The sequence below is a fragment of the Mustela erminea genome, chromosome 9 (genome assembly GCF_009829155.1).
Source record: "Mustela erminea isolate mMusErm1 chromosome 9, mMusErm1.Pri, whole genome shotgun sequence".
Taxonomy (NCBI): Eukaryota; Metazoa; Chordata; class Mammalia; order Carnivora; family Mustelidae; genus Mustela; species Mustela erminea.
In genome coordinates, this window is record NC_045622.1 from 53,620,755 (window position 1) to 53,764,933 (window position 144,179).

Below are 144,179 nucleotides of genomic sequence, written 5' to 3' on the forward strand. Positions count from 1 at the left end.
TAGAGGGGCAAAGTTTTGTATGCCACTAAAGTAAAATTGGTATCAATTCAAACTAGGTATAACTTAAGGATATTAAATGTAATCCCCTTTGTAACCACAAAGGAAATACCTAAATAACTAAAAATTTACACAAAATAAATGAGAAGGAAATAAAAACATCTCAATACAAAAAAAAATCAATTAAACATAAAAGAAGGCCATGGGAAATAGGGAATTTTAAAAAGTATCAGACATGGCAAACAAATATTAAATGGCATAAGTAAATCCTTCTTTATTCCTAATTACATTGAAAATAAATGGATTAAACTCTCCCATCAACAGCCAAAACTGGCAGATTAGATTAAAAATGATCCAATATGCTGCCATAAGAGACTGGCTTTCGACGCAGACATAAATAGGCTGTAAGTTAAAGGATAGAGAAATATATTCCATGCAAATGGTAACTAAAAAAGAGATGAGGTGACTATACTAATATCAGACAAAATACACTTTAAGTAAAAACTGTTACAAGACACAAAGAAGAATTATATACTGATAAAGGGGTTGATTCACCAAGAAATAACAATTATAAACATACATGTACCAAACAGAGCTCCAAAATATATGAGCCAAATAGTAACAGAACTGAAGGGAGAAACAGACAGCTCACAATAATGGAGACTTCTGGAGACTTCAGTACACCACTTTCAATCATGGACAGAACATCCACAATGGAACAGAGGTAGAAATCAGTAACAGAAGGAAAACTGCACATTTCACAAATATGTGGAAATTAAACAAACTCTTAAACAACTAGTGATTGAAGAAATCATAAGAGGAACTAGAAAATACCTTGAGATGAGTGAAAAAAAAAAGTCCCACAACATACCAAAATTTATAGAATGCAGCACAGTGCTCAGAGAGAAATTTACAGCTGTGTATGCCTACATCAAAAAAGGAAAGATCTCAAATCAATAATTTAACATTACACCTTGAGGAACTAGAAAAAGGGGGAAAAACAAAATAAACAAAGCCCAAAGCTAGCTAAAGCAAGAAAATAACAAAAAGATTAGAATGGAGATAAATGAAATAGGGAATAGAAAAACAAAAGAATCAAAGAAACCAAAAGTCAGCTCTTGGAAAAGATCATCAAACTTGACAACCCTTTAGGTAATGACAAAGAAAAAAAGAGAGAAGACATAACTCCCTCCATCCCCATTCACTCTGACCCTAACCCTATCTGGTCTTTTTTTTTTTTTTTTTTTGGCTCTTCTTTGAATATGCCAGGCACGGATCTCAGGGCCTTTGTACTTGCTGTCCCCTTCACGTTGAACACTCTTTCTGCAGACATCAGTCCAGCTGACTTCCTCATGTCCTGGAGGTTTTTTCCAATTTACCTTCTCAGTGAGAACTTCTCTGTCTATTTCATTTAAGATTTAACACCAACAGATCCTAGAGTTTCATATTCCCCTTTCCCACTTTGCTTGTTATAATTATCATAAGATACCATTTATTTTTAATTTACACTTATAACCCATTTAGAATGTAAGCTACATAACACAGATTGCTTTATTTTTCAACTATTTTGTTCACTGCTATATCCCTAGTGGCTAGAATAGTGTCTGGGTAACAATAACTGCTCAATATATATTCAGTGATTTAATTAATTAATCCATATATGGTAGAGGTCAAAGTGATAGCATAGATGATAGACCCTGGTGAACACTGCCATGCAAGGAAATAGCAGTTGATCCTGTGGAGAACCAAACAGGATGCTACTGACTTGAATGAGTGAATCTTAAGATTACCAACGATCTCACTAAACTCTTTCTAACAAACTTGAATATTAAGTCTTGATATTCAAGGGCATCAGAGACAAAAAAAAAAAAAAAAAAAAAAAAAATCCAGAAAGCTCAGCATCTCTTAAGCTAAAAGAATTTAGAATGACTCCTTAGAATACTGCATTTCAAGGGCTCTCCCAGAGGCATACTGTAAAAATTGCAACTAATTCACAGTAAAGAACCAATGGTAAGTGCTGCATAAACGTGTATTTCTCCCCAAATGCTAGAGGAACTCAGCAGTCGGGTAGGATTAAGTTCCCCTGCAACACATCTGGGCAGTCTTGGTGAAGGATGTGGTTTTTAATCAGGGCTTTGGGAAATGAGTGAGTCTGTCAATTACAGAGCATAAACTGTATGTGTGATGGGGGAGACAGGCAGTAGGTCGGGGTAGTGAAATGGGTTATGAATCTACAGATGTAGATTGCAGCTCTAAGAACCTTGAATGCCAGACATAAGGAGATGAGACTGGCATTAAAAAAAAAAAAGCTAAATATATTTTTCTGTACTAATGAACTTAACTCCAAGTAGTTTGTACATATATTAATCCATTTTGCCAGGGTCAATGGCTTAAAACTATTCAGTGACTTCTTGTTCTAAGAATAAAACCTCAAACCTTTATCATAACCTGCAAGATCCACATATAGGTCTGTCTCTACTTTCTGCTCCCAAGCTTGTTGCCTTCACTTGCTGCGTTGCTGTCACATTAGCCTACTCAAGTTCCCCTCTCCCCAAACCCCTCCTACCACAGGCCTTTCATAGCTGCTATCCTTCTGCCCCCACCCCCCATCCTTCTTGTCTAGTTAAATCCCTTCCTTCAAATCACTTTAAGAATCCCTTTCTGGGGGCACCCAGGTGGCTCAGTTGGTTAAGTGGCTGCCTTCAGCTCGGGTCATGATTCCAGAGTCCTGGAATAGAGCCCCACATCAGGCTCCCTGCTCAGCAGAGAGCCTGCTTCTCTCTCTCCCCCTCTCCCTGATGCTCTGCTTACTTGTGCTCTCTCTCTAAAAAAAAGGAAAAAAAAAAAAAAAAGAATCCCTTTCTGAGTACAACTCCCCAACCTCCGTATTTACACACTATCCTAGCACTACTTATTTTCCACCATAGCACCTAGCAATGAATATATTTAGCTGTAATCTTTGATTCATGTATCCTAAAGGAGCTAAAGGCTCAAGTTCCAAGAGGGTAGAGGTGTCTTTCCCTGGCTATTATATCCCCAACGTCTGCACATAAGAAGTGCCCAGTAACTATTTGTTGGAAGGAAAAGAAAAAGTCAGGACATTTAAAAATGGGTATTAGGTGACATAGTATAAACCATTCATTCCATCTTGTGCTAACTGAAGCCTCTCGGAGCTTGTCCAGCCACATGGCTTGTCAGGATTCAAACTTAGGCTTGCCTTTTTTTTTTTTTTTTCTGAAGTGCCCTGTTTTCAGTTACAGTCTGTGTAAGCAAGGAAGAGGTACGAAAGCAGAGCAAGACTTCTCACAAGTACAAATCTGATTCTATGGTGTTTCAATCCTTTTTTCAATATGTAGGTCATAGGCCTCACTTAAAGGCTTATAAAACCTGTAAGCAGAGGCAGCAGACTGTTTTCTCACTCTTCTTGGAAAGGCCTTGCTTACATGGTGCTTTTTCACTCTACTTCCTCTTAACTGGGATTTGTGACAAATCAAAAAACAAACTTGTGTGTGAGCACCTCTGTGTGAAGGCACCCAAGACAGACAAAGAGATTATGTTACAGGCCAACATCAAGTTCCCCTGTCTTTCCAAAGGCCAATTCTGTGTCTGGTGGCACACATACACTCCCATATAGAAAGTATCAACTTGGGGATCAGCATGATGCCTATTAGCATATAATCTGTGTGTTTTGGTACTTCATTTGTCTCTGAGCCCTCGTTTTCTATTTATAAAGTGGGACTGTTAATAACTATTAGACTTAAAAAATAGAGCACCTCTGTGCCTGGCATTTTTACATGCACTATTTCATGCACTCTTCACGATAACCCCAAGTGGGTCAGAAACTCACACTTTGTATTACAGGAAATGGGACCTGCTCAAGTTCATATGATCCATTAACACAGGATCCTGGGACTCAAATCCAGACCACTTGGGTACTATTTCCTTTGTACTATGTCTCCCATCCAAGCAGGTCATTGAGAGAACCTCACAAAGAAATGTATTTAAAAACGTTTTCAATTAGCTCTACACAGTTTTAAGAATGTTAAGCAATTTGTTACATTAGAGAGGAAGTCAAACATGATTAAGGTTTTAAGGGTGATGAATTAATGACTAGAGAACAGGTTACTTTTAAGAGTGGTATTATTGCCTGTACTTCGAAAGCTCTCAATTTAAATAATAGAAAATCATTCAATTTGAAAATGGGCAAAAGACATTTCTCCAAAGATCAGTGAATGGCCAACAAGCAGATGAAAAGATTCTTACCATTAGCCATCAGGAAAATGTCAATCAGAACCATAATGAGGTACCACTGCACACTCTAAAATGGATATAATTTTGAAAAATAATGAAAACAAAAAACAAATATAGCAAGCATTGGTGAAGATGTAGAAAAGGTCAAACTGCCCTATACTGCTGTAAACTGTGCAGTCACTGTAGACAAGAGTTTGATAGTTTCTCAAATCATTAAACAGTTACTGTAGGACCTAGCAATTACACTCCTAGAAATGTACCAAAGAGAACGGAAAACATGTAAAAACTATACACAAATGTTCACAGCAGCATTATTCATAAAAGCCAAAAGTAGAAACCCTAATGTCCATCAACCAATGAATGGATAAAGAACATGTGGTTTATCCATGTGGTGGAATATTACTGAGCCATAAAAAGGACTGAAGGACTGAAACCTGTTACAATTTTGAAAATACTATGCCAAATGAAAGAAGCCAGTCACAGAAGACCACATATTGTATGATTCCATTTATATGAAATGTCCAGAATAGGCAAGTCCATAAAGACAGAAAGTAGTTTAGTGGTTGCCTAGAGCTGGAGTGGCAGGGTGAGTTTCAGGGGTAACAGCTAAGGGGTACAGGATTTCTTTTTAGGGTTATGGAAATGTTCTAAAACTGGCTGTAGTGATGGCTGCCCAACTCAGTAAATCCAGTGAAAACCACTGAACTGTACACTTTAAATGGGTGAATTGTATGGCATGTGAATTAATTTCAATAAAACATTTTTTTAAGTTCCCTAAGTTCAGCATAAACTGCATTCTGCAATACAAAGCATTTACAAAGTTTACTTCAAACCAAATGAATTTTTCTTACCACTGCCTGTAACAGTTGTTAGGACTCTAATAATTCTGTAATATTTGCAGCATAATCTCTGGATATCTTTCACAAGAACTGATTTAAAATTACATTTAATAATGCTAAGACTTTCAGTAAAAGGATACCTGGAGACCCATATACAGCACCACCATCCATTCACTTAAGCAAGAAACCTAAGGAGGAACTTGAGTTTCCTCCTTCCTTTGGCCCTGGCATCCACTCTTCAGCAGGAAGCTCTGTTTGTAAACTCCATAAGGGTAGGATTTTCTGTTTATTTACTGTGGAATCCCTGGTGCTTAGAACAGTACCCAACACGCCGTAGATGTTCAAATAATATTTGTTGAATAAACAAAAGAATTCATGGTCTCCTTGAAAGTAGTATCTTTGAAGGAAAAAAAAATATTAAATCCCTCACTTGATAATTTGTTAATATATACATACTGATTTTTAAAAGTGTAGCTTATGGAAGTTTCGTCTGCCATTCCAGTTGCTGAAAACATATTAAGGTTAAATTCTCAAAAGGGACACAGGTATGCTATGCTGCCAGAATATGTAGAAGTAGACATAATAACTTTATTCAAGTTTGCTCTTGTTACCTGACCCATGAATATTTAAAACATATTTTATTTTATAAAAACTTACATCTGTAAGTAATGGACTGACCATAACAGAGGGCTTAACCTTGAATACATGGTTAGGCTTAGGGGCCCACAAACCCCTAAGATTGTATGTAAAATCTAACATGTATATTGGCATGTGTGTCTTTTTGGGGAGAGTTCATAGTGTGATCAGATTTTCAAAGAAGCCTATGACTGGAGAGGTTAAAAAGTTACTTAACTAGAAACAATCACAAAGTCTTTTAAACATGAATTTGTACAATAAAATAAAATCCAACAGCCCCATCTACGGGTAAGTCGTTAACCACTCAGGAGAAATGATGGCGACTACCAGAGGTCAGTGCATCTTATAAATGCTTGTGTTTAAATCTTCAGTGTCACTCTAGTGGGAATTTATTAACTACAGTATCACAGTTTTTTTTCTAGATATAGATGCAAAAATTAGGAGACTGTTGGTGAAATCTACTTACAGTACTTCAGCACCAAAAAATTGGGCAGTTATGCTGAGATATGTATGTACAGTTCAACATTTGTCAGTCTTAAAATGCTTATTTATAGTGAAATCTATATAAAACCGTTAAAAACTTTTCTATTTACATTTTTTAAAAAATGAAAAGAATTGCTTCCTTTGCCACAACTTGTCAAAACTGACCGTTACCCTCCCACCCTCTTACCCCTCACTCTACTTGTGACAGACCGTGATCACAAGACCCAAACATATTGCTTAAACAAACTGTGTCCTAAAAAGGCAGAATGCTTAAAAACATTACATTTAGAACTGCAAATTAATTTTTATACATTTCAAAGGGGTTTAAACAAAAGTACGTAAAAGTTATCTTCAAAGTCTCAGTCCAATATGAATGTGCAATTTCAATGTTAAGATAGCATCATATGGGTTATTTTTCCTGAACATAGCTGAACACTTCCTTTGGGCTAGAAAATGTTTCTTTTCCTCTCCTTCACAATGAAACATTTTCTCTTTTCTTAAAGGAGCGGGAGGGGTGGGAGGTGGAAAAGGCAGGCAAATCCTGGTTTACAGGAAATCTGTCAGAATATGGCCTGCTTTGAAATGTTTACATTTAAATAAATAGAAGGCAAGTGTGCTGCCTAGAGCACAAAGGAACAACAACACAATAAATTAGCATACAAATGATGAGAATGTACAAGCCACCCAAAAAGCACTTCCCACTGGTTAGGGATCTGATTTCCACCATCTAACAAGGATTCTTTAATGCCAGTATTTTTCTAGTTATTTTATAAACTATAAACTGAGCAAATGTAAAATTTTAACCAATTCAACACTTTCAGAGATTTTCAAAAACATACAAGGTTTTTAAAAAACTGTTCCTGACACACCATTTCAAAATACAAACTATTCACATTCTCCTTTTCTGATGGTGTTTTGCTCAGCAGAAACCAGTTGAACATTCACAGGAAAAGTCTCTTTCCACTGCATGACATACTTTACCATCAGCCATGGTCCAACAGAGAAAGAATATCGGGTCTTTTGTCACTGCAGATGTGCACGTTTTTCTTTTTTTTAGCTTTCCTTTTTTTCCTTTTTCTTTTTTTTTTTTTTAAAAAGTACATTCCCCTGTGAGTTTTATCTTGTTTTAAAATGCTGCTCCTGCAGCAGCTCTTTGTTGAAACACTGTGATTTTGGGGTCCATAGCCTAAGCATGGGCAAAGTGCTATCTTTCGACATCAAAAATCAAGGGCTTCCCTGGACACTTGGTAACCAAGTAGGTTTTAAAGTGCACGCCTGTTTTCAAAAATTTAGGACCGTTCAGCAGAACTCTGAGAGGGGCTGGGCTCGGTTCCATCCTCTGTGCTACTGTCTATGTCTTGCTCCATTGCCGTCTCATCGTCATCCAACTGCTGGCTAGTGAAGTTGTTTAGCTCAAGAAGCCCACTGGGCTCTACAACCACGTTGGAACTGGAGTGACAAGGAATAGCATACTGGGGAATGGCCTGGAAGAGAAGACACAAGAGAGAGGCTTTATGGTAAAAAGAAGAAACAGGAGGATTTCCCCAACACTGAGGAAGGAAACAAGGAAACTGACATTGGACAACTACTACACGCCAGGCACTGTGCTAGGTGCTTTCACACATGATACTCTACTAAATCCCCATAACAACACTGTAAGAAAAATGTTACTCCCATTTTACAAATGAGGAAACTAAGAGGGTAAGTGACTTAATCAAGGTCACACAGTTGGTCAAAGTTAAAGTGCCAGGATTCAAGCTCAAGTCTTCTATCAACTTAAAGTGATCTTTTCACTTCCTGACTGTACCTCGTCCAGTGAAGGAGGCTGAAGTCTGTGCCTAAATCAAGAGAGAGACTTGATCATTTGATCATTAAGCAAATTTTAAATGTAAATGCAGTCAGTTTTCACTCATTATTATCTGCAAGGTATATGATTAATTTGCTGACACCACAATATATTTTAAACCCTTCAGTAACCTTCTGTAACCCTTTGGTAGTTCAAAGGGGAAGTTATTTATTTGGGTGACATACTAATTCTCTTTCCTAAGAGGACAAAACTGTCTTTTAAAATATGAGTAGACAAACACATATTATGGCCATATCGCCTTGTCAGGTTCTTCTTTCTCATCCTTATCAGGTCTATCAGTTCACATAATACCCCTGCTTAAAGTTCTACAACGGTTTCCTATGGTAACTGCTATAAAATCAAACTTTTTGTCATAACTCTAGGCTTATGCCAAGCACACTCATACCTTGGACCTTTGCACTAGGTTCCTCCTCTCTTCCTGGAATACTTTTTCTCTGAATCTCTGCATGGCTGGTTCCATCCTGTCATCTGCATCTTAGCTCAAATGCTTAGAGTAAAACATTTTGAGAAGCTTTTCTTCTATGACCATGAAACCAGATCACTGGGTAGGTCCCACTCCCACCTCTATTACATTGTTTTTTTTCTTCACTGTATTTATCATTTTTGTTAATTTTTTTTTTTCTCACCCTTAGAATGTAAGCTCCATGAGAATGTAAGCACAGAACTTGACTACTTTTTTTCATTGCTAGATGCTGAGAGATCTGAACAGGGCCTGTCATGCCTTAGTTGCTCAATAAACACCTGCCAAATGAATTAACCTATCTTTAACATTCAAAGTCCCAGGGCAAAACTGAGTATCAGGAAATATACCTGACCAAAACAGTCTTCTACTGCCAGGGTGGGAACTGATGCGGAGAGGGATATATATATAATGTTAACACTATAAAGAAAATATTGCAAGATGCCAAGGCACTCAATCTAGATTTGTGGAGTCTTCTGTCACTTGTTTTCCCCCACTCTGTTCCATATAGCTGGTCACTGTGAAGAAGTCTGAGGTGGGGTCAGGAGACCTGGATTCTAATTCAATTCTGGCTCAGATGTGCTATGGACCTCTGAACAAGTCACTTCACCTCACTGAGCTTTAATCTCGTGCAGTAAGATATACTCTAAAGATCTCAGGGTTCTAAAACTATAAGTTCCACATATATAGATCCTTCAGAATAGAAGATATATTTGTTTTGTTTACTCCTCTAGCCTGCACCTAGCACAGCACCTAGAACACAGAGGTTAAGTAATACATGTGGTATGAATGAATGAATGAATGAACGAACAAATGAATGAAATACAGTTGTCTACAAAGAACATGCTTTTCATTCAAAGTATTTATTATTAAACATGTTGAATTCTTATAAAACATTCTTCAAGGAATCAAAGCACTTCTGTAGACTTCTTTCATTCATCCCCACACTATTTTACTGAATCCATAAAATCAATACTTCCAGTCAAAGCTAAGTGTAACTAGAAGATCTGAAAATATCCCAACAATATATTCCTGATGATTATAGTAACAGGAGCTGTAGTTATTGAGTGTTCCTTTGTATCACACACTTAACTAGCTATATTCCATACAGCTTCCCATGAAATCCTCGAAACAACCTTGTGAGCAACTGTTATGATCTTCATTTCACAGGGAATGAAATGGAGGTACAGAGGTGAACTCTGTTGCTCCAAACTACAATGCTGGTAAGAAGGAGTACAGCTGAGACTCAAACCCAGGCGTTTCTGACTCCAAAAGCTTGGTTCCTAACCACCACACTGTCCTTCCCTCTGATGTGGCCACCTAGCACATGGTATATATACACTGAAAGTTAGTTGTATGTTCTGTAGAGAGCCAATTCATTAGATACTATCCTTGATACACAAAGCAATTTTCAGCCCTGTTCATAAAATACAGAAAATAATTTCCAAATAAGCTATCTCAAATTATTTCCAATATAGTTGGCATACCAATTTAAACTCTTAGGAGCCACAGTAAATTTTAGTAAAATAGTTAACAGCTACCATTTATTGGGCAATCACCAAGAGCCAGGTACTGTGCTAGGTGCTTCATCTAAATTTTGTACAATCTTCCCATTTATCATGTAAAATAGGCACTCCTTATTTCCATTTTTACTGATGAGGAAACTAACGCAGAGTGGGGTAAAAGAGCCCTGCCTAAAGTCACACAATGAGTGGCAAAGCTAGAAACTTGAAGTCTTTTCCCACATTTTCAGGGGGTGGGGTGGGGGGAGCGACACACCAATGACTCCCCCTGTCAAGAATGACTTAATACGCTAACAACTGTTTTTATAGAGGAAGAAATCACTTAATAATTCAATGGCCAGTTCTATTTGCCTTTAAGCATTTCCCCCATACTTATTTATATTAATAAATATAATATTGGTCAATTTGTATTCTCTTATAGCCTGGCATCATGGAAAAGGGAAAGTTTACCATAGAAACTTTCAAGTCACACAACAATGAATCTACGGTAAATCCTAGATTATCCACATTTCAATGAATCCAAATTCTCCATTAAATAAAATGTGCTGTGCTGATAACCTTCCAAGCCATCTTACAAGTGTAGCCAAAAAAATGAAAAGTGACAAGAAAACAATCTGAAACCCTGCAAGGAGAAAGGGAAGTAAAACACAACTTCTAAAGGCTAGTCTGGACTCAGTAATTCTTTAGTCTTGATCTATTATGCATGATGACAGATGAGTTTCAAAATGAAGGGAATGTGAAGCACAGAAGATCTACTGCCAATGAATAATTCATTATGTTCACTTGCCTGTACTTACCAAGGCAGGACAGTAAACATAACAAGATTTTTCAACAATGATTGAAATAAAAAGCAAAGCTTTATGGTTAATCCCAAATTAAATATAAAATTAAATTATGTAGAAACATTTTCTTACAACATGTTTCTGCAGACACTGCAGTTAATTAAGGTTTAACTGTCCTAAAAACCATAAACTTAGATCAAGATAAAGAGCTGTGTATTTCCAAGGAAAGGGTCCCTGAAATTGACTTGAAATAAAAGTGCAATCCAGTTACATCCCAGGAGTTTTTGAGCAAAGACCAGGGAGACTGACCCCATCAAGCTGCTGATTTTCTGGGTTGACTTACTGAGTTAACCCTGGCAAGCATGTCTTATATCTATAAGATATAAGACAAGACTGTCAAGACTGTCAAGCTGACATATGGGCTCAGGGCCCTTGACTACCTCTAAGAGGGGGTGTGATAACATCCACCAATTTTCTAGAATTCTCTTCCAGAAAATAAAAATTTGTATATTTATAATAGGTATTAAACCCCAATTTTTCAAATGCCATCTCAAAAATAATTGCTATATCTTTTGCCATCTTGGCATGACTCTTCCTGTGATAGCCCCAATCACAGCAAACCCACAACCCCCAAGATGCCCAATACTTCTCATGTTCCTTCCAATTCTTACCTGGATGATAATTTCTGCTGGGCTCTCTTCAGCTTTCTTTTGGCCTACATTCTGAATACGCATGAACTGGCCTGTCGTAGGCACTCCTGGTGCATCGATTTTCCTTGTCGTTAAGGGAGGGCCAACAGCAGATGGACTTGAACAGGACTCTCTACATTTCTGTTGCTGGGGAGTGGAATTCGCCATCCCTGCCACCACCACATGGGTGGATGGTAATGATCCTGCTTCACCAGTGAGCATACCAGTGGCAAGAACCTTCTTTGGGGGATCCACTACCATATGCTCTACATTTGTATCAATCTGAGCTTCCATCAAAGACATTTTCAAAATGTCTGACACTGCTGTCTTCTCAGAGGCCTGAATGGGAGATATGCTTGTAACTGGTGATGTCAGCTTAGGCACAGAACTGCCACCAGTTATCTTTGTAACTGTGGGAGGCTGGCGCCCCTCAAAAGTTATCTTTGTAACAGAGGATCCTTGGGTTATAATTGGCTGCTCCACCTGAAAACAAATTGGGGTTGTGTGTGTTACAGCTACATCTCTTTGAGAAAACCTATCCAACACCCCAGATAATATGGCAAAAGAAACATTCGTGCGGTATACTAGGAAGACATTCTGAATGAAGCTTGGTGTTTTAAAAGAGGGCTGGATGGGAAAGTATGTGGTTATTTTTAAGAAACCTAGGGAATGAGGAGGGATAAAAAGAACCTTTGTCTAGCCAGCCAAGGTTCACAGCAATAAAGGAAAAAAAAAGTCACAGCAGCCTTGTTTTCCTTTGGGATTTATATCCCCACACGGTATACCTTCAACCCGTTCTCAAATTATTTGCATTTTCTTCAGTTTTTAAAAATAAAAAGTAGGATTTTCAATTTTTTGCTTCAAAATACACCTATACAAATATATTCTCTATATACGTATTTATAATACACACATACACACATATACATCGCTCTAAAGCCACTGGTTTTCCTTAATAGAATTTTTCTTTTGATTATCCAGATAATTCCTCTATAATCTAGAAGATAAAACTAGAAGGTAAATTTATTAACTAGATGATAATGATGTAAACTACAAAGGAAGATGTTCAATGAAGCTTCTTAAAAGACTGTAGTTTACTTAGCATTACTGCCACAGATATGAGTTTACAGGCAAGGAAAAAAAAATATTTTATACCTAAAAAATACAAATAATTTAGGGATCTTGCTTCCATGCACTGCTGACCAATGCTGAAGTGATTTCATTAACTGTCTGGAAAATCAAGTTCTGCATGCTATGCTTTTTTTTTTTCTTCCTATTATTAATGCGTACATTTCTTCCCTAATATCAACCTTCTGATGGGGTAAAGTAATACCAGCATAAATGAGGCTTTTGAGTTTCCTCTTGCCAGGAGAAAGCACTGCTAACCACGACAGGGTCATGATGTTCTTATTTTTTCCGTGAACAGAGAAGTTTAGCTTTGCATGCTACCAATATTCCGTTACCTGGCTTGCCGGCTGTTTCTCTGATGCAGCTGGGAGCGGCATTTGGCTCTGGGGGGTTTGGGGTTGCACGTAGATTTTTGGTTGGTTCGGAGCCTGCTGCAGTTTAGGGAGCTGCTGCGTGGTTTTCACTGCGAGCACCTGTACTACAGTCTGCGGGGGCTGTGCCATTAAGGTAGGAAGCTGCCTGTCTTTGGCCACCATGGGATGCTGTGTGTGCTGTACATCTGGCTTGGGCTGTGCTTGTTCTTGCTGGAGAGGGGTGAGCTTTTGGTGCCTGATGGAAAGCTGGGGCATTTGCGGGAGTTTGTGCTGGAGCTGGTCTGCCTGCAGGTGGATGGTCTGCTTCTGTTTAGTCTGGAAGCACTGCAGAGTTTTCACTTGCAGCTGAGTCTGTTCCAGCTGGGGCTGGCTAAGTTTCTGCTGCTTAGCTGACTGCGACTGAGTCAGAGCAGATCGGTAAAACAGACCTGTCTGAGGGTCTAAAGTGTCCATCTCTTCAACCTCGCCCTCCTCAGTTCCAAGTTCCTCGCTGTGTTTGGTAAAAGCAGTGTGACTGCTTAATGCCTAAGTAAAAAAGGCACAAAGTAAGAATGAAATAAGAAAAACACCTACATTGCTACAATTTCCTCAAACTGAAGAGACTTGGTTATGAGATTCATTCAAAAATTTTCAGAAGGCCCTAAAAAGACCAAGAAACTCAAATTTTCTAAACCTAAAGGGGGGTCTTTAGATTGAGACTCTTGTAATTTCAACTCTTAGACATTAAGGACTGCAAAAACTGATCTACTCACTTCTTTAAGAGAAGTCCTTGAGAGCCCAGAATGTATAGGTAGGAGGAGAAAGGTTGCCCTGCAAGCACAGCCCAACACAGAAAAGGAGAGGTTCTCTGGCTCAGGACACAGCTCTCTTGCCTGGTCATCAGAGATACTGACCCAAGCAAGAAAAGAATGCAGCAACCCAGGAATGAGGTGTCCAGAGAAAAGCCGAGGTTCAGAGAAGCCCACGTTGGCCGTGTGTATGTCCAACCCTGTCCAGAAGGGAAGAGTCACTGTCTGAGGGACATGCCCATCTGGGTCCCCAAAGAGGGCCTCTCTGCTCAGAGTGGAAATGGGTCCTCAGGCTTCACCAAGGCCTGTGTGAAGAACCCTCTGCACTAGTCGTCCTCCCCACTTTGGTCATCTGGGTCCATTGGGCAACAGTTTCCCAGAGACTGGGCTGCCAGGAGGGGAGGAGACCAGGGAGGGGATGGTGAGCACTCCTGTCCATGGAAAGGGAGATTGTTCTGTGTCAGTTATAACAGTGATGGGAGGAAGCATCGATCTTGAGGGACATAGTTAGGGCCAGCCTGTTTGACCTCTCTGGGGGTCTTGAGAAAGCTCAATGTCAGAACCTGCCAGCAACCAGGCTGAGATCGGATACTCAGCTAAACCTCTGGCCACCTGGCTTTCCTCAGTGACACAACATTCACCCCAACCCTATTCTTCCTGCTTCTTTGTCATGCTATTCCTTTATTCTAAACTTTAAAAACTTTGAGATTCATTTGAAACCCTCTTCTATCTCATAATGACCTTACACATACAGGTTTTTAATGCAACAATTTATTGTCATTCAGGTTAGTTTGCTTACAATTAGGATCAACTGCTACCAGTCAAATGATGGTGCTTTATGTGACAACTAATCAGAAGTCACACTTAAATCTGGCATCTATGATATCACTTTGTATAGAGGCAGGATGCTTTGGGTTTAAACCCTGGCTCTGCCACCCAGAATAAGTTACTTAACTTCTGTAAGCATGAGTTTCCTCATTTGTAAGAGGGATAATACACCTACCTTGCAGGATCATAGTGGGAATTAAACAAATTAATGTATTTTAAAGCTCAAAGCACAGTATCTGACACAAAATCAGCTTATCAACATATTCTTTTTCCCTGTTACCCTTGATACCAGATTTCCTGTTTTGTATTAACTCATTCTCCTCCCCCATTAAGTCTCTTCCTCAATTGGTCACATATAGTAAAAGAAGTAGAGATATTTATACATACTTATAAATGTTTCCCATGAGAATTCATTTTAAAACCAAAACACCTAGCAACAAACAGCTAAACAAGCTAACTTCTATTTCATTTAAAAATCTCACCTCAGTGATAAATGCTTTCGTAACAATGTATACAGAGTGACCAATTCTGAAGTCACAGATTCATCTAGATAATCCCACCCTTTTCAAATGTTCCAATTTTACAGAATATCCATGAATACTGTTTCTTAATTACTTTCCAGTGTTTTAAGACTCTCAATTCATTTTCTCTACTCAGTCCTCACAGAGGAAAGAACTGCTCTTCAATTCAGTTATTTCTTCTCCTATAATCAATGAAACTGAACCTTATTTCAGGAAGGAGGCAGTAACAGAAGGTAAGAAGAGAAAGAAGAGATACAACCTGCTGCATAATGTGGGTGATTGCTCCAGGGGAAGATGCTGGGATGGACTTCACCACCACTGAAGTCTGTGTTGCAGTCTGTGACTGAGCCACATGCTGGAGCAGGGTCCGCTGGGGCTGGGAGGGCTGTTGGGGCTGGGAGCGATGGCTGACTGAAAATAGAGGAGGTGATGATATTTCTCCAGAAATCACCACAGCATCTGTAACCAGTAGTCATTTTAAACAAATGTCTGTGAGATTGCATCACAGAGAGAATGTGTGGTACTGTGAACTAGGAGGCAGAAGACCAGAGTCTGCCCATCTATGAGATGTGTGACTCTGAGAAAGTCACTTATCTTCTCTGAGACTCTGTGTTCTCATCTGTAAAATGGGAATAACAGAGCCATTATAAGGATGAGATGAGAAATGCGGAAGCACCGTGAAAACTATTATCACAAAGGAGGAACAAACCCCGTAAAGTTACAGCCTCTTGTGAGCTGTACTTAATTTCTCCAACAACCTTCACCCCTTTAAGGTAACAAAACAACAATAAATTTCTGCAATCAAATCCAGGCTATTGTCTTTAAGGATATGAAGATAATACTAAATTTACTAAGATAACACTTTAATTTATTGGTCTCAGTTCCTAATGCAATATAAAACCCAGAAGCATTCAATCTTTTACATGAAGTGACACTGCCTTGCAGCCTTATAGTTCCTAAGGATGTAAGAGGTCAAGATGATACTGCAAAAAGAACTGGACCAAGAGTCATACCTGGATTCTGTCCCACTCTGCCACCAACCCCAGCTATGTGAATTTGAACAGGTCATTAAATTCTATTAGTCTCTAAACTTACAGGTTTTATTTTTGTTTTTTTTAAATAGGAAAATAAAAAAATTTTTTCTACCTAGAAGAGGATCAAATGAAGTAACAGATTGAAAATGGTCCTTAAATCCTTAAGTCTTAAAAGTAAACAGGAATAGAAAAAAATCACAAATTTTGTTCATCTGACATAAATGGGTGAGAATACAGTGTAACAGGAAAACAACTCCATTTCTTATTCTCTCACTACATAAGTCCAAAGGAATAAGGTAGGCATTTATATCCATGTAACAGATGTAAAACAACGTCTACACTGATGCCAAACTATCTCTTACCAGTTTCAACTTCAACTTTTTAAACAGTAAAACATCCACCACTTCTTATTCTACAAAGCCTTAAAAATGCTTATGGTTATTGGGAAATGAACTTTTTGAATCAAGAACAGAGTAAAACAAATCTGTAAGATTAGGTAAGGATTTTGAGAATATCAAAATTCTCTGAATAACCCACAATTCTAATGCTCAAATAACTCAAACTGAAAAAAAGTGTTGATATTAGAACTACTACTGAAATCATTTATAATGTGACTAAGGAGAAAAAATAAATCATACTAGTATTAAAATTAAACAAATTAAGTTTTTAACTGACAGAAGCATCATCAGAAATGAGTGACATCTGAAATATAATAATCTCTTATGAAATTATCAGATTAATATGGAACATTTCTGCTGCCCATAATAATCTTCATGATTATAACATTAAATTTTTTATTAAGAAAGAAAATGGATTTAATAGAAGATCAACTAAAATCATTTAAGAATAATCCTCATTCAAGATCTATAAACCCCTTCATAGTAATTCCCCAGTGTGCAGGAAAGTCAGAGAAAACTAATGCCTATTATAGGATAATACAAGACATCAGGGCCAGGAACCTGGATCTGAAGTTAAAGAAAATGCTTACTGTGGCTGAGGATACGATGGGGAGGAGATTATGGAAGGAAGTCAGAGAGTGAACATATGGAAAACAGCTGAAAGTGACCTTAACTGGGCCATATCAACAGCATAAAACAGTCACTTATTTCTTTAAATAGCTCTTATTTTTTTCAATGTCAAACTGCTCATTTCTGAGAAAGAATCTCACTATCCTGCAAAAAGAAAGTCTCCTTTTTACTGAGTGGAGCTTACCTTTCCTCTACCAGATCAGAGTAGAGCGCATCCATTTAAGTGGTTCCCCCCCAAACAATAATCTTTTACCTTCAGTTATACTACAAATGGATGCACACCACTTACCTAGAAGGGGAAAAGCAACCTCTGTCCCCTCATCAGTGCGTTCTGAAAAGGATAAGTAAGGGAAGAAATCATAGGTCTTTTCCTCCATTTACCATCTGATAATCTAGTCTATCCCCAGAGGTTAATACTCATATTCCCAACATACTGCCCTCTACTTTATTTAGCTTTCTGCTAAATATCTCTAAAGAAAGATGCTAGATGGCTTTTCATAGTCTTTAACTGGATTCTCCCTTCTGGCAATTTTAACTCATTAATCTTTTTTAAAAATTAACGTATAATGTATTATTTGTTTCAGGGGTACAGGTCTGTGATTCATCAGACTTACACAAATCAGAGCACTCACCATAACCCATTAATCTTTAAAAATATATCTTAAAAATGATACCAAAGAATTCCTTTTCCACTTTAGTATTTTTGACATCCTTTAAATATTTTTAACTTTACATTCTCCTTTGATCACTGCTTAAGAAAACTTAAGACAGGTGTTCTTGACATACTGCTTCATAAGTCATTTCTCCCAACCCCTAATTATTCACATTACTATCCTCTGAACTATTTCAAATCTCTAGGTAATGACGTGTCCAAACCAGAAAGCAGTATTCTAGGAATGGTCTCACCAGAATATGAGAGAAAGAATCTATGATCCTTCCTGCTCCACTTTTCTATCTATGCCATCTAAAAATCTCATTAGTGTTTTATGGCCAGACCACATTTTAAAGAAATACCTAATTTGCTTTCCACCAGAACTCCTAAGTATTTACATAGATTTCAAGGTCTCCATTTTTTTCTTTATGCTAAAAAAGCATTGGGTTTTTATACCTTCTTTCTCCCTTGACCCACATCCCCTCCCCCCAAACTAGAAAATTCAGATGCATCAGAATATCTATCCTTATATAAAAGGTATTTTATCCTCTTTACAGCTGTCACCTTATAACCACAGATTTCATTTACGGCCACCTTCAATTCTTTATTATTTGCAGTTTGCAACAACCAATTGCTTTTTTCCCCCTTGTCATTAATGATAGAGTAAGTCCCAAGGACAATGTGAATGTACTCTCAGACCAAATTGGAAAAGATCTAGAAATATAAAAACTATATTCTCCCCCAAACAACCATCCCATAAATCCAGAAAGGTAGCTCTCCTACCTTAATACTACTTTGTACAAGGACACCTACCAGTAGTGATGTATTCAGCAACTAGTTCTGACTCTACCACAGCAATGGATGGACTCTCAGGAGAATGTCTCTTTTCCTGGGTCATCTGAATAGGCACTGCCATCTGACTCAAGTCAATAGTGGGTTGTCTTGGTTTAGATTCCAATTTTTCCTTTACTGCATAAAAAAGTCAGGGGAAAAGTTAACTTTTATTACAAACAAGTATCAAAACCAGAGTTGTCCATGGGAATATGAACCAGACCTCTGGGGTGCTATACTGGCAGTGACTAAGGAAATAGTGAATTGAAAAGAAAAAAAGCAGACTGCTAAGTATGGTTGTAGAATGCACAACTTGTACAGCCATACCCAGCAGCCTGGCAAGAAGAACTCATATGCATTCAGACTAAAATTCCCCCCTACTATGACTAGGCCAAATAATCTGTTTCTCTTATACACAGTCCTCTTAGAACATTTCCTTTACCCTTCTTCAAGGTAGTCCCTGGTTTTCTTGAGTTCACCAACCTGAAAACAAAGGGTGAATAAGCAGTATACACCATGATTTGCTCTAGGGCAGACCTACCCAGAATAGCACAATACAATGACCGGTTTAATCTGATCTATTAAAAATTCATGATAATCTTCAAAGAAATTTACTAAGTCTTCAACGACTCTTAAAGAATAAAAATTTTCAGTGTTTCTCTGTTCCTACAAAAATGTTTTATGGAATGGCCTGGAAACAAGAATGGGTTCCATGAATAAATTTACTTTCTATCTTAACACTTTTTCTATAAAATCTACTCATTCGGTTTCTACCCTTACAAGACATTAATGCAAATGGCTGAGTATGTCAAAGACAAGAAGCTGAAGAAGTACCTAAGGCCAAAAATAACACCAATAGAAAGATTAAACAAAGATACTAAATGCTAGTATTCTTTGGCTAGTGTAAAGTGGGTGTTATGGCAAATAGTTACCAGTAACTAAGTCCACTGAATGATCATTCAGATCATTCCCATGAAGTTTAATGTGACAAAATCAAGCTAATCATTTAAACAAAGAAAGCAAAACAAAACCAAAATAATATCACAGTCACCCCAAAAGTAGAGTAGATACTGAATTAGGAATCAAAAGACATGGAGTCTCGCTCTGCCACTAGCCTACTAGGTAACATGTTTGGATCTCAGTTTATTTACGCATAAAATGAAGGTTGGATGAGATCATTGCTAAGGTCCCTTCAGTAACCTAATAATCTTTGACTTACTGTAACAGGTAAGTCAGTATAACTGATAGAGGTTTTGCCTGGAGTTTATTGAAGATATTTAAATAAACAGAAATACTGATAGGATCTTGTTAAATAAGGATGGCTTTGCATGGAAGCTCAAGTGGTTAAATTATACAATGAACTAGAAAGATAAAACCAATTAGAATGCTAGCAAGGGCTATTAATGGTGTTTTATGTCCACAAAACTGCCCAACCCGTATCGAGGAGGATGGCAGGGGCTCTTCAATCTGCTTCCTACTATTATTCTTACATAGAACTAGCAGCTATACTGAATCTACCCTTGTGCTAAGAAATGATAGAAACTACTGACTTCTGGTGACAAGAGGCTACAAGGACTTTTAAGCAGGAGACAGAAATGAAAGAATTCTGCCCTTTTTTTCTCTCTGACTAGCCTATCCTTCAGTATTCCTGGGCAGTATTCTTACTGAACTGAATTAAGTATTCTTACTGAACTGACAAGCAAACAGATTGCAGCAATGACTATAGACCAGTCCAGAGGGGGGAAATGTGCTCAAATAATAACAAAGAAAATATAACAGTGGTAGTATTTTAGCACAACCCATCTCTAGAGAAAACATGCTTCATTCAATCGAGCATGTGAATTCATACCTGTTGTCTGTTGGAGTTCTAATAGAGCTTTGATTGTTGAAGTAGCTGATTGTGATTCACTGGATACATCCTGATAAATTATGGTGGGACTAGTCTCCATTGCAATCTCATGTTCTGACCAATCCTGACGCCGGGAAGCAATTACATGAACTACAGGCTGGGAATCTGTTTTATATTAGTTAAAAAAAAAAAACCCTATAAACAAAGTTTCTCTTAAAAAAAAAAAAAAAAACAAAATCTTTGTATTTACTGTAAACTTCATGCTTTATCTCCCCAAGACGACTGTAAGCCCCCAGAGGGCATAATATCTTTCATGTCTGTATTCACTCACTCATTCACTCCTATACACTGATTCAACAAACTAGGCACCTATAAGCAGGAGTCTATATTGGCACTGAGGATATAAAGGAGCTTACGGAATAATCAGAGGATGCTCAAGAAGCACATAATCTGGCTGGAGAGACAGACATGTAAAAAGACAAATTACAATTTAATGTGATAATTGCTATAATATATAGGTGTGCATTTGTGTAAGTAGAGGCATGTTTGTGTATAATAAGAGCAAAATACTGTAGGAGTCTTATTTTCCCCAGTACACCTGAAAATGTGTTCTGTATTACAACCTGAGCATCCAGTCAACACTTACTGGATGGCTGAATTGCTGGAAAGAAATCCTGTCCACCAACAATAAGAATGGATAAATGATCTAGGAACAGGATGATTTAATAGGACACATATAACATCTGGAGTTCAATGTCTTAGGTTACAGCCCCAGCTCTAGCAATTCTTCACAAGTTGAGCCTTTAGGTTTTAGTGCCATTATTTCTAAAATGACAATGATAAAATTACCTCTCTGCCTCACAGGAATTCTGAGGATATAATGAAATAATACATGTAAAAGAGCTCCATAAACTACGAAGGACAGTAGAAATGTTACTGTTGTTGTTTCCTAAAAGTTCTTGATTCTGAGACTCTTAGTCAGTTTCAAAATAAATTAGAGCCCTAACTCCAAGGATTATTATATTTATACAATGAAAGTAGGCATGTGAATACTAAATGCGCACTAAAACAAGCAAAAAATTACTGAGTTTTCCACCTACAGAATAAGCAGGTTGGACTAGACTATTGCTCCTTTGTCAGGATTCCACAGAGGACAAAAATTATTTTGGATCCCACTCCCAAGTTTAAATTACAATGGAGGAGAATAAAATAAACACACATATAGCTTTGTATTCTTGGGTAAAATCAAATGACTAGGGCAAACAAGACAAATACATGGAAAGAAAAAGACTGCTTTGATTTGGATTAGTCAGTGAAAGCATTGTAGAAGAATGAAAAGAATTAATGTAGCCCCCCTCCAAAAAAAAGAAACAAGAATAAATTCAATGTAAGTTCACCTTCTTCGAACCTTTTATTTTTGAACACCACAAAGTTGTCGAAAAAGGTTGGGGAGGTGAAATGACTCTTAAAAAACAAAACTAACTAAAAAACAGCCTTCCCAAAGAAAAATCAATATATAAGAGACATGGAATTTTTAATTACCATTAAGAAACTGCATCCCCAGTTACCCAAATACCAGGCAGAATATACGACACACGAGGGGTGTATAATTTCCATTAAACTTCTCCCCAAATTCTAGATAGCTATGGGACACTATCCTTCAATACCAAATGTCATGTGATGCATACTACAGTTTCCCCTTACTCGTTATAAGTAGACAAATAGAACTTACCCTTAAGAAAAGTAATTTTATTAGGAAATAATTCTTTTTATAAAACCAAGTTCTCACATTTACGAAATTCTCACAATGATGTAAGCACCCATTTGGGTAGGTGAGAGGACCCATGGCAAAGAATGTTTGCAACTCAATTCTGTATATTCATTAAATATCCAGAATAAAGCAAGGATAATATTTGCAGAGAGATAAGGTAGAAAGAGACTAAAAAAAGAAAACAAATCTCTGCAAGGGAGCACCTATCACCCCAAATAACATTATCCTGTAGGAGCTAGAGATTCTTCACTCTTTCTGCCCATACTCAAAAAGTAGCTGATCATTGCACAGTATCACTGCGGCAACCCTAAGAGCTGTGACAAAGTTTCTCAATGTAGAAACCAATCCTTAAGTGATTTTCCTCTTTACTTTGGCTTTTATTCTTAGACTAGATAAATCTATTGCCTATTAAGTCTGAGAATGAGGTCAGAATGCAATGACAGAGACATCAAGAACATGATCTCACAGCAGCATCATAGACTTCCCCTGTCTTGAGAATGATGGTCTGCTAACCCTCAGGTATCTTTCCCCCCAGGTCACTTAGCAAATATTTACTGGATGTCTATTACATTTTAGGTACCAGAAATACACACTGTACTGTTATATGCAAGGACAGATCAGGCATCTCTATGAAAGAATGTCTCCTGTAACTTTACCATAAAAGGCCCATATCACATTTTCATGGCAAAGTTCAGACCTCTCAGCTAGCAGGATCTAAAAGTACATTTCACGCTATCAGCAATCCTATACAAAAATCTTCACGGTATCCCAATCCAGGAACTGCAACACCAGAGAGCTCACTACTTTCTAAGATAGCTTCCTCCCATTTCTGCAGTTATGACAATTAGAAAATTTTCTTAAATGGGCAGGGTTTCCTGTGACTTCTACCCAATGGTTCTAGTTTCCACCCATGTAGCCACAAAGGCCAACTCTTTTCCCTCTTGCATGTCACAGTCAAGAAAACTGACAGCTCCCAGTGTGCCCAAACCAATCCTCATCTTCTCTTCTCCATAATAAATGTCCTGTTTCCAATAACACTTTCTCAAATAAAATGATTCCCAGATGCCTTACTGATCTAAAACACCCCTTCTAAACTAAACCCAGGGGATGCCTGGGTGGCACAGTTGGTTAAGTGGTTGCCTTCAGCTCAGGTCATGATCCCAGGGTCCTGGGATGTTCCCACACTGGGTTCCTTGCTTAGCAGGAGCCTGCTTCTGTCTCTGCCTCTGCCTGCCACTCTGCTTGCTTGTGCTCTCTCTCTCTGACAAAAAACAAATGAACAAGCAAACAAACAAACAAAAACACAACACTAAACCCAAGATGTCTATGTCCCTTCTATGATGTAATAAGTATTTTTCCACTGAAGTACTGTCATAAAGCCCTAGTCCTTTGTTGTATTAAACTGCCTAGACAGCATCACTCAAAATGTTTCAGAGAACATTAGTTCCTAAAGATGTTCTGTAAAAGAAGGGTTCTAAGGTCAAAAAAGTTGGGGAGCAGTTTACATTATATACTCTTCTATTCATCTTTCACAATATATATTAACACATAATAGCTCTGGAAAATTTTGCAATAAGTATGTTTTGCTTAACCTGGATTTGCTTAACCTGGATAACCCACCCTCACCATGATCTACCAAGATCATAAAGCTTCTGGAAAAATCATCCTAGAAACCAATTTGTGGCCTCCTTAAAGCAATGTCTTTATACGATGCATTTCTGTATCTGCCTCATACCTTGTTCCATCTTAAATCCCTACCCTTGGTTTTCTCTCCTTGCTCCCTTCCATTTCACTTCACATAATCTTATATTCTACCTAATCCACCTTAAACCTACAGGAAATAAACAAAATTTAAATAAAGAAATCTTTAGGGGGTGCCTGAGTGGCTCAGTGGGTTAAAGCCTCTGCCTTTGGCTCAGGTCATGATCCCGGGGTCCTGGGATTGAGCCCCGCATTGGGCGCTCTGCTCAGTCGGGAAGCCTACTTCCCTTCCTCTCTCTCTCTCTACCTGCCTGTCTGTGATCTCTGTCAAATAACTAAATAAATAAAATCTTAAAAAAAAAATCTTTAATATTTCTCTCTTTTTAATTTAACTCTTCTTGCAAGTTTCTTGAAAGTTTGAAATTACATTAAAAAAAGAAGTTACCAAAGGTGAGGGAGTGGCAAAAACTACAAAAAAATATAAAGGAAAAAATGAACTGCTATGTAGTGTTACATTCCCAACAGGTACAACCCTCATATACTTTGAATGCCAGCATGATCTTAGACTAACCAAAATCTATCCCTTTCTCTTTAAATCACAGCATATAGATCATTAGTCATTGTGAGAATGCACTAAGGAGCTTTACAAAGATATGAGTGGGATAAGGATGATAAAAACTGGCTTTATCATCTAGATACATGTATTCCGAATTGTTAACTTTTTCTGTATTACAGAATATTTTAAAAATAATATGTAATGATACATGACAAATAAATAAAAACAGATGAAACAGATGTATAATAAGAGATTGAAAAGCAGAAAACCTTCCACTCAATCACTTCCAAAAATATCCAAACTTCTGTCCCATTCTTAGAATGAACACTTAAGACTGCCTAACGAAATGGCATGTTTGGGAAGTAAAGACTGGCTTACAGCTCCCTTAGGAAAAGACTTGAAATTTCATAAGATAACCCGAGATTATGGATATAAAAACATCTACTGTTCATGCCCCCCTTTTAGGACCAACTCATAAGCTAAACATTTTACCTGTCCTCTATAAAAATATTTCTCAAGGAAAAAAAATGACATGTATTATTCAAGGAACCAGAGACGTAAAAGTAAAAGAGAAAAATACAGCTGATGTGTGGAAGAAAGAACGGAATCTTTAAATAGCAAATCATTATGAAATAAAGATCAAATGAAACAGAAGAGGCATCACTCCATTGTAACTTGTACAAAGACTGATTCAAAATCAATACAGAATGATAAACTGAATCTTCTCAGTAAACTGATCCAGAAAATATTACTAACATTGATAATATGCTGAAGAAAACTATCCACTCTCTAAAATGAGTGTCATCTTGTTTGTTAAAATCAACAGTTTTATTTATTTTTAATTAAGGAGTTTTCAAAGACCACTTCAAATGCTATGTCCTCATGAAGCTTTCTTATTCTCTCCTCACTGGAGTGTGAATTTTTAGCCTTTGGCATTTTTATTTGTTACTAATAAACTTATTATACTCATACTGAAGTTGTACGTGTATTTTAAATCTCCTATTCTAGATTTTAACAAGAATTACATTTTACTCAACATTTATAGGGCCTAGCATAATACTTAATACATAGTATAAAAGACATATATATAAATGTCAAATTCTATTAATGGACTAATCAGGAATTTGAACCCTGTAAGCAATCTGAACTTCCCATTAATCTGGAAAGACTCTGCTAAACAATTAGAATAATAAAAGTGCATAAGATGAAGAATCTGCATTAGAAAAGTGAAATGTTCAGAAAGCACTCCAGAAAAAATAATAGGGGGGTAAGGAGAGGGAATGGAGTGAGTGAGGAATGATCAAGGGAAGATAAACAGCTTTGCTTAGTAGATGCATTGGAGCATATAAGCAAGCATAGGCATAAATATACCTACCATCTGACAATAAGGGCGCGGTCAAGGTAACTGACAGACATTAGTACTAGATTTGTAGGTCTCAGAGCTTATGATTAAGAATTTATTTCAAGAGATATCCTAGACAAACTACATAATTAAAACAACAATGAGGATAAAGAGCTTCCCTACTGTAGAGTCTGGCTTCATAGCTCCTTCCTTATAATTAGGACAACCATACAGTATCATGTAAATTGGGATACCTTTGAGAGTGAAAAGGAATGCTATTAATAGTTATGCTGGAACAGATATAAACCAGGACTTGTTCTCTGCAAACTGCAATGTATGGTCACTCTACTTATAGCTCAGTTATGGCCCACCTCTGGCCACCCTGATTCTTTCTCAAGGTTCAACAGTCACCACTCAAAAGATACATTTGCTTTCTTGCCCACTTACTTCTCTTACTACCCAAAAGGAAACAAGAAGAACCACAGCATTATTCAAGTTCGGTTAACACCTACCTGCCAAAATCACCATCTAAACTTTACCAATTATTTGATGAACATAAGCTACACAGGAAAGAATGGTAAAATCTTATCAAAAACAAAACTTCAGCTCACTGATTACATATCAAATAAAGGAAAATAAAATCAAAAGAATCAACAAAGCAAACCATACATGTTTGTTTGAAACCCCTAGATTCAACTATTTTGGAACTGGGACACTATGTCAGAAGCAATTACATAAATCAGAAGTAAAATGGATCTTACCTTGGGAACTTTGGGAAGACTCTGTAGAAGAGGAACTACTATCTGTATAACTCTGTGGGTCTTCTTTTCCCTCTTGAATAGATGAATTACCAGCTTCTGCCACCCTAGATGCTTGCTGTAATGTTTCTGTGACCAGCTGCCTTGTCTGTTCACTAACAACTGTGGCTTGAAATGTCACTGGTTTGGGTTTAATTAGAACCTAGAAGAAAATCAGAAATACACCCAGCTTAAATTTTAGAGCACTATTTAAAATGCCAAACTTCAAGTCATGAAGAATTTTTCCCGACATGGGAAGCTGCATTCTGTATATTTACTATGCTTTGGGCACAACACTGTCCATCAAAGACTAATTCAATCTATGAACAAATCAGAGTCAAGCCACATACAAGATTTTAAGTGGTACATGCCAGACCAGACTGCAACAGCCACATATTTGACAAGAGGCTCTCCCCTGTTTTTTCTTGCCTATGATGACCTCAGAAGTCATTTTACAATCTGTGTGGGCTATATAGTAGAAAGACAGCCACACACTATGGACAGCAGAAGAGAAAGACACAAGGAGCCTGGATTCCCAATGCCACAAGAATAGTCTAGAATTTTCTCCCTCTGAACATTTATTAACATCACAAAATAATTAAAACATTATTATTAACATAATAAAAATAAAACTTTATTTGTATAAGCCACTTTTCTTCAGGTTTCTTTTCATTAACAACCAAATGAAATTCCTAACTGAGACAACTGCACAAAATGGTGGGGATCTAAGTCATCTTCGAAAGATCCCCAGAACACTACTGACTTAGACAACTGTTATTAGAAGCAATTATGACACATATGGTAGATCAATTCCTGGCAAAGGTCAAAACCACAGACATTAAAATAAGTGAAATGGGAGAAAGATTTCAAACTGAACCATTCCACTTCAAAATCTGAACTCTAGGAGCTGACTTCAATTGGGTGCCTAGAATAAAAATGGTTGACTGAGCACATTTAGTTTTTATTTCTCCAATATGTAAGATTCGAAACCTATTTTGACACCACTAATTCACCCATTTCCAAGAATTCAAGAATGAAAACACGGGTTATTCTATGATGCAAATGATGGAGCAAATGAGGATTATTACCAGTTAAAACTTAAAGGCAATTTGGACTTATCTCTTATCACAAAACTTGTTTGTTTAAATGTGTATACTATTTCACTATCATTCTAAGGGAATTGATCCTAAGGGCAAATTACTAAAGTAAAATAAAACCTTTTACAAGAATTCTAGGATAACATTTCTCAACCAAAGTTGACATTACTTCCTTTGCTGTTCTCATAAAGCATTTAAAGTAGGAACTTTATAAAATAAATAGTAGTCTAGCAACATAAGATTAAATCCTTAGCCTCAATTTTCTAAGCAAATTTCCAGAAAAATTCCCTTATCTTCTATTGCTTGAAAAATGAACAGATCTCTAGCTACTCTATCACTTAGGTTTCAAGTAAAACAAATTTTATAAGTATTTAAAGTGCTTTCAAAAGCCATACCAGCTTATAAAAAATACTTGTTTCTGAGAGATTCCAAATAACTACCACTCTGCCTCAAGCATCTACTTCTCAAATAACAATATATCCCTTCAGCAGATTTTATTCCAAGAGTGTTCATTTCCCCAAACTTTGCTCATGACATGGCACAAATATTTAGATACCCCCCTCCCAAAAAAAAGTACTGAAGAGAGAAACACAGGTTTTGAAAACAGATGATTATGCACATTTGGTCATAACTTAACAATCGGATCTTTTAAAAGATTATATTGATCTTCTCGTTCAAATTTCTAGCGTGGAATTTTAGGAATTTGAAATATGCCAGAGCCAAGAAAAACCACTGTACCTTTTTTTTTTTTTTAAGATTTTATTTATTTATTTGACAGACCAAGATCACAAGTAGGCAGAGAGGCAGGCGTCGGGATGGGGGGAAGCAGGCTCCCTACTGAGAGAGAGCCCGATGTGGGGCTTGATCCCAGGACCCTGGGATCATGACCTGAGCCAAAGGCAGAGGTTTTAACCAACTGAGCCACCCAGGGGCCCCAAAAGCCACCATTTCTTATAGCATACCTGTGTTTTCCCTTGCTGCCCATAAACAATTTTTGTCGGGATGATTTTAGCTGCTGGTTGAACTGTGGAACCTATTCCTTTTGGTTGAGTTACAATCATTTTGGTGATGGGTCTTGTAGCAGTGATAATAGCTGGCTTAGCTCCTGTTGGCACCGTCTGAATAGTTTTTTCTCCCTAAATTAAAGTCAGTGAATATATGAGATTTATATGTATTTAAATGACAAAAACTAAAAAAATCCTTTTATTGAAAAATCACACAGCAAGGTTTTACCAGGATGATCAGGAGAGGACTGTAAATTAAAAAGCAAAGTACAATGTTTTCAGGTGACCAAAAATCCTGGACATATTTGAGACAGTCCTAAAAGTCATCTGCCCAACTTTTGGTCCAAAGAAAGCACAACTTATTTCTTGACAAGTGTATTTTAAAAATTATCTCACATAAGAATATTTACTACCATGTCACATTCATAAAATACATACATTAAAATAGTCAGGAAATTATGTAAGAATATATACTAAAATGTTAACAACAGCTATCTCTAAGAGTTGGGATTATAAGTCTCCCCCTTTATTTTCTAATTTACCCAAATTTTATTTTGGGTAAAATAAACATTACCTTTATTTTCTAATTTAGCCAAAATAGACATTAATACAATAAGAAATTATTATGCATTATACCAATAGCTAAATGGATACCTACAAATAAAATAAGCTCCCCAAATACAAAGTTATAAGGACACACAGCAATCTCTATGCAAAAAAGCATGGGCAAGAGATGAAATCAGATATTAACAAATGTCCTGAGGTCATACAGGAAAATACAGAAAACAAACTTAGGTCATTTCCCACGTTTTATTAATATCACTTTAGTCTATTAACTAAAGAGCTTAAGCCCATTATTCACCATTTTTTCACTTTTGTCTGCTCTATTCTTAAGTACCTTCTGTCATTTATAGAGTCAACACTTGAGTTAAAATTCAAAAATGGTGATTTTACTAAATAATTCATTCTTAAAGTTAAAATCCATAAAACTGAAAAGAAAAATTTTTACCTTATTGGTTTTTAACTTTTAGTCATCATCATCTGAAGGTGTGGCCATCTAAATTTAGCAGCCAGTAAGAACAAAGTACCCAGCTGAGCTGGCAGAAGGTAATTACTCTGAATTTAGAGCTAAATAGGATTATAAAAATCACAAGTTTAACTATTTGCTGTAAGGGAGATAGTTATCTTAGAGAGATATGAAGTGTCTATCACTGCTGTTATTACTTATTTTAATACAAACACACCGTTCACAGCAGCAGCTTTGGAAGGAGCTCTAGTTCATAAGTCAAGAGCCATTAGTTTGCAAGTGGGCATGCCTACCTATCAAATAGCTTAATGGGCCCTGTCCAAGTATAATGACTCATTCAAAGCTTATCAAAACCAACTAGCAGGCTATTTGAAGAGGCTCTTTTGATGTGTGTAGACATGCCCACATAAACAAGCTGTTGAGTACAGATGCATATACATATGTGTAGTCTTACGCTCTGCTTTATTTTACTAGTATTTCCTGAGTCAAACTCCTGCTGTTAGATATACCTAGCAGCTAGGATTCATACACAACTCTTTGCTGTATATGACCACAGGACTTTGCGTACATGGCATCCCCTCTTACACACCAAATTCTATGAAACTGTAAACCAGACTATAAAAGGGTTCTGAAAATAGGAATTCTAATCCAGGCTTTCTTGGCTTACGTGTAAACTCAGGCTATGTTTTCCCAAATGATGAAAAGATCTAATGCCAACATTATAAAGATTGTGATGCCTACTCAAGATCTACTCGAGATAGATACTCAAAATCTACTAAAATGAAGTACAGCATTTTTTTTTTCTAGCAAAGTCAGGACATTACCAAGCCTAAGTAGTTAAGTACCAAGAATAACAACAGTAAGAAAAAAAACTACTTATTCAGGACTTCCTACGCACGAGGCACTGTTCTAAGCATTTTCAAAACAGCTACTAGTTACTGAACAAACTCAGAGGTAAAGATCATCATCCCCAACTTATAAATGAGGAAATTAAGGATGACAGAAGTTGAGTAAATTTGCCAAGGTCAAACAACTATGATACTAACAGACAAAGCCCAGGTTTGTCTAACTCCAAACTTCTGCACAACTACCTTCACAGCTACAAATGAAGCAGTTAATTATGCAAGTAAATTCCTGTCAATTAATTTTCTTCATTTCAAATATTTCACTTTGCCCAGCGTGGGCCAATACTAGGCTTGTGTCTACTGGCCAGAGGCAGGAATAAAACTGTCCTCTAATAGAGGTCTCCCTGTAGTTAAGCCAGTGGAATCCTCCATCTAGACTAAGCTAAGCATCTAAATCATGGTCATAAGCAATGTAGCTATGAGCAACATGTTTTAGAAATTACTGTGAAAAATGGCATCAGCTGGTGGTATTTTAACAGTTATTACATCACAGTAGTGGTAAATCAAACCATACAGGCCATTGTGGGGTTCTGAAGTCCTTAGGCAAATATTTATATAGCTGGTCTTTAAAATCCTCAGTGGATTTGCTCAGTCTGCAGTACAAGCTCTTACTTACTCCAGCATTTAGCAATGTTGTGACAACGTTTTTGCCTGGGAGGCCTTGAATAGTCGTTCCTTTTCCTGTAGTCTTTTGCACAACAATCACATTAGGCTTGGAAGTCATTGGGATTGTAGTGATTTTGGTAGTCGTTCCTTAGAGAAGGGGGGAGAAAAGGAGGCCTGAGTTAAGGACTAGTGATATTTGGTTATTTCTGTTTATGCAGTATATAATTAATACATATATTAATGTCATTCTCAGATGACACAAAAGTTGTCATGAGGATAAAAATGAAGACTTGGAAAAGTAAGCAGAAGTTGCCCAGAATGAGAGAATATTAAGAATTAACTTTTACAGCAATCATCTTTTTGGAATTTGAAAACCTGTACACCAAAATCAAAATCTAAAATAGCACTATCAGTTTCCCCGTCAATATTCCTCCCCTGACTAGTTAATTGGAACAAATAAAAATCTGCCTTCCACGACAAAAGTTTCCCCAAACCCAGTATTATATTTATTTGACTAGTGTGATGCAAAAACTCTTCAAAAAAGAACATTAAAAAGAGGTAAATACTTAACAAAATCACATAACTTTAGACTGTATAGAAAATTTATGAAAGTAAGCCATTTATGTTTATGTGATTTAAAAAAAACCACTCATAGGCCAAGGCACAAATTAAACACATGCTCTTGTGATCTGTAGCACTCTGAAGAGTATGAGGATGAAACTCCAATTTATATATTTATATGAATGGATCTATATTTTCAACCATTAATATCTATTCAGTAGATCTACATCTACTGATCCAAACATATTACTGTGCTCTCTTCCTTACATCCTTCCACAACCTACTTCTCTTATACCTATCAAATTTGTACCCTATATTCTTCTGATTGTCACAGTTAGAAATCCTGGTGCAAATCTTGCTTTGTGAAAGCCCCTGGAGCTCCAAACTCTATCTTTTTGCATCCCTAATTCCTCAGGGTTTATCACAGACTGTATAGGAATTACTCAGTAACAGTTGTTCAATGAGTATGTGAACAAACTCGATTTGTCATCAACTTATGTCTTCTTTCAAAATGTTATCAATGTCAACAGACCCTCTTCTCTTTTGGCTTCCCATATTTTCTCCCTATTTCAAGTTTCTGTATCATACAAACAGTTCTCATGCTCCTGCTACATCAAACATTCTTTTTCTTTTTATTTTTTTTTAAAGATTCTATTTATTTGAGAGAGAGAGAGAGAAAGAGAGAGAGCATGAGAGTAGAGAGGTCAGCAGGAGAAGCAGACTCCCCGCCGAGCAAGGAGCCGGATGTGGGACTCGATCCCGGGACTCCAGGATCATGACCTGAGCCAAAGGCAGTTGCTTAACCAACTGAGCCACCCAGGCATCCCCCAAACATTCTTTTTAAAAAACCAGTTTGATCATGTCAAGAACCCAATGTAAAACTGGTCAAAAACCTGCCCAGGGCTACTGGTTGACTCAGTTAGTATAGCATACGACTCTTGGGGTTGTAAATTTGAGCCCTATTCTGGATAGAGATTACTTTAAAACAAAACAAACTTTCCCAATCCCTATTTTATCTAGATCTAACTTTCCCTCTTAGATTTCACAATCCTACATGACCCGATCCTTAAATCTACCTACTTGATCTTATTTGTTCCTATTCCATAATATACAACACAAACTCTCGTCTAGTAAGTAACTTCTTCACTATGGTTTCCTAGTACCTGTCACATAGAGCCCAAATTCCTCTTAGGTTTCCAGGTTTTGCCAGACTTCAATTTTCAGGACTATCCTATCTATCCATCTCCTTGAGTATGTTATTTTCCACATTGGTCCTCGAGCATATGTTATAATGCTACTTCTATGCCTATGATTTCCTCTGCCCATGAAGACAAGTCATACTTTTCTTTTCTAGGCTTGCATATCATTTATCAAATGACTAAGCACAGAACAGGTACCATTTAAAAACATGATGGATTAATAAATTCCCAAGAAGAAAAATTAAACAAAATTATATTCTTTTCTACAAGAAAGACAGCATTCATGATGAGAGTTTTAGACATAAGGTTACACTAAAAACAAGAATATTCTAGTCAGTTCTTGGCAATCTTATTGCTTATTACTTTATATATCTTTATAATACACTTGCCATCATCTAATGTCTTGTCTGTCCAAGATAACACCATCAGGTTACATAAAAACATACTTTTATCCAAACACCAGCTTCACAAATGATTTTCCATCTATCTGTAGTTTTTGAATAGTAAGCTGTTAAAAGCCACAAAGACCACACTGCCCATTATTCATATGTATCAACTTCAACTCTTAATTAACTTCAATCCTTCATACATGACTGATTACTATGACTCCTTCAACAATACAGCCTCACTAAATATTTGGTTTATAAAAATGTTTTTAGAAAGTAAGCATTAAAAATTATCTCGAGGAAATATAAACTAAGCTTTCACCAAAGTAAAAGGACCATTTTTTTGAAAAGCTTGCTAAACAAGTACCTTATATTTGTATCTAAGTCACTGTCTAAAACTTTCCATTACAGGGATTTGTCAATTTATTGAACAGTTGTAAATTAAGTTCACCAGCTTAACAAAATGAAGGGTGGGGGGAGAAGAAAAAGGCATAATGTAAGGAAAAGTACAGTGTCATATTAAAACATAGAATTATCAAGTTATTAAAGTGTGAAATTCCAGTGAGCATGTTTCTTTCAGTTGATAACTATGTTGTATGGATGAAGCAAGTGTTATTCATTTTTTTAAAAAAAGATCTTCCTCTAGGGGTGCCTAGGTGGCTCAGTTTGAGCATCAGACTACTGCTTGGTTTCAGAGCATCAGACTATTGGTTTTGGTTAGATCATGATCTCAGAGTGGTGAGATCAAGCCCCCACTTGAGCCCCGCCTCATAGGGCTCTGCACTCTAGGGGAGTCTGCTGGAGATTCTCTCTCCCTCCCTCTCCTGCTGCTCCTCTGCCCACTTGTATAGGCAACCACTCTCTCTAAAATAAGTGAATCTAAAAAAATTAAAATAAAGGTCTACCTCTACACTTTCATTGTAGTCAGTCTACAGTTCTCATGCTACAACAGAGCTTATGAACGTTCATTTGTTTAGCATTCTTTAGGGCAGAGAATGCATCCATGTACATCCCTATGTATCACAGCACCCAGCCAAAGATCTGGCTCATAGAATATCAGAGCACCCACTATATATATGGTCTTTAGTTATAAATTGCATCTACTGTGCAAATTAACTATAACTCACATTTGGATCATGGCCTATGATATTGGATGCATTCCAGGGATTTCTATTTAAAAATAAGATTCCTGGGCGCCTGGGTGGCTCAGTGGGTTAAGCCACTGCCTTCGGCTCAGGTCATGATCTCAGGGTCCTGGGATCGAGTCCACATCGGGCTCTCCGCTCAGCAGGGAGCCTGCTTCCTCCTCTCTCTCTGCCTGCCTCTCTGCCTACTTGTGATCTCTCTCTGTCAAATAAATAAATAAAATCTTTAAAAAATAAATAAATAAAAATAAAAATAAGATTCCTGTAAAAATTATGCATTATGGTAGGATGGTTTAAAGAAACTAATTTATTGGCCCAGATTTTACTATTCAGAGATCTTTTACATCACTCTAACAATCTGGTCTCTTGGGTAATGTTTTATGCTGCTTTGCTCAAAGAATGAGCAAATGAACGAACAAATTGAAAGATAGATAAACACTAGGCCCTTGCCTGAACATTGTACTAAGGATCAAGAAAATCAAAATCAAGTCTTGCCAATGTCACAGGTTCTCATAATGTCCTTCAAGTGAAGATGAGTTCATCTCTGAAGGATGCAACAATCTTCTGTATAAAATACCCATGGTTCCTTAACCAACCCTCAACAAAGTTCACCAAAAAACTTACATATCTGATAGGCCTCTCTACATATATACATAGAAGTAAATATCTGATTCTGAGGAGTTAAATAACTACAAAAATAGTCATGCCTTCCATTTAGTTTATTCTAATGAAAGGAAAAACCTGACCTTTCTAGAAAGCACTTTGGAAGCATGACCTTGCTTTCTAGAGAAAAGGAAGTAAGAACATCACGTAATTGATTTATAATAACCAAAAAAATTGGAAGAAACCTAAAACACTCAATAATGAGAAAATGGCTAAACTATGGTGCATCATATAAGGAAACATTGTGTAGCCATTAAATGGGGGCTGAGGAGTTCTCAAGATACATTTAAAAGAATAGGAAAATAAGATTATTCTATGAAAAAAGGGTAAAAGCTGATTATAATAGATTTCAATGTAATTTTAAAAATATACATACATTCACTTATAACCAAAAAAAAAGAACAGAAAATGGAACCAACAGAAATACATACACTTGAATTTTACCATAGTTCTCTGGATGGTAAAAATCATGTTTTTAATTTTCGTTGTATCTTTCTGTATTTTCCAAATTACCCATGATAAGGGGGAAAGTACCCTTTTCCTTTTTAAAGCCTTCTATTCTTACAGCTAGCTGTCTGGGTATCTTTTTTTTTTTTTAAATTTTTTGGGAAGATTTTATTTATTTATTTGAGAGAGACAGTAAGAGAGAGAGCATGAGCAGGGGGGAGAGAGGGAGAGGGAGAAGCAGACTCCCCACTGAGCTGGGAGCCCAAAGTGGGGTTTGATCCCAGGACCCTGAGATTATGACCTGAGCCAAGGGCAGCTGCTTAACCGATTGAGCCACCCAGGCACCCCAGATGTCTGGGTGTCTTTTAAGAAAAGTGTTTCATTTTTGTTTGGGGATAAGGGAGTAGGGTACGCACAAACTCTAGAATCCAGCATCTAATTATGGATTACCCAAATTCATCCAACTAGGCTTACCAGTTCTATATGAATAGATAACCAGGGTCTGAAAACTGCTAATAAACTAAACTGTGATCCCACTATCACAAAGTAACAAAAACATTACAAAATAAGAGAACTGTCTTCATAAGGGATATTGATATGCAATAAGGATCAGCTTAGAGCAGTCAGAAATGAAAGATTCCTTAAAATAAAAGTGTCAGTGAGGTGGGAGTAGGCACAAAATGAGCTCCACACAACGAATAGCACCATTTCAACTTTGTGCCAAGTATATCCTATAGCTAGAAAAGTTTAAGAACTCTTCTCATGTATACCATATGTACTTGAAATAGCAGCTAACCATGAGTTGTTTTATATTTACATACAAAGGTAGATAAAATGTTTACATGTGTAGGATACAGATCTCTGGCTTCCAGAAAAAATATGCTTGCTTACTGTACCACTCTAACCTGGTACAAAGCAGCTAAATCATGAAGAAGGTCTGACAACAGTGGCCTCATGACATCTAGACATTCCTTCAAGCTGTAAAGTTATTATGAATTCATATGTAAGTAAAGAAAAACTATTATAGTGATAAAAAGCTACATACCAATGAAGAATGATCACTTTTTGAAAAATGTTTTAGACTGTGCTCTATACCATTAAGATACTGTCAGGTAATAAATCATAATTTGAGTTTTCACTGTGTTATTTTAAAAAATCCTCTTAAAGCTGGAGTATGATGATTCTTTCCCTACTGGTTTCACCTTCCTCAGTTTGGCAAACATCAGATTTTCTCACTTACACTTAAAAATAGAGCCAATATTAGCAGCTTTAAATACTGTGCTTTATGCCAATATCATGCCCTGCTTTGTTGTTTTTTTTTTAATTTCAGTCCTTGAGATATCAGCAACATCATATATTACCAGGTACTTCAATCCCTTCACAGAACAACTCACCAGGGGCATAAAAAATATGGCTAGTCCACAAAAATGGTAGACAGTTGAAGTTCACAGGGCTTGCTTGATGAGAGATTATTTACACAATTTTAATTAAAAACTAATGAAGAAAATAGATGCTATGTTAACATTCCACTTCAGAGTCCATAGTCCAATACTGCAGGAATTAATGAGCTGATAAAAACCAGGTAAAGTCCCAGAATACCAGTAAAGTATTAGCTTTCACTATCTGAGTAAAATATTTCTTAAAAGTAAACAATCAATATAATGGTGAAAAGAAAATAAAAAGATATTCAAATAATCTTTATTTTTAACAAGCTAAAGTGACATTAGTAAATGAAATGAGATATAGTCCTTCAAACATATTTAGATGAATAGCCATTAAGTGGGGGCAGAGTTCTCAAGATACATTTAAAAGAATAGGAAAATAAGATTATTCTATGAAAAAAGGGTCTTCCTGGGGCGCCTGGGTGGCTCAGTGGGTTAAGCCGCTGCCTTCGGCTCAGGTCATGATCTCAGGGTCCTGGGATCGAGTCCCACATCGGGCTCTCTGCTCAGCGGGGAGCCTGCTTCCTCCTCTCTCTCTCTCTGCCTGCCTCTCTGCCTACTTGTGATCTCTGTCTGTCAAATAAAATAAATAAAATCTTTAAAAAAAAAAAAAAAAGGGGTCTTCCTCTATCTAGCTTGTGTGTTCTTGGATAGGTCAATCTCATCTCTCTAAAACTTCAATCTCTAAACTTAAATCTATCTGTACCTGTCAACTGGGGGTGATGCCAACTATTTGGATTTATCAGTTCTGAAAGGACTGACAAATGGGAGAATACTTAGTAAATGAAAAATCTCCATACAAATGTAAATCAAAGTATTTCCATTCTGATGAAAAACAACTAAATGTTCTATTTTAAAATCAAAAACTTAATGTGTGAAAACTCAATACTAGAAATAAAAAACTAGATTAAAATCACTAAACATCAGGACTAAAAATAAAGCTCCAGAATCGTAAGCAGAAAACAGATCAAAAAGAATCCTTCAACAGTGAAAAGCTTTTTCCTCTTACAAGTTACTTATAGATTTAACATATTTCAGATATACCTACCAGAAACTATATTACTGCTAATTATCTTGCCCCCCAAGGTGGCTAATGACTTGGGTACAACTGTAATGATGCTACCACTGGTAGTTTTCACGTAAGTTGCAGCTCCAGGGGTTGCAGCCATCCGACCTATGGACGGGCTCACTGTCGGCCGGGTATAGGTTGCCTGTGTGCCTATAAAAAGGGAAAAGCCGAAGAAAAACTTGTCATTACTTATAGAAGAATGACAATTTATACAGTTTAGCTATAATTCAATGTAATCTACATTGCTTTAACTTGAAAATGGAATTTCAAGGTGTCAAGACATTAAGTAACAATTTATAGCCAGTTTTCAATGCACATAGCAAGAACTAAGGCCAAGTCAATTTGAATTAATTTTACACATAAAATTTTGTGATGTGTTGCATCAAATTACTAACCTCAAGAAAAAGTACAAGTAGCTATGTTCCTTTCTTCCACTACCCTTCTTCCACTAGTTCTATGCCAAAAGAAACTTAAGTTTAATCATATTCCCTGCCAGAGCATTTTAGATATTTCTGTTATAGACTTTAAGGTTTCTGCATCTGTTTTATGCTGTCTCAGTGCCAAACCCAATGTCAGCACTCAGCAAATAAGGCAGTATTGTTTGCTTAAAATTTTATAAACTTTTACTATTTTGTACTCTGCTACTCTCTAAATATATTTCCATCTTTTAAAGAATTATTCCATCATTTTACTAGAGATTAAATTTGAAGCTGCCAAGAGTTGCCAGAAATATTTCTTCTAGCCAAAAAAGTTCACTATTTACATATTTCCTCAACTCTAACTGACCTGTTAGAGTATTTTTCTTCATGTCTCTCAAAGGATTTGGCACTCTTGCCCACTATCCTAAGGACTTCTTTCTTTTCCCAAACAGGAATTAAAAACTAATCAGATGAGCCTGTCATAGTTTCCTACAAGTCCAGTAACTCAGAAATACTATTATTGCACTAAGAACTATTAGTCTGGGGGCACCTGGGTGGCTCAGTGGGTTAAAGCCTCTGCCTTCAGCTCAGGTCATGATCCCAGGGTCCTGGGGTCAAGCCCCGCATCAGGCTCTCTGCTCAGCAGGGAGTCTGCTTCCCCCTCTGCCTCTCTGCCTATTTGTGATCTCTGTCAAATAAATAAATAAAATCTTTAAAAAAAAAAAAAGAACTATTAGTCTGGGGAAGAATGAATATACCTTCTTTGACAGGAAAGCATTTTTTCATGCTTTCTCATGGTCATCGTAATAACCGTTTTCAATGGTTATCCTGCAAAAATGCTTTTAGCAAGATATTTAAAAATTTTTTAATACAATCACAACTCAAACAAAGAACATTAGGTAGAATTAATTTAAGCTGGTTACAAACATACATATGAATCCCCCTCAAAAAAATCTAGTGCAAAGTAAACATGCTACAAACATAACGTGAATCAGCTGAATTTTAACAAAACATTTTCCACTTAAGCTTTTGTTTTAAAAATAGAAACACCATGTCTAACATAGATACAAAGGCACAGACACATTATTATTTTTACTACCTTTCACTAAGGTAAAGAATCATATATAGATAACACTATTATCTTTGTACCAAATGGAAAAAAGTTTGGGGCAGGGGGCGAGGAGGGTGGAGTATGATAAATTTAATGCAAGAATACCATGTTTTTAAGCACAGGCTTTGAAGAGACAGAAAGTAGAATGCTGGCTGGCAGGGACTAGGGGAAGGTGGTAATGGAGAGTTACTGTTTAATGTGTAGAGTTTCAGTTTGGGAAGATGAAAAAGTTCTGAAGCCTAATGGTGATTGATAGGTATAAAATAATATGAACGACACTGAATGTCAATGAACTACACCCTTAAAATGGTAAATTTCATGTTCTATTTTTGTCACAATTTAAAAGAAAAAAAGGGAATCAAACAGATTGGGGTTCAAATCCCAGATCTTGCTTTTATTGGCTGCATGACTTTGGGCAAGGTGCTTTACAGCAGTCTCTGTTTTGCCGCTAAAAGTGGAGATATCAGCCTAAGGGAGATTAAGTGTATGTCTGCATAGAACTTTACATACTGGCCAATAAATGATAGCTTTATAAACTTGAGATGGGTATCATTTTACATTATTTAGATTCTATCATCTACGTACTGGCCCTTCTCAAAAAAATCTGGTACGAGTTATACAAATTTAAAATAATAGTAATAGCTAATTCTTACGTTAATTAATAATAACAGCTATTACTCTGCTGGGGACTTTACATACCTGATTTCCTCTAATACTTACAATAACCTTATGGTACAGGTATTGTTAGCCCATTTAATAGACAAGAGAAAAGACTTAGAGGGATTAGTAAACTGCTCAAGGATACAAAGGGTGGTACTATTTAAAATGTTCTACACTGTCACTTCCTTGGACATAGCCTGGGTGCTCTCATATCTGGGCAAAAAGGCATCCTGTGCTTCTCTCAGTCAGAGTAATGCTTACTACACCACAATGTAATATAGACTTTCAACCTCCTAAGATTACAATCCTTCTGGGCTGAGTATGTTTTCAGTCCCTCAACAAATCCTGACTAAACACCTACTTTCAGACCAGCTCAACATATATATGGTGAATAAAACAAAGACTGTCCCTTATCATGGAGCTTATGGTATAACAAGGTGAACTACAGTAAATCAACAAATAATCAAAGAAATGAGAAACTGTAGTATGTGCTATAAAGTAAAAAAACAGAAGACCATGACAATAATAAAAGAAAGCTAATTTTAGTTGGAGGGAAAGCCTCTTAAAGAACTGTCTGATTAATCCCTACATTCCCAGTGTCAAGCACTATGTTGATACAAAGAAACTAGTCAATGAAAAAATGATGAATGAATGGACTGATGCTCAAGAAAACTTACCAGTGGGAGTGGTTACCAGTTTAGTTGTCATAATTGCACCATTACTGCTAACCACCATAATAGGGGAATTGCTACTGGTGGGCAGAGTTGCTGTCACTGGTTTGGGTAAGATTTTACTTGGTTGAACTTGTTGTGTGATAATTTTAACACCTTTAAAAGAAGAAAGAGAAATCTCAACACAGATTATTTTGAAAAACATGTTCCTTATACCAACCCAAGAGGGCAGTAGTTACACATATTTACTCAGTCTTGCCTAAACAGGAAGTTTTTTTTTTTCCAAAATGATGACACTCTCAATTTTTATTCCTTAAATTCCTATCTTTCCTAACTTCTCTCATTCAAGAATATAATTAAGATATTACAGAAACTATTAACAATTTCTTTAAAAATTTTTTTGTATATGATCATGCCAAATAAGAGCTTTCAAACCAAATTAGTGTAATAATGTGGATTTTTTTACATTTTTCAAAATTTTTATTTAAGTGTTTTAATTGTTACACTGACTCTCCAAATGTAAAATATCCATTTAAAAGAAAGCTCTCCAAAAAAGTAAAATAAAAAATAAAACGAATCCCTCATGCTAACTACAAATTTAAGTACTAATTGTTAACTGAGGAAGGAAAATTTGGTAACCCTTTTCACCCCACTAACTTCATTGAAAAAATCCATGGGATGGAGTATATTGTCATAGACAACTAAAAATTATATTAATTTTTGGATAGTGATTTAGATTGAGACATTAGGAAGTAAATACATCTATTTATTTAACAACCTTAAATAATTTTAAATTTCTGTAGGCCAACTAAGAAGTTAAAACTATGATCATCACCTAGGCATAACTGGGCAAATTATTTTCTCTATAGCTCAATTTTCTCATCCATAAAATAAAGATACTATCAGTATAGACATTCTTGGATTGTTATAAAGATTAAATAAATCAAAATTGTAAAGTGCCTAATACACAGCAAGAATTCAATAAAGCACTATTATTGTAGAAATAAAGAAATCCTGATTATAATAAATCATAACCAGACAAATTGTAGAGAAAAAATTTTTTTCCAGTATTACCTCATTAGTGAATTATAATAATGCTTAAGACATATAAAAATAACTACATCTACCCCCCCAATAACCATAGTCAGAAAAAACTTAATGGAATCATAAGAGATTACTTTGCTCAGTCCTATGCAAATAGATTGAAAATTTAGATCAAACATAATTATTTAGAAAAATATTAGTTATCAAAATGGACTTCAGAAAAGACAGGGATCTAAATAGACAAATTTCTTTAAAATGAATTTTAAGGAACTCCTCCCCCTTCACCAATAAATAGCAGGCCCAGATAGTTTCACAGAACAATTCCACAGCCCTGTAAAAAAAAGATAATTACAATGTATTTAAAACCATTCCTCTTTAAAGTTCCCATCATCAGAAAAAAAAAAAAAATTTGTTAATGTGCAGTGATAAATGTTAACTAAACTTGTTGGGGTGAGTATTTAATAATACATATATATATATCAATCAAATCATTATGTTATACACTGAAAACTAATAGTGCTATATGCCAATTATATCTCAATTAAAAACAAAAACCATTCAGAGATCAATTTCTGACAAGAGAGCATGAGGAGCTCTGCTAATCTGCTAACCCAATGGAACTAGTAAAATGATACCAATGAGAAGCTCAGGAAATAGTCCCAAGGACAAATGAGGAAAAATTTATTCAAGAATATGCAGAAAAATTCAGTAAGAAAGGAGAGATCTGGGAGCCTGGGTGGCTCAGTGGGTTAAGCCTCTGCCTTTGGCTCAGGTCATGATCCCAGGGTTCTGGGATGGAGTCCCTCATCAGGCTCCCTGCTCAGCAGGGAGCCTGCTTCCTTCCTCTCTCTCTGCCTGCCTCTCTGCCTACTTGTGATCTCTGACTGTCAAATAAATAAATAAAATCTTTAAAAAAAAAAAAAAAAAGGAAAGAAAGAAAGAAAGGAGAGATCTGTGGTATTTAAACTAAGACCTGTCCCTCCCTACCCACTACAAATGAGGCAAACTCCTCTCCAGACTGCTGTAGTCAAGAACACAAGGTTTCCGCTTATTGAGCTCCTTGTTGGAGGGTTTACTTCTGAGGAGCCCCAAGACTTCAGTTTACCTCATCCTGCCCCCAGGTAGGTACTGCTAAGCCCCAGGCAAGTCATGTCAAGAAGTGAGCATTCCCTTCTTTGGCCAAGCCCCCAACTTATGGAACAAAGGCTATACTTTGGGCACAACTCTACTGAGAAACTGGAAACCTAATCACCACTGCCCTGGCTTGTGAGGTGGTGGCTCTAGAGAAGCAAGCCAAGAGGGTATATCAGGTTGCTGCCCACACTCCCACCCTTGCCTTCACTGAATGCTCAAGCCTCTAGAGCAGCAGTGTCATTCAGAGAAGAGCTCCAGAGCTGCCTGAGAGTAGAAATAGATAATAAAACAGATAGTCTGTAATCTCTTCCCAAAGGAACGGACTTCATTTGTAATACCACATGAAGAAGTTCAACCTCTCAAGAACAGCTGAGGATGTGGCAACTGGAAGAAAATTTATGGATTTAAGAAAAAAACATTCAAGGCACCTGGGTGGCTCAGCTGGCTAAGCATCTGCCTTTCATGCCGATCATAATCTCAGGGCCCTGGAATTGAGGCCCAAGTAGGGCTCCCTGCTGAGAGGGGAGTCTACTTGTCCCTCTTCCTTTGCCCTTCACCCTGCTCATGTCCTCTCTCATTCTGCTCTCTCTCTCAAATAAATAAAATCTTTAAAAAAAAAAAAAAAAAAACCACCAACATTCAAGATAATAGGCCAGATAGCTTGCAGGAGAGAACTGAGGTATAATGAAGCTGGAAGGAACCTTCTTGTGGTAGGAACAAATACACCTCTGAAACTATTCCTTCAAAGAAGCCACAATTTAAACTAGTTCGCAAAGCAACTTAAGACTCCAAGACACTTTTGAAAACAATAGAGCAAGTAATGTAGTTTGACAGCTGGGTGTGGTCAGAGAAGAGCAGGAGAGAATCACTGTCATCTCAGAACAACTGTGGGCATACCAAGAGCTGTGATTCCCTGAGCAACACCATCAGAAGATTACTTCACTAAAATAAGTGACCTAATTACTAAACAACATTTAATGAAGTAAATAACAACAACAAAAAAATTACAGATTGAGAAGGTACAAGACCAGTGTCTACCTACAATATATAATGTCTATAGCTACAATATATAATGTCTAATATCTAAAATATCAAGGGGTTGTTGGCTGGCTTAGTTTGGTAGAACATGTGACCATCTCAGGCTAAGTTCAAGGCCCATGTTGGACAAGGAATCTACTTTTTAATAAAATAATTAAGTAAAATAAATTCAATTAGCAATATAAATATCTAGAATGTTAAGTTCCAACAAACTACAAGGAGATGTATAAAGAAACAGGAAAATATGACCCATACACTGGGGGAAAAAGCAGGCAACAGAAATTCCCTATGAGAACATCATATGTCAGATTTAACAACAAAAGACTTGAAAGTAGCCGTTATAAACATGTTCACAGAAGTATAGGAAAGCATGATTACAGAAAAGTAAAAGAGGGTATGACAACAAAGTTGCATCAAACAGAGAATATTAATAAAACAGAAGAAATTACAAAAAAAGAACCAAAGGGAAAATTGGGGATTAAAAAGTATATAATAACGGAAATAAAAAATTCACTAGAGGGGCTTAAGAGTACATCTGAACTGGCAGGAAAAAAATTAAAAATCAAATGTGGGGCGCCCGGTGGCTCAGTTGGTTAAGTGACTGCCTTCAGTTCAGGTCATGATCCTGGACTCCCTGGATCCCTGCTTGGCAGGGAGTCTGCTTCTCCCTCTGACTCTCCCCCTTCTCACGCGCACTCTCTCTCTCTATCTCTCCCTCTCTCTCTCATTCTCTCCAACAAAGAAAAAATATTAAAAAAATAAAAAAGAGCAAATGTGAAAAGAGCAACTGAGATTATGAAAGCTGAAAAATGTCAAAGAAAAAAGAATGAAGAAAAATGAACAGAACCTCAGAGAAATGCAGAACACCAAAAAGTGCTCAAACCTATAGTAAGAGAACTACCAAAAGAAAAGAACAGCAAGAAAAGAGAAGAAATATTCAAAGAAATAGCAGAAAATGTCCTAAATTTATTGAAAAGCAGTAACTTAAACATCCAGGAAGCTCTTCAAACACCAAACAGAATAAACACAGAGAGATCTACAAACAGACACATCATACTAAAAATGGTGAAAGTCAAAAACAACAGAAAAATCTTGAAAGTAATGAAAAAAAAAGCGTCACTTATAAAGGAACCGCATTAAGGTTAATAACTGACCTCTCAGCAGTTATTAAGAAATAACTATTCCAAGTATTCAAAGAAACTGCCAATGCAGAATCCAATATCCAGCAAAGCTATCTTTCAGAAATATAGGGAAGATGAAGGCTTTACCAGATAAATGAAAATGGAGTTTGTTGCTAGTAACAATGTGTTGCCTTACAAAAGACATTAAAAGAAGTTCTATGAAAAGAAGGAACAAGGAACAAAACAATGATGCGCACTCTTAAAAGTTATACTCAACATTTTACTAGAGACTCTTGTCAGGGAAATTAGGCAAAATAACAACAACAACAACAATAAACCTCCCCCCTCCAAAAAACAAAAAACAAAAAACAAGGCATCCAGACTATAACAGCAGAAATCATCTCCATTTGTAGACCACATGATCTTTTATGTAGGAAATCCTAAGAAATTCACCTAAAACTATTAGAACTAAAAATGACTTCAGCAAAGGTACAGGGTATCAAACAACACAAAAATCAGTTTTATTTGTATAAATAAGCAATGAACAATCCAAAATATGAAATTAACAATTTCATTCATGGTAGCTTCAAAAAAATACTTAGGAATAAATTAGACAAAACAAGTGTAAAACTTATACTCTAGGCACCACACAACATTGTTGATATAAATTAAAGAAGATCTAAATAAATGGGAAAACATCTCATGTTCATGGGTCAAAAAACATTATTAAGATGGTAATACTCCTAAACTGACCCACAGATGCAATGCAATCCCTATCAGAATCTCAGCTAACTTCTTTACAGAAACTAATAAGCTGATTCCAAAATACGTATGGAATTTCAAGGAACCCAAACAGTCAAAACAATCTTTAAAAATAGAACAAGATAATAGCAATTACATTTCCTGGTTTCAAAACATACTACAAATCAATGGTAACCAAAACAATGTGGCACTGGCATATGGATACACATACAAATTAATGGAACAGAATTCAAAGCACAGAAATAAACCGAATGATTTTTCAACAAGATGCCAAGACCATTCAACGGAGCAGGCAGCGGGGAGGGGTGGGATAGTCTTTTTAATAAATGGTACTAGAACAAATGGATAGACATATGCAAAAAAACAAAATGGGAGGCTTACTTCACACATAACAAAATTAACTCAAAATGGATCAAAGACCTAAATTTAAGAGATAAAACTACCGAACACTTAGAAAAAGACAGAATAAATCTTTATGATCAGGAATTTGGTAAGAGTCTTAAACATGATACCAAAAGCATAAGGAACATTAGAAAAAATAAATTGGACATCACCAAAATTAAAAACTTCTGTAGGGGCGCCTGGGTGGTCAGTGGGTTAAGCCATTGCCTTCGGCTCAGGTCATGATCTCAGGGTTCTGGGATCGAGTCCCGCATCAGGCTCTCTGCTCAGCGGGGAGCCTGCTTCCCTCTCTCTCTCTGCCTGCCTCTCTGCCTACTTGTGATCTCTCTCTGTCAAATAAATAAATAAAATCTTTAAAAGAAAAAAAAAAACTTCTGTAATAGGACATCACCAAGAAAGTGAAAAGACACCCAACAGAATGGCAGGAAATATTTGTAAATCATGTATCTAATAACAAGGATTTAATATAAAAAATATATAAACTAAAAAAAAAAAAACCAACAACAAACAAATCTTTACAACTCACTGATAAAAAGACAACCCAATTTAAAAATGGACAAAGGATATAAATAAATATTTCTCCAAGGAGGATATAAAAAGGGCCAATAAGCAGAGGAAAAGATGTTTGACATCATTAGTCATCAGAGAAATATAAATCAAAACTACAATGAAATACCACTTCACAGAAACTAGGAGGGGTAAAATCAAAAAGTCAGAGAATATCAAGTGTTGGAAAGGAGGCAGAGAAACTGGAACCCTCATACACAAATGCAGATGTAAAATGGTACAGTCATTATGGAAAACAGTCTAGTAGTTTCTCAAACAATTATAGAGTTACCATAAACTGAGCATGTCCACTCCAAAATATATACACAAGAGAACTGAATACCCAAAACTTACACATGAATACTTTCCAGAGAATATACTCATAACAGCCAACAGGTGGAAAAAATCCAAATGTATTATCAGTGGACAAATGGATAAACAAAATGTGAAGTATTATTTGGCCACAAAAACAAATGAAATACCAATATATGTATGAACCTTGAAAACACTGGTAAGTGAAAGAAACTGGTCACAAAAGACCACATATTACATGAGACCATTCATATAAAAATCCAAAAACAGAAAGTAGATTAGTGGTTGCTTAGGGCTGGAGAGGCTGTCATAGGGAGTAGAGAATGATAACTAAAGGTTACAGGGTTTCTTTCTGAAGTGATGAAAATGTTCTAAAATTAACTGTGGTGAAGGTCACACATATCTGTGAATATACTAACTACTACTAAACTGTCATTCGAATGGTTATTTGAATGGTATATAAATTAAAACTCAATAAGCTTTTTTTTAATTCCAAGCATTTTTAAGAAAGAAAACACTGCAATTCTTTCTCAAAAGCACATAATATTAAACTAAAGCCTAACAAAGACTGTACACAAAAAGAAAACTACAGACCAACTTCCCAAGACTGCAATACGTAATCAATTCCTCATACTGGGATAAATTGGAAAAATATTTAAATGTAGAAAATGTGAATCATAACTAAAAATCTAGAAGCATTAAAGACTACACTGATAAATTCAACTATATAAAAACAAAAAAAGGTCTATACAGCATAAGTCCTCATAAATAAAGTTAACAACAGACAAGCAAACTGGGAGGAAAATCCCTGCAAATCATGAAACACACACAGGGTTTGCTAATTATCCTGATATAGTAAAATTCCCAGAAATTGATGAGAAAAATACCACAGCAGAAGTATGGACAATGAATACAGATTGTACACAAAAAAATGAAATACAAAGGGCTCTCAAACATAAAGAGTTTTTCAAACTCACTCTCAATATGAGAAATGAAAATAAAACAACACAGAGAAAATGAAATATGTTAAGTATAAATGTAACAAAACTTGTACAGGATTTGCATACTGAGAACTGTGAAACACTGATGAAAGAAGTGAAAGAAGACCTAAATAAATGGAATGCCACACTCTGTTCATGAACTGGATAACTCAACACAATGTCAATTCTTTCTAAACTCATCTAGAAGTTTAATGTAATTCCTAGGAAATCCTAGTAAGGTATTACTGTACACAGATACATTTAAGCTTAAATTAGAAAGGCAACAAAACTAGAATAGCTAAAATAATTTTGAAATAGAAAAATAAAGTGGAAGGAGTCACTCTATCTACATTAAAGCTTACTATATAGCTACAGTAATCAAGACAGTATGGTCCTACCAAAGAGAGAGATACAAAGATCAATGAAACAAATGGAGTACCTAGAAATAAACCCACACAAATATGCCCAAATGATTTCTGACAAAGGTGTCAAAGCAATTCAGTAGAGTATGACAGCCTTTTCAACAATGAGCACAGAAGCAACTATATCCACAGGCAAAAAAATTAACCCTGACTTAAACCTCACATACTTTATATGAAAATTAACTCAAGGGGCACCTGGGTGGCTCAGTGGGTTAAAGCCTCTGCCTCCAGCTCGGGTCGTGATCTCGGGGTCCTGGGATCGAGCCCCGCATCGGGCTCTCTGCTCAGCGGGGAGCCTGCTTCCCTTCCTCTCTCTCTGCCTGCCTCTCTACCTACTTGTGGTCTCTGTCAAATGAATGAATAAAATCTTAAAAAAAAAAAAGTTAACTCAAAATAAACTATGGCTTAGATACTAAAAAAAAAAACTGTAACAAACCATAAGAGACTCTTAATCTCACAAAACAAACTGAGGGTTGCTGGGGGGTGGGGGGTAGGGACAGCTGGGTTATGGACATTGGGGAGGGTATGTGCTATGGTGAGTGCTGTGAAATGTGTAAGCCTGACAATTCACAGACCTATACCCCTGGGGCAAATATTACATTATGTTAATAAAAATAATTAAAAATATATAAAACTTTTAGAGAAAAATGCTAAAATCTAGAGCTATGCAAAGTATTTTGAGTTGATACCCAAGACATGATCCATAAAAGGAAAAACTGATAAACCAGACAGAATCAAAATCTAGTATGAATGAACAACTCAGAGCTATTAGTGGAATTTTACTAATAACATATTCCTTGTATACCTATGATGGTTAGACTTCCTAAAGAATCATGGCATAAGACTCCACAGTTGAGGCTTAAGGCATGTGGGGAAAATAGGGTTAGCAGACAGATTTTTGAGTCAATCTAGAAAAGCTTTTATAAGCATTTCACATAGAGTAAAAGTAAATCCAGACAACATAATAAGTATATAATATCATACAACTTTTATTAGCTATACTAGAATTTGTGTGATTAATTACATCTTGCTCACTAGAAATTTTTTAATATCTCCTACCCTTGCTGTTCAAAAGAGATAATTAAAAATTAATTTTTGGAATAAGACAAGCATCACCTTGACACCAAAACCAGAAAAAGATACCAGGAGGGAAAAAAAAAAAAAGAACTACAGGCCAATATTTCTGATGAACAAAGACACAAAAATCCTCAACAAAATACTAGCAAACTAAATCCAACAATACATTAAAAAAAATCATTCACCACAATCAAGTGGGATTTATCCTTGGTTTGCAAGGGTGATTCAATATTCACAAATCAATCAACATGATACATCACATCAATAAAAGAAAGGATAAGAACCATATAATCATTTCAGTAGACAAAGCAAGAGCATTATAATGTCTATTCATGGTAAAAGCTTTCAATAAAGCAGGTTTAGAGCGAAGTTCAACATTATAAAGACCAACTATGAAAAACCCACAGCAAAAATCATACTCAATGGGGAAAAACTGAGAGCTTTCCCCCTAAGGTCAGGAACAAAACAATGTTGTCTACTCTCACCACTTTTATTCAACATAGAACTGGAAGTCCTAGCCACAGCAATCAGACAACAAAAAGAAAAGGCATCTAAATCGGTAAGGAAGAAGTCAAACTTTCACTATTTGCAGATGACATGACACTGTATAGAAAACCTAAAAGACTCCAAAAAAAACCCTGCTAGAACTAATACATGAAGTTAGAAAATTCACAGGATACAAAATCAATGTACGGAAATCTGCTTTATTCCTATATACCAATAACGAAGCTGCAAAAAAGAAAGAAAGAAACAATCCCATTTGTAACTGCACCAAAAACAATAAAATACCTACGAATTAAACTAACCAAAGAGGCAAAAGAGTTATATTTTGAAAATGTAAAACACTGATGAAAGAAACTGAAGATGACACAAAGAAATGGAAAGACATTTCCATGTTCCTGGACTAAGAGCCCAAATATTGTTAAAATGTCTATACTACCCAAAGCAACACATTTAATGCAATCCCTATCAAAATACCACCAGCATTTTTCACAGAGCTAGAACAATCTTAAAATTTGTATGGAACCACAAAATCCCCAAATAGCCAGAGCAATCTTGAAAAAGAAAAGCAAAGCTGGAGGCATCACAATTCCAGATTTCAAGTTATATTACAAAGCTGTAGTCATCAAAGCAGTGTGGTACTGGCACAGAAGGACACCTGGGTGGCTCAGTGGGTTAAGCCTCTGTCTTCGGCTCAGATCATGATCTCAGGGTCCTGGGATAGAGCCCCCATCGGGCTCTCTGCTCAGCAGAGAGCCTGCTTCCCCTCTCTCTCTGCCTGCCTCTCTGCCTACTTGTGATCTCAGTCTGTCAAATAAATAAATAAAATATTAAAAAAACAAAACAAAAAAAGACACAAAGATCACTGGAACAGAACAGAAAACCCAGAAATAAACCCCTTAAACAAATGGTCAATCAATCTTTGACAAAGCAGGAAAGAACATCCAATGGGAAAAAGACAGTATCTTGAACAAATGGTATCGGGAAAACTGGGCAGCAACACACAAAAGAATGAAACTGGACCACTTTTGGGGCACCTGGGTGGCTCAGTCGGTTAAGTATTTGCCTTGGGCTCAGGTCATGATTCTGGGTCATGGGAATGATCCCTACAACAAGCTCCCTGCTCAGCGGGAGCCTGCTTCTCCCTCTGTTCCCCCACTGGTGCTTGCTTTCTCTCTCTCTCTCCCGTTCTCTATCTCAAATAAATAAATAAAATCTTTTAAAAAAAAAATGAAAGAAAGAAAAAGAAACTGGACCACCTTCTTACACCATACACAAAAATAAATTAAAATGGATTACAGACCTAAATGTGAGACCTAAAACCATAAAAATCCTAGAAGGGAACACAGGTAGTAACTTCTCTGATATTGGCTGTAGCAATTTTTTTCTAGATAAGTCTCCTAAGGCAAGGGAAACAAAAGCAAAAATAACTTGGGGACTTCATCAAAATAGCAAGCTTCTGTATAGTGACAGTGAAGGAAACATCAACAAAACTAAAACCTATGGAACGGGAGAAAATATAATGATATCTGATAAAGGGTTAATAGCCAAAATATATAAAGAGCTTATAAAACTCAACACCTAAAAACCAAATAATTAAACTAAAAAATGGACAGAAGACATAAACAGACATTTCTCCAAAAAAGACATCTAGATGGCCAAAAGACACATGAAAAAATGCTCATCATCACTTATCCTCAGGGAAATGCAAATCCAAACTACAATGAGATAACACCTCACACCCACCAAAATGGCTAACATCAAAAATACAACAAACAACAGGTGTTGGCAAGGATGTGAAGAAAAAGGAACCCTTGTGCACTCCTGTTGGGAATGCAAACTGATGCAACCACTGTGGAAGACAGTATGGAGGTTTCTCAAAAAGTTAAAATAGAACTACCGGGCGCCTGGGTGGCTCAGTGGGTTAAGCCGCTGCCTTCGGCTCAGGTCATGATCTCAGGGTCCTAGGATCGAGTCCCGCATCGGGCTCTCTGCTCAGCAGGGAGCCTGCTTCCTCCTCTCTCTCTGCCTGCCTCTCTGCCTACTTGTATTCTCTGTCAAATAAATAAATAAAATCTTTAAAAAAAAAAATAGAACTACCTTATGATGTAACAATCGCACTATTGGGTATTTACCCAAAGAATACAAAAACACTAATTTGAAGGGATGCATATACCCCTGTGTTTACTGCAGCATTATTTTCAATAGCTAAACTATGGAAGTAGCCAAAGTGTCCACTGATAGATGAATGGAGAAGGAAGACATTATGTGTGTGTATACGTGTGTTTGTGTGTGATGGAATATTATTCAGCCATAAAGAAGAAGAATGAAATCTGGCCATTTACAACAACACGAATAGAGCTAGAGAACATAATGTTAAAAAAGTCAGTCAGCTGGACAAAGACAAATATTGCAGGATTTCCCTGAAATGTGGAATTTAAGAAACAAAGCAAATGAGCAAAAGGAAAGAGAGAGAAGCAGAGGGGGAGAAAGAAACTAAGAAACAGACTCAACTACAGAGAACTGATGGTTGCCAGAAGGGAGGTGAGTGGGGGAATGAGTGAAATAGGTGATGGAGATTAAGGAGTGCACTTGTGATGAGCACCAGGTGATATATGGAACTGTAGAACCACTATATTGTACACTTGAAACTAATACAATGTATGTTAACTAATGAGTTAAAATAAAAACTAAAAAAGAAAGAAAGAAATCCTGCCATTTGCAACAACGTGGATGGGCATTGAGGGCATTATGTTAAGTGAAATAAGACAGAGAAAGACACATACTGAACGATTTCACTTACATGTAGAATCTTAAAAAAACAAACAGAAAAAAGACTCACAAAGAATATTGGTGGGTGCTAGAGGCAGGGATGGAGGGCTGGCCAAAATAGGTAAAGGTGGTCAGAAGGTATAAACTTCCAGTTATAAGATAAATAAATCCTAAGCATGTAACCTATAGTATGGTGGCTATAGTTAACAATACTTTACTATATTTGAAAGTTGCTTAGAGAATAAATCTTTTTTTTTTTTTTAAGATTTTATTTATTTATTTGTCAAGAGCGAGTGAGCACAGGCAGAGTGGCAGACAGAGGCAGAAGGAGAAGCAGGCTCCCCACCAAGCAAGGAGCCCGATGTGGGACTCGATCCCAGGATGCTGGGATCATGACCTGAGCCGAAGGCAGCCACTGAGCCACCCAGGCGTCCCGCTTAGAGAATAAATCTTAAAAGTTCTCATCACAAGAAAAAAAATATGATTATGTATAATAATGAATGTTGACTAAACTTGCTGTAATCATTTTGAAATATATACATAGATCACTATGTTGTACATCTATAATACAATGTTTGAGATATGTCAGTCATATATCAAAAACTAATAACAAAATGTTCCTATCAAAAAATAAAACAAATGAAACTGAAAATGCTGGCATCTTCAAACACTTCTTTTACCACCAAATAAAGTCCAGATTCATTGGAGGAAGAAAAAAGGCCATTTCTATTTCTTAAAGATATAAAGTATATTAAGAGTCATTCTAATTTCCCTGTGTTTGAATCCCCATCCTACCTACTTTTCTATTCAATACTTTTTTTAAAAAAGATTTTATTTATTTATTTGACAGAGAGAGAGACACACAACGAGAGAGGGAAGACACAGGGGGAGTGGGAGAGGGTGAAGCAGACTTTCAGCAAGGAGCAGGCTTCCAGCAAGGAGTCTGACACGGCGCTCGATCCCAGGACCCTGAGATCATGACCTGAGCTGAAGGCAAAACGCTTAACAACTGAGCCACCCAGTTCACCTCTATTCAATACTTTATGATTCAATAACTTAAACTAACTGACTCCTACTCCTGAGTTCCCACTGTCCTAGAGATGCTTTCAATAAACTCCCAAATTATTATTCCACAAACTTTATTGTACACAGTGTCTTATAATCCTAGCGCTTCTGCTCATACCATTTTATGCCAAATTCATAATAGAGCATTCTAACACAAAACTCCAGACTAATTTTTCAACTGCCTACATTCTATAACCCCAATGCATCCAGAATGTAATTCTAAAATCTGGGTTTGCTTCCTCAGCTTCCTTACCTCCCTGGAGAGTTCAATGAAAATAACTTCCTGCTGAGCAAATTGCTTTTTTTCTCATTTCTATGCCCAAGCTCTACTTCTTTATATAAGTATTTGCAACAGGAGGCTCTCAAAACATATTTTGGAATTTAAATTCTGGTGCTTGAGGAAACTGTATATCCATATATACTCATAGTCTTCAGAGAAGCAGTGACTAGGGAAGAATTATATCTTATAAACATTTTCCAATTACCTGACTCCTGTTTGATTTGAATAGTTGGCTTGATACCCGGTGGCAAAGGAGACTGCTGAGGTTGCTGCTGATGAGATACTGGCGCAGGCTGGCCCACATGTTGCTGTGTCTGCTGCTGCACTTGATGTAACTGCTGCTTAGGAGATTGTTGATGCTGTTTAGGAAACTGTGCAAGAATCTGAGTTGGGGTGCCCACTAAACTTTTGGGGGAAGGAAGCCTGGTTGATGCCATTTTGATCGCTGATGTAGACACACCTGCAAAAGAGTAGGGGGCAAAGAATTTAATAGCAAAGCATACTTAAAGCTACTTCTTGTAGTAGATAATAAAGACTAGGTAAATCAATAAAAACAATGATCAAGCACCTGTTAAGTGTCATACATAATATGTGGTGTTTTACATATTTGATACACAGTCCTCAAACTTGGCAAGGAAGGTGTCATTGCTCTCACACTTGAAAATACTGATGTCCCCTTGGTGAACAGTAGAGTAAAAGAGAGAAAATAACAGGAGGAATACTCACATGTCTCTCAATAAATTTTCTTTTGAAAAACACAAGTTCTTAGTGTGAATAATATAAGAACACAGCAAACTAAGTTCTGAATCTTATTTGTGATACATTTTTAAAATACTACTTTTCAGGTTCTAGCAAGTCAATTTAAACAAGGCCAGAGAAAATATTTCACACTGAAACATTCAACTTTTGAACTACTCAGCATAGCAAAGCAGTTTTCCTATATCTCATTTCTGATGATCTATAAATTAAAGTCATTGCTTGAGAACTCTAACTGGGTCATTAAGTAATCTGTGAAAAATTACAAGCGGGTATACTCAATATATCCATAGCAAAACAATTCTGATGACATAAGGTATTAAGACACTGCTTCTCAGTCAATGCTAATATTAGTAGCATGCATAGATAAGTACCAGTAACGTACACTAACGATGTAAGAGTTTGAGAGAAATCCTTCCCTCTCCCAGATACTTCTCAAGTAATTCTCTTAAAATTCCTTAACTACATAACAGGATGATTATCTGTAAATGATTTAATCTTCCTAACAACCTGGAATATAACTCATCAACTTTTTGAGCGTTGCTGAAATGAAATGAAACTCATAAATTTATTAGCCCAATTGCCAAATTCTTGGGCTGTTTCATACCTTCTTCTCCCACACCTCCCATTATGACAATTACATTGCATTATAGAAAAAATGTTAAATACTATCATGTTCCTATGTAAAATGTTTCTGGAGAATGATAATGATGGAAAAGAAACCTCGGGAAGTCATTCTAATTCCTGGGGCCTCAGCTCCTGCATCTGATAATTTTCCTTACCCTGGAAGTCTCTAAGGGTTGCTGTGTGGATCAGGTGAAATCACAGACTAAGAACTATTTTAAGAGACTAAGAGTGTAATCAGAATCACCTGGAGGGCTTATCCACATTACCTACACATTCTCCCACCTCACCCAAACCCATCCCTCCCCAAATACTAGTATTTGACAAGTTTGTGTTACATTGCTTAGCTGTGCTGAACGAGATTATCTCTGGAGCCCCATTCAGCACCAATATTTTATGACTCAATGAATATAAAATTTTATATTAGTGAATGATATTATTTCTAAACTATTTAAAAGCTCTAACCTTTATATTGAATCTATAATGAACTCTTATACTGAGATAAACTGTGTACATGGGAAACTCCCTCTGTTCTCCATAGTTTTTTATAGTGTAAGTATGTGATGTAAAAGCAGTTAGGATAACTTTAGAATCAGAGAACTATGTCCAAATCGTGCCTTCAACACATAAACACATTAACAGCTGTATGACCTGACTGAAGTACTTAATCTGAGAATGTTCATTCAGTAAAAATTTACTGAGCACATACTTCACGCTAGTTCCTTGGGACCATATTGTATTCATAAAACAGTCCTTACCTTCAGAAAGGTTACAAGAGAAGATAATCAAATGACTATACAAATCTATTACCATAAACTGTAATGAAGACTATTTTTGTTTTAAATAAGTGAAATGTCCTCTTCCTTCGGCCCTTTGTTTCCCAAACAATTCAGCACTAAAGCTATCAGCTGGTGCAAAGCAAGATGAACAACTAGGCAACTAAAGAGAAGAGTAGCTTAGCATGAAATGTCAGAGCTCACTGCAGAAATGGGGCTAGCATGGGAATCAGGAGAGGATGAGGAGGGTGTCCATGCTGGGGAAGTTCAGGAGACAGCACACATGCAGAGCTAGAGCCCAAGCAAGTGAGTGTGAGCCACCTAACAAACAGACCCAAAGCTTTAGCAGAATGTCCACTGGAAGAGGTAGCTAAGGTAGTATCAGAATCCAAACTAAATGAAAAGGCCTTCTGGGTGGGAGGAAAGCCAGTCATAGGTATTAGAGCTGAGAAGGATGAGACTGGCATCCATGCAAAAGGGTGATGTGGGGAGTGTCAGAAATAGGTGGGGTGATGCAGGAGTCTACAGGATGTCAGAGCCTGAGTGGAGTGAGAGGTACTGCATGGTGGTGGGGCAACAGCAACAACAGACTGGTTGCATACTGGGAACTGACAAAATAAGTCAATATATGGAAGACAATGGAAGTCAGGTTTTTCACTATCACAGAAGGGAAAAGAAAAAACTAGAGCTGTTTGATTGAAATTAGATTTATCAGTATGAACCCACAGTTTTCAATATACAGAAATAAATATAGATATAAATATGTGTATATATAAATGTACACACATAATATATCAGTAGCATATCTAGTACTCAGATTCTAGCTAATTATTACTTTCCACTAATGGAATCAGGGTTCCTTAGAAAAATGGCTGACCCCAGGGCTAGAGGAGGAAAAGTACAAAATGAGCTTGGTAAATATAAGACTTTTTACTCCTCTTTTGTTATATCTTTAACAGAAAACTGTCTAAAGCAAAAATAATAACAATGCAATGTGGGGTTTGTAATGTAGAGAATTAAGATGCACGACAACCATAGCACATGATGAGATATAAAATAGAAGTGTACTATTCTAAGATTCTAACACAATATGGGAAGTGGCATATTCCTTCAAGACAGACTGTTACAAATTAAAAATGCAAAATGTAAGCTCTAGAGCTCAGTTCTCAACCAAGAGCAGCTTGCCTCCTCCTACTTCCACAGGTGGCAATCTGAAGACATTTTTCATTGTCATGACGGGCTACAACTACTGCTATTTAGTAGGCAGAGGTCAGAAATGCTATAGAACATCCCATAATACACAGGTTAGCCCCTCACAGTAAAGAATTATTCGGCCCAGAATGTCCATATGTGACAGTTGAGACCCAACTCTACTACTATTTAAAAAGTATCTATAAAAAAAGTATACATACACACACACACACACACACACAGCTAAGAAACCAATGCAAGAGATAAAATAAAATCTTTTTTTAGAAAAAAAATCAATAAATCCAAAAGATGAGAAAAGAGGGAAAAGGAAACAAAGAACAGAAAGGATGAATAAAAACAATTATCAAGATAGAAGAACTTGAACTCAATCATATTGATAATTACATTAAATATAAACAGACTCAGTAATTCAATTAAAAGGCAGAGGTGGTCATGGATTTAAAAAACTAAGCCTTAGCTCTATAATGTTCATAAGAGATACATTTTATTTATTTACTTAATTTTTAAAGAGATTTTATTTTTAAGTAACCTCTATACCCAGCGTAGGGCTCAACCTTACAACTCCAAGATCAAGAGTCACATGCTCTGACTGAGCCAGCCAGGCGCCCCAAGAGATGCATCTTAAACACAAAGGACAGATGGGTTAAAAGTAAAAGGATGAAAAAAGATATATCATGCAAACACTACTTACAAGGAAGTTGCATGGCTACATTAATATCAGGAAAGGTAGACATTAAAACAAGAAATATCATCAGAGAAAAAAGGCAACATTTTATAAAAAGGGGGTGATTTCATCAAGAAACAAGTCAAGGGGCGCCTGGGTGGCTCAGTGGGTTAAAGCCTCTGCTCTCGGCTCAGGTCATGATCCCAGGGTCCTGGGATTGAGCCCCGCATTGGACTCTCTGCTCAGCAGGGAGCCTGCTTCCTCCTCTCTCTCTGCCTGCCTCTCTGCCAATTTGTAATCTCTATCTGTTAAATAAATAAATAAAATCTTAAAAAAAAAAAAAAAAGAAAAGAAAAAGGGGCGCCAGGGTGGCTCAGTGGGTTAAAGCCTCTGCCTTCAGCTCAGATCATGGTCCCAGGGTCTGGGATGGAGCCCCGCATCGGGCTCTCTGCTCAGCGGGGAGCCTGCTTCCTCATCTCTCTCTCTCTGCCTGCCTCTCTGCCTACTTGTAATCTCTGTCAAATAAATAAAATCTTTAAAAAAAAAAAAAAGAAAGAAAAAAACAAGTCAAATACACTTCACTAATAAAAAGGCAGAAATTCTAAATGTGCATGCACCTAATAAAAGAGATCAAAATACAGGAGACGAAACTGATAGTGCTGTAAAGAGAAATGCACAAGGCCACAGTTACAGCTGAAGTTATTTACACTCCTCTCTCAGTAACTGATATTACAAGTAGACCAAAAAAAAAAGATTAAGAAAAGGGTATCTGAACAATTCTTTTTTTTTTTTTAAGGTTTTATTTATTTTATTTGACAGAGAGAGAGATCACAAGTAGGCTGAGAGGCAGGCAGAGACAGAGGGGGAAGCAGGCTCCCTGCTGAGCAGAGAGCCCGATGCTTTGGGGCTCGATCCCAGGACCCTGAGATCATGGCCTGAGCCAAAGGCAGCGGCTTAATCCACTGAGCCACCCAGGCGCCCCCTGAACAATTCTTTTAACCAATTTAACCTCATCGACATGTAAAAGACCAAATAAAAAGTCAATTCTTCTAAAACCATTTACAAATAATCTAATGCAGTACATACTTCTAGTTGCCCGGTTAATATTCTTTCTCCTCTGCCTTTTGTCCTAACAAAAACCCATTTTCTCCCCTCAAAAGGATCCACCTTCCTGGGTACTGACATTTATTTTATGGAGGACCCCAAACCAGCCCTAAAGGGCAATTTCTAACTGATCTAAGTCAGTCATGATGGCTCCATTACTCTTGCCAGGAAGTAATTTAGGGTAGGGTGTATGACACAGTTGTGGCCAACAAGACTTAAGTTCCTTCTCCTGGGAACTTCTGGGAAAGGTATTCTCTTTCCTAAAACAGATTCACAAAAGGGTACTGATTGTCTCTTCTTTCTGTGCCTGCTGTCATATCTGGATGCGATACATGAAATTGCTGCACTCATTCTGCAACCATGATGTGAGCTACCTGAAAAAAAAGCTGACATACAAGGAAAGCCTAGAAAAAACTTCTTGATGGCTTCAGTGAGCTATTTAACTTAACTGGGGGCACCTGGGTGGCAACTATCTTCGGCTCAGGTCATGATCCTGGAGTCCCAGCCCTGACTCCTGTATCAGGCTCTCAGTCCATAGGGAGTCTGCTTCTCCATCTGACCCTCTCCCCTCTCATGCTCTCACTCTCCCTCTCTCAAATAAATAAAGAAAATTAAAAAAAAAATAACTTAATGGGAACTTCTCTTGTTCTGAACTTTTGGTTTTATGAGATAATAATAAGATAAAAAATTTATTATTAAAAACCAATTGCTGGGGTGCCTGGGTGGCTTAGTCAGTTAAGCAGCTGCCTTCGGCTCAGGTCATGATCCCAAGCTCCTAGGATCGAGCCCAGCATCGGGCTCCCTGCTCAGTGGAGAGCCTGCTTCTCTCTCTCCCTGCCTGCCGCTCTGCCTACTCATGCTCTCTATCTCTCTGTCAAATAAATAAACAAAATCTTTGAGGAAAAAAAACATTGCTCAGATTTATATGAAGTCATTCAATTACTTATCAAATTTTGCAATTCAGTTAATGTATTAATAACCCAGAGCTCCAAAACAATCAAACATCTGAATGCCAAAAGAATACAGGCAACAGTGAATAGCACTGAAGCAAACATAATAGGCCATATTTGAAGACATTAAATACAGTTCAGGCTACACAGGTATCTGAATAAACACGAACTGCTTGGAGTTTTAACATGAGCCCCAAAGAAAGAATGAAGCCAAAAACACACTAAAAAAAAAAAAAAAAAAAAAAAAGTCATTTAAGTGGAGGGGAAAGAAGGTATATAGCTTTAAAAATCTTACCTGTGTTTTGTTGTATAGAGATTAAAGGAAAAAAAACTAGTATTAAAAATTTTTTTTAATCCTAGAAATTACACTCCTTCCCAACTTTTGTGAATAGGAGGAACAAAGACTTAACAGTGGAAACGTACTAGTAAAATATTCTAAGATAATATAGTTCAGGGAACTAAAATATAATATTTAGCAACCTCTCCCCCAAAATTCCATCCCTCAGGGAGCTTGGGTGGCTCAGCTGGTTAAGTGTCTGACTCTGGCTCGGGTCACGATCCCACAGGTCTGGGATCAAGCCCGGAGTGGGGTTCCTGGCCAGTGGGGACTCTGCTTCTCCCTCTCATTCCCCCTTTGTGCTCTCTGTCAAATAAATAAATAAAATCTTAAAAAAAAAAAAAAAAAAGAAAAACTCACACAGTACTTATAAAAAATAATTTCCAACCCTCTGATTTGGTAATCCTGCTCCTGAAAACTGATTTTAAGAGAGGACTCAATTAAATTCACAAAGATATTTGCTATAGGTAAATCTATAATATCAAAATCTAGAAATACTCTAAATACCCAACATTGAGAGAATTTAATAAACTACAATAGAAAGAGAAATATTAAATAGCATTGAAAATAATTAGGGTAATTTAGAAAAATAGAAGAATGTTTTGAAGAAAGTATAATACCAAAGGAAGTATGAGTTTTTAATTCTAAATAAATAAATAATTTATTCACATGGGTAAAAATGCATTAATACATAAAATGGAAAGTTCTATTGTGATACAGTGGTAGGATTACTGATGGGCTTTTATTCTCTGAAATTATTTAATCCATTAATACTTTGAGGTTTTAAAAAACTTAGGTGCTAAATGAGGATCATTTTGAATTGACAGGGTTGGGGGATTTCATAAGGGAAAGGATTTCACGAAACAGAAATGTTAAAACGGGAACTCCATTCAGGGAGACCCTAAAGAGAATCAATATAGTGAAGAAAACAGGAGTTTTCAGTGGAAACAATTGAAAGCAATATGTTACTCAGGTTGAGGTGGGGTCAAGGACATAAAATAAAAGGTCAGTGGAAGACAGATTCAGTATTGGGTAAATAATTCATGAAGTCCACAAAAGAATATAAGTTGAAGAATGACATGAAAGAAAATTTCTCTCACCAAAATATGAGAAAAGACAATAGCATCAGGATTTATCTGAAAAGCAGGTAGAATAAAAAGTAGAAAGGTCACGGTAATCAACCTGTGTGGCTTATGAGGAACAAGAAGGGACACACATAACAGAAAAAGCTATGCAATCTACAGGGGAAAAAAGGGGAGGAATCAAATATGAAGCAGTCATCTAATAAACTTCTTTCTATGCACATAAAGCACATTTCAACTTATCACCATCATTTTGTATTACCAGCACCAGACTTAAAACCACCAAATTAAAAATTATCTCTTTCAACACTGAAGTGCACAGTATGTATTTTATTTTACTTTCCATTAAACAGAAAGAGAAAATATAATTACGTACATATGTACTGACATATTTAAAAAACATAAAAACAAATAAAAAACTAATTAAAGGGGAAAAAAGGGTTATTAAAAATGTTCAAATGTTCAATCAGTTAAGTGTTGGACTTCAGCTCAGGTCATGATCTCCGGGTCCTGAGATCAAGCCCCACTTAGGGGACAGTCTGTTTGTCCCTCTTCCACTCTGCCCCTTTCCCCCACTCGTGTTCTCTCTCTCTTAAATAAATAAATCTTTTTAAAAAAATATTCAATCCCACATCTCCCCAAAACAATCAGATTTAAATCTGATCAAGCTTCTTGATATAACTACCAGTTTTATGGAAGGAAATACATGGAACAGGAGCACTTGTTAAACCACACCATGCAGATAAAAATCAATAAAATCTAGACTATGGGAAACTCTCATGAAAAATGACAGATTTCTTCAACAAATAAACTGCAAAGGGGGGAAAAAAGGAAGATAGACTTATAAAGTTTAAAAAGACATAACCATATCAATCAATGTATGGACTTTGGATCCCAATTTAAAAAAATTTTTTTACGCATGATCCAGGATACTTGGATAGGAACTGAATATTTTATTATATCAAGAAATTATTGTTAAAAATACCAGGTGATAGTGGCATTGTGAGTTGTGATCTTTTTTTCAGGGATACATACTGAAGTATTTATAGTTGAAATTATATAATGTCTGGGATCTGCTTCCAAACATCCAGGTCAACGGTGTGTGGAGGGAAATAGCAGGTATAGATGAAATAAGACTGACCATATATTGTCCATCTCTGAAGCTGGGCAATGGCTCATGGGGGTTCATTCTACTGGTCTCTCTACTTATATGTGATTGGAATTTTCCATAATAAAAAATGTTTTTAAGTCATCCTTCAAACTTTATTTATTTTTTTAAGATTTTATTCATTTATTTGAGAGAGAGAGAGCACAACCAAGAGAGCACAAGCAGGGGAAGCAGCAGAGAAGAGGAAGAAGGAAACTCCCCGCTGAGCAGGAAGCCTGATATGGGGCTTGATCCCAGGACCTTGAGATCACAACCTGAGCCAAAGGCAGCCATTTAACTGACTAAGCCACCGAGGCACTCCTAAATCATCCTCTAAACTTTCAGATGACAAACCCCAAATAACCACTCTCATTGGCAAAATTTTAAGAATTCCCATATTTGAAATTTAAGGGGTTCCTTTCCATCCCCTTGGCATAAACCAACCATAAGAACATACCCCCTACCTTTGGAACCATCTCTACACTTTTAAACATGAAATCACCTACCAAGTTGCTGCCATTAAGACTCTTCCCCCCTTTACCACCAGCTGCCCTTATAAGAATAACCAGAGACAGATATATCAACTCTGAAATAGCCTGTTTCTAGTCTGCAACAAAAGTAGACACTGAATACCCTTGTCCCCCAGTCAGCCACACAGAAGCTGCTACATTAGCCCTACAGTCAGAATGACAGCTCTGGTCTGTATATTACCACTTCCACTATTTACCTTTTTTAAAAGGAATTGCTTTAATTTTTTAGTAATATTTTAGTAATAGCTAAGTTAAATATCTCAAAGACTCAAAAGAATCATAGTTTCCCTGAGTATCTGCATTCATGGTTTACTTTTATAGCTCTCATGTTCTATCGAATTCCAGTGAATTTCCAAGAAACCTGAGATATTTTGTTCAATTCCCCAATAACTACCTGAAGCTCAAAAAGATACAGAATATAAGAAGCAAAGGAGAAAATAGGGAAGTCCTAAATTCCCAAGAGTTTCAGAGGATACCTAGAAAAAATAGTGTGAGAAATAGAAGAATGGAATATTCAATTTGCCTAATGATACTTCATTAGTAATGGCATTCCTGGGTGACTCAGTCTATAAGTGTCTGCCTTTGGCTCAGGTCATGATCCCAGGGTCCTGGGGCAGCGGGTGGTCTGCTTCTCCCTCTGCTAGGGCACACTCTCTCTCTCTCTCAAATAAATAAATAAAATCTTAAAAAAAAAAAAAAAGATATTTCATTAGTGGCCAAGGGAACCCCCCTTTTATCTCAAGTAATAACATCTTCCTTTGGAAAAACAGTAATTCTTCTAATAGTTCAATAAAACTTCAACAAACTGTGTGATGAGTACTGGAAGGAAAAAATAATTATCAGTGGATGATAGTTTTGATACAAGGGTCACTCAGGTAAGGATAGAGGTGGCCGCCCCTTCTCTCACCTTCAAATTTTAAAATGATGAATTTGTATCATGTTTGTAACTAACATTTTCAACAAACTTTCTGTATAAAAATTATTATAGTTTACCGCTATGCAAATAGAAAAGTTGGAATTTTTTTTAATTACTTAAAATAACAAATAAAAGAAAATTTCAAGACTACTATTTTCCCGTCCTTGATGGAGACATTAAATAGGTGTAAGAGCCAGGAAATAATGACAGCTGCTTTCACATCCTAGCACTGGAGCTATAAAGTAAAGGAATACTGATGGCGTCACATCTATATAGCTTCTTCCTTGCCTACGCAGCTGCAGAGAACACACTAAACATTACTATAACAATGATGAAAAATACTTCTGTTTTCCTATGCTAGTGCTTGCATTCACTACTAGCTCATAAACTAGGACACTTTCAAGTCCCACTCTATCTTTAGCTATGTATTGTTCAAGTAAAATTCAATGAAAACTAAAACTAAGTTGTATTCCATATTGTCTCTATGCTCCCTTTGATAGACCACAACCATGAGTGTGATTTCTGTACAGTACTTCTCTCCCATCCCCATCTTAAGACTCACTAGCACTATGAAAAAGATTACTGAAAGTGTGCTATCTGGCTTTCATAGGGAGGAAGACAAGGATATGGAAGAGAGCAAAACTTATTTAGACTAATATGGAACTAAGATTTCCACATTTCCTTTCCTCTGGAATTATTAAGAAGCAATTGTTCTTCAGTTCAGCCTTAGCTCCTTTTAATATCTCCCATCATCTACCATAGAGAAAAACTTAGGAAGACTGAAGAAAAGGTGAATGACATGTCCTTGAACTTATCCTCTTCCTCCTGTTTCTTATCAGTGGGTTACTTACTCTGAAAAAGTTGTATACTTAATGTTTCCCCTAAAAATCTTTTTTCTTTTCTTTTTTTAAATTTGGCAGACAGAGATCACAAGTAGGCAGAGTGGCAGGCAGAGAGAGGGAGGGGGAAGCAGGCTCCCCACTGAGCAGAGAGCCCGATGTGGGGCTCAATCCCAGGACCCTGAGATCATGACCTGAGCAGAAGGCAGAGGCTTTAACCCATTGAGCCACCCGGGCGCCCCCGCCTAAGAATCTTGAGTAAGACTGACTCGAAGAACACAGGTTTGAACTGTATGGGTCCACTCGTACACAGATTTATTCAATAAATACAGTACAGTATGAAAAATGTATTTTCTCTTCCTTATGATTTTAATAACATTTCCCTTTCTCTAGCTTAATTGACTGTAAGAATACAGTATTTGATGGCTACAACATATGAAATATATTGATTGTTAATCAATAAGGGTTCTGGTCAAAGGAGGCTATTAGTAGTTAAATTCTGGGGGAGTCAAAGTTATACATGGATTTTCAATTGTGCCAGGGGTCAGTGTTCTAACCCCCATGTTGCTCAAAAGTCCATTGTAATTTCAAGTTCCTCATTTAAGAGCTGCTGATATAAAATGCAGGGATCCTCATACCCAAAGCAGAAAAATATACCCAGCTGGTTGTCTTCAAAATCCCCATACACCACAGGTACAGAATTACACGGCAGGTCACCACTCACCTTGTGCTACTGTTGACATGACCACGGATGGTGTGGAAGATACCACAGCTGTCACTGCAACTGTGTTAGGAATAGGTGATGGTGTAGAACTGCTGCTGCCACTGCTGCTACTACTGACCAGGGAGGACTGTGAAGCAGTTATAACCACTGGTGGCTTCTGGGTTGTGGAAGCAATGACTGATGTTGGTACAAGCTTAGTGACTGCTGCATAGTTATGGGATTTGGAGAGAATGTTGGGCACGAAGGTTGAGCTTGGTGATGTGGTCACTATAATAACCTAAGGAAGGAAAAATAAGTTATTTTTATGAACACACTATACTACTAATGTATCTAGACTCATAGTTACATATAATCTAAAAATAGCTTATGAAATATGAAGAAACAATTCACCAAAGAGAAACACACAACTAAAAATATGTGTAAGCTTTCCTCTACTAGTAACCATCAAAATATGTTTAAAAGAAACAATTTTTACCAAGTATTTTTAAAAATAATGTTCAATGCTATGTAAGATACCATGAAATAAGCATTTCAATATACTGCTTAGGGAGTATAATGGGCACAATCTTTCTAGAAAGTAATTTGGATAATCATTCATTTATAAATATTTGTTGAGCATCTACTATGTGCCAGGCATGGTTCTAGATGCTGGGGATAGTGGAATGAACAAAGCAGACAAAGTTCATACTTTCATGGAGCTAAATTCTTATAGGCGGGGAAGAAAACAATAAACAAATTAGAAAATATATGTCACATATAGGTCATATAGAGATAAATGGAACAGACACTAAGTAGGGTAGGAAATAAAGAATACTGGGAGTACTGTATTATTGTTTATACAGGAGTCCATGAAAATCTCTCTGGTAAGGTAACATTTGAGCAGAAGCTAGAAGCAGGCGTGTGAACCATGTTGCCACCTTGAAGAAGTGCTCCAATGGCACAGAAAACAGCAAATAAAAAGGCCCTGAGGCAGAAGCAAGTTTGGTATCTTCAATAAATTTCAAGGACTTAATGAATGGGACCGGAATTTAGGACACAGAGAGTAGTAGGAGATAGAATCAGGGATGTAATGGGAGACCAGATGATAAAAAATCATGTTGATGCTATATATCCTTGATATGATAAATGAAAATGGCACTTTATCAAGGTGGTCTGCCTTCCAAAAACCCCAAGCCCTAGCCTAATGATGAGAAAATATCAGACAAATTCCAATAGTGGAGCCTCCTACAAAATATCTGACCAGTATTCTTTAAAATACTGGTCAAACGAAGTCTTGAGAAGCTGTCACAGACAAGCAAAGTCTTGAGAAACTTTCACAGCCAAGAGGAACCTAAGAAGACATGACATGTAAATGTAATGTGGTATCCTGTAAGAGAGAAATCTGAACAAACCATGGACTTTGGTTAATCTTAATGCATCGATACCAGTTCATTAATTACAACAAAGTACCACAGTAATATAAAATGTTAAGAACAGTGGAAACTGAGTATAGGGTATATGAGAACTCTCTGCACTATCTCCTCAATTTTTCTGTAAATCTAAAACTATTCCAAAAAATATTTTTTAAAAAGCATTACTGTCTGCTAGATGAAGAGTACAGTAGGGCAGAGGTTTAGGATGCTCCTGGAATAAAGCAAGCAGAGATGGGTCGTGACCAAAGTGTTTGTAGCAGAAGTGATGAAAAGTAAACAGATTCTGAATATACTTAAAGATAAAATCAACAGGATTTGCTCATAGCTTGATATAGGGAATGGAGGGGGGAAAAAAGAAGCAGGAAAGAGACTTCAAAGTTAGCCTGTGTGGCTAGAAAAGTGTATAAAACATAGGGAGGCAAAAAATTTCAGATGAAAAAAACACAACAGAGCAAAGGACCTATAGCTGGAATCAGCTTGATGTATTTAAAAACAAAGAAAGTCAGTGTAGCAAAAACTATATAAAGCCAGGAGAGGTTGGTAAAGTAAGGAGAGGCCAGGTTATACTTATAAGCCAGAGTAAAGGATTTAAATTTTATACTAAGTACAACAGGAAGCCATAGGGGTATTTTTAAGTGAGGAAACAGCAAAATTTGATTTATATTTTAAAAGATGATTCTAGCTGCTATGTGGTGAGTGCCAAAAATGGAAGCAGTGAGACTAGTAAATAAACTGTTGCAGTAGAGCAGGCAGGAAATGATAGAGGCTGCCTGGACTAGGGTATTAATAGTGGAAATAAAGAGAAGTGATCACATGCAGATTCTTTTAAGAGGTAGAGTCAATAGGACTTGTTGATAAAGAGAAACTGTAGGCCTAAGGAAAATAACATAAACAAGATGAACTCCTAGAGCTAATGTGCATTAGCTAAATTTCAATCTCCCCAAAATTCTGTAACACAGACACTATTATTATCCCCATTTTACAGCTGAGAACACAAAAATCATTTACAAACCTACAGTATCACGGTTTTATTCTGGGTGGGCATAATGGTGGTATGGTGATTCCCAAAACAGAGCAGAGTTTCTTTTTGTTCTTTCACCAAAATTCCCTCTACCTATCTAGGGCAGAAAACTGTTTTGAAAAATCCGAAGAAATTAAGGGAGAAATTCTCTTTCATTTTCACATTAGTCCTAAAGAATACCTGATATTACATCAGTTGGTCAAAATTTACTGAGTATGTCTGCACTCAATACTGACACCTCAAAGATGACTATATCATCACTATTTTGTCTATATCATCATTATTATACATTTGCAGTATCATGGAGAATTATAAGACGTAACTACATATCCACTACTTTAAGCAGTTTGTCAATTATTTGATGAGTTTAGACAGATATCTAAGTCTTGACCAGCAAACATCTATATAGAGTTGACCAGTATACTTCTAGATAGACTTGGTCAGCAAATATCTATATAGCATTATTACAAAAACAATCAAAAGCTATCGTATAAACTGAGAAGAAATAGACCAAAATGGTAAAAAGACCAGAAGTTTAAGAGTTAAATGAACCTGAGCTTAATTCTGCTTTGGCCATTGACAAATGGCAGGCCCCGGGACAGGTTAAAATCTCTGGACTCCTATTTTCATCTATAAAATAGGGATAATAATACCTACCTTGCAAATCATTACAAGGACTAAATGAGATAATGATGTGAAGCATCTAACATAGTGCTAGGCACATAGCAGGTGGTCAATATTTGGCAGTCAACAAACAGTAGTTATTAGATTACTACTACTATTCAGTAAAGGTGTAATGGATCAATTCAATCTGGAGATATATTTTATGTAGTCTTTTTTTGTTCCACTAAAAAATGTTATATATCTTTTATATATATACATATAAAATGCTATATATCTTTTCCCCAAATTCTGATACCCCTGAGAATCCAAAGAACTCATAGCTACTACCACAGTCAAACCAATTATAGTGGTAATGGTAATTAGGTTTCACATCTTCACATCTGCCAACTCTGAACTCATAGTAGTAGCTTCCTGGAGCAGCGTTTATAAGGACTCTGTGACACAGGTAAGGATTCACCAAGGCTTGGCAGGAAAGTATGCCACCGTCAATTAATAATGTCTGTCATGGGCAAGGAAGGGGAAGCATTCACACTTGTGTCAAATAATTCCAACGTTTAAAAACCAGAGTATCCATGTAGGCTTCTAACATGACAAAATTTCAGCAAAATAAATCTAGAAGTCCTTAAGAGCATTTTTTAGGCTATAGACAAATGATAAAATATATTTTAAGATTTCAGTCTGCATGTTGATTTCTGATCTGGAAGGGGGTTATCCAAAATTAGAGATCCACCTTAAAGAAAATGCACTTGTACTTTAAAGTTATGAATTACAACAGGGGAAATAAAGGGATTTTGAAACCAAGTGAACCAAACAGTGTTTATTCAGGCCATAATTCAAATTACTGACCTTCTAGCACTCACAAAAACTCCTTAAGAGTGCTGGGACTTGCACCCTAAGGATAAAATGAAAAATATCAATCAAGCACGTGAAAGCATAAAGCTATATTTTGTTGCTTTTTTCATATAAGTGCTGTACCAATGTTATACTTAAAATGAAGGCACCATATTAACATAGGTGGAAATATGTCTACCCTGAAAATATATGACCTATTTGAATTTGAATCAAGTCCACAAATTCATAAATAATTACACTTAATGTAAAGTCACTTTACCTAAAATAATTCCTAAGTTGACTTACATAGGATTTGTGAGAAATCAAAGGTGAATGCAATAATGAAAACAGCCTTACAGAGATTTTAAGAAAGTCCAATTACCCAGCAGAAGGAAAACAAAAAACAAACAAAAATCCCAAAGAAGATCTATTAGTGCTACCATACTCAGCCTGTCCAAGACCTAATAAAACCAATGGCACTGGGTACAAATGAAATCAAGGAGTATAGTTTTGCCTCTGGAACACAGTAGATACTCAGTAAATATTTGTGGAATGAATGAGTCTTATTTTTAATTTAATTTGTTTTAAATGTTTATTTTTTAAGTTCAGTAGGACAAATCTAAGGTTTTGAGCTTGGAATCTCCTGGTATGGTTCATATGACCATGGAGATAAATAGGCTTATAAGCATCATATGTCGACAACTCGACTACCCATTCTCAATTGGCAATTCCGAAGAAAAAGCAAAAATAAAGATATGATAAAGTCATTGAATCAAAACAAAACAAAAAATGCCAACTTTACTTACAGGTGAACCTTCCATCTTTTACAAATATTTTTATCTATGTCTATCTTCCAAAGATTTGAAATATAAAAATGTTAAGGTGACATTTACTAAGCATTCATCGTATGTGCTATGTTAAGTCTCCATGAATCATCTTGTGTAATATTCCTGATAACTCTAGGAAGTAAGTACTATGATCTTTGTTTTATATAGAAACTGAGGCTCAAGAGAGCTGGCAGAATCAGAACTAGGAATCAGATCTATTTATTCATTTTTTCATTCATTCATTCAACAAACATTAATAAACACCTTCTACGAGCTATTCTAAATACTAGGGAATACAGTGATGAATAAGATAAAGTTTCTACCCTCAGCAACATATGCTCTATGGGAGAAACAGGAAATGAATAAAAATATAATAGGTTACTAACTGGTTAGAAGTATAATAAATAAAAATAAAACGAGTAAAGAAACAGAAAGACATGATGGGAGATGGGTGCTCTTTCAGATATACTGGGATGCCTGGGTGGCTCAGTTGGTTAAGCGTCTGTCTTCAGCTCAGGTCATGATCCTAGGGTCCTGGGATCCAGTCCCACATCAGGCTCCCTGCTCAGCGGGGAGCCTGCTTCTCCCTCTATCTGCTGCTCTGCCTACCTGTGCTCTATCTCTCTGTCATAAATAAAAAAAAATCTTTAAAAAAAAAAAAGAACCTTGCTACACTATTTCTTAAATACCAAATTAAAAGAGTAGTTAAGAAAGGGGAAGATAGAAGAATTACAGACAAGTTAAGTCCCAGCAAAAAAAGGGGGGGCAGTAAAAAATTACAGTAAGCAGACTTAAAAACTCATAGAGGAGGCTGATAACACTTAATATAGTGTTAGTCCAGAAAGCATTAACTGTATTATATTACATGAAAAGTGATATTCAGAAGGATTACCTTGGAGTCATCAAAAACAAATGCAAAAATCATGTTCAGTTTAACATTTAAAAAGTTATCAAAAATAGTCAATTTCTACATATTAAGGGGTAAGCTTCAGTTAATTGATGAATTCATTTAGAAGGGCTCATTCTCAATAGTGCAAATAAATAAAACATTGCCTTACATAAAATACTGGCAAGGAAAGAGAACTAACATTTTTTTGAGTATATAGCTATCGTTGTACTTTAAAATACCCAATCTCATTTAATCCTCACAGTAACTTTTTAAGACTGGCATTATTCTCATCTCACTAATGGGAAAACAGATTCAGAAAGACATACTAGAAGAGCTGGGGTTCCAACTCAGGCCTCCCTGACTACAAAAATTCTTGCTTGATTTTAACACTGTACCATAATGCCTCATCCTGAAACTGAAAACAGAATTACATTCCACAGATCAGCTCATTATCGCTTACAGTTTACTAAGAAAATAATTTCTCATGTATTATGTAATGATATCTTTCCAGGAAACTCAAGGGGGTTCTTTAAATGAAAGTTATTGTGTGTCTGAGGGTTCAAAGGTAGGAAAAGATCATCTGCCGAAGATAAGAATATACCTCTCCCTTCCTTCCCCCAAATCCCTCTAAAATGGTATGAAGGAATGTTTTTTTTAAAGGGGAAGAGGCATGTAAATCCCTAAGGTCAAAATGGAAAGAAGATAACAGCTGTGAAGTTTTGTAAAGTAGACAACAGATAAGTAGTAATCAATCAAGCATAACCTCAAAGTGGAAACAGAGAACCCCAGAAAGACTCAGGACTTGAAAGCAGGAGATATGTCTTAAGTGGGAGTAAAAGTAGCACAAGAGAGGGGAAAATTAGTTGAAAATATACTTAAGCAGCATATATATCTACAGCTATCCTCCCCACCCTAAAGGAAGTTTAGGAATTTAGTCTCTTGAGGGAGAGACTGAATCCAAGAGAATTTGCTAACACTGGGCCAAGGGAGCTGAGTACTGTGCTACAGAGGGGTTAAGTGAAGTCTATATACTGAATGGTCAGACTACCCAGCCCTTCCCTCCATTTGCTCCCGAAACACTAGCAGACTGGCTAACTATTCTAAGCAGGAGACTGGAAAATTCTTCTCTGGGGAAATCTGACCAGTCCATAATAAAGCCATAACGAGACTGGTAACTGATAGAGGTAAAGGGGTAGTAGGTTTTTCTCTACAGAACAGTCTAGGTAGGTCTACAATGAAAGTCGCCAGCCAACATGCCCCACCCTATACACACAGCTTTCTGTCAGTTTTTAGTGCCCATATTCATATATAATGGACAGCTAGCCAGCATTTAAGGAAACTCTAAAATGAAACCGAGATCAAAACAAACAGATACAAGGAACTTACAGGTAAGAGAGAAAACATAAAAGAATAAAACATCAAAAAAAAAATCACGGTATCATCAGGATACAGTGATTTTACTAACGAACAGGATGCTATTTTTTAAAAAAGGAACTTTTAGAGATCAAGAAAGAGTTACCAAAAGTTTAAAGTATGATAGCTAAAAGGACAAATCCAGAAAAGTAGTGAAGAATAACATTAAAGGATAAAGAAAATAATACTTAAAGAGCATTTACTACGTGCTAGGCTCTATTCTAACAGTTTTATATTTATTATCTCATTTATTTACACCCCAAAATCTTATAGGTTGTCTTCCTTGTTTTCAAATGAGAATACTTAATTCCAGAATTTAGTTTCCCCACAGTCAAAAAACTGGTTAAGTGGCAAAAACTGAGATTGAAATTCAGAAGTCTAGTTCCAAAAATCCAGGCTTTTAACCACTATTATAGTAGAAAGAAAAAGCAAACAAATAGAAAATGGGAACAAGAAACGAAAAGCAAAAGGATCGATCCAGGCAGTTCAACATTCTAAATAGTTGATCCAAAAAGAGAGAACAGAGAAAGACCTAGGAAATAATTCAAGAAATTTCCCAGAACTGAAGGATCCAAGTGTCTAAAGTAAAAGGGACCACTGAGTATGCACCAATGGATAAAATAAAGACCCACACCAAGAAAAATTACCTTGAAATTTCAGAACTCTAAAAGTTACCAAGAGTTTTCAAAGAGAAAAGTGGAAATTAAAACGGCATTGGGCTTCTCAAAAGCAATACTGAAGGCAACTGCCAATGGAGCACTAGCTTCAAAGTTCTCAGGGAAAAGTACCTCCAACCTAAAAAATACTTTACCTAAACTATCAAGAAAGTGGGAGACTAAAATAAAGACATTTTCAGTCCACCATACAAGGTCTCCAAAACTGTACCTTCCATCCACCCATACACCAAGAAGCTACCAGAGGATGTTCCAGCAAATGACTAAATAAACGAAAGAGGGGAGGGGTATCAGCATGCTAGTGAAGGTAGACTCCAGAAATATAGGTGTGCAACAAGCCTAGGGTGCCATCAGCATCCAGATTAGTGTGGAAAGTTAGTGTTCTAATAACATATAACTGACAGAATACTGATGATTTGAACATACTAAGAAGAGTTTCAGAAAAGAACTACGGATACCATACAAAGAATAAAACAAAGAAGGCAACAATAATTATTCACTTAATCATATCCTTCCTTTCTTCTATAAAACACCCACTTCTGACAACTTTGTTACTCTGGCAAAGTAAAAACTGAGTTCCTAAAGGTAAAGTTATCCATATACAGGTTAAAAAAATCTACATTTTCATTTTTTTCCCAAATGGCATTACAGTAATAAAACAGAACAAGTCTTAGAAGTATGACATCTGCTGGCTGTGTGACATTAGACAAGTCATTTGTCATCTCTGAGCCTTGTTTACAAAAAGTGAATTAGTAATATCTATCCCAAAGCTTTCTGTGGAGAAATAAAGAAACCTGATCATTCCCAGCATAATGCCAAGCACATAGTAAGCACTCAGTGCACGTTTGTTAAATCTGAATCATACTGACTGAAAGAGATGGAAACAGCAATTGGCAGACAGAGACTCCCTCCTTCACATACCTTCTGTGTTGTTGTGTTTGTCGTCTGTGTTGATGGTTTGGTGAAGGTTATTTTCACAGGAGACATGTGGGGTGGTAAGGAGTTGGCAATGCTCTGCATGATGTTGCTCATCTTGGGACTGCCACTCACAGGCACAGTGATAGTCTTTGAGACCGGAACAACAGCCTTTGGAACGTCCTTTAGGACAACGGGGGAGGAGCTAGAAGAATTTGTTCGCCTTCGTTTTCTGGGTTTTTCATCTTCATCTGAACAGCTAACACCTGAAAGGAAATGACAGTTTTGTTGTACTTATCACTATCTAACCCTGCATTTTATACTTCATTTTAAGTCTTTGTGTCATCAGCTGTCCTTGACCTCTCTCCCTTTGCCTCAAGCCCAACCAAACAGTAAGTTCTATCAATCCTCCCTCAGAATTTTTCTCTGAATCCCTTTCCTTCTTTCTCTAACACTTTGGCTATGTCAGGCCTTCTTATCCCCAGCCTGTATTTTAGCAACCTCCTAAAAGGTGTCCATGCTTCCAATCACTCCAATTCAACCCTCCATCCTGCTGTCAGTTACAGAATCTTATATCTAATGGTGTCAATGCTTTGCTTTAAATCCTTAAGTAGTTTTTATCTCCCTACAAGAAGAGGCACTTAAATCATTACTACATCATTCAAGGTTCTACAGCTTTCCAAGAATAGAAACACAAGTCTTAACTGCAGAGGTCCACTAATATGTGTTTTTTTTTTTGAGAAATATAGTACATTACTGTAAATGTTTCTCTTTCTCGTATGATTTTCTTAGTAACATTTTCTTTTCTCTAGCTTACTTTATTGTAAGAATACTGTACATAACACATATACGAAATACATACTAGTCAACTGTTTATGTTACCAGTAAGACTTCTGGCCCACTGTTGACTATTAGTAATTAAGTTTTTGCAGAGTCAAGTTATATGCAGATTTTTGACTGTACAGGGAGTCAGCGTTCCTTAGTCCCACATTGCTCTAGGGCCAACTATACCCTATTCTACCCAACCCTGTGCACCCCTGTAATCCCGATACACTGAACTGCTCACAATTCCCCAAAGCCACCTTACCACATTCTACCCAACCAGACTCTCCAAACACTATTGTTCTTTGGGGAATACTACCTACCAACAATGAACTCTTCATCATCCTGCAAATCATCGCCTCAGTGATGTTCTCCCTTACTCCTCTAAGCAAAACTAATCCACATCTCCTCTGAGCTTAAGCACTTTGTATATTCTCTTCTGTATCACTTACCCCATGGCACTGTAGCTGTTGGTCTGCATATTTCCCATTATTAAGGGGCTCCCAGATGGCAATGACTAAGACTTATTGGTTTGTTTCCCTGGCAAGTGCCTTGTACATATGAAGTTAGATTAATGAATGATTATATCTCCAGCTAATGTTGCCTGTGTGACTTCTGAGAATAAAGCAATAAACTTCCCATTACTTTAAACAACATTTTAAGTTTAAAGGTTTCCTTGGATTTGGGATTCACTCTCAATGTTTTAAAAAATGGTTAAAAAGAAAAAAAAAAGTAGATTGTGGGGCACCTGACTGGCTCAGTCAGAAGAGCATACAATGATCTCAGGGTTGTGAGTTCGAGCCCCATGTTGGGTATAGAGATTACCAAAACAAACAAACAAAAAAACAGATCTCTTCCAATCACCTTGGCTCAATCTACAGAAATCAGAAACTTAACAGTTCCAGATTCTTAGTTTTCTTCGTTATGAACTAAAGCCTCAACTATTTTTGCAGACTTTAAAAAAAAAATCAAGTGAGAAACATAAAACCTTGCAACATACACAGGAAATCTCTACAGACAAAAACAAGTATACAGCAGGACTTATGGAATTGCTAATAAAATGTAACTCCTTACAAACTTATACCTTCATTTTTAGACTTTAATTTGAATAAGGCTGACAATGACCTAAAATCATTCCTAAAACAGCAACTCTACCTCTAAAAGTTACAAAGAAATCAGGTGTATCGCCATATTGAGAAAAATGAAACTCAAATGTTAGTAATCTCCACCTGATAACAAAAGTAAAGCAGTACTGACATAACAGACACTAAAACCAAAACATGATCTGGTCTCTAAACTGTTTCACAGGAGAGAATCAAGGGGTTAAAAACTGTAAATAAACTTCAAAAGCTTACAGTCAACTAGAAATATAAAAGATGGACTCTCTAGAACGTAGCACTGAATGTAACAGTTGGATGATATGCTATATAAATAATTTTTTAAAGAACATTACAGAGATTACAATTATAGGAGTAAATGCTGAATAAATCACATAAGCACATTTCTTCAGTTTCCATTCACATTTCTATTCCATGACAACAAAAATAAGTGAATATTTGGAAGATAGCACTGTTCAAGACAGATTTCCCACGGAGAACAAAAAAAGTCATTTCTCAACCCCCAGAACTGATTAAAAAGCAATATATACCTAGTCACATGTAAAGAAAGGAATTTACAACCTTCAAAAACTAACCACTGCTAATAGCCAGTGGACCGATGATTTAATCCAGGAAGGCAGATCTAATTGGAGCCTATGTTGCAGCATTTAGCCAAGATGGCCCTGATAACACTGAGAATATCACTTACTTTTGACATAAACAGTACTTCCACTTGGCAAGACAACTACATTGGAGGCAGGACTGGCAGGTCTTGGAGACTTAACCGTTGCTATGCTGCCACTTGGAACAGGGGTAGAGGTTGGGGTTGACGTGGTACTTGTGTAGGAATAGCAAACCACTACTGAAGGAACGATAAGAAAGTTTGCTGTTAACTTTCACCAAAACTGTCCACGCATATACAGAAAAGTAATTTTTTTTTTTTTTACTGCAGGCCAATTTTAACATTTTCATGTGATCAGAAGTTAGAGGCCATTACGAGGTATTAGGTCCACTAAGTTAAAAGGTATTAATAACCCTTCCTGAAAATCATCACTTCACTGGGTTTTACTCAAGTATTTAACAGCTGGTCTACAGGTGACATCGCCAATGGAAAAGAGCACAATTATAAAGAAATCAAGTTTAAAACTATACTGAGAAAAATAAAAATAATTTTTCATTCACGGCAAGAGTTAGACAAAAGGCACGTACTTGTACTCCCTTTTTAATACTGACAGCAGCACAAATGATGGAGTGATGCGTAATTTTTCCCTAACCATGGCAATTTCCAAGTTGGCTACTGGGGGGAACCACAGCAAGGTTACTTTATTATAAAACAACTTATAGTCACTTGCCATCCGAGCAGTACCACAATAACTCAACTAAATCACAACATCATATGTCAATTTCTTGAATGACAACAAGAAGGAAGAATAGTTCGTAAGACACCATTTACTGATAACATGCATTACACTAAATCCTTCTCCATATATTAGCACGAATTCTCATACCACCACATCCTCATTTTAAAGATGAGGAATCTAGGGTTCACAGAACTTAAGTTGCTGGAGGTTATATAACTAAGAAATGGCTAACTAGGACTCAGAGGCAGATGTGACTACTGGAAATCCTATATTCTTTTCACTTTACCAGACAGCTGGAGGATAGAAAAGGTAAAAGAAAGAAGAGAGAAAGGTAACTCTCCTACAACAAAGAAAACAGGATTTTGTATATTGGTACCTGTCTCTCTCTAAATATAGCTTCCTGTAGTCGAAAACAGAGCCTGGCATGCATGAAGTGTCTCCTTTTGCTCCACAATCCACTGCTAGTCAAGAAATGACAATTCCCTAAAGTAATCTGACAACTTCATTATTTTCAGGGTTACTTTCAAGCAATACCAAACTAAGCTACTAGAATCAATCTGAATACAAGCTCTCTAATTTAATATTAGTCTTGGAGATCTCAAGAGAATTCAAGTAAAGCACATACCAATTACTAGATTAAATAACAATAAAAAAGCCTTCTCCTCTGCCAGGTAATCCCTAATAGCTTCAGAACACTGACTAGAACAGAGAAACACCATATACCACTTACTCGAGAAGATAAAATAGAGATTTATTGTCTAAGTAATCAGTTAGGCATCTTTCCCCAGCAGGTAAGTGATTTCCATCCTTTTTTTTCTATATCACCCATTAAGGCCTTTTCTGTACTTCTCACAAAATACGCTGATATCAAAAATTCTCTCCAAGAAGGCTTTTGCAATTTTCTGATTAATAGAATTCACACTTTGAATAAAAGGGAGATTTAGTTTTGGCTGAGACTAAAAACTTAGCAGTTTCTAGTTTCAGAGTAAGAGCTGCTTACTGTGTTTTTGTAACCTTCATACACTGGGATTTAAAAACAGATGAAAAACAGGATACCTTTCCTTGAAGAATCTGAGAAAAGTCATCTCTACATATAGAAGTACAGTTTTCTACTCACCTTCCTTGCTTCCGGTTTCTGCAGGCACTGGAAGAGATGCATTGTGCTGGATAGCTGCATTGGCAACAGCGTTAGCTGTTACCGTGAAGGCGGTTTGGGGAACCAACCGGGGCATCAGTGGAACCAAGCGACGACCCTCAATGGACCATTCTGAAGAGCTATTAGGTCCAGACATACTAAACAAAAAAGAAAATGCTGCTACAAGGGTTCTCAATCACTAAAAATGAATCAACTATTTTCTCAAGCAAATATAACTTTTTAAATTATAAAAACTATCCTGAGTGAATAGGAGAGACTTTACTTTAAGCAAGCAAAATCAAAATTATGAATAATTATCAGAATTCAAGGGATTTCACACACAAAGTTCTTACACATTTTATTCTAGAATCTAAATCTTATAATTAACACAACTGAAACTACCAAAGAATGTTTTATGCCTTCTAAATATTGAACTTGTTTTCATTACTTTAAATCTGGCACTGCTAATGAAAACTAGTACATCAACTACTTTTAGACTTAATTTTGTAATTCAACTAAAAAGATAAAAGGTACTTATAATTTTTAAGATTAGATTTCAATAATTGAGGATAGAATTCACTGAATCTTTGCAAAAATGATCTAACTGCCTGCATGGCCAGAGGTTCTAAGGCTTTCAAACAAGGGAAACTGAGGCAGTAAACGAGGGAGACCAAGTATGGAGGGAGAGAAGAGGGCTGTATATATAACTGCATGTGTCATTGATGGTGTGTTATATTAGTATCCTTCCTATTAAAAAATAAACTAGATCTGAGATCACTGGAAGAAACCTGCCACTACTTTAATTTTACTTATACCACTCTTTAAGAAATATTTGAGACCACTGAACTATCCCCGTAAGTAGACACTATTCTGTTTCTCTACTCTAAAAACTGGAGTGAATTTTATCCCAGGAATCCAACTGAAATATGGTTGAAATATGAAAAGACAATTGTGTCACTTCTCTTGATTTGGCTTCACAAAAGGCAGTTGCATCACTTCTCCTAATGATTAGTGTGTCAAGGTTTAAAATATACCCAGAATCAGTTAATCAATCTCTTTACTACATCAGAAATATTTCTGTACCTTTTCCAAACCAAGGATTCTACAACCCAATCTAAGGCCTAAGAGCTGAAATGTCCACTGATTCTTCATATTTAGAGAGCATACACAAAAGTCCTTGTTAGTGGATAATGGAATAATGATAATGACGATGATGATGATTATGGTAGTTAACATCAACTAAGCACTATTTTAAACATTTTCTATGTATTAACTCATAATTCTCTCAATAATCCTATGAAATTGGTAATATTATTATCTCCATTTTGTGGATGGAAAAACTGAATCACTGGAAGGTTAAATAACTTCCTAAGTTCATACACTTTTGCTGAATGGAACAAATAAATTACTTTACAACTTAAGATTTACTTTCAGTTCAGAAAGGAATTTCTAGTTGATGAATCTAGTTGGGTTACTATAAGAAATCTGTAAACTATTTAACCAGTCCTACCTAAAACGAGGGAAAGAAGAGTTCCTAAAACCCCAATTAACTCCATAAATTTGTTATCACATAATCTCCAATTTGACACTAGTTATGAAATAGAGAATGGTATAAATAAGAGATTAACAGAAATGGGCTTCGGCTAACTGTCAAAGGAAAAAATTCTAAAAGCTATTTAGTGTTTTCTTGACTGACTCCTGTTTTGCTATCATTTTATTAGAACATCACTAGTAAATTTGCTAGGTGATTGTTTACACACAAATAAAGTGATGTCTACACTTACCTGGTGCATTGCTTAAATGGTGGCAGAAATTATGGAAGATTGAAACACATGAATATTTGCTATTGAAAAGACAGAATTTGCAGTGCAAAAGACAGAACTGCAACTTTTTAAAAAATCTGTAAATCTTCCAAATTTCTACTCATGCAAACATGCTCAAACTTTTTTTAAGTGAGTGAAAAATTATGTTAGATTAAGAAATTCCTATTTGCTTAGTAATGAGGGTGTAAATATGCATTAGTTGCACAAATCATCTTAACTGAATTTTACATCTTACTCGGGGGCTTCCCTGGAGCCCCTAAGTTTCAATATAAAGATCGCTTCCCTATTTAGATTAAGAATGGCAAGGGAGGGTAGAAACCTTGCTCCAGACCCTTCCCTGAGAAATCTAACAAGATACTAATGAAACTACCTTGGCCCTCATATCCTTTGCAGTGCACCAGCAAAAAAAAAAAATCTTTACCCTCACACAGAAACTCACACACAATAGCCTATGAATGTCCAGCTTATGGGGAAGGAGTTTAAAAGAACAGTAATTCCAGATAGCCACTTTCTTTGAATGTTAAGAGACAGTACTGGCAGGGGGGGTGGGGGCACAATTAAAAACTCTGAAGCCCCTTTGACATTCCAGGCTTTAATATTATAATATTCTGACATGTTTCAAACTGAATTCGAGTATCAAACTTAAAAAATGGTCTGGTGCCAAATAATAAACACGTGTTATGCTTCCAGCCATAAGCAAGGCTTTTCTTTGATCCCAGAAACCCAGCTCCTTTTGTTTCCACCTCCTTTGTGCTCAATCTTCTCGGCTTTCTCTTCACCTTTCAACCACATTCCTTCTGGCCTAAGCTGCGATTTTGAGTGGGGGAGGGAAGGGCGAGGGGAAGAGAATGTAGTCAGCTCAGATGCATTCCCCTTGGCTCCGGTCGCTCTTTTCAGGCTCAGAGTATGAGGCCATCCTATAGATAATCTTTGGATTTAGATTCTGTTACTACTTCTGAAGGAAAGAAGGCAGAGGAGGTATAGAGAATAAGGGATCTATGCCTTCCTCACCACTCCACACTCACCAACCCCTGGGCTCAACAAGTAAAATACGACACCTAGTCAAACTAAAACCACAGCATAAAATATTAAAACAGGAGTACAGAAAGACCTAAGAATCTTTTAAAATTATATGCTGAAGTAAACTCTTCAGAAAATTAAATTCATGTATTAAAGAAATCAGAAAGGAGAGAAAAAGGAAACACAGGCAGATAAAAGCCAACTCTCAATTATCCATGCTAATAGAGAGAGGAGGGAAAGGGAGAGGTTCAAACAGATTAAAGAAATCCCTATATTATCCAAAAATACTTGGTAAATACTTGTAAATTCTTCCACCAAGCCATTTCCAGGTCAAACTAACAAGTATTAAAATGACTAATTTAAAATTTTCACCTCCTCTCCCTTCCCACCCTCTGACTAGAGGTACTCCCAAGCAGCAAAATGGCTAAAGGGTGGGCAGTATTAGGAGGGGGAGGAGGGGAAGAGAAGGAAAAGCAGAGGGCACGGTTAATTCGTAAATGGGAATATGTGCCCCTGAATAATTGAGAGCTTCAATTTTGAAATAATACAAGAAAAAGCCTGAAATAATAATAACCTATTTGCATACCTGTAACTTGGTCTTTCACCCAAATATAAGGATAAATTCATTCTTTAAAGGGGAAAAAAGGAAAAGGAGACTAAATAAATGTTATCCTTTAAGTATGAAACTGATGCATCAACTTACAACTAATTGCCCCACAACATTTCTCCAGTGCTTTTAAGGTACTAACTGTCTCTAAGTGCCTCTGAATGTTAAGCTATTGTTTACTACTTTATTATCTAGCACATAAGTTTCCTATTACCACCTCAAATTAGAATCTAGGTTCAGTCATTATTTTTAGAGCAACCCAATTCAAAAGTTTAGAGCAAATTAAAGAAGGAACACATTAATATTTGAATGGTTCAACCATGTTGGCCTGACAACTAAATACTTAATGTCTCTACTGGAAAAATTCCAAACTTCTACAGTGCATACATACCCACCACTGAAAAACCTCAAAATCCAGATACCTAAGCTTTCTAACTACACAGTTAAAAAGGTAGCACCCCATTTTATAAGTTAAGTAAAATGAGGAACAACGAAGCACAACATGAAGCTAATGAATCTGCAGTGTCAATTCAAACACTGCCAACTGGTTTAAACACACTATTGATCACATTATGGAAATGCACTGAATTTTTTCCTTTAGTTTTATTTCACATTAAAACATAAAAATTTTAAAAAATGAATTATACTGTAATAAATCTTATTTTTAATGAAATGTTCCTGTCACCTTGCATTAACATTTAAGGATAATTTGTTTCTTTCTATTCTTTAGGAGGCACTATCTCCATACAATGTTTGATCCTTGCCCATAGTCCTCCACCCCGCTTCACCCCCCCATCTATCACATAGTTATAATGATCTGAAAATAATTTGATAAGAATCCTTCATAATTTTATTTTGTTGGCTTTTTTAAAGTAAATTAGATATATTCATATTTCTTAAAAGTAGACCATATATTCTTACAATCTTTTTTCTGACTCTCAAAATACATGAAATATTAGTTATAAAGAAAATATATAATGCCTATTTATAAAGCAATATGTATACCACATACCATTACAAAAGAACCTCTAAGGGGCTGTCAAATGAGGGGAGCATACTACTTTATTACTGAACTTTGCTTTAAGTAAGCGAATCATCTGCTAAACTGTGGTGGCCTTTTATCCAGAGATCACATTATAACTGGATTTGACCTGAGTACTTAAAGCTTGCCTAACCAAATGCAAAAACATAACCAACTGAATAAACAGTTAACACCTCTATGGTCAGGATCCCTGAGTAAAGAAATATTACTATTAAGATAAAAGACTCAGGAATCTGCTTATACAACAGGAAGACTGCTTCAAAACTATGTTATACTACGTCATTAAAAATCAGGGGTTGTATGACTAATGGCTTACTTATGTGCAATTGTTGTAACCGTTCATCGTTTACTGCTCTCCGAACTTCAGCACGGTGGCGCTCTGTTGAGATGCTATGAAAAAAAAATAGCCATTATAGAACTCTGCCAAGCAGGCAGCTCTTTTCTATATTTTTATTAATGTTTAAGTCAACATTTTGTTTGGGGAAGAGGGGAGACCAAGATTGATTTGTGAAAAGATATAGACGGGGCCTAATATATGTCTTCAGATGCTTTAATTCAAATCATAGGAAAGGGTTCAAAGTGATTCTGTGTAACTGCAGAAAGAATTAGTTGCAAATTAGAAATCACAGGAAGACAAATCAGCTTGGTAGCAAGTCATTACTTCCAAAACGCAGCAGAAATGTCAGACCATGTTCAAGATTAGCAGAGGTTCCTGTTATCTAAATATGCAAACAGCCACTGAATGACCCGTAATTGTGGTTACTGAGATGTTGGCACTTAGAGGCAAGTCTTCTAAAGTTCTTTCTAAAGCTTAAGAATCTATAATTTTATGTTCAGTGAATATAATAAAGAAACAAAAGTGGCAGGATAATCTGTTTCCTGTGGCTATATGCTATGAAATTTGACACCAAGACATTACTCCCCTACTCAACACTTCAGCTGTATGTCTTCTACATTACACTCTTACCATTCCAGTCAAAATGTGCAGATACTGATCCTGACTAAATGAATGTAAAGTTAATACTAAAAAAGTGAAAAGAGGCTACACCCATTCCACTAGTAAATATTCAGTAAAATGAATAACCACTCTTCAAATTGTAATCTTTACTGCTTAAGCTAAATCTGTATCATGGACTAAAATATAAAATAGGTAAGGGGCTGAAAAGCAGATTTATGGGGAACCAGAAACAACAAACAAAAAATTATATATAAACCATTAAAAATGAAGACAATGAGATTAAGGATTTAACTTAATAATATCCCTATATTAATGTTATCCCTATATTAATGTTTCCATAGATAGGAAACAACTTCTTTCTCTATTTTCATTTAAAAAAAAGAACAGGACAAAATGGTTTTAAATGTAGAAAGGAAACTTCAGTTAAAACAGTATTTTCGGAGAAAGCTCAAGATGTCAGAATGGATCAAGACAGGTATCAAAGAATTCCACTCACTAGAATTTTTTAATGGATTCAAGTGCCACTCTAGCAGGAAAATGGGGGTATAAACTATCTGCAGGGCTATGACTATTTCAAAACCACCCATTTCTATAAATTAAGATAATAACTTCCTAGTATGTCCTTCTTCCCTCCCAACAAATGACAATGGGCCACTCCAAGTCTTCAGATCTTCTTGCTACCAGGTCTTCTTCCCTTCGCCCATGTCAAAAATACCTCCCCTTCCCAGGTGACCAAAACCTAAGATAACCTGCCTTAAACCCTTTCTGGTTACAGAATAAATGATAAATTACATAACTTTCTGTAAAAAGCACACAATTAGGATGAACTAAGTACCAACAACCTGAACAACTCTGTCTTCAACTTGAGAATGAAAAGTATTAAAACTCCTCAAAATGAAATTTCTAGAGTCACATCTCACAAACTTTTATGATAATTTACCTAAGAACTTTTGAGAGTTCTCCAAGAAGATCTTTCTTTTCCTTGGTGAGATCCCCCTGTGCCCGAAGTGCACTGATAACTCCAGCATATGCCTCCAATTCTAGAAGAAGAAAATTATTTTATCAAGATAGGCCTTCAATATTTTAATAGTGTGGCTACATATAGTGAAACTTCAGGGCAAAAAAACCTAGAAATCAATAAAAAAAATCAACACAAAATTTTTAAAGTTCCTCTCAAAAATGTTATCTAAGAGCACTGATTAAAATGTGGCTTTTATAATTGTATATCTTTTTTTTATTGTGTCACAGAAGTCATGTGTACAAAATGTTTAGGTAGAAAAATCTAATGGTAAGTATTTTATCTCACACATTATCACTCAAGAACATGTAATTCTGATGCTACCAACAATTGGGAACAGGCTCCAAGTGATACAAGGCTGTTAAGAGAAATTTTTAGCTTTACTGACAGGTTACCTACAATGACCAATCCTTGAAATAATTCCTTAGTCCTGCCTAGAATTCAAACTACGTTCTACCTCCCTCCTGGGGTTGAGAATACCATGAGTACGGCACAGTAGAAAACTCCTAGAACAAGAGTCAAATGACCAGATTCTGGCTCCAGCATTCCCACTTACTAGTTGTGTGACCTTGGGCAAGTTCTTTCTCACTCTTGAACCTCAATTTCTTTATCTAGAAGGGACATCGACGGTATCTTCCAGATCTAAGATCCTCTGCATCTACGATCGAAATGACTAAGACCAGTTAGGAAACATGAGTTGCTCTTTTTTTTTTTTTTTTTTTTTTTAAAGATTTTTTATTTATTTATTTGACAGACAGAGATCACAAGTAGGCAGAGAGGCAGGCAGAGAGTGAGAGAGGGAAGCAGGCTCCCTGCTGAGCAGAGAGCCCGATGCGGGACTCGATCCCAGGACCCCGAGATCATGACCTGAGCCGAAGGCAGCGGCTTAACCCACTGAGCCACCCAGGCGCCCAACATGAGTTGCTCTTATAGCAACCAACATATAATATACTGAACCCTAATGCCAGACAGTTTCATTTCACTATCTTTCCACAGCAATAACCATTATGAAATTATGAAACTGCCAGTCTCCAATACTGGTTAAAATATAAAAGCAAAAAGTCCTCACTGGCTCCCAATGAACCATGCCTGCCTCCCAGCACACTCCTTGGGAACTGTACTACTTTTGAATACTCCCTTCCCACACTGACTCTGGGCTTGGCATGTGACTTGCCCTGGCCAGTGGAACATCAGCATACATAATGCAAACATTATGTATGAAGCTCACTAACATTTGCCTGCAGGGCCTTGCTCTCTCTTTTCAGATCTCTCTTGAGATAACCAAGCTGCAAAGAATCCCCGGATAAAAGCCACATGGAGAGAGGCCCAGCCATCTGAGCTAAGCCCAGCAAACCAGCTAACATACCAGCTGAATACGCCACATGAGAGAGCTCGGGCAAAACCAGCAACCACAGAATCAAAAGAAATAATAAATAGTCATTTTAAGCCACTAAACACTATGAGACAGGTAAATCTGAGCAAACTAGAATGATGGGAATAAGTGTCCAAACTACAGTTATCTTCTTAGTCAATTCAAGCTGCTACTAGTATTTGGTATTTCCCAAGGCCTGATGCACAAATAATGAAGGTATACATATGTGCATCCTAGGTACTGCATCAATAATAAACAAGTATAGTTCATGTTATTCACAGTTCTGAGAGCCAAAAAAGAGTGAGCTGACTATATTAAACAGAAATGTCGATCCATGGGGTGTCTGGGTGGCTCAGTCAGTTGGGTGTCTGCCTTCGGCTCAGGTCGTGATCCCAGGTTCCTGGGATTGAGGCCCCACATCAGGTTCCCTGAGCAATAGGGAGTCTTGCTTATCCCTCTCCCCCTGCTCCTCCTCCCTGCTGGAAAGAAATGTCTGATCCAACTGAATTATCCCATGTGTAAACATTTTGCATATTCAATCTATGCTGAATACTATGTAGATGTTTCATGGAGTATCTCTGGAAGAACAAAGCTTTCCTGCTCTTAGCATAGTGAAGAAAATACTTAGTACCAAGAAACATTTATTTCAGCTTTTATCAGGACCCAAAGTAAAGTTCAGAAAGACACTGGGAATAACCAACTAAGAAATCGCTATGCTAAAAGTTTACACCTCATTTATGGAATATTTTACTCAACAGGTCAGTACTGAGTCCCTTTATATATACCAGATAGTATGATAAATCCTGCCTTCAAGAAGTTAACTCCAGAATAAAGCTACAGTGAAACAAGTCATCAGACAATGATGATACAGTTTATAATACAGTGGTAAAAGCAAAGAGAAGAAACACACCACCCAGTCTACAAGTATAAGCTTTCATCAGAAAGAGAAATGTGCTCTAAGCAATTAGAAAAAAAAATGCAAATATGCAGAAGGAATACATTAAAAGAGCAAATAATGTCTCATACAGACATCAAACTTCCTGGAACAGTCAGTGAATATTTTTGGAGTTCTACTTCAGTATAAGTAAAAATATGCCTGTACTTGGATAGTCACTAACTCAAACCAAACTTAACTGCACCTTACTACTACTACAAGGTACCATGGAGAATATCTACATGAATAAGACAAAGTCCCTATTCTCAAGGTCATTAAAATCAAAGAAGAGACCTGTACATAGAAATAAAGAAGGACAAAATGGAAAAGTAGTTTGGGGCCAGACTAAGCCTCTAGTTCCAGGCTAAAAAGCTCTTATTTGTAGGACCCAGAAGTTGACTGAATGTGGAAGAACAGCAGAAGGAAAGGAAACAGATTTTGTAGTCCGCAAGATATTTAGGTGAAGGGCAATACCATAAAAAGAAATGGAGAGGTCAGAGAGAGGAAATGGTCTGAGAAAAAGAAAAAGAAGTTCACTTTTGGCCTATGCAATTTATGGTGATCAAGATACTACTTCAAAAAGAGTGAAATTAATCAGAGAAATGCAGAAAAGGTTTTTGACATTTCAAGTCTCAATCCAAGTCTAACTAAAAAGTCATGGACAAAAGTTAAGAGGTGGTAACCTCACACTAAACCGGAACTCAGACCACAGTTATAGTCACACAATCTGAGGCACTTCCTCCATTCTCCAGAAATTCACTCATTGTAAAGAACATTTACTGACTTCGAACTTCCCTGACATATGATTTCCATTTTGATGGGTATCCTCAGATTCTGACAAATATCAAACTTAATTGAATTTCTCATAGTTTTGGTGCCATTCTAATGGCACATAAATATGAGAGATACATGCAAACACCACGGAAAACAAAAAGATTCGCCAAATCACTCTATAAAGTACTCAACGTTCCACTTAAACAAATCAGCCATTCAATTATACTACAGTCCATGAAGCCCCAAGTAGGTGTTGTAACTGAGGAATGGTTTTTTTAAAATAAGGCATGGGAAAGGCAGGATAGAAAGAAGGAAGCATTTATCTATCACTGGCACGTTCAGTATAGTATTAAAAAAATTCTTGGGGTGCCTGGGTGGCTCAGTTATTAAGCATCTGCCTTCGGCTCAGGTCATGTGGGATCGAGCCCCAAACGGGCTCCCGGCTCAGCAGGGGACCTGCTTCTCCCTCTCCTACCTCCCCTGCTGTGTTCCCTCTCTCCCCGTATCTCTCTGCCAAATAAATAAATAAAATCTTAAAAAAAAAATTCTTGATCTCAGTGTTTTTTATCTAAGTAAAATTTAAATGTTTAGCATTTTATGTTAAATGATTTATAACTATTTTTAAAAGAACAAAATTAACTGTTAAAATATTTTAAGTTAATTCTTAAGTACAGTACTTTCTCTAAACTTTGGAACGAGCGCTAGTGTTTGAAGGCAATTCAAAAGTTTCATTGTTATGATAATGAGCCAACGGGTGGGGAGGAAGTCTTTCTGCAAATCACTATCAGGACTCACCTCCCAAAGTGAAGGGTCATTGAAGATGACATTACCCTGTAGGAAGGCTGTTTTCTTTTGTATAGAAACAGCTCTCCCGCAATATTACCCACACAGCTCTGGCTAAAGTTAAGGATAAATTTAGACTTAAAGGTTACCATTTTTATATTTAAACATAATCTCTTGACTCAGGCCCCAAAAGCCCAGAAACTCTAATCCAATCTACTGTAGCTGGGATCTGTTCATCTGCAATTATTTTAGTTATGGAGTAAATAGCAGTCCAACTCGATAAATGGTAGATAGCAAGCAATAGCAACTGCATGCAAGTGTGTAGAAAATCATCCTCGAATTAGTACTAAAAGTTTGGATATAAGGTTAAAGGAAAAAAATGATAATGGGTGACTGCCCAAAAAAGCTCTCTAAACATGCTAAAATACAATGCTAAGAAATAGTTTAAAATAAGAGAAATCCTCCCAGTGGCCTGATGGGAAATAAAAAAGAATGTTACTAGCAGACAGCACCAGGGCAGCTATGATTCAGATTTACACAAAAGAATTCCCAAGCAAGATTTCCTCTGAAGATTCTCCTGCAAATAATGTCTGAAAGCAACTGCTCTAAAACACTATACCCTCAGATGTCAAGCACTATGGTAGGACCCTTTTATATACAATGAATCCACATAACAAACCTATGAGGCAGATATTATGCTTTTTTTACAAAAATGTCAACACATTTAAGGAGATTAAATAAACTGTCCTTGATCCTGTGGGTCATTAGTGACAAGACCAAGACCCCAGGTCCCTCCGAATTCAAGGCCCACACTTTCCCCTTTAAAATTATAAACAAATAATTCATATCCATTTCCAAAACATTTAATGTTCTTTTTCAAATTATTTTTTCATTTACTGAGCACTCACTATGTGCTAGCCTGGGACTACAGTGGTAAAGAAGACACAAGGTCATTCTTGGACCTTAGAGTCTAAAGCATTCGTTCTCAAACAAGGATCTTCATTTGAGCCACAGAATATAAAAAATGATTTGAGTAATTTTCTCAAGAATAGTACAAAACTATTACCATTCTAAATGCATAAAAAGAAGTTACATACAATTCATTACATACAATGAATTAGGCTTGGGATTAGTGCTTAATTCTCTCCCTAAATGCTAGTTGAGAAAGAAACATAGAGCGTGTTTTATTACTGACTGTAAACATAATTTAGGAAAGTCAGCATAGTTAACATTTACTCAGAATTCAGAAACAGTCTATAAATCACACATACATTCATGAAGATTAAAATAATGCTAAAGACTGGAATCATATTCCCTGGGTTACAGTCCTGACTCCCTGACTTATTATCAGCATCATGTTGAATTCTAAACTTCAGTTTTGTCATCTGTAATATGGAAACACACACATACACAAATACCCACCTTTCCCATTTGAGTGAGGATTAAATAAGATATTGAATGTAAAGAACTCTGAATAGCCCAGTACCCCTCAAGAACTCTGAGCTACTATTTTTATTATTATGGTCCATGCATCTACTACGTAAAAAAAAGCACTATGCTAGGCAGTGGGGAAATAATGAGAAGATGAAAAGTACACCTCTAAAGAATTTCTAATGCAGCATGAGATGACATCCAGGCAAACAGCCATGACAAAAACAGAAAGGGAAAAGTATCATAGAAAGGTATAAACATCAAAAACGAAAATCGTACCCAATTTTCTAAGAATCCTTTTGCATTCATCCCTGCTGAGATCCAAAAGGGTTGGCCACACAACAGGCATTGCTGCTTCTTTTTGGTAGCCCCAAAGAGCTTGTCTTCCCTACCAAAACAAATGAAACAAAAATCAAATTACCAAAGTACATTCGAAGGCCACTTACCTGGAGAACCACACACTAAGAAGTAAAACCAGTAAGAACATCTCACAATCCTATTTCACTACCACACTTTCCAACTTCTGATAAATGAAGAACTAAGCAACCATTCCGCAGCTTATTATTCCAGCACAGGGCAGTGGAAAGAGCACAGGCTTTAGGGTCAGACATCTCTAGTTTCTAGTTCCAGCTTTCAACTCACTGGCTGAGTGATCCTGGTAAAGTGGACTATCTGAAAAAAAGTTTTGCACATCTGTAAAACAGAAGTACTATCATCCAATCTGTTTAAGGATTAAAGAACAGTATGTGAAGTTCTTATGATAGTGGCTGGCATGCTGTTTAATAAATAGGTGCTACTACCCGTGTAACCTTGCCCAAGTTACCTGATTTGTGTCTGGTTTCTCACTTGCGAGTTACAAGAGATAAAACACATATACCTCCTACCACGTTACATGGGCTAATGGAACTTAACTAAAAACTTTCTTCTCAAGTCTTAACAATGAGCGATGAATTTACACTCTGTAGTCATTAAAGAATCATTTACCAAAAGTTTAGATGTCAGGAACTTACTTCATACTGGGAATTGCCTGGTCTAGAGGATAAAAAGACAAGAGCGCTGGGCGCTTGCACAATACCTGCTTTGCACCCGGTAGACCCAGTGTAAATATTTGTTAGGTAGATGAATGAAGATAGAGAAGAGTGGGTAAAATGAATGAGTAAGCGAGTGAGTGAGTGAGTGAGTGAACGAGCCAGCGCAATGTCTAGTCGAGGAAACAGGCACCGAACCCTAATAACTGCTACATCCCATTCCAGGCACCGGGGCTCCTAACTCCAGCTCTGCGCCCGGAGTTGATCCCCCCCCCCCCCCGACTTCCCATAGTCCTCTCAGCTACAAACCAAGCCAGAGCAAGGAGAACCGGACTGCGCGCCCCAGCCGGGAGGATGACATAAAGAAAAGGGGTGGGGAGGAGGAAGAAGGGGCAGAGCCAAAGGAATCCGCTCCCTCCACAGGCCAGTCCCCGCCCCCCGACAGGATCTTGGAGGCGGCCGGCGACCGCCCGAATCAAGCACCACGTCACGGCATCCCGACGCGTCCCCGCCAGCGCACCCCGCCGCGGGGCCGCAGCGCACTGGAAATCTGGGCAGCAGGAGCAGGAGCTCGCTCCGGAGCCGGGATCTCGAGTAATCCTTCCCCCACTCAAGTGTCAAGGAGGCGAGCCCGCCCCGCCCCCTCCCCAAACACGCACTCTCTCGCAGCACCACAACAAGAGCAGCCCGCCCACCCTCCTCACCGGTGCCGCTCAGCGCCAACCCCAATGTCAATCCCACTACCCAAACCCTTCAGGACCAGTAGTCGGTGTCAGGGGCCCCGGCCGGCATCAGCACCTCGCTCGCTCCCTCAGCGGAGAGGACAACGGAGAGAGTAGGCGCGCGGACAGCCAGACGGACAACCGAGACTCACCGGGAGGCTCCCAAAGCTGGACCCCGAGGATCCCAGCACCAGGCCTGCCAAAGTCCCACTCAGCCCACCTCGGGGAGCCCCACGATCCCGTTAGGAGACAACGGAGGATGGGGCTGGGCGCCCCAAGCCGGGGACCAAATGGCTGGCCCGGCGCTCCTCCAGCCTGGCTAACCTGCCAGCTCTTCCCAGCACCCTATCTGAGAGTCACCCACCTGCCCGGCCTTTCGGGGCTCATCTAAAAGGCTCCTCCGCCAAGACTAGGGAACACCAGGAATTGGGTTTGTTTGCGGTGCCTCAGAAGGGGCAAGATGGCGACAGGCATCAGGGCGCAAGCGCAGCCGCGCGCTGCCAGTCGGGAGGTGTAGTTCGCCTTTCCCGCCTTTCGGAGAGCGGACTCCAGAAGGCCTCCGTTCTCCCAGTCCCTCTTTTCCTCCGCGTTTTGAAAGGAAAGAGGAGACATCGCGGGAGGTTCTGGGAATTGTGGTCCGAAACCAAGCTCCCTTCTCTTTCGCTCTTGGTATGCTGTCATAGGCGCAAAGAAGGCCGGGATTGTAGTTTCCTTGGCTTCTCCTCCATACCCTCCTCTCGGGGTTCGCGCGCCTCTCCTCCGGCTGCTGTCTCCCAACCAATCAACTGCGTTCTTTGCTACGTGTGGCGTCACACGTAGAGGCCAAAATGGCGTCGGCAGCTGGAGCAGAGGCTTTATCGCGACCTTTACTCTAGGCGAGGTTAGGGACCATAGGAAAGAAGCTTTGTCCCTGAACCGCCGTTCAGGATTAGTATCGGATTCCTCAGAGTCATGGGAGCAATTACCAGCGGCCTCCAGCCCCCACCAGACGCAACTCAAGGAGAGAATCCACGCTACAGGAACCGACATAGCGGACGTCTCAATTGCCCAAACCCAATCTGGGGGTTGCGGAGTTGCCAGTGGATAAGGAGAACCCGAGCGTTCTCCACTTCGGGTTTCCCCGCGTGTGAAGTGGGAATGATAGTGATATCTCGTGCTTTAGCTGTCAAAGGGAAGAAGGAGAAGGTATTTATTAGAGGCCTTACGGCGTGGTAGGTTCACCCTTCTAGCCTTTGTTCTAATTTAATCACAGAACAATTGTGCGAAGAAGGTATTGTTGCCCCTATTTTACGTATGAGAAAAGGGACCCAGTCTGTAGTTATTCGTGGCCATAAAATCGAAGCCAGTGCTTGGTATTGTAGAAGATTTAATCCCAAGTTTTGTGATTGTTCTTCCGCTTAAATTTTGTATTTTGGGGAATGTAGGATCTGGTTAAAATGCCCAAGTCAAATGGAGTTCTTTTTTTTTTTTTTTTTTTTTTTAGATTTTTTATTTATTGACACAGAGAGAGATCACAAGTAGGTAGAGAGGCAGGCAGAGAGAAGAGAGAGAGGAGGAAGCAGGCTTCCCGCTGAGCAGAGAGCCCGATGCAGGACTCGATCCCAGGACCCTGAGATCATGACCCCAGCCGAAGGCAGAGGCTCAACCCACTGAGCCTCCCAGGCGCCCCTCAAATGGGGTTCTTAATACACTTTCTGATATTAACAGTTTTCATGTAAATGGGGTTAATCGTACCCTATGGGGATGTTGGTGATACACAACATAGAAGAAAGTTATTTGTAAATTGTAGACCTCTGCAAACGTGTGAGACTAGTGATATTCTGAATGGAGCTATAGCTTAAAAAGAGAAAATAAATAGCATCTAAGTTTCTTATTTCTATTTACCCATTAGCTAAAAATAGTCTCTGAGGTCCCAGAAAATTGTTACTGTTGAAACCCAAACCTGCCCCTTCAGAAAGTCATGAATTGGGACATAATACCCAGGCCCTTCTCTCCCTCCTTGATCTTAAAATGCATTCTGTTCCATCTATTTCCCACCTGTTTTCAGGTCGGTTACTTAACTTTTGGAAAGATGGTAAAAGAAATTTCAGTTTTGAGGCACCTGGGTGGCTCAGTGGGTTAAACCTCTGCCTTCAGCCCCTGTAGTGATCTCAGGGTCCTGGTGATCTCAGTGTCCTGGGATCCAGCCCCACATCAGGCTCACTGCTCAGCAGGGAGCCTGCTTCCTCCTCTCTCTCTCTGCCTGCTGCTCTGCCTACTTATGATCTCTCTGTCAAATAAATAAATAAAATCTTTTAAAAAAGAAAAAAAAAGAAACTTCAGTGTTTAGTTTAACATACATTCTTTGAGCCTCACAGCATCTCAGGTAGGCATAATTTAGATCCTCCTTCCACCCCCACAAACACGTTTGAATGAGGAAAACACAGAAATTGAAGAACTCACCCAATTTCACAAAGCTAGGAATTGAAGTGGACTTTATAACCCCACATTTTCTGACTTCCAAGTGTCTTCCTCTACATCAGATGTCAAGGAAACAGTAATGGAGTAGAAATGGAAAGACAAGCTGCTTATAAAACTGACTCTGACCATAATACGTAGCATATAAGTCAAGAATTATAGCTTACTCTTGTGCTTACCTGGTGCCAAGTATTATTATAAGCATCTCACATATAAATCATTTAGTCCTTAAAATTTTATGAGGTAGAAACTATTATTTCTAATTACAAATGAGAAAACCGAGGCGCAGGAAGGGCATTAAATAACTTGCCTAGAGTCATACATTTGTAAGTAAATAGTAAAGCCAGGAATTAAGCAGCTTGACTCCAGTGTCTGCTCTAGACCAGTGGTTCTCGAACTTGCATGTTCAGTAGGAACTACCTGAGGATCCCGTCAAAAATTCCCATTTGACTGAGTTATGTCTAGGTAAGGCGCCTAAGATTCTATGTTTGTTTCTTCCTTTAAAAAAAAAAAAAAAGATTTTATTTATTTATTTGAGAGACAGAGACAGAGTGAGAGGAAGCATAAGAGGGGAGAAGATCAGAGGGAGAAGCAGACTCCCTGTGGAGCTGAGAGCCTGATACAGGACTCAATCCCAGGACTCTGGGATCATTACATTACCTGAGCCGAAGGCAGCTTCTTAACCAACTGAGCCACCCAAGCATCCTAAGATTATTTCTTTTTCCTTTTTTTTAAAGATTTTATTTATTTATTTGACAGACAGAGATCACAAGTAGGCAGAGAGGCAGGTAGAGAGAGAGGAAGGGAAGCAGGCCCCCTCCGGCGCAGAGAGCCCGACTTGGGGCTCAATCCCAGACTCTGGGATCATGACCTGAGCTGAAGGCAGAAGCTTTAACCTACTGAGCCATCCAGGCGCCCCATATTCTGTATTTCTAACAAAGTCCCAATCTATCATATATCCTTCCTTTCCTCCTAACTATATATGTTTGAGTCTGCCTTCCCTATTCTGCCTCTGATTGCTCCATGTTCCCAAATATTCCCAATATTAACTTCTCTTCCTTAAGGTTCAGAGTCAAACTTTACCCTCAAGAAACATATCCTGGGGTGCCTGGGTGGCTCAGTGGGCTAAAGCCTCTGCCTTCAGCTCAGGTCATGATTACCGGGTCCTGGAATCAAGCCCCACATAGGGCTCTCAGCTCAGAAGGGAGCCTGCTTCCTCCTCTCTCTCTGCCTACTTCTCTGCCTACTTGTGATCTCTGTCTGTCAAATAAATAAAATCTAAAAAAAAGAAAAAAAACTTATCCTGTCCCTAACTTTCCCTCTAGGATAAGACAGGCATTTCTGCCTCTGCTTCTACATACCTTGTTACAGAATCCAGAACATTTAAGTTATGGTCATTTGTTCAGAAATCTTCCTGACAATGAGCTCTTTAAGGAGAGGTCTTTGCACTTCAGTGTCTTAACCAACCAGGTTAAGCAGGTTTCTTGAAACAGACTTTTTCAAGAAGCCTACCACCCACTATAATTTTGTAGTGCTATATTGGAGAAGTTGGATTTCACAATTATCATGAAAATATCTGTTAAGTTCCCTGTAATATTATACAGGTAGGCAAGTCGAAATGGATAAGACTTTAGAGATTCATTTTCAGAATGAAAAAAAAAAAAAAGGTCCAAAAACATCAAATGAGTTAACTAGAGTCATACAGGAACTTTATGGCAGGACTGGGACTGGAAACCAACCCTTTTGACTTAAAGTCTGCTTGTCTTTCCATTGTACCACACTGCCTTTAGATTCTTACCTTCGGAAAGATTTTTTTACCACAATGGTATAAGCCAAGGTGCATACTAAAAACGAGAAGAGCAAAAGCAAAAAATTAAATTAGTAATATTTAAAAATAACTTGGCAATAAACTATATTAGTAGCATATAAAATAGTAGATCAAGATAAGTAGATTCGGGAGACAGAAAAGAAAAGGTAAGTAAGGGGAGATGGCAATTATATACCTGGCTTTCTTGGAAGATCAAAAATGCACTGAACAATCTAGAACAGCTTCAGAAACGAGGTGAAAGATCTGGACCCTGCCTTGTCAACTGCCTTATCTCCTCTCCCTTACTGCCCACTAAACTCTGTAGTCTGTACTTCACAAATAGCTGGCCCCAGTGTTTCAGTGAGCTGATAATGAGGCCTCATCACACCACCTAGGTGGAGAAGACCTTTTCCCCAACCCTTTTCCTCTAAAAGAACCTCTCTACACTCCTTCCCCAGTATATCCACCATACTGTCACTGCTGTCAGGGTGACCTTTCTGAAATTCAAAGCTCACCACGTCAGCCACCTGTGTAAAACTTTCCAGTGGTTTCCAGTGGCCAACAGAATAAAGTTCCAGCTTTTTTACAAAGAAAATTCCTTGTATATCTAACATTTTCCTAGAGCACTGCCATCACTTCTTTATCTTGCCTAAAATCTGATATTGTCCTAGAGTTAACTGCTGCTCTTAACGCCCTTTCAAATGGAATTCTGTCCCCATCTTTAGTATCTTGAACCAGAAGTAAAGGCTGGTATTCTCCTCACCTTGTAACCACATTTCTAGATCAGCTACTCCTGCACTGAGGCTTTTTCTATCAAGCCATGCAAACTCCATTCCATCTACATTCCATCTCTCAAGGGATGATGGGATCTTATAAACTTTTTAACAGCCTGCTATCATTAGTTTATGTTGCCCTGTTGTCCCCTCTGCCTTTGTCCTCACCAGAAAGTTTTTAAAAAAACAAAAAACCTTCCCCCAGCACTGCCTTTCAACCACCATTTCTTTGATCATATCTGTACTTTGTTCTCCAGAACTCTTCCACCTCTGAAATCAGTAACCAAGGGATTCTACCTTCTAAACAAGACCTTCTTTTATCCAGACTTTTTATACTCCTTTACCCTCACCAAACCTGTTCTTCAACTTCAGTGAAATCTGTAGTTTACAGTCTATGGGTTCCAAGTTTGTTCCCCTCCTCCAACTTTACTTTATTCCCTTTCTAAGCTGGGACCTAGGATCATGTGTTTCAAACTTGGTCTCATTGGCACTTTCAACTTCATTCAGCCATTTCTGTCCTTCCATATAAACCCTAAAACAGCCCTCCTTCAATCAGTTCCTCCCTTACATCCCTTCCCATGTTGATGTAGCTATTAGTTAATTATTGGGGCATAATAAGTAATCCCAAACCTTGATTTAAAACAAAAATAAGATTTTGGTTTTCAGTTGTTTTTTGTTTGTTTGTTTTCATTTCATATGGGTTTTGCAGTTTCTATGGGAATTAAATTAGCGGACTGATTCTGGCTTGGAATCTCTAAGTGGTTACAGTCATGATGTCCGCTGGGGCAGCTGTCATCTGAAGACTGAGTGGGGCTAAAAGATCAGCTCCCCAGATAGTTCCTTTAGGTGGTTGACACTTTAGCCAGGGAAGAGATCTGTATCTCAACTCTGTGACCTCCCTATAAGGCTGCTTGAGCATCCTAGCAACATGATGGCTGGCTCCCCCTAGAGCAAGTGAGGGGTTAGAGCAGTGTGGAAGCTACAATGTTGCAATGTACATGCCCATTTGCTGTGGACAAAATCTGGCTTTAGGAATTTGTACAAAGCAACAAATCTAGGACAACTTTATGGAAGTTAAGTAGCATTTATTGAAGTCCAATTATAAAAAGAGCACCATGTGTACATCACTTCATTTAAACCTCACAACAACATTCCCATGACAGTAATCATCGTCCATTTCATAGCTGAGGAAACTAGGACCTAGAGAGAAAAGTAATTTGTGCGATGTCAGGTATCACCAAAAGACTCTTTCCCAAGAACACACAGATATTACAGAATCCTGGTTATCTGTGGTTGCATAACAAAACATTGCTGTAGCTTGAACAATTTATTTTGCTCCCAAATCTTCATTTTGGTAGGGCTTAGTGGAGACAGTTTATCTCTCCTCCTCTGGGGTCTACTGGGGAAGCTTGGCACCTAAGATCTAGAGTCATCTGATGTCTCATTCATTCATATGACCAGCAATTGATGTTGCCTGGAATCTATGTTGGGATTATCAGCAGAGACATCCGTATGTAGCATCTCCATGTGGCCTACGCTTCCTTGCAACATGTGGCGAAATTCCAAGGCCAAGTGACTGCAGAGAGAGAAACAAAACTGGAAGTTTTTATGATCAAACAATGGAAGTCATGTTATCATTTGTGCCATACTCTTGGTTGGAACAGTCAGGCCCACCCAGGTTCAAAGTGAAGGGAAAAAGACTCCACTTCCTAATGGAAGAGCAGTAGAGTTCTGAAAGAACACACAGAACCAGAAATACTGCTGTGGCCATTTTTGAAAAACATCATCTGTTGTAATCAACCTTCTGTTCACAATATACCCTCATATGCAAAACATACTCATTCCTTCCCCCACCGCTCCCATCCCTAGCCCCCAAGTCTTTTCTCATTGTGAAGGAAAGACTGGGCTGTTAAGAGGCTAAGAGGTTGCAGTCACACCGTGAGATTCCATTTATATAAAGTTCAGAAGCAGCAAAAAAAAAAAAAAAAAAATTTGTGAAAGAAGCCCGAATAGTAAATAACTTTAGAGGAGCAACTACTTGGATGGAGCACATGGGAACCATGATCTAGATCTTGATCTGGGTAGGGGTTATATGAATCAAGCTATACATGTAAGATTATATCCTTTATGTAGTTTATACTTAAATAAAAAGTAAAATCACTGTAACGATAGATAATGTCATTACACGTCTGTCAAAACCTACAGAATGTACACTAGGAGTGAACACTTAGGTAACCAATGGACTTTGGGTGGTAATGACACTTCAGTGTAGGTTCATCAATTGTAACAAACATACTACTCTGGCATGGGATATTAATAGGGAGATTATATGTTGAGGGGGGCAAGTGGAAGGCCTGGGTAGGACTGGAGGTATGTGGGAACTTTTTATACTGTGAAACTATAAGTGCTCTAAAACTAAAGTTTATTACTTAAAAAAAAATAAGTAAAAAGGATTTCTTTTAAAAAGCTCTATTTGTACCAGTTAGGAGTGTGTCTGTGTGTCAAATGAAAGAATGGATGGATGGATGGAGGGAGGGAGGAGGAAATGATTTAAGGGACAGTGAAAATTTTGGTCCACTTTACTTAAAAGTAAGTCCTAGAATAGTTGTGGCTACAGACATTACTGAATGTAGAGTATCCCCATCCCCCACCTTGTCCTGCTGTGTTGGCTTCATTTCAGGTTCCACATGTTGACTCCCGGCAATTCCAGGCTGCCGTCATCCTCCCTGCTTACAGCCTCAGCAGAAAAGCACATGCCATCGCTTCCAAAAATCTTATCAAAAGTCTTCCTCTGTTGTTGTTGGCGCCATCTGGGTCACATGCCTATACCTAAACTGGCCAGGGGAATGTAATACTCTGATTTGTTAGGCCTTATCCACATGTTACTCTCTGGAAAGGAGGAAGCTGAGTGGCAAAGTCGGTTATTCCAAAGTACGTGGAGTAGGGTGGGGGTGGGCTTGGCTTCCCTTAGGAAAAATAGGGTACTACCCAGCAAAATCACAGATGCTTGTTAAAATAAGACAGGACACTGTGTGAGTCAAAAATGTTCATACCTTTGATACATGATTCCCATTTGTGAGAATAATCCAAAATGTGGATTATTATGATTATCCAAAATAATCCAAAAAGTTATGTTTACAGTGATTCCAGTTTCAATGCTATCAAAAAATTGACAACATAATTATCTTACAGTAGAAGAGTATTTGCATATCCCACATATCTACTCAGTATGTAGTCATTTAAAATGAAAATTACAAATAGTTAACATCAAGGAATATGCTTAAGGGGAAAAGCATGTACTTCCGTGTATATACATATATTAAAGGACACATGTAAATATGAGAAAAATGAAAGAAAACATGCCCAAACAATAACTTATTGTTATTGCACTATGGATGATTGTTTTTCCTTTATTTTTCAAGTTTCCTCTTAGGTATTTATGTCATTGTTATGATTTAATAATGGATTTTGTAAAACTCCTTAGCATCTCTTTTTTTTTTTTTTTTTAGATTTTTATTTATTTATGACAGAGAGAGATAGCGAGAGAGGAAACACAAATACAGGGGAGCTGGAGAGGAAGAAGCAAGCTCCCCACTGAGCTGGGAGCCCAGTATGGGGCTCAGTCCTAAGATGCTGGGATCATGACCTGAGCTGAAGGCAGATGCCTAACCACTGAGCCACCCAGGTGCCCCACTCCTTAGCATCTCAGTAAGAATACTCTAGTCTCCTAAGTACTTTGGAGTAGAACCAAAATAAACTGCTACCTTGGTTTACTAAGGGTCCTGGTTAAGGTCACAGAACCTTAGAGTTAGCAGAAACCTCAGAGATATTCAGTGTAATGCCCCATTTTACAGAAGTATCTGAGACCCAGAGAGAAGTAATTTGCACAAAGTCACACAGGAACCAAGGGCAGGTCTTATGATTTTCAGGCTAACATTTTCTACGTTGATTGAACCAATCAATGAAGATTTGGATTCTTGAGAGACTGTTTTCCTGAAAACAATCCTCAAGTTCACGTTGATAACCAGCCTTTCATTACTAATTCAAATTAAAGGAGCTATTATCACTTTCATTGGGAAAGTATTGTTTTTAAAAGGTTATTAAAAACTAATATCATGCCCCTTTAAAAGTTCCTTACCTTACATCTTTGCACATCTTTTTTTTGTAAGCAACTCAGTCAAGAAATACTGAGTAAGCTCAGATCTGACTAACTTAAATGGACCAATGTACGGTCTACTTTTGGGTATCAACCTCCTTGTTCATTCATTGAGTGAATGTTTGGCTCCATGCCAGGCCTTGGAGATAGAAGATGAATAAGTTACCACCGTTATTCTGAAGCCCATGGTTGAGTGGGGAGGTTAGGCACATATAGATAGCTCTATATAACCTAGGAGAACACGATAACACAGAATGTTCATAAAGGTGTTTAAGAAGTGCTATAGGAGGGGCACCTGGGTGGCTCAGTGGGTTAGGGCCTCTGCCTTCGGCTCAGGTCGTGATCCAGGGTTCTGGGATGGAGCCCCGCATTGGGCTCTCTGCTCAGTAGGGAGCCTGCTTCTCTGCCTGCCTCTCTGCCTACCTGTGATCTCTGTCTGTCAAATAAATAAATAAAATCTTAAAAAAAAAGTGCTATAGGATCAGGAAGAAAAAGATTTTCATCACAGAAGTCTTCATAGCAGAGGTAGTATTTGGGTTGGGCCTCTTGAGTGAACAGGATTTTACCAGGCAGAGAAGTGGAGGAGGGGGTATCAAGGGTAACACAGTGGAGGCAATAAGCAAAGGCTAGAAGTATAAAGGGACATGTAGAATGGCAACGTCAAAGAGTGAAATGAAGGATGATGGACTCTTAGAGATCCTCAACTGAGAGTACTCATTGGACTAACTTAGGGAGCTCCATCAAATTTCAGAAGATTGTAATGTATACCTTTGGCTAAAAACCTTAGATGGCTGCCGAGATCTCATGAATACTCTCAAGGTTTTTTGAGTCTGTGATTACCACAGGAATGAGAGCACCAGACTGAAGAACACAAGTTATTGCCATTTAATCCACATTGGAACCCAAGTGGCAAAAATACTGTCTGTGCTCTGGATAGTGATTTGACACTGATTAATGACTTGATCATTAGAAAACCAAAGGGAATTGCTAATGAAAATAGAAATAAAGACATAATCTCACACATTGAGTTTTCCCTAGTATATATTTCTGAAAAAAAAAAAAAATTTTTTTTCAGGTTCACCCAAATGCTAAAGCGCCTCAGGTGAGGAGTTGATGATAATCAGCAATTATCCAAGGTGAGATCCAAGATATTTCATAAAGATGGAAATAATAACCCTGTCGGAAATGGAAGTCAGCTATCTTGGGGGAGGGGGCTATAATTCCAAACATAATATCCAACTTGTCTTCGCCTCAGAGAGTTTCCAGCTGTTAATGACGTTTTGCTGTGATTTGCCAGAGATGAAATCCATTTTCTTAAATTGCTCCAGTAAGCTGAGCAAAAGGCTCGGGAACCATATTCTCTTTCAAGAAGTGTTGAGCACTTGTGAAGCCTGCAGAGAAACTGTACAAGGTATCTGCTTTCTTGTCAGTTCCAATGAAGATCTTTTCCTCGCAACCCTAGGAGTGATCATTATTTTCTAGGTGAGCTCATGGAAGACCAGACCAGGTCTCTCTTGGATTGAAAGGGCATTTGCTGAGATGCTATGAGCTTTAAACTTATCACGTCAAGGCCAGCAGTTCAAATCCAAGCCTTGCTAAAAGCAAAGGTAATAAAGGAATGCATGCTTATGGAGGGCCTGGGGAATGTATTTGTTGAGGAATGATTGTGGGAAGGAAATGGTCCAAATAATGGTTGTATGGGTATGTGCACCCCCCCCCGCCCCCACCACAAACACACAACCTGTGCTGAAGGGTAAAAGCCAGTCTGTGGAGATAGCAGTTAATCTCACCAGACTGATTAGAGATTTTTTTTTTTAAGATTTTATTTTATTTATTTGCCAGAGAGAGAAAGCACAAGAGAGCACATAAGCAGGGGGAGCAGCAGACAGAGGGAGAAGCAGACTCCCTGCTCAGTAGGGGGATGTGGGACGCAACGTGGGACTCGATCCCAGGATGCTGGGATCATGACCTGAGCCGAAGGCAGACGCTTAACTCACTGAGCTGCCCAGGTGACCCTGATTACAGACTTTCAAGAACTGAAGTTGGGTTCTGAATGCCCAGCACTGTTGAGTAAATTACTGAATGACATGTGGAACCTGAGAAGACAGTGGTAGGGGCACATGGCAGTGTCTTCCCACAGTCACTCCAGACTGCCTAAGCTTCTCCACACAAACCTTGCACCTTCATGTCATGCCCTGGGGCTGATCTCCTCCCATCCTTCCCCTGGAATGCTTTTATGCCATCCCTCTTACACCCTCTGGCCTTTTGAAGCCTATTAAAATCTTCATTCTTTATAGTCCATTGCAAATATCTTTTGAAAATAATTCTCCATGCACAGATGGAAGCAGGGAATGTTCTTGGAAGTCCAACAGAAACGGGTTTGAATCCCAGTTCTACCTCTTTCAAGTTCTTGAGCAAGTTACCTCTGTTCTTTGTACCTCAGTTTCTTCCAGATGGGTTTTGGGAAAAGTTAATGTGATAGCATAAGTACCGTCTTAGCTCAGTGAGCAGCATGGGGTAGATAATCAGTGACTGTTAGCCTTCTCCCCTTGTTTAGCATCCTCTGTGAAACGCAGGTCCATGCTTAAAAAATACTGCCTCCCAGGACATGTGGGTGATTCAGTTGGTTGGGCGGCTGACTCTTGGGTTTGGCTCAGGTCATGATCTCAGGGTTGTGGGATCCAGCCCCATGTGGGGAGCGCTGGGCATGGAGTCTGCTTATCCTTCTCCCTTGCCCTCTGCCCCTCTCCACACACACTCTCTCTCACTCCCTCTTTCTCTCTCTAAAACAAATAAAATCTCTAAAAAAAAATGTTGCCTCCCTCTGCCTATAATTCCTCAACACTTCTTTCCCCTTCCCCACTGCCAATTATATCCTCAGATGTAATTGCTCTCTCCTCTGTTCCATAGTGTTTGGCTTATGCCTCTCTTCTAGCACTTATTATAGGCTGACTTGAACTATGTAACTCGCCGTGTTTCCCTCCCACTCTGGCTGAAAACACCTTAAGAGCAGTATCTCCAACAACTAGTGTAGGGACTAGTTTAGGACAGACATTCCATAAATGGTTGTCTAATTGAAACAACATTTAACCCAGCTTTCCAGGAGGCAAAGTGAGTGCGTAACATGTCTTCTCACAAGTGCTGAATGGTCTAAGTAGCAAGGAGGAAATTCCCATGCAATTAAGTGGTTCAAAGTTGATTGCTGTCTGTCTTCCACTTCCAGATGTCTTTGTTTCTCCCACTTCCAACTCAGCCAGGCCAGAAGAGCATTCCCATAAGGGTAACCCAATATATCTTTTTGGCTGATTTGATTAGAGTGTGAAATACTTTCTTTGGAGAGAATACACAAGAGTAAGGTTTTTCTCTGTTTTTGCAAGGGACAGAAGATGAGGGGGAGAGAGGGAAATTGAAGCCAGAGGAAAATCTACTGCACCCCAGGAGATGAAGAACACATATAGTCAATACAACAGATACTGTCCTGGGTCAGAATTTCAGAGCCTGAGCCATAAATGACTCCAAAACTTCACATTAATCTTAGGGAATTAAAAAAAGAAAAAACAAAACAACAACAACAAAATCTCTTCCCCAGAAACTATTCTGCACCATGATATTTTTACCAGTGAAGAACCAGAAGCAACATAAAATTCAATTCGACAAATACTGAACTATGAAATGCAGGGGCATTGAAGTTATGGAGATACTGGTGAAATTAGGGCTTCTAAACTTCGTCTGTTCGTCTTTCTGCTCAATTATTTTCATCTTCGCGGAAAGCACAGTATTTCAGTCAGCATTCAGCTAAGGAAGTAGAATCACTCTTTGTTGTGGGATAAGGGATTTATTATAGACATTAGACTTAAACAATCATGGGAGGGGCTGGGGCAATGAAAGGAGGGCGATTGCGGAGTCACCAACCAGTAAGTCCCAGAAGTCAAGTACATCCAGGTGACGGGGGCTGTGAAGGGGAAGCTGATAGAGAAGTCTACAAGAGAAGGCTGCAGGTCCACAGCCAGGGGTTTGGTGGTGGGCTTGGAGCTTCTATTGACCAACAAAGTCAGCAGTTAGATAGAGCTAGGTGTAGAGTGGAGGAGAGTGAGGAGCTGGAACCTTCTGGAATCTTCACATCTGTCCATGACTTTAGTGATCAATGGCTGCTGATTCACTTCTGCTTCCCGAATCTCAAACAACTATCTTTTTTAAAAAAGATTTTATTTATTTGAGAGAGAGGGAGCAAGAGAGAGAGAGCGAGCATGAGCAGTGGGGAGAGGCAAAGGGAGAGGGAGAAGAGACTCCCCACCAAGCAGGGAGCCTGACACAGGGCTCAATCCCAGGACCCTGAGATCATGACCGGAGCCAAAGGCAGCTGCTTAACCAACCGAGCCACCCAGGAACCCCTCAAACAACTATCTTTTTAAACCAGCATTAACTTAGAACCATGGGGTTTGCCACTTAACCAAGCCGGCGCACATAAATTTCCCCCAACGCCATAAAGTCATTTCTGTCTTCTCCCAATTTCTACCTAATCCTAGGTCTGCGCCGCCCCCAGCCCCCACCAACCAGCCATATGACCTCAGGTAAATTACCATTTCCAGACCTTAATGGATTGGGAATCCTTCCTCTGTGCTACTGTAGCTCCCTCAGCTGTAGCATTTACTTCATTTTCTTGTCATTATCTATTTATGTGTCCATTTCCTGCACCAGACCACAAGCTTGAGCACAGGGATCAGATCCGATTTTGCACTATAGTTATAGTGCCTAAGAGAGCCTAACACAGGATAAAATGCTCAGTAAATGCTGGCTGAGGATGAATCCTTGGAATGGAGAAGAGAAATTCACCAGACTATTACACTAATAACAGTGGAGCCCCAAACTAAGACATTAAGGCAGTGAGACCCACCTCTGTCCCTATCACATCCAGTACCCTGTAAAAACAGGCTCCAGACACCCTTACCTCATCCACAGCTTCTATCTTAAACCATCTCACTTCCCAACCTGTTTTAATTATCCCGATTCCTGGCTCTTGGGCTTGTCTTCTGTTTAGCACCTCCTACACCTCTTAGACGTATTACTTTAAATGTTCAAGCCCCTGACTCTCTAACTTGTTTGAATTTTTCTTTTTCCCCTTTGAGTAAACTATTTTCCCTTTCTTGGCATATTTCCCACTGTCCTACCGGAAGTTTTCAGGTCAGAGACCATGAAAGTCCCTGCCCTTGGGGAGTTCTCAGGCTGGTGAAAAACAGACAAGGGAACCAGCAATTCCAGGACCATGTGAAATGAGGTCTATTGAGGTACATTCAGGGTACGGTGGGAGCACAGAAGGAATGAAGAGCACCTAATCTTACAAGAAGAAAGTAAACATTGATCTGAGTCTTGAGAAATTGCTTAAGAGATTCCCAGGCAGAGAAAGGGAGGACGTGCGTTGCAGATAGAGCCCAACAATACAGAGCTGTGAAGATGGGAGAGACAGGGCCTGGGAAGCTGCGGGTGCATTGGTGTGGTGGCAAGAGCCTGCAAGAGCCTGCAAGAGCCTGCAAGCGCAGCTGGGAAGTGGAGGGAAATGAGCCAACATTGTAAAATTGGGGGATTTCACATAAAATTCTGGATCTCCGGTTTCTGTTGAAAAATCAGATCTGGACTTACTGGGTTTTCACTCTCATATGGGCTGAGTTACGCATCCTTGCTAGATGCCATATGTGCTTTTGTTTTTTGTTGTTGCTGTTTTTAAAGAGTGGCTCTTTTAGGGGCACCTGGTTGGCTCAGTTGGTGGAATGTATGATTTTTGACCTTGGGGTTGTAGGTTTCGAGCCCCACATTGAGTATAGAGATTGCTTTAAAAAAAAAATCTTTTTTAAAAAGTGGATTTTTTTGGTCTTTATTTATTTATTTTTAAAATGAGCTCTAGGCCCATTGTGGGGCATGAACTCACAACCCTGAGATCAAGAGTAACACATGTTACCAACTCAGCTAACCGGGTACCCCACTGTAGTGCTCAGTAATTTGCTTGTCTCTGCCACACTATTTGGTCATCATACTTGCACTCTTGTTTTTCTTTAAGGAGAGAAATATTTCCTAATACCTGGGTTTGTTTCTTTCATTCTTTCTTTCTTCCTTTCTTTCTTTCTTTCTTTCTTTCTCTTTTTAAGATTTTATTTATTTATTTGACACAGAGAGAGAGATCACAAGTAGGCAGAAAGGCAGGCAGAGACAGGGGGTAAGCAGGCTCCCTGCTGAGCAGGGAGCCTGTTGTGGTGCTTGATCCCAGGACCCTGGGATCACGACCCAAGCAGAAGGCAGTGGCTTAACCGACAGAGCAACCCAGGCATCCCAATACCTGGGTTTCTGTGAAAAGTCGGGAAGTGGAGTTTAGACACAAGAGCCAGGCATTCCAAAAACTGGGAACAGTTCACTTCTGGAAGTGAAGAAACAAATACATCCACTGGAGGACTGCAACTTTCATTTCAACTCCATCCCCTTCCCTCATTTATGTTACCTGCAAGGTTTGTTACCTAAAGTGGCAACTTCATGGGGCCGCTATACTCATCAGAAAGCTTTGCAGTGTTCACAGACCATCAAAAAAGAATGCGCCAAGAGTGTTAGTCTTAAAGAAGGTGTAGGAGACATGTATATGTCTGCCTAGAGCTTGTCAAAGAGACGCCAGTGTTGGCTCTCAGAGCCTCAAATAGGTGGTGAATCAAGTTGGAAGAAATTGATGGGACTCAGGAAAGGGCTTGTCTGTAGTACCAAAGCAGCTAATGGCAGGAGTTCTCTGCAGCCAGTGACAACACAGGGAAATGCAGTGTAACCCTCACTTCCAGATCCACAGCCAGAAGACTAAGGTGCTCCCAATAATCCAATAATCATACAGAACTGGCCCAGCCTCTTAGTAAGAGGATGACTTTAGAAACCCCCTTGGTCCTCCCATCCTACCTAGGCACACCGCACTCCCATGCAGCTAAGACCTCCAACCTTCCCAGAGCCTGGGAACTCCTACTCCGAGCTCTGAGCTCTGAGCTCCTTGCAGCCAGCTGAGTGAGAAGAGACTGCCTTGGGCTCCTTTGGGGCTTCTTGTTTTCAGTGATGATTCTCTGCAGCTCTGCTCTGGCAGTTTTCCCTCCTGCCCCTGTGTAACTGATCCCAGTCCTCTGGGTCTGTCAGCACCTCTGCTGTATGTACCGTGACATGTGTGAGCCTTGAGCCAGGCAGGAACCCTCAAAGAGAGGTGTGAGTTTCTTTGCAAGCCACTGAATCTGCCTTTCTGTGGTATGCCAAACATTCGGACTCTCCTAGTCGGCAAGCAGTGCCTTCATGACCTGGTCGGGGGAAGGGATCCCCAAAGTTTTAAAATTGAACTTCCCACTCCCCATCTTTTCCCACACCAGTTCTGCTTATATACTGAATTAACATACATTAAAGCATAAGGCTAAATATGCTACACTTCTGATGAAAAGCTTTTGGTGCCTCATTTTCCACCAAATTAAAAAATCAAGTCACCTGCCCTAGTATTTTGGGCCTTTCCCGGGAAGACCCCCAAATGCTTTTTCTAGGCCTGTCCCCTATGATGAACACCAAATACTCCAGTCAGAATGATACTCTCCTGGGCTGGCTTTCCTTGTGGTCATAAGATGACTGCCACAGTTCCAGGCATCCATCACATCCAAACACTACAATATGCAACAGAAAGGAGTAATTTCTTCCGCGTGTGTGTGTGTGTGTGTGTGTGTGTGTGTGTTTAAGTGGGCTCCACACTAGAGCTTGAACTCACAATTCTGACTGAGACCTGAGCTGATATCAAGAGTTGGTCATTTAACTGACTGAGCCATCCAGGCCTACCTCTTTTGTATTTTTGAAGAGTGAGAAAACATTTTGCTATCTCTCCCCTCCAAGTTCTTACATATGCTACTTCCTCACTGATGGCCCTCCCGTATTTTGGCTGGAGCTGGGTCTCAAGGGATTTAATCCAATCACAGACAAAAGGGAATAGATCACAACGATTGGCTTGGGCAGTCATATTGGAGATAGAGTCCCTTTTCCTGAGGGATGGATATCTGAATAGAATTAGGATTCTGGGATCATAAAGATGGGATGATTGCAGGTGAGTAACCAACAGGGTCTGCTGCAGCTTGGAATCTGGCAGATGGTAAGTATACGTTAGCTATTGTTATGAACTCTTACTGGCTGTGTGAACTTACTCAAATCACATATTTCCTAGAGCCCTAATTTCCTCATCTGTAAAATGGGAATAGGATTACGCAATCTGCTTGATGGTTATATGATTAAATGAGATGACATTTTTAAGTACTTAGTAAATGAAGACTATTTATTATAATTGTATACAATTACTGCCAGAATACTGGGCAGCAGGCTGAGGTCTCCAACAAAGACCAGAAGTTCCAGGGTTAACCTCAGCCTACAGAAGTCAAAAGCATGAGTACTAGAAGCAGTTCATACTTCATGTTCTATAGTTGTGGTTGAGTTGTGAGTATCAATTTACCTAATCTGTCAGGAATGGTTGCCCCCCCCCAATAGTTCCTTGGTTTCAGGAGACCCAGTAAGACAAGGATTCCTCCTAGAGGGCCCCACTCTTCTGGTGCTCTTGCCCCTAGAGGGCACTAGACCCCAATCCTGCCTCCCTGACAGCAGGGATTTGAAGGCCTAAAACCAACAACTCAGGCAAAAGTAGATGTCATTTCTTGGCCTTTGAGTCTTCAACTTAGGATGGGAATTGACGGAACCATCTATAGTCTCCTTCGCATCTCCACAGCACCTAGGACCATAGCATTGTCAGATCCACGTTCTCATCCTAGCCCTACAATTTACTAGCACTGTGACCTTAGGTGAAGCTCTTTATCTCTCTTTGAATTCATTTTCCTCACCTGTAAAATAGGGATGATAATATCTATGTCATAGAGCTTTGGTAAGGATGCCCAAATGCTTACAACTCTTACACATTAAGTTTTCCCAGTAGAGGTAGAAATTAGCCTTAGATTAATTTTTATACATGATGATACTGAGGCTCAGAGAATAACAACTTGGTCCAATTCACACAGCAAAGTTCGTGACAGAGCAGGGATCTCAGCCCAGGTATCTCTGGTTCCAAAGCCCCATGCTCTTCTACTGTCCCATCTTTCTCTCTTAATCTACTTATGTAATCTTCTCTCTGAAGTCAGGGGCCCCCACCCATCACACCTCCCACATTCCTTCCCACAGTGGTCTCTCTATCCTCTGAGCTCCTAAAGCACTTGCTTGAACCTCCCATTGGTTCACACTTAAGAGTACATCCAGCTAGCCAGGCCATAAACCTGAGCTCCCCCTTGACTCTGCCCTCTCCCTTACTCCTTATATCCAATAGGTTAATAAGGTCTGTCAATTCTACCTTTTAAATAACCCTGAAATTGTTACATACTCCTCTCTTCCTACTATCACCACCACTGTTGTAGACCCCCCAGCATCTCTTGGAGTAATGCAGCAGCCTCCTGACTAGTCTCTGTGTCCTAAGTCACCCTTCAGAATGACATTTCTTTTTCTTTTTTTTTAAGATTTTATTTATTTGACAGACAGAGATCACAAGTAGGCAGAGAGGCAGGCAGAGGGAGAAGAGGAAGAAGGCTCCCCACGGAGCAGAGAGCCCGATGCGGGGCTCGATCCCAGGACCCTGGGATCATGACCTGAGCCGAAGGCAGAGGCTTTAACCCACTGAGCCACCCAGGTGCCCCCAGAATGACATTTCTGATAGAGAAAGCTGACCATGTCACTCATGCACTTAAAACTTTCAGAACAGGTGGTACTATTCTCCTAGGCAGCCTCCTCTTTCATCACTTTCCCTTCAAATTCTGTTCACTGGTCACTTGGAACGACCTGCTGTTCCTAGAAGGACCACACTCTCCCCAAGCCTTTGATCTTGCTACTTCCTCTGCCAGGATCAATGCCAGCCCACTCCTATCCTTGCCTGGAAACCCCACCTCATCCTTCAGGATGGGATTCAGGAAAACACCTCTTTCTCCACCTCCTACCCACAGCTCAAAAGATCTTGAAGCATTTGATACTTATTTCTTCCATTGCATTTCTATCACTGCTGGATCATAACTGTCTTTTACTTTATATTTACCACTAGATTATAAAACCATGAGTAGAGGGCAGGGTCCCCCAATTATTCATTTCTCTACCTTCAGATGAGCAGAGTGTTAAAAGTGTTACCACTTTATTGTTAAGTCTTATCAACGAAGTCTTATCAAGGAAGGGGAGTTCTGCAATGTCCAGTGAAGTTGCCATTGGTGGTGTGTGGAGCCCCAAAAGCACTACAGAATCATTCACCCTCCCTCTGCACCCCCAGAATCCCAATCACAATAAAATAGCATGATGATTTACTTCCTTGGGAGACTTCCAGCAAGTGGAACATTTCAATAAACAAACAATAAAAGTGTGGAATAAATGGGAGAGGGGAAATGTAGGCTCCCAAGAGGAATATTGGACTTGGACTTGGCAAGAGGCTATGAATGCTCCTAAAGCTGACAGATTTATGATTGGGAATTTTGTGTTTCCACATGGGCCTTCTTTGCCTTTAGTATACTCACAGGCAGGGCTGAACATAGAGTCAAAGTGATTTGAAGGACAGAGGAGCCCTAGATTCATCTGACTTGGAAAGAGCTTTGGATTTTTATATTCTGTCTTCAAACACAAGGGTGCTGAATGGGCTTAGTGGGGTATAGGTGCCTTTATGTACAAGTGTGCTCTCTGCTCTCCCTTTCTTTCTCTCTCACCACACACACACTCACACATATACTTCCATATGTAAGGATGTTTCCAAAAAATTGATCAGTATATACTTCCATGCTTCCCCAAGAAATTAGATAGACAGAAAAAAGACCCATGAACTTCTTTTCTATTTCCCTGGAGCCCAATGATTTAGGTATTCAGATTCTCCTATTTTCTGCATCAAACCAAATGTCTCCATTTCAGATCCCAGGGTTCCATTCCTCCCCATTCATGCCTTAACTTTCATCCAAGAACCTTGGAAACTGGTGAATTCTAACATTATAATTCTATACCCACAGTATCAAAGCTTGGGTGTGATTTTCAATTATATTAGTCCTGAAGCTATAATACATTAAAAAATTATCTTAGAGCTATAGTAGAAGCTCATATGTTCTCAGAATGTGCATAGAACTGAGTTTGTAATTTTCTTCCAGTGCAGTCAGAAGCAGCCAACCCATCTCAAAATACTTGTAGTCACAATTCCTACCATAACAGTTCATTTCAGCAGCAACTTGATCTACGAAAGACTTGTTTTTCCATAGGCTTATCATCCCAGGAATTCCCAGGTATAGTTTCTAAACAAATCTTGTGCCACTGCATGCCACCGATTACTAGTTATTGAAGGAGGCAGTCCACCAGGGACCCCAAGTGTCCCTGTACATCTTTGTTGAGTGTGCCAAACTGTAAGACCTAACCACATTCTGTCTCTGAGTCATTTCTGTAACTAGTCTCAAAGGCAATTAAGTAGGTCAAGGTGATCATAACATGACTACTGTACAACTCTTCACTCCCCAGGGGAAGGACACTGGCTTGTTGGCTGCTTGTTATAAAAGGTTCTGAGCCCTCGACCCAGGGTTCCTCAGCTATGGTGCAACTGCACTGTATTGCTATCTGCCATCTGGGCCCATTGCATTGCCCCATGGGACTTGAGGGTAAGGAGATGAGCCACACTGTTGCCCCTGCTGTTGGCAGTGTTATGAAATAAGCTGTCTCCAATCTGCTGCATCTAGTTTTCTTACCCTCAACACCTATTGAGTATGGCAAGCCAACCTAGAGTCCTGTTATTCCTTGCCATCTTCCATGAGGTGGGGGCTCTTCCCTGACACAATATCCTGTTCTCTCTCTTTTTTTTTTTTTAAGACTTTATTTATTTATTTATTTATTTGATAACGAGAAATAGATCACAAGTAGGCAGAGCAGCAGGCAGAGGCAGAGGGAGAAGCAGGCTCCACGCTAAGCAGAGAGCCCAACACAGGGCTCGATCCCAGGACACTGAGATCATCACCAGAGCCGAAGGCAGACACTTACCCCACTGAGCCACCCAGGCACCCGCAGTATCCTGTTTTCCACTGGCAATGAAGTCATTGCTGAATTCAAGCCCAATCAGATCATACAACAATCCCAGAGTTCTCTCTTTGAGGGTCAGTTTCCCACAACCACTTTCCATAGCAACTACATATCAGCTAGTGTCCCAAGAATTAAATTAATTTGTGCTATCCAGTATGGTATTAAATGGATCTGTGCTATCCAGTATGGTAGCCATTAGTCATATGTGACTATTTACATTAAATTATTAAAATTAAATGTAATTAAAAAGTCAATTCCTCAGTCACACTACCCACATGTGGTTAGTAGAAACTGTCTTGGCCAGCACATTAGGACATTTCTATCATCACAGAACATTCTATAGGACAGTACTACTCTAGATTATTTGAAGAAGAAAGGGATTTAAACCAGGCAATTGTTTTCAGAGATGGACCACATGGGAGTGGTCCAAGGAAGGAAGGGCTTAGAAGAGTTAGAAGAGAAAAAGAGATTAAGAAGGTACTGCTACCCTGGGTAAGGGCTGGCTCACAGCAGGTACTGATCTGTTAGGGGTGCTGCTACTGAGAAGGAACCCAAGAGCCTGTGTTTGTTGTTGCTGCTGCTGCTTCTGCTGGAGACACTGTAAAAAAGCAGACAAAGCAATGGCTTCTTCCTTCCACACACCCTTTAGTCTCCTGCCAATGCCTTCCATCTGCCAAGAGAGTCTAAAAAAAGTAATTTGCAAGTGTCCATATGTCTTATAATACTACAGAGAGCAAACTGCATAGAAGGGACTTTTATCAATAATGATATTATTCAAGGTGGCAGGGCTCCTTCCCTATAAATTAGATCCATTCACTTATATCTAGCAACTTCCCCCCTGTCTTGTATGTCGCAGCCATATGGAACTACTTTCAATTCTGTTACGAAACCCTATGCACTTGCTCCTCCTCCAATCTTGAAGATACTGTTCCCTCTGTCTAGAACATGCCTTTCCTTACTCTTCATACAGTTGCCTATTCTCATCCTTCAAACATCAGGTCAGTTGTTACCTCCTTAGAAAGACTTTCCACAATCTTGCCAATATGCCTAAAATAGCTTAATCTTCCTGATGTCCTGCCATAGTCATTCCCATTCAAGCCACCCTGTTTATTTTATAGTCCTTGTTTCTATTAAAAATTATTTTCTATGTTTATTATCTCTCTTATCTCATAGAATGTAAGCTCAAGGAAGGCAGGGGCCTTGTGTGTTGTTTGATGCTGTGTTCTCAGCATTTAGAACACATCCTGTCATGTAAGAGAAATTCAGTAAATGTATGCTGTCTGAATGAATAGTTTCTATCCATTTTTCTGCTATGTGTTCCCATAGAACCCATTCTTCTCCCATTGCAACACTTAAAAAAAAAAAAAGTATAATTAATTATTTATATCTGATCCCTTGCTAGACTATAAACTCAGCAAAAGTAGGGACCATGTCTGTCTTGTTCCCAGTTGAATCCCCAGTGCTTAGCACAGTGCCTGGGATAAAGCTGGAAGCAAGAAATTACTCGATGGCTTGGTCATCATATTATTCTACCAAAGAGTTTGGGAGATGATTTAGCAATGAGTACAGTGAAACTAAGCAAAAGAAAACAGCAAGGCAATTATTAACTCTAGAGAAAACTAAAGTTTAACAAAAATGGAAATATAATCACAAAGCCTTACATGGCTTGGCTGTGAATAATATTTACATAGCCATAATCAGGATCAAGAGGGCATATTAGGTATTTTAGACTTTATGAATTATTGACATTTTTCTATACTGGTTAGTAAATAATAACTACCCCCATGCTTCCTGAATACCCCATTGCTAGAGCTCCAATTGCCCTAACTCTCTATCTTAGAATTCCCTGAACCTTTCCAGGATCCAGCAACTAAAGAGACAATACCTGACATAGCAGGGGCTCCCGAAACCTGCTAGAAAGGCCAGCCTCTCTTTGTATCAGTCAGTGCTTGTTCCAGTAAGCACTCCAGCCCCTCCTGGGCACTCCCTTTATTTCTTCAGAAGGTTTACCTCAACCCTGCTTGCTATACCTCCCTGGGCCCAGGGAGCCAGCCCTATGCGGGAACTTTCCAGAGATACAGTCTGCTAGCCAGTGGCTGGCCTGCCCCACCTCCCACACATCAGTCCTTCCCTCAACAGGCTCTGACCCCACTAGGAGAGATAACAGGCCTGGAGGGAATACTGGCATCTCAGAGGGCAAATATTTTTAATGATACTTCTGGTCACAATAGGTAAGGACCATCTGATGATTTAACCAAAAATGGCGATACAGTTATATCAGAAGATGGGGCAGGGAAGTGGTGTTAGAGAAATCTTCCATTGCTCAAAGTCAGTAAGTAATGTCTGAACTTAAAAATCACAAAGCAGCAGTCAAGGTATATTATTTGGAGTATGGAAGTAAATACAAAAGGCTGGAAGAAGTAAAAGTGGCTAGTTGACTCTGAGGTGCAGGGCTTGGTGTGGGGAGGCATGGGACAGGAATCTACTGGTTTTTATTATAAGCCTTAGAGAAAACAGAACTTTTGAACCATGTACATAGTACTCTTTTTTTTTTCTTTTAGGAGACTGATGCAGGAATCCTTATCAGCTGTTAATGCCAATGGTGATGGCAATGAGAGATGTATGGCTCCAACATCACGATTAGGTGATGATTGGCATAACTTGGCAACTGCTGGTGCAGAGAGTGAGAGAGGTGGAGAGAGAGGAGAATCACTCAGAGCTGGACATAGAGCTAGGATCAGAGAAGGACTGCTTCTTGGGGAGCACTTGGATGTCAAAGGTCCCTCCAGGCACCACATATTATAAGAGTGACTAGCTCTGCTTGGGAGAATTGCAACTAGTTCAGAGAGAAAGGGGTATTTAAGCTGGGTCTTGCAGATAGTGTGAAAGCTTCCAGTTCCATAAAGGGTGAGCCGAATGGTGAGAAGGCATATTAAGGAAAGGATATTCTTGAGCAAGGGTGATGGAGGATAATAAGAAGTACAAAGGCACAAAAGCTTGGCAGAATCATTTGGGGGAGGGATGTGAGTCATCCTGTGTGGCTGCAGTATGGGAGGCAGGTTGGGGGAGAAAATATGGAAAATAAAGCAAGACCAACAGTTTATGAAGAGCCCAAGAGCTTCTAATGTAGTCCATCTGGTCCTCTCCCTCGAGGTGGTGACAGAGTAAAAGGCGCAAACCTTCTGAACAGTAATTTGGAAATATATATCAGAAGCCATTAAAATGATTCTATTTTCTACCCTAGTGAGGTCCTGGAGATTGTTCCTAAGGGACTACTTTTTAAAGGAGGAAGGATAAAGGATGAAGAGACCAATATTCAGTATTGGTCTCATTAGATATCAATATCATTACGATATCTATTGCATCATTATTGGATATAGTGAAAAATGGGAAAGCAATCAATGTTTCTCTCAAAGGAAAATACTTAGGTAAAAGATGGTACATTCACCAGAAAATAAGAAACAGGCAGACTTGAGGCAGGCCCGGATGAGGGCCCCGGATGACGGCAGAAACTGGTCTTCTAAAACACCTAGGACAAAAAGGATAGTCCTGCAGACAGACCCTGTTTGGATCAAACAGGCCACTTCTTTGAACCTGAACACCGACTGAGTCAGGCATACCCAGGAGATGGAAGGCGTAGTGATAGTGAAAGTGGAGGAAGATAAAGATGAAGAAGACCATTTCCAAAGGGAAAGAAATGGCATAGAATCATCCCCACCATTTCTTAGTTGGTCCACAACCATCAATGAGAGGGTCTTGTTATCATCATATTTGATTGCCTATTGGGTAGCAAAAGAAAAAATGACTCACACAGCTGCTGAAAAAATTATTCTTCCAGCATGTATGGTATGGTATGGACAATTTTTTATGATAAATCAGCTAATAATTAAGAACCATAGCTCTTAGTGACAATACGATATCTCATCGAATCTGTATGATTGCAAAACACTTGGAAGCGATGCTTATTGCGCGCCTGCAGACTGGGATCGATTTTGCAATCCAGCTTGTCCAGAGCAACGATATCACAAGTTGTCCAATACTCCTGGTTTACGTCAGATACATGTGAGACGATGATTTTATAGAGGATCTGTTGTGTAAGTTTAAATTCACACATATACGGATTAGATTTATTTAGTGAATTAGAGAAGTGCATTGTTGGTCAATATAAACTGAACTGGAAAAACTGTAAAGGAATTCCAAGTGATGGAACAGCAAATATGACTGGAAAACATGGCAGGATTATTGAAAAATTGTTAGAAGTAACACATAACAGGGCTCTTTAGAATTACTGTTTTATTCATCAAGAAGTTTTGGTGTCCAAGAAAATTCCACCAAGTCTAATGGGTGTATTGAAAAATGCAGTGAAAATTGTTAATTTTATTAAAGGAGGCTCCCTGAACAGTCGACTTCTTGAAATATTCTGTTCAGAGATTGGAATTAACCATACCCACTTACTGTTTCATACAGAAGTTCGTTGGTTGTCTCAAGGAAAAGTATTGAGCAAAGTATATGAAATCAGGGATGAGATTTACATTTTTCTCATTGAAAAGCAATCTCATTTGGCAAATATTTTTGAAGATGACATTTGGGTAACAAAGCTGGCCTATTTAAGTGATGTTTTTGGCATTCTTAATGAGTTAAATTTGAAAATACAGGGGAAAAACGATGTATTTCAATATCTTGAATGTATTCTGGGATTCCAAAAGACATTACTGTTGTGGCAAGCAAGACTTAAAAGTAATCGTCCTAGCTACTATACGTTCCCAACTTTGTTGCAACACATTAAAGGGAAGATCATTAATGAAGATTGCTTAAAAGAAATAAAATTAGAGATACTGATACATCTCACTTCTTTGTCTCAAACCATTCATCGTTACTTTCCAGAAGAGAAATTTAAATCATTAAAGGAAAATATTTGGATAAAAGCTCCATTTGTTTTTTAGACCCCGGAATCAATCAGTGAGTTAAACTTGGAGCCAGAAGAAGAGAATGAATTACTGAAGCTCAGTTCATCATTCACACTAAGGAATTATTATAAGACATTGAGTTTGTCAGCATTTTGGATTAAGATTAAAGATGAATTTCCATTGCTAAGTAGAAAGAGCATATTGTTGTTATTACCATTCATAGCTACTTATTTGTAGCTTATTTGTAACTAGGATTTTCAATCTTGACACGATTAAAAACGAAGAAAAGAAACAGGCTCAATAGTGCACCTGACATGCGGGTAGCCGTATCCTCCTGTGCTCCTGACTGGAAGAAGCTTATGAACAGGCAAAAACACCCCTCACATTAAATCCAATCTCTGTGAAATTTGGTTTTGTACTTTTTAAGGTCTTTTTTTTAAGTAGATTGTATATAAAGTATTAATAAAATTATATTTGGAATATAAAAAAATAGGCAGACTTGGTATATCTGAATTTAGATAGACTAGCCCAGGAGGCCCAGGGGAGGCAAGAAGGCCCAATGTAGGCAAGAGAGGAAGGGTGGAAGCAAAGTGGACCCTAGGTCAGCCCCAGCAAGGGAAAGGGGAAGGGAGCTACCATTCACTGGGCATTTCCCTTTTGGTATTTCATTACATCCTCATGGCAGTCCTGTAAGGTGGTACTAAATACCATTCCCGTTTTGCAGACAAGGACCGGAAGCTCCAAGAGAGGCAGTGATCTGCTCAGTCCTTTAGGCTTTGAGGTAAGGGGCTGAGATTCTAATCTAGGTCTATGTGATGACAGAGCAGTTTATGTTTTTCCTCTGCACCTTGATGCCCATTGTCAATGATGACGATGTTATCAACAGAGCATTCCTTCTACACACCCCGGGTATCTGTCTTTAGTCTTGGGGAAACTGGACCAAGCTTGTGAGGACACCAGGCGTTGGCAGTAAGTAGCAAAATGGAAAAAGCTGTTTGTATGATACGATGCTGAGCAGTAAAAATAGAATATGTAATTGTATCAATGATGAAAGCAGCCAAAAAAAAAAAAAAATTACACTACCGACACCTGCAGAAAAAGGCAAAGAGAAATGGAAACAGATAACATGTGAGTGGGCGCTCTTCCCGCTTTCTCCTATTTTTGGGGTTTCTGTTGTTATTATATTGTTTGCACAATAAAACCCAATTTAAAATGAAAGAGAAGATGCAAAGACTGAGAAAATATGAGCCCCTGGGGTGGGCCCACGGCTATACCAAGCCTTCTAAGCCATTTTTCTGGCAGCACTCCTAAAAGAAGGAGCTGGCTTCTTTTGGACAAAGGAGAGAAGGAGAGCAACTTAGTGTGTGACTCATGGCAAGGGGCTTTGGGTATTTGCCATCATGCTCTAGATGTTGGTGTCATTGCTACATCTCAGGTGGAGCTTTCCCCTGAGCTGGGAAGGGTAGCTGTGACCAGTACTCTCCAGCCCCAGCCTTTGCCTCTGATGGTTGTTGCGGTTCCTGGTTCCTTTGGAGTGGGCTCTCCTGCTTGGGGGTTAGGTTCCACCTTGCTGGAGGAAGGGCTAGCATGAGATTTTCCTGATGGAGGGACAGAGGCCAAGGTGTCCCCAGCCAGCAAAAAGAGCAGTTGAGGTAGCAACATCCATGACTGGGTTTCAGAGCTGGGGCCCAGTGATTTTTCTTTTGTTCCTGCTCACACCCCATACCTCATTTGATTTCACTGTGACCTCTAGACCACCAATCCTTTGATAATTTTTTGCATTTGCCCGTGCTGTTCTCTTAGTCTGGAGTGCCCTTTCTTATGCTTCCTGCCAGAGCCAAACAGTGCCCTCCTTTCATACCACTTCCTTGATGAAACTTTCCCCAATTTCCTTTTGGGGAATGAATTGTTCCCTCTCTGGCTCCCACAGAGCTTGATTTGTATCTTTCCTATGGCAATTGTATTTTTCTGTAGTGTGTCATACTTAATCATGTCCATGTCTATTTCTCCCGCTAAATGGTGAGCCTCTGAAGATGGCCAAGGAACTTGTCTTATCCAACTCTGACTGCTTACACAGTGTGACCAACCTCTGGCATATGGTAAGTACTCAGTCGATGTGTGGAATGATATTAAATGACAATGGCTGAGTTCTACTTTCCATGCCATGGGCTCTCTGGGAAAACTGTTGAGATGGTAGACAGATGACCAGGGTTTTTTTTGTTTTTTGTTTTTTAAGATTTTATTTGACAGAAATCACAAGTAGGCAGGAGAGAGGGAGAAGCAGACTCCCTGCTGAGCAGAGAGCCCGATGCAGGGCTCAATCCCACGACCCTGAGATCATGACCTGAGCCGAAGGCAGAGGCTTATCCCTCTGAGCCATCCAGGCGCCCCGACCAGTTGGTTTTATATCCATTTCTCTCCTGTGCATTTTGAAAGGGGCAGGAAGAGGAAGAGAATTAAAGCTATCTGTGGATCCATATTCCAGAGATTTCGGCCAGGGATCCTAAGAGGGGGTGATAATATGTATAATAGCTAACATGTGCAGAGACACTTACTTATGTATACTTTCACATCCATTAACTCTGCTGGGTCTCACCAGGACTCTAGGAAGTAGGCTGGGTGGCGGCATTTGGCTTGTCCCAATGCTACAGTCGCGAAAACCAAACTCAGAAAAACAAAGTGATTTGCTCAAGATTCCATCAACTCAAAGTTGAGCTGGGACTCAAACCCAGATCTGTTGACTCCACATCAGACTCTTGATATTGTAGAAGTAACAAGGACAGAGGCTCTCCTCCTCCTGATAAACATTTGCAGAAGGAAATCCATGGCTTAAGCATTAGTAAAGTGCATGTTTATCTGCTTATCTAGGGGTTTAGCTCCTCAAGGGTAAGGACCACACCTACTCCTTTATTCCCACCCCCACTCCCCTGCAAAGACTCAGGTCTTTGGCAAAACCCACACTTTTTTTTTTTTAAAAGACCTTATTTATTTATTTGACAGAGAGAGAGAGAGAGAGATCACAAGTAGGCAGGTGGGGGATTGGTGGGGGGTGGGGGAGCAGGCTCCCTGCTGAGCAGAGAGCCTGATGCTGGGCTCAATCCCAGGACTCTGAGATCATGACCTGAGCCAAAGGCAGAGGCTTAACCCACTGAGACACCCAGGTGCCCCAAACCCCACACTTTTCTGAGTCTTGGCTCCCACGTCTGTCCAACAAAGACGCTGAGCTCGAAGTTTAAATCGGGTCACACTCCCACCAGTGCCCAGTGCAGAGCCTGGCTCGCAGCGCCCACCCCCTTCCCCACGGACGACTCCCAGCTCCAACACTAGAGGCCTCCAGGACTCCAGCTGACATGATGGCGTGTGTACCCAGCATGTTGCAGACTCTTCCCAGGCTGGCTGCGGAAACGGCGCCTCCTCCAGACAGTGGGGCTGCCGCACTCACACGGATCAAGTTGGGAGCCTCGTTAGTCATGTCAGATGACATAGTTAACACTTGGGGCCAGCACAGCCAGTTCATCAAAAGCTCCTCTGTGCCTGGCTCCATCGCTGCGGCCGAGGAACTACTGTATGTGCCGCAGGCAGCACATCAGAAGGGCAGCGCCAGAAGGCTTCTAAATTGGTCTTGATTAATTGCATAGACATGTCTTTAATTGGTGCCAGGGTAGCAGCCAGAGAACTTATGGGAAAGCAGGATGTTATGCTTTCGTTCCCTGAAGTCCCATAAAGCCGTGAAAGATGAGGAACAGAATCACTGCTCGTTGAAAATTTATTGACCGTGCAGACCCAGAAAACACAAATAACTATCTGAATCGAAACCTAACCTCATTTTCCCAACTCAGTGGAAGCCAGGCATGTTCCTCTCTGCACCCCGGCCTGCCTGCTGAGATGTATAACTGAGCAAAAGGTGTGATTTCTAAGAAATGAGTGCTTGAGTACAGAGACAGCACTCTTGGCTCTCCCAGATGGGCGCAGAGGCATCTGGGAGGGCCCCTCCCCTCGGAAATGTCACTCTCTCCAGCTCATTATGGTCCTGTAAATTGATATTAGAGGCTGGTTCACTTTGGGTGAAACATTCATTCATACATTCATTATTTTCCACCTCTTGGAGATTTAAGATACACGGACTGAGTAGGTCCTAAATACAAAACACTGTGTTGGTATCAGGAGGAATGTAGAAGGGAGTGAAATACAGACCCTTGTGTCAAGGAAATGGTTATCTAGAAGAAAAGAGAGGGCAGGTCCACAGATGAACTAATACATGGTAAGACCATCACATAGAAGGTGAAGCTTTGGGATTTGGCACCAAGAGGACTTGGGTTTGACTTCTAGCTCTGATTCTTATTACTGAGCCACCTCAGAAGTCACTTGAGGGGGTGCCTGGGTGGCTCCGTCAGTTAAGTGTCTGCTTTGACTCAGGTCGAGATCTCAGAGTCCTGGGATTGAGCCCCATGTCAAGCTCCCTGCTTGGTGGGGAGCCTGCTTCTCCCTCTGCCTCTGCCTGTGGCTTCCCCTGCTTGTGTTCTCTCTCAAATAAACAAAATTAAAAAAAAAAAAGCCACTTTCATTTTCTGAGTTTTACTACAAAATAGGATAATAACTTATTGCCAGGCAATAACTTATTGCCTGTGGTAGTCACGAGCCTTGTAAAAGCAGAGATGAAAGTCCCCAGCACAGGGCCTGGCACTGATCGATAAGTGGTTGTTAATTCTGAGTGTTGCCAGAGAGGTTCTGATAGAGAACCGTGTGAGAGCTCATTTATTTGAGGAACAAATGAATGTTTCCTGATCATAGACTCTGTGCCAGGCTCCATGCTGGGCATTAGGAGTTTAGATAGGAATTTCTGTCCTTGATAAGACTGAGGTCCACGGGGGAGTAGCAATGCTGTAGTATGGAAGGAATGGCAAATTGTTACAGGTAGGCTGACAGAAGCGTACTCACTGACAATTGGAAGAAAGGGAGACAGTTACTCCGACCTGGGGAAGTCAGGATATGTTTGCCTAAACAAGTGATGCTTGAGCCAAGTCCTAAAAGATAAAAGATTTTCATTTGCAGATGAAGCAAGAGAAAGCATTTTATACACAATGCCAGTTTCTCTCTTTTTATTCCTAGAGTAAGCAAAGGTTTCCCCCTTTGCTGTTAGATCAGCACCTTCTTTCCTTCCTTCCTTCCTTCCTTTTCTTCTTTCTTTTTCTTTCTTTCTTTTTGAAAGATTTTATTTATTTTACAGAGAGAGACAGCCAGAGAGGGAACATAAGCAGAGGGAGTGGGAGAGGGAGAAGCAGGCTTCCCACAGAGCAGGGAGCCTGATACCAGGCTAGAACCCACCACTCTGGGATCATGACCTGAGCCCAAGGCAGACACTTAACGACTAAGCCACCCAGGCACCCAGAGCTGCTTTCTTTGTATGGAAAGTTCTTCCCTTAGATATTCCCAAAGCTGCCTCCTTCTTGACCTGATATTTTCTTATTTGTTCCTTTGTTTATTTTATGTCTCCCCCACTAGAATGACAGGTCCATGAGAACAGGAGATCTTGGCTGTCTTTTTCTCCACTCTATTACAACATCTAGAACGTTGACTGGCACAATGTAGGTGTTGAATATATGTTAGTTGCATGAATAAACAAACAAAAGGAAACACAGGAGGGCATATATTGCAATCGAGGAACTAGAAGCACCATGTAGGGTGAACAGCGGGCACTGACTTTTTTTTCTCATAAAGCTCAACAATCAGTTACACCTGAAGCACAGCCCAGAGGAACTCAGGTGGGAAGTGATAGAAGGAGGTGGCCCCTGAGCTGGGCCCTGAAGGCAGAGAGGGATGACAACAGTAGGGAATGTTGGGAAAGGGATTGGCAGGATTAAATGAGATAATTTACAAATCCTTTCCAAACTTGGAGCTTCTAAGGATTTCTTACCAACATATCATCTCTTGCCACCCTTCCTGGTCCCTTCACCTTCATCCCCCCCTTTCCACTCCACCCTGTCTGGAGGCTTTAAGGGCACCTGACACACCATTTCTTGCCAATGTAAATCACAGGCTGATGTGTGATGCTCATTCTCGGTTTTTACCATCCCCCAGGTGGAGATGGTCCCATAACTCAGGGTGGAGGCCACAAGCAGAGCCAGCCTTTCCATGGGGTGGCAAACAAGGGGGAACTGTTTACCCACCAGCACCTTCCTGGCCCTGCTCCCAGATAATTTTATGTCCTCTGGTCCTGGATCTGTTCCTTACTTGGATGCACCTCAGTTCACTTGCTCGAGCACTGATGTGTGACTATTTAACTGCTGTTGCTTCCTGTCCCAGGGATCCTGGGCTTCAGGGAGCATGGGAAAGAGACAAGAAAGAGAGCTTTATACAAGGTAAGCTTTGACCATAATAATAACGGCCAAAAACTAGCTGACACTTACAGAGTGCTTAACAATTTACAAAGCCCTAGAGAACTCCTATTCATCCTTCAAGACCCTGTACAAATGTTACCTCTTTTCACCAAGCTTCAACTCTCCCAGGCCGAGCTAATCCTTCCCTCCACACTTTGTAAAACCTCCATTATACCCCTAGCTACCTTGTAATAAATTTATTTGTGTACATGTCTCATTTCCTCCATTAAACCATCAGCTCCTCAGGGGCAGATCTCTTCTCTCCTAGTAAAACACACTTCTTTTCTTTCTTAAAAAGTAATTTTCATTATACATATTGTTCTAATTATAAAATTAGTACTTGTAGTTACAGTGATCAAAAATTATATATAATGAAGAAAATTTAAGGGTACCTGGGTAGCCCAGTTGGTTGGGTGTCCGATCCTGGTCTCGGCTCAGGTCTTAATCTCAGGGTTGGGAGTTCAAGCCCCATGTTGAGCTCCACACTGGGTATGTAATCTACTTTAAAAAAAAAAAAGTTATCAGTGCTTTTATCTGGGTGATGAAATTATAGGTGACTTCGATTTTTTTTTTTTAAGGAGGTTCCACACCCAGCGGAACTAATGTGGGGCTTGAGCCCACGATCCTGACATCAAGACCTGAGCTGAGATCAAGAGTTGGACACCCAAGGACTGAGCCACCCAGGTGCTCCAGCACTGGTAACATTTTGAGTGTATCTTAGGTATACCTTGAGCCTTTTTTTTTTTTTTCTTTTTTAGCATATAGAAAGTAAAAAATGGGTCTAGTCTATATAATGCACGTAGTTTTAGTCCTATTTTATCACCCTATTCTATTGTGGACATACTTTGACTACACCATTGACAACTCTTCAAAAATATCACTTTAAATGACTGCTTATTTCATTTAATGAATATACCACAATTTACCTGACCATTTCCCCATTGTGGGACATTTGGGTTAGTTGCTTCTTTTTACTATTTTGGAAATAAAATGAATAGCTATATATGTAAATCTTTGTCTGTTTCTTCGACTATTTTCCTAAGAAGGATTCCTAGAAAGGGAATTTCTAGGTCAACTCTCTCGATGCTTCACGCCAAATTACTCTGAAAAAGTGATACCATTTATAATTTCACCAGTACATGAGTGGGCCCATGTCCCAGTGCCTGACCTGCATTAAGTATTATCCCACTGGTATCTTTACCAAGTTCAGTGGTCTTCTCACAATGCCCTCAAAATGAGTAATTTTTCTTTTTCTTTGGATTAATTAATTTAAAAAATATTTTATTTATTTATTTGACAGAGACAGAGCCCAACCAGGGAGAGCAGCAGGCAGAGGGAGAAGCAGTCTCCCCACTGAGCAAGGAGCTCTATGTGAGACTTGATCCCAGGACCCTGGGACCATGACCTGAACCAAAGGTGGACCTCATGAGCCACCCGGGCTCCCGTGAGTAATTTTTCTTAAACACAGCAGAAAGTACACAGCCAAACTCAGAGTTGTCTTCTTCTGAGATATCAACCCGGGAGGGTATATTTATTGCAACAGTGCTTCAGCTACTGTAAACATTTCTGTAATCCAATTTGAAAATTTGCCTGGGAAGCAGATCACTTGGACTTTTTTATCTAAATTGTACAATTCTGTCGTTGGAGAATGATTTTTTACTTTTTGGTAATACTCATAAGTCATTTGGAGCTTCTGCTAAATGAGATGAGGAGCTGCAGCTGGACTTAGGGTAGGAAACTAGGTATAATTGACAGTAATGATGAAGGTCTTTTCATGACTTGCAAAGAGGCATCCCACAGGAATGCTGGGCAGTGGGGGCATCATTGGCTCCAGTGCTGAGCCTCCCAGTGTGACTGTTCCAAAGTGGCTGCACGTAGGGGAGGCATGGGGTAGCACGTGCAATTATGGAACCCTTCTTGTGACTTCATGGTTACTCTGTGTACAGCCCCGGGGTTAGGCACCAACTTATTTTGGAGCTGATTCCTTTCCGCCTTTTCTTTTCATCAAGCCCACTTGGGCCTGATAGGTCTCCAACACCAAGAGCTTAATGGCCAGGTTAGTGAGAGGGAGCACACGGCAGGGCAATGGAAAGAGCCCTCAGAATGAGGTCAGAAAGAACTGGGTCGGAGGCCTGGCTCTGCCCATTACCAGCCGTGTTAGCTCTCATTGTAACAGAACTTACTTCACAGGATTGTTAGGAGAAATGGAGAACACATATAACCACATAGAGACAGAGACGCAGATAGGAAGACAGATGGACAGGCATACACAGAGGTGTATAAAACATGTATTGAGCACTTTTCCTCTGCCAAGTACTGTGTTTTATTTTTTTTAAGATTTTATTTTATTTATTTGAGAGAGAGTGAGAGAGAGAGAAAAGGAGCAAGAGGAGGGGCAGAAGGAGAGGAAAAAAACAGAGTCCCCGCTGAGCAGGGAGCCCGGTGGATGGTAGAGTTAGATCGCAGGATTCCAGGGTCATGGCCCTAGTGGAAGGCAGACTCTGACCTGACTAAGCCATCCAGGCACCAAGTACTGTGTTCTATATGCAGGCAGCACATCCTGTCATTGGCCATCCAGAAACCATTTCTCATATACTACCTCCCACTGCCTCTCTCTTGCTGGTAGGGGTGGTCGTGAGGCCTGGTTCTGGCCAATGAGATTTAGGTAGCACTCGGCTGGGAGTTATTGGGGGAGCTTTTGCTTTCCTGATGAAACAGGACTGCTGAGTCTGAACTGTCCACTCACCCTCGTGGTGAGTGGCTTCCTGCCTTGAACTTGGAGGTGAAGGCTATGCACTGAAGTCATCTTGTAATCAAGATGGAAAGTACAAAGGAGCACCTCTGGAATTCTTTTTTTTTTTTTAAAGATTTTATTTATTTATTTGACAGTAGATGGAGAGGCAGGCAGAGAGAGAGAGAGAGAGAGAGAGAGAGAGGGAAGCAGGCTCCTTGCTGAGCGGAGAGCCCGATGCGGGACTCGATCCCAAGACCCTGAGATCATGACCTGAGCCGAAGGCAGGCTTAACCCACTGAGCCACCCAGGCGCTCCTGGAATTCTTGATATGTCAGAAAATACCTCTTTGTTCAAGTCATTGCTCATTATCATGACTTGCAGCTGGAAATACTCAATGCACATCCACAAAAAGTGTTCATACATAATAGATGCTCAGTAAAGGGTTTCTATTTACACTCTTATTTACATAAAGTTCCTCCCTCTAAAGAACTAATGATATTAATGATGATTATTGCATATGTATGCAGTACTTGGCTATTTTCAGAAGATTTTCACATCCATTTTTTTTTAAAGATTTTATTTATTTATTTGACAGAGAGAGATCACAAATAGGCAGAGAGGCAGGCAGAGAGAGAGAGGGAAACAGGCTCCCTGCTGAGCAGAGAGCCCGATGTGGGACTCGATCCCAGGACCCTGAGATCATGACCTGAGCCGAAGGCAGCGCCTTAACCCACTGAGCCACCCAGGTGCCCTCACATCCATTTTTTTAAAAAAGATTTTATTTATTTGACAGACAGAGATCACAAGTAGGCAGAGAGGCAGACAGAGAGAGAGGTGGAGGAAGCAGGCTCCCGGCTGAGCAGAGAGCCCGATATAGGGCCCGATCCCAGGACCCTGGGATCACGACCCGAGCCGAAAGCAAAGGCTTTAACCCACTGAGCCCCCCGGGTGCCCCATCACATCCATTTTTTCTTTTTTTAAACTAATCCTCACAATCTGCAAGGAAGGCAAATTTTTATCCTAAAGACTCTTTTCAATTGCAAAAGGATATATCAAATTATTCTAGTATGGCTTATATGTTACATATTGACTTTTCTCTCCTCTCCTTTTCTTCTTCCTTCTTTGCTCCCTTCCTCCCTTCCTCCCTTTCCCCCCTTCTCCCTCCCTACTTTCTTTCCTTTCTTCCTTCCTCCCTCTCTCCTTTTCTTCCTTCCTTCCTTCCTGCCTGCCTACCTGCCAGTCCTGGGCCTGTTTTTCTCAGACCTATTCCCTAGCCATCTCCTGCTCTTTCTGTTCTGTGACACAGCAAGGTAGAGCCACTTAGCCTGTGAATCCAGGCTCCAGAACATCTGGTTTCCAGCTGTTTGGCCAAAGAGAGGTACTACCCAGAGACTGGGAGTAGGTTTATGAGGGTGTTTCTTCTCTTCCCTGAGATGCCTCAGGTAGCATCTCTGGCTCCTCATCATCCATGGCTCCTGCTACCACAAACAGGCCTGCTAGCATTCACGTTTCTTATCACCTGGCTCCTGGGCCCTGATGTCACTGCTCCCCACCCTGCTCCTTTGCCTTATGGGGGGGGCAGTGGTTTCCCGCTCTTGCTAATTTCTGGATGCCTCTCTGTCTCTTATCCCCTCACCTGTGCAACCAGTCTCTTTGAGGCCACTCTACTCTACAGACTTGAAGTACCTCCTTTCTCTTCAGACCTGAACCGATCTCCATCAATCCACCACAGCTTTGCAGTGCACCCACTCAGGGCCTCAGTGCCAGAAGCACAGGGAAAGAGGGGCTCCCAGGCTAGGCAGCTAAGTGAAAAGTCTCACAGTATGCCAGCCTCTGCTGAGACATCCCCCAAACCCAGCAGAACTTACAGGTAAGTCCTGCCATGACCTGGGCTTCCTCCTGCCTCCAGAATCAAGCCAAAAACAATGTGCAGGAGCCTTGTAAGTCCCCTTCGCTGTCTATTGCATAGGCACACTTGAGGATGCTTCTGGATGGTGTGGAAGATATTTCACCCCCTCCCAGCCAAATGCTCCTACCAGTGGCTCTCAGGTTTAAGACAGCCCAGCTTCCACAGCTTGCTTTTGAATTCCTCCTCTTCTCTCCCAAACAGCCTTACCTAGGAAGCAGGAGGAATCTTATCCAGAGTATTTGCTTCAGCAAAATGCCATGGGAGAATTGCCCATAAAGGCTAACAATGGAGAGATGCCAGAGGTACCAAGCTACCTTTGAGATGACTAGGTATCTTACATGGGATTAGTGGGCAGACAAAAAAACAAAACAAAACAAAACAAAAAAACCATTTCCCCACTTAAAATTTTAAGGCTTTGGCAATTTAAACAAGCGTTCTGAGCCTCACTTTTCTTATCTACACAATGGAAACAATAAATGTCTTTCTCACAGAATTATTATTTCTGATCTGGCAACTTCCAGAAACAGGACCAACTCTGCTAATAGAGATAGGTTCCCATTCCACCCCCTACTACAGGCACATAGAGATGCTGGGTGAACTTTAACAGAAATGTTTTATTTTACCACCAAATTTGAAAAATGTAAAGAAATCCCCAGATGTCAGAAACGAAAAGGCAAACCCAGAACAGGGTACAGGTGACGTGCCTTAGCAGCACACAGGGATTTCACACTTAGCTATGGATCCTGAGAGCTGCAGGCTGGGGTTCCACCGCACACCAAGAAAAAGGAGATGGGGCTTCAGTCCCAGCCAGGTGAGGAAGCTGGAACGGAACCCCCTACCTAAAGCCCCGACATTGGAAGCTCCGCCCCCATCCGCGCAAAGGAAACTGGGAAAACCGTGCCCCAGTCTTTTATTTATTTATTTATTTATTTTTAAGATTTTATTTATTTATTTGACAGACAGAGATCACAAGTAGGCAGAGACACAGGCAGAGAGAGAGGAGGAAGCAGGCTCCCTGCTGAGCAGAGAGCCCCAATGTACTGCTGGATCCCAGGACCCTGAGATCATGACCTGAGCTGAAGGCAGAGGCTTAACCCACTGAGCCACCCAGGCGCCCCCACCGTGCCCCAGTCTTAGTGAAGTTTCAGGAAGCTTTATGTCTGAAGAAGTCTTAGGTGGGGAAAAATGACACTCAGGAGACCTAAAAACACTAACCTCTGCCAAATGCATATGGGGGTCTAAATTTACTTTGCTTGTATGCACAGGCACCAACTGAGATAAATTAACATAAAAATTAGATTAGGGCTGAAGTAAGACCTATTAAAATTCTTAAGTCAGAGCTGACGGTGTATTCAAGATAGCCCCTTAGGGATGCTTAACAATCCAGGGCTTGAGGGATCCACTAGGAAAAACAACTCCTACCAAAGGTGCTCACAAAATGTAACAAACCACCTGTGGAAAGAAATGACCAAAACGGAGCACTAACAACGCACACAACTAACTAGGTGAAAAAAGGGTAAAGACAGAAACCTTCTGAAAGAGACTATGAATTCAGATGATTCAAATAGAGAGAAGGAATAAAGGCATAATAAAAAACCAGAATAGTATGAGAGAAAAGAGTTGGGAGATTTGAAAAAAGATCCACACAGAACTTCCAGAAATGAAAAACAACCCCTGAAATCAAAAACTCAAAGGATGAGTTCAACTACATATTAGATCTAACTGAAGAGGGAATTAGAAGACAGATTTGAGGAAATCACCCAAAAATAGAGTAAAGACAGAAAGAGGCAGAAGAGCTGAATGAGAGTTTAAGAGATATGAAGTATAAAAAGAGGAAGTCAAGCATATGCCTAATAGGAGTTCCAGAAAGATTTAATAGAGGGAATAGTAGAAAATCATTATTAAAAGTACTATAGCTATAGTATAGTACTATAGCTATTAGTAAGGGTTCTCTAGAGAAACAGAACATATGTGTGTCTGTGTGTGTGTATGTAGATATGTATATGTGTATATGAGCACACACACATACACATACAAAGAAATTCATTATAAGGATTGGCTTACACAACTATGGCAGCTGACAAGGCCCAAGATTTGCAGTCAGCAAGCTGGAGACCCATGAGACCAATGGTATAGCTCCAGTGTGAGTTTGAAGGCCCAAGAACCAGGAGAGCCAGTGGTTTAAGTTCCTGTCTGAAAGCCAGCAGGCTCAAGACCCAAGAGAAGCTGATATTACAGTTTGAATCTGGAGGCCAGAAAGGGACAGTATCTCAACACAAACAGCTCGGCAGGAAGAATTCTTTCTTACCTGTTGATTGGCGGGGGAGGGGCAGGGTGTCAGCAGTTTTGTTTCAGGCAGACCTGATCGGATGAGGGCCACCCATCGGGGGCTGTGGGGCAGGGCATTCTGCTCTGTGTCCTCCCCAAACACTCTCAGAGACACACACAGAATAAGGTAGGACCAAATATCTGGGTGCCCCCTAGCCCATTCATACCACAGTGAAACTGCAAAACCACAAGGAAAAGAAAATAAAAGCTCTCAGTGGAAAGGGACAGATTACCAAAAGGGGTGTTAACTGCAATGACGGCAGCCTTCTCATCAGCAACAATGGAAACCAAAAGACAGGAGGATAATATTTTCAAAGTGTGGAAAGAGAATAAATCTCGACACAGAATTCTATACACGGTGAAATTCCTAAGTGAGAGCCAGATTTTCAGACATTTTCAGACAAGCCAAGCCAATGAGTTTACCTCACACAAACTTGCTGAAAAGAGCGCTGGTGGATATACTTTGGTAAGAAAATTCAGTCCAGAAAGAAGTTACAAGGAATGTGATACAAGTGAGGTCGGGCCACAGCCAGCTCCCATTAGCCCAGAGAGCCGACTGCTAAAATTTTAGCAGTTTTGAGAATTGGTTGTTAAACATGGTCATTATTCAGCATTAGATTATATAAACTTACAATTAAATGAGTTATTTTTTAAAAAGGTTAAAAGATCCTCACAATGCATCACTTCCTAATTATTTGATACAGTGTTGCCATTATCTACATTCTTAAGGTAATTTCTATCTCCCATACCTATACAGTAGAAGGAATATAGAATGGTGTGTTACTGTGCATTTCTTTCCCATCTCCATAATTCAGAGATGTCATGATGGCAATTTGAGTATTTACACCCCAGAGATCAACAAATGCTACAAACCAGAGCTCCCCTTGCCCCTTACCACGTAAGAGCTGGTTGTTAAATATCAGCACACCACTGAAAACAAGAAATAAGTTTCCACTCCTAGGTGTATATCCAAGAGAACTGAAAATACATATCCACAAAAATACTTGTACACAAAAGTTCATAGCAGCATTATACATAATAGCTAAAGGGTGGAAACAATTTAAATGTCCATCAACTAATGACTAGTAAATAAAATATGGTTTATCCATACAATGGAATAGTATTCAGGCATTAAAAAAAAATGAAGTACCAATATATGCCCCAACATGGATGAACCTTGAAAACATCAAGCTACTTGAAAGATGCCAGAATGAAAAGCCACATATTACATGATTCAATTTATATGAAACTTCTAGAATAGGCAAATCCACAGAGACAGAAAGTAGTTTAATGGTTGCTAGGGACTGGGGATAGGAGGGAATGGGGAAGGAATGGGAAGGGACTGGTTATGGATATGGGATTTCTTTGGGGGATGATGGAAATGTTCTAAAATCAGATATTGCTGATGGCTGCACAGTTTTGTGAACATATTAAAAAACTATGGAATTGTACACTTAAAAGGGGTGAATTTCATTGATGTGAATTATATACCTAGTTTTTTTTTTTTAAAGATTTTATTTATTTGACAGACAGAGGTCACATGTAGGCAGAGAGACAGGCAGAGAGACAGGCAGAGAGAGACGGGAGGAAGCAGGCTCCCTGCAGAGGAGAGAGTCCAACGCGGGGCTTGATCCCAGGACCCTGGGACCATGACCGGAGCCAAAGGCAAAGGCTTAACCCCCTGAGCCACCCAGGCACCCCTATACCTAGTTTTAGGATTTATTTATTTTTTAAAAATGAGGTTTTTAAAAAAAGACATATTTATTTGAGAGAGAGAGAGAGATAGCGAGCGCATGAGCGGGGGAGAGGGAGAAGAAGAGAAGACGACTACCCGCTAAGCAGGAAGTCCAACATGGTCTCAATCCCAGGATCCCAGGATCATGACCCGAGCCAAAGGCAGATGCATAACTGACCGAGCCACCCAGGCACCCTAAGATTTATTTATTTATTTTAGAGAGAGAGCATGGAGGGTCGGGGTAGGGACAGAGGGACAGGGAGAGAGAAACTCAGGCAGACTCTGTACAGAGCACGGAGCTGGATGTGGAGCTTGATCTCATGATCCTGAGGTCAGACTCAAGTCGAAACCAAGAGTCAGATGCTTAGCAGACTATACCACCCAGGTGCCCCCTGAAATATATTTCAATAAAGAAAAGGCACCAAAGAAAGATAGACAAAGAAATTAATATGCAGGCCTGTAAATCCAAATAAATGTTGACTATTAAATCATCTAATGGGGGCGGGGTTAAAAGTAAGTTAGGACCAAAAAACTAAAACCCAAATTACTTGGAAGATAGAAGGGGGTAGAGATCAGAACTGAAGAATTCTAAGGAGCCTAAAACCTTCATAATGGGCTAGAGATGGTAATTAACACTGTTAACTCAAGTATGCACATTAATAATGCAAGAACATCCACTGAAGGAACAGAATTAGAATGTATATCTTCAAATCACTCATGAGAATAAAAAGGGAGTAAAGAAAACAACTAAACCAAAGACAGGACAAAAGAATAAAGCAAACACATGGTAGGCAGACACCTAACCAAGTCACCCAGGTGCCCTACAGGCATATACTTAGGGACAAAAGGGATAATTCATCAGGAAGATATGACTCAGAACCTCTCTGTACCAACTGGAAACACCCTCCAAATATATAAGTTTATGAGGAGAAATGGACAAACCTATATACTGAGAATTAACACATCTCCCTCAGCAGCTGATGGAGTAAGCTGATGAAATATTTGTTAGGCTATAGAAGATTTAAAGAGCAAAACAGTCAAGCTTTTTCATCTTTCCATACACACACTCCTGGCCTCGAAAGTTCCTTCTCACTATTGCTGCACACTGAGTCAATTGCCAAAATTTGTGGATTCTCACAGTACAGTGGGTTGGTTCTGTGCCAACCCCCTTTCATCCTTAGCTATTTCTTGGCTCAGGCTTTAGTTGCCTCTTCCCTGAACCACTATAATTGTCTTCTAATTGAACCCCCCCCCCCCCATATTTATAGAGAATCACCCAAATGACTTGTGGTTCAGTAGTTTCATTTTGATGCTATACATTTTATTTTTGGAATAAGCCAGACTAAAGGTATTGCAATATTTCAGTCACAGTGGAAGCACTTTTACTATACTGGGCTCCAGTATGAAGTTATTGGCTATTTGGAGGAATGGTAAAGACAAAATCCTAGGAAACTTCCTCTGACTGGTATATTATTCCAGGTATATACTGTATTCTCTTTATGAGGAATCTTGGGGGGAGGCGATTCTGAAATCTGTACTTTTCCTGTCCAACCAATTTGTTTATATTTTATGGGCACTGAATCATGTAACTGATATTTCCACTTTGCTAGGGTCACTAAGAAACTCACAGATTTGCTGGCTGCTTTTAACAAGTATATAAATAACTAATATTTATTGAATACAAGTTTTGAACCAAGCACTGTCCCAAATGCTTTACGTGTTTTAAGCTATTTAACTCCCATCTCAGGCCAATGAAATATGATCATTATGGGCCCCATTTTAAGATGAGGAAATTGAGGCCTAGAAAGGCTATATAGTTGGCCTAGGATATACAGGTAGTAAGATGGTGAGCCAGAATTCATACCCAGGCAGTCTGGTTCCAGAGTCTATACTCTTAACCACAATATGACATTACCTTTTTAAATCTTATGATATGCCTGCCTTTGTGCTAATCATAGCCTCTGGCTCCATTAATTTCCTATGCATATACTGTGGTTTCTGGCTAAGAAGATGTAGTATTAGGGACTATACTTATCTCCCTATACAAAGCAGCTACAAATCTGGACAAAACATATAAAACAGTGATTTTTAAGATACTCGATATCAAGCAAGTAAAAACAGTGATCCCTGGAAAACAGAAAACAAACGAGGTGAACCTTATGATTGTCCCTGCTTACCTTCTAGAGAGGGTTTCTAGGCCATAGGACTGAGAGAGTAAACCCAGGTGGAACCCAGCAGTTTTCCTGAATTGAAGAGATGGAGCTATGAGCCTGGGGAGGTCAAGGTAGCAAGAGTTCACAGGGAAGACTGCCAAAGAGAAGAAATATGGACCAAAAGAAAGCTCTGGCTATCTACTAAGGTTCCCCTGAAGTCTTTAACATGCATGTGAGGAAAATGCCTGTGACCAGAAAGAACCATCCAAAGGAAATAGAAGGAACAATTCGCAAAGAACCCACAGGTCCAGTTCCTGTTCCCAGCATTCAGAGTGGCAGGCATATTTCACATGGCATCAGATGGGCTTTGCCATAATAGTGGGGCAAAATTAGCCCTAGACTAATGTTGCCCCGATCCCATCTCACAACGTTTAAAAGTAATAGCCAAAAGCTACTTCCGAAAATTCAAAATCCCTCAACTGAAACTGACCAAGACAGCTAGAATGGATAGATTAAAAACATTAAAACAGTCACAACTGTACTCTATGTGATCAAGAAGCTAGAGAAAACACTCAGCTTGTTAGAGACACAGAAGATGACGAAGAGGTCCAAGTCACAGTAGCCACAAACATGCTCAGTGCCCATCTCTTTGTTTCTGAAGACCGTTCTCCAATAAAAGGAACCAGAGTTCTTTAGAGAAATGTTTGATTGCGGATCTAGAAGAGGGAAAAATACAAGATGATTTCTGGAGCACGCTGAAGTACTAGAAAGTAAGGAAGTGTTCAAAAACAAAAGAATGGGAACATGTCAAAGAGATACAGAAGCCAACCCGAAAAGGCATCCAATGGCCCAAACTGAAACAATCTGAGCAATAAAATAAATAACATAGCATTGAATTATAATGCAAAATATCAAATAAATATACATGAGCCCAAAATGATAAAATACTGACTGAATCAATAAAGTGGGAAGAAAGATAATTATTCTATACAGAATTCCAAATAACAGATGCAGATATTCTCCCTTTGCAGAGGAATATAATCATTCCCCTTCCTTTGGGTGTGGGCTGAACTGGGTGACTTGCTTCCAAAGAACAGAAAGGAAAGGAAAAAATAGTGTCTTTACAGTAGGAAAATCTATCAAAACTACCTTAATCAAGTGATTAAAGTGAAGGTCACCAATGATGTCATGTGGCTATCATGTGCTCTCTAATTTGATGTAATAAAAAGAACACTTTAGCTGCTATTCTTTCTCAAAACCTATAACCCCAGCTAATCATAAGAAAAACATCAGACAAACCCAAATTAAAGGATATGCTATAACATACATGACCAGTGCTCTTTAAAACATTCAATGTCATGAAATGTCATTGAAAAACATGATAATGTCATGAAAAACAAGATAAGGCCGAGAAACTGTCATGGGTCTGAAAAGACTAACAATATATAACAAGTAAATGAGATCTGAAATCTTATTGATTACTGGGATAGAAAAAAATCATTATTGGAAAAGCTGATGAAATCTGTATAAAGTGTGGGGTTTCATTAATAGTCATGCACAAACGTTGGTAACTTAGTTTTGGGGTAAGTGCACCACAGTAACATAACAACATTGGGAGAAACTAAAACTGGATGAGGGGCAATTTGGAAATGCCCTGTACCATCTTTGCAAATTTTCTGTAAGTCTAAAATTATTCCAAAATAAAAAATATATTTTAAAAAAAACAGGTCAAGGGGCGCCTGGGTAGCTCAGTCATTAGGCCTTCGGCTTAGGTCGTGATCCCAGGGTCCTGGGATCGAGCCCACATCAGGCTCTCTGCTCAGTGGGGAGCCTGCTTCCTCCTCTCTCTCTGCCTGCCTCTCTGCCTACTTGTGATCTCTGTCAAATAAATAAATAAAATCTAAAAAAAAAAAAAAAGGTCAAATTTCTTGAGATATAAATCACTGTATTTGAGATGAGGAATCCACAAAATGAGATTAAAATTAGAGTAGACATTTCAGAAGAAGGCATTAGTAAATTTGGGGACACAGCAATAGAAACTAAAAGAAAGGGAGAAAAAAAAAGAAAAAAATTAAACAAGTATACGTGGGTTATCGGACAATTCAAGTGGCCTAGTATACATGTAATTGGTGCCCCTAAAGAAAGGAGGGGCAGAGAAAATATTTGAAGAAATAACATCCATAAATTTCCCAAATTTGGTGAAAAGTTCTGGCCCACAAATCTAAGAAGCTCCATGAGCCCCAAGCACAAGAAACACAAGAAGTACTGTACCAGAGTATATATAATCAAATCACTAAACTCAGTAATACAAAAGAAGCCTTAATACAGAATACAGTAATACAGAAGAGCAGCAAAAGAAGAAACAGTACATATAGAGGAACAAAGATAAGAATTACAGCAGAAATAATGCAAGCCAGAAGACACTGGAGCAAAGTCTTCAAGGCACAGAAAATAACTGTCAACTTATAATGTGAAAATATCTTTCAATAACAGATGTGATGATGGGAAAAGAAGAATCTTTTCAATAAACTGTTGCAGGATTAACTGGAGATTAACATGCAAAAGAATGAAGTTGGACACTTACTTTATGCCTTATACAAAAACAAACTCAAAATGGATCAAAGACCTAAATATAATAGCTGAAACTATAAAATCCTTGGGAGAAAACATAGGGACAGATCTTCATGACTTGGGATTCGGCAATGGTTTCTTAGCACAAAGCAAGCAAATATATATATATATATAAATAAATAAACTGGACTTCCTCAAAATTAAAACTCTTTTGTACCAAAATTAAAACTCTTTTGTACCAAAACTCTTCCTCAAAATTAAAACTCTTTTGTACCAAAGAACACTATTAAGAAAGGGAAAAGACGGGGCGCCTGGGTGGCTCAGTGGGTTAAACCGCTGCCTTCGGCTCAGGTCATGATCTCAGGGTCCTGGGATCGAGTCCCGCATCGGGCTCTCTGCTCAGCAGGGAGCCTGCTTCCTCCTCTCTCTCTCTCTGTCTGCCTCTCTTCTTACTTGTGATCTCTCTCTGTCAAATAAATAAATAAAATCTTAAAAAAAAAAAAAAAAGAAAGGGAAAAGACAATCCACAGAATGGCAGAAGATATTTGCAAATCATATACAGATAAAGGTCTAGTATCCAGAATATATAAATAACTCTTTCAACAACAACAAAAAGACAACCCAAATAAAAAGTGGGCAAAGAGCTTGTGTAATAGACATTTCTCCAAAGATACACACATGACCAGAGAGCTCACCAAAACATGCTTGACATCATTAGTTATTAGGGAAATGCAAATCAAAACCATAATGAGATTCTACTTCACATTCACTAGGATGGATGGAGATATCTATATCTATATCTATCTATCTATCTATATGGAAAATAATAATTGTCATATATATGTCATATATACATAATTGATGAAAATGTGGGGAAATTGGAACTGTCAGTTCATACACTGCTGCTGAGAATGTAAAATGGGTGATTGCTGCAGAAAACAGTCTGGTGGTTCCTTAATAAGTTAAACATAAGCTTACCATATAACCAAGCATTTCCATTCTCAGGTATGTACCCAGGAGAATTAAAAATAGGTGTTCAAACAAAAGTCTGTACATACATACATTCATAGCAGTACTATTCATAATAGTCAAAAGGTAGAAAAGCAGATGTGTATCAGTGGATGAATGGATAAAGAAAATGTGGTCTATCAATGCAACAGAATATTATTCAGCCTTAAAAAGTTACATAGGAAGTACTGATACATGCTACCACATGGATGAGTCTTGAAAACATGTTAGATGAAAGAAGCCAGACACAAAAGACCACATATAGCATGATTACATTTATATAAAAATTTCAGACTAAGCAAATCCATAGAGACAGGAAGTGGATTAGTGGTTGGTTGCCAGGGCCTTGGGGTAGGGAGTGATGGGGAGTGTCTGCTTAATGGATACAAGATTTCCTTTTGGAGTAGTAAAAATGTTCTGTAAATAGACAGTGGTAGTGATTGTACAACACTGTGAACATACTAAATGTCATGGAAATGTGCACTTTAAAATGGTTAAAATGATGAATTTTGTTATGTGAACTTTGCCACAATAAAGAAAGCAATTACCATAAAAGTCTATTCTTTTATTCAATCATCAAACATTTATCCAGACAAGCTCTATTTTGGATGCAGGGAATACAGAGAACAATCACATATGGTCTTGTCTTTTGAGGAGTTCATGGGCTGGTAAGGGAGGAAAAACACTCTGCAAACAATTAAGTTCAATTAAGTGTTAATGTTTCTTTGAATGTTTCTTTGACATTAAGAGTGTATATGTACATTCAGGATGGCTGCTTTGCCATTGCAGAGAACAGCAATGGTAAGGTTAAGGCTCGAGTGCTGAGTAGGGGTTTGCTGGGTGGATGGCAGCAGCAAGGAATTCCAGGCAGAGGGTGTGACCTGTGGAAGTTCAAAAAGCTGGGGTCCAAAAGACACCAGTTTTCAGTAAACACCAAACCATACAGCACATGTGCAGCAGTGTGAATGATGGGCTTCAGGACAGTGAGGTGACAGGTGGGTAACCACCTCAATCTGGTCTCAGCAGGTGATAACTAAGAAATGTAAGGATAATGACATGGACCCCACTGGACATGAGGGCCCAAGAAAGTGTGATGCCACAATTAGGCCACTTGGTGGGTGGTGAACACTGCATGTCCCTAAGGTGGGTCTGCAGGACATTCTGTTCTCAGGGCACATCCAACCAGAATTTACTCCCCTCCTCCCCATCTTGTGTGTTCTCATTTGAAACCTACTTCCCTTTTCCTTGGGCTTCCTCTGTTTTCCTGTTTAAAATATGTGTTACTATGGAAATGTCATGGCACTGTATAGTGGCATTTACAAGTGAAGTGTAAAGAATTTTCAGAACATCTAGAAATATACGTCTATGGTTTAGGAATATAAACCCTAATGATGTGATAGCATTCACGCCTATAGACACTGTCATAAATATAAACACACCCGGAAATTTGAGACAGCATAGAGGAGATAGTTAAGAACTTTATTAAGATTTATGTGCCCAGATTTTAAAAATATATATGAGAAATATTAAAAACATAAAACCTAACACACTACTTGGGAAGGACATCTGGAAAAAATGAATGACAGAATGCCAGCATTTACTTATGAATACGCACCTCTGGAACAACCAGAGGGCCTGGACACACCAATGAAACTTGGAAAAAACTTTGTCCTACTTCAATGCTTTAAATACATTCCCTAGGGGCACCTGGGTGGCTCAGCGGGTTAAACCTCTGCCTTCAGCTCAGGTCATGATCTCAGGTCCTGGGATTGAGCCCCGAATGGGGTTCTCTGCTCAGCGGGAAGCTTGCTTCCCCCACCCCCACCCGCCTGTCTCTCTGCCCACTTGTGATCTCTGTCAAATAAATAAAATCTTAAAAAAAAAAAAATTCCCCAAAAATTGTCCGTAAATCAACTGTTAGGAAGTCATATTTATCAAATGGGATGTTGACTGCTATTTCAAAGATATCTTAACAATGTATATGTTAGTAAAGGCAATTATTACCAGTGGAGTAATGGAAAAAAATTCACTGGGCTGAGTGAAATTCAAGGTCCTTCATTATTATCCTGGCTCAGCCACCAGCTAGATGTGTGATTCAAGAAAAGTCACTCAACCTCCCTGTGCCAATTTCCTCATCTAAGCAGAGCTGTAATTCTGAATTTTCACTTATTAGGTTCTTAAAGCAAGGTTCAGGGGGACTGGCCCACAGCCCAACATCCAGTTTCTTCTGAGAGGTACAACTTCACACTGAATCCTGGGGATGGTATAGCCAGCAGGCCAGTTAACCATTGTTTTGTGTTTTTCCTCTTTAAACTCAACTTTCTTGTTCCCACAATCATCCTATGTGTGATCTTTCTAACTTTCTGTCCTGGATTCTTTATAAAAGCTTGTTCTTTACAGCTGTCCTCTAGGAGAGATGGACAATCTAAGGTGGGAGCCCATTTTCAGTGGTCCTTCGACCTCTAACCCTTTCCCCATGCCACAAGGCTGGGCACAGCCCAAGGGCAAGTGCCCAACCCTCTTTGCCTCAGGCAGGCCCAGACCTGAAGGAATTCACCAAATGAATGCTCACTATGTTCCTGGAGGAAGATGAGGCAAAGAAATGGGTCTGGTGAAATACCTGAACTCTAGGGGTAAACTTTTGGCTGCTATTATCCAACATTCCTGAACCTTCCAAAATTTCCACAATGGGGCAGGAATATAAACATACCACAAGCATTAAACCCTCCTTTTCCTGGCTTTCCGTCAATGTCCTGGCCTCCCACAAATAATGCAAACTTTGCCCAATTCACCAGCATTGGAAACAGGACATGGGGAACACATCTTTAACAGAAACAGCCATGACAGCCTCTGCATCTGTTCTGTTTAAACAGCAATGACACCACGCCACTTGTCTTTGTGGACCTAACACCTGCCATCTAGTCCCAGGCCAAGACCCCTGCCAACTGGTTTCAGAAAAGGCCATCTATCAACAGTGTTTAGGCACCACCTTGATTAATCTGCTATACAGGAAGGTACAAAACATAACTTTAATAATTATTTGTCTTAAGCAAAAACAGGTTTAAGCTTTATTAACTGGCAAGAGCTAGAAGGCAATGGGTCAGGCTTTGCTGATCACTGCCATTTTGTGGAGTAATTCAAGAGCCGTTAGGAAGACTAAAAAACCAAAGGAAATCGCTATCTACTGAGTCCTTTACCGTGTGCCAGGTCTTGTGCTGGGGGACACCTGCGTTAAAGTAAGCCTCATATCTAATAATCGCTATATAACATGCTATATTCTTGCTCTTGCCTGTCTCCCCCACTTATAAGTATGCTCAGGAGGAGGAACATTTTCTTGTCTCGTTTATTGTTGTATCTTCCGTGTTTAGAACAATGTCAGATACACGTAAGCAGTCGATAAATATGTGTTGAACCAACAAAATGAACAAATCTACGAGATGAGTGTTGTTATTTTCCTTTTACAGATGAGTAAATTGGAGTGCTCCAAGGGTGCAAAATGAAAGGCACATGGGTCGTTAAGGAGCCAGTACCCGTTCTTGCTCTTCTGTTCTTTCTACCAACCAAGAGACTTACACTTTGATCTTGAAGAACTATCTCGACTTGACAAATCTATACATGCCCCAAAAATATGTACATATACTCATTTGAAAGTCTGAAATTTTACCAAAGAGGTATATTTGGCATTTTAATGATAAACATTTTGCTAAAGCAACAATAAAGGACAGATTTTCCCAAGATAACAACCTTTTCACCTATGGATAGGCATTATTTACATCATTTCTCACTTTAAAATCCCAGGACATGTTTACTCTTCAGACACAAACAAAAGTACAGCAATTCCAGATTCCATTGAAATCACATTTGCAAACTTTAGATTTGTAAGTTACAATGGTAAGATGACTAATGATATGCTTCAGAATTCTCAGGGTGGGATGCCAAATATTCCCATGCACATCCGTGCTGGGTGAGCATCCCGGTATGGGAGGAGGTAGGCCTGGCCCATCAAAAGCCATTCCTAATCTAACAAAATTATGTGGAAGGCTCGAGGATTCTTCAGAGAATCAGCTGTAATAAAATCCATCTTGAGAATACTCACTTTGTATGAAAGAATGCAAGAGAGTGAGGTTACTTTTCCTTGGGAGAGTATTTCCATATCCTTTCCCATTGTCAGAACACACTTGATCCATATATGCTCTTTTATTTATCTAGGATTATATAACAGGAGCGCGCCACTCATGGTAACTTCCCATATCACTTCGGCCTTTTTTTTTTTGGTAGGGATTCTGGTCACTTGCCTTCTCCTCTGCGGCAGGCCCTTTTCCCTTCTTACTACCGATAGAGTATCATACAACCTCCACGGCCACCCAGGCTGTTAACCG

General features: G+C 38.9%; 1 protein-coding gene across 1 annotated transcript; it reads right to left on the minus strand.

The window, feature by feature from the left end:
* Positions 1–3,215: 3,215 nt before the first annotated feature.
* On the minus strand, positions 3,216–93,277 carry EMSY (EMSY transcriptional repressor, BRCA2 interacting). The gene is given in 23 exon segments (XM_032360531.1): positions 3,216–7,690; positions 11,510–12,010; positions 12,991–13,554; positions 15,426–15,577; positions 17,518–17,559; positions 18,694–18,849; positions 20,561–20,725; positions 26,692–26,890; positions 28,787–28,960; positions 31,377–31,513; positions 38,258–38,428; positions 41,146–41,295; positions 54,801–55,055; positions 66,257–66,533; positions 74,869–75,128; positions 77,491–77,643; positions 79,260–79,435; positions 82,707–82,748; positions 84,086–84,104; positions 84,107–84,159; positions 85,668–85,767; positions 91,319–91,427; positions 93,154–93,277. Coding segments are annotated over 22 exon segments (4,011 nt in total). The 5' UTR covers positions 91,389–91,427; positions 93,154–93,277; the 3' UTR covers positions 3,216–7,495.
* Positions 93,278–144,179: the final 50,902 nt, after the last annotated feature.